The sequence below is a fragment of the Schistocerca nitens genome, chromosome 7 (assembly GCF_023898315.1).
Source record: "Schistocerca nitens isolate TAMUIC-IGC-003100 chromosome 7, iqSchNite1.1, whole genome shotgun sequence".
Lineage (NCBI taxonomy): Eukaryota > Metazoa > Arthropoda > Insecta > Orthoptera > Acrididae > Schistocerca > Schistocerca nitens.
In genome coordinates this window covers 216,076,483-216,198,378 of record NC_064620.1, presented here as the reverse complement: position 1 = coordinate 216,198,378, position 121,896 = coordinate 216,076,483, and the positions used below count along the sequence as shown (strand labels likewise).

The 121,896-nt window shown below is 40.0% G+C and overlaps 1 protein-coding gene across 2 annotated transcripts; it reads right to left on the bottom strand.

The window, feature by feature from the left end:
* Positions 1-210: 210 nt before the first annotated feature.
* Positions 211-116,793, bottom strand: LOC126194781 (endoplasmic reticulum lectin 1). 2 transcript variants are annotated; one of them, XM_049933078.1, is made up of 10 exons: positions 116,528-116,793; positions 89,047-89,136; positions 55,869-55,952; positions 54,128-54,263; positions 49,904-50,162; positions 33,562-33,682; positions 32,553-32,606; positions 29,163-29,318; positions 2,576-2,815; positions 211-682 (listed from the first exon to the last, which is right to left on the bottom strand). In XM_049933078.1, exons 1-10 carry the CDS (start codon positions 116,660-116,662, stop codon positions 440-442), a joined length of 1,518 nt encoding a protein of 505 aa, XP_049789035.1. In that variant the 5' UTR covers positions 116,663-116,793; the 3' UTR covers positions 211-439. The 2 variants fall into 2 exon arrangements, with proteins under 2 accessions (XP_049789035.1, XP_049789036.1); XM_049933079.1 differs by lacking the exon at positions 32,553-32,606.
* Positions 116,794-121,896: the final 5,103 nt, after the last annotated feature.

Sequence of the window (121,896 nt, the reverse complement as noted above, 5' to 3'; positions counted from 1 at the left end):
CTTGTACTTACTGAACTGAAGATTCATAGCTATCATAACATGTAAATGAACTGATCCTTACTGAAACTGGAACAAGATGGCGTAAGTCATTTACCTTTATAAATAGTGTAAATGAACATGTGTATACAAGCAAGATGCACACTTTCTTTAAAGTTTTTGTAGCAGGAAACAGCACAATGGAAACATAAAAAGCCAAGTATGATACACATGGACTTATAATATTCTGTTGTAATACTTTTCTTCTTTGTTTTATACACATTTCAGAGACTTATAAGCTATTGAAAAATGTCACACAACCAGTTTTTATACAGAAGAATGACTAGTTTGTTGAAAATTCTGGACCGAATGGTCTTGGTATAACTGCCCAATTATGGCAATAATTCAAACAGTTTCTATCACAGTCTGAATATGGTCACAACAGTAAGGAGAAACACTTTTGTTATTCATCTCCCTTAGGTCCACCAGGCTCAGGCAGTTCGTCGTCGTCTTCTGCTGACACAGTAACACCGTCTCCCGTATAGTCGAGAGGCAACTCAACTAAGCCATTCTCATCAACTTCGGAAAGAATGCTGCAGATCAGAGGAGACTCCACACCAAGCACGTACTCACACGTCTTTGGCTCCAGTAAATACAGTGCAACAGCTCCCGGACTTGCACTGTTCTCTAAGCATTTTAGTTTTACCTAAAACATAAATAATGTGTTTTAGCGTACAACAGCAATCTTAACATAGTTTGAATTTAGAGAAAAATAAATTCAATTTTATTGCAGGATGAGTTGCAATTGTGTACATTTCCTCACTAAACACAATTTCAACAACTTCTGCTGCAAACATATTAACATGTTTCACAGTATTATTTTTAAAATGAGACTCCATTTCAGATTTTTATCTAGAAGTCTGGAATCACGAAAACTATTCATATATTACCAGTTTGAGAGATTACAAACAGTCCATTTTCAGACCTTCACTTATTGAAAGTAATTTGTAAATGTTTATTCATTATTTAAACACGTAATTCATTCATTCACTTGAGCTAAACAGCCTAGATAAGTTGAAGTTCGTTTGATATGTTGAGGTCTCTTAAATCCAAAAGTAGAAAGGTTACTTTGGAAAAGAGGGAGACAATTTTGTATGTATAAACTATTTGAATAGACTTTACAATATCAGACAGAAAAATAAAAACCTATTATTGACACAGCAGTGTAGGTTGTGGGGGACAGTAGGTTATCATAGGTGGACACCTGGATAATTTTTCGAGTTGGGAATGTTTTCTAAGGATAACTCTCATCTGCATAGTTCAAAAAAGGTGGTGGTGGAGGGAAGGATCCAGATGGCCCAGGTTGTGAAGCAGCCATTAAAATCAAGCATGTCACGTTCAGCTGCATTTATGCCAAAGAGTGGTGCACTTTGTTCTTGGTAGCTGTCTGGTGGCCATTCATTCTGGTGGACACCTGGTTGGTAATAATACCAATATACAAAGCTATGCAATGATAGCAGCGAGCTGGCAATGACATGTGGCTTTCACAGGTGGCTCTGCTCTGATGGAGTTGGGTGAACTTGGGACAGGAAGATGAAGCGCTGGGTGAATGGATTTGGCAGCTCTTGCATTTGTGTCTCCCACAGGGATATGAGCCCTATGGCAATAGACTGGGATTGGGAGTGTCATGGGAATGGACTAGGATGTTGCAGAGATTGAGTGGGCAGCGGAATATGACTTTAGCAAGGATGGAAAGGATCTTGGGTAGGATGCCTCTCATTTCAAGACATTATGATACATAATCACAGCCCTGGGTGAAGGATATGATTCAGTTGTTCCAGTCCGGGGTAGTATTGGGTGATGTAGGGAGCGCTCCTTTGTAGCTGGTTCTCAAGGGTGCTGGGACGATTGGGAGTATGCGGGGATATGGCATGGGAAATCTGTTTGAGGATCAGATCTGAGGGTGATGCCTGTCTGTGAAGACCTTTGTGAGACCTTCAGCATATTGGGTAAGTTGCAGTCTGGCCAGATATAGCAGTCATATGTGTATGAGGTGTGCTTGCTCGTGGGAATATGTGTGTGTTTTCCTTTCTTTTCTGAAGAAAACTTCGGCTGAAAGCTTAGTGCGTAACAATCTTTTCATTGTGCCTGTTTGCAATTCAATGTATCATCTTTAAGGTGAATAGCAATCAATCCTTTCTATGACTGCTGATATTTCAACCTAGACTTCCCACTACAACAGATCAGTATGATTAATAGTAAGTAGCCCTCCACTGAATGGCACAAGTCTTCGCTTGTTCCGCTGGATGAGGGCTAATCTAAATGTATCCTATGCCATTTACCAAGGCAAAAAGAATACTTAGAAAAATCCATTGTAATCACTTCTTTTCGTTAACTGATGTTCATTACACCTTTAACAGAGTGAAAGCGTAATTTTGAAACATTATTCACTATGAGGTGAATTAAAATGTGGCATCTTTCAAAGGAAAATCTCATAATTTACTAATTTAAGGAAAGTGTTGTGAAGCCCACAAACTGCACGAGTTACACTTCAGCTATACTATCAGATAAAATCAAGCTGGAGACATGCATATCTCACCTCAGTTTGGCGGGCACGACCAGTTTTGTCACATATTGTTCCCCCAGTATACAAATGGGAAATATGTTTTCGCTGGCCAAGTGGTTTTGGTCTTTTGTGGGGGTTTCTGTATAACCAATTCACATGTGCTTCCTTGTTAAAGTATCCAAGGTTGACCACTGTTTTTGTACCATCTTTTTCTTCGTGAAACTGTTTCACACTTGCTCCATAGCAAAACTCATACTTCCACCAACCTGTACCCTGAAATGGTTTCATAAGACAAATGTGTTGTAATTTACAGGTATCATTAGTAATATGAAATTAAATTAACAATTATGTTATTGGAAATATACTGTTACAAGTCAAAACTCTCTTCTCAATTAAGACAGACACCAAAAATTAGAGAACGAAGGAAACAACAAATGAATTTCATAACACAACCCTTTAAGCACTCCACAGGAATGCTCCCCCAGGTTTTTGTAGAAGGAAAAACCTGAACAATTAAAATGAATTCTGTGATCCAGTAAATAGCACATAGCAAACATATTGATGCCAGCAGTAACTATCAGGGCAAGGAAAGCTTTTACTTACACAGTTTAAGTCACCTACATCACAACACCTTACATTACTTCACAAACAGTTCAAAATATCAAAATGAGGTTTTCAGCAAATGGTAGTACACAAAGGAGCAAATATTTTCATGTCTTGTCCATTCCCTTTTCTTATCAATCAATATTCTGAAGCAAACAATGGAAAATCCAAGATGGAGTGTAACAATATTATGAAAAGGAAAGTTGTTACTCATCATATAGTGGAGATGCTAAGTCGCAGATAGGCACAGCAAAATGACTGTCACAAATAAAGCTTTCGACCAGTAAGGCCTTTGTCAAAAATACACGACACACACACACACACACACACACACACACACACACACACACACACACACAACTCACACACATGACTGCAGTCTGCACACTACATGGCTTCAGTTGCCTGAGACTGCAGTCGTGTGTGTGTGTGTGTGTGTGTGTGTGTTTCGGCACCTTACTGGCTGAAAGCTTTATTTGTGACAGTCTTTTTGCTGTGCCTATCTGTGACTCAGCATCTCCACTATATGGTGAGTAGCAACTTTCCTTTTCATAATATTATGAAGCAGTTATGTAATTTTAAATTGAAATTAAACACTTTTTAAAAGTGTGATACACCATGAAAAGAGAATACAGTGATATTGATATCAAATACCATTAAGAAAAGTATCTTGTTCCATACATAACAACAACTGCTTCAGTATGTGGACTGACAAAAAAGTGAAGAGTATTAATCTACATCAAGATACACTACTTTCTTTGCGCACTATCTGCTAAAACATTTCAATAGCTTAAACTTATTATGAAATATTAGAAGTGATATGAACTAGATAACCTACACTGCATAATTTAAGTCAGTGCTGTAAGCATTATGGAAGCTCAAAAGGTCAACCAGATGGTCAATGTAACACACCGACCATCACAGATTTTAGGTGAAATTTTGTGTGAGCATTCATACATTTTCCCTATCAACACTGGTAAAGTTTCACTTTCCCCAATCTAATACTTGCAGAGATTTATTCATTTGTCTGACTACACGATAATCATCTTATTTTTTGGGTCTATGGAACAAAAACTGAATCTAATTCATTTATCTAATATTGCAGCTACCAACAGTGGACACACAAATTTTCAACACAATATCTCCTCCAATATTTTCATGAAAGAAACAAAACCAGGCCATCATCTTGTACAACTTTATGAGCTCTCTTAAGCGGCATAATAAAAAAAGATTTCTTGAGAAGTTTAGCTTTTTATACCTCTGTAGCAGTGGGATAAATCTAAAACTTTGCACATATAATTTACCAACAAAAGATTTTAGAATATAAAATTTCATTCCCCTACTGCTTTCCAATAGTCTACAAACTAAGGACAAAGTTGATGACTTTCCTAAACATGCCAAAAATGGTTATTTTTGGCCAACTCTTGGGGAGGGGAAAAAAGAGAGAGAGAGAGTTTTCTGCAAACTTTTTAAACCATTTTCATTAGAAAGCCCATATTCTAAACCAGCTAAACAACTTTATTTGGTTTTGTGACGCAAGCATATAAGGCCCCAAAAAGTAACGACAATGTGAAGTAGTCGGCTGAAAGAAGGATGCTAGGGGGGGGGGGGGGGAGAAAAAAAAGGTCGTTTATCTTTCTATATCTCCAAAAGTAATGGTAGAATAAAACTGAAATTTTACACGTAATACCTTACCAATGTATGGTTTTAGAACATACAATTTTATCCTCCTAGTGCTTTCCAATAGTCTCCAAATTAAGGGCAAAGTTAATGATTTTTTTCTAGTAATGCCAAAAATGGCTATTTTTGATCCACTTTAACAAAAAAAGTCATCTGCAAACTCCTTTAAACCTTTTTCATTTGGAATATCATGTTCTAAACCACCCACAACACTATATTTGGTTTTGCAATGCACGCATAAAAAAAAGGGTACAAAGTGGAGGTGCATTGAAAATGGGACCATATTTCGTTGGTTTTTAAATTAAATCTGACATCTTTGATTATGTTCTACAATTGTTTGGTACTCTCTGTGGAAGATAATGCCAAAAGTTCTGGTGACTAAAAAATGAGTTTGAGTCTGAAAAACTGCAAATAAGTAGTGTTTTTCGTATTTTTAAACATCTCTACAGCATTCAGTTCAACAGGACTCCTTATAAAAATTGAAATGGATTACGGAATTCAATAGAAAGAAAAGTTTCCTGTTTCTTTTTTTTCCCCATGATCACCATTCTCTAAAATGTGTGCCTGGTGCCTTTGTTACATGAATTTAGTCTGTTAAACAACCAGGAGTTTAACAGTAAGTTTGTACTTCAGCAGTTTTACAAAAATAAACTAACAGTAACTATTTAACTAACTAATTTCATGTGGAAAATATCACAAGGTACACATTACATAGAAAATCAAATATCAATAATTACTTTAGCAATCAGCTACAAATAGATGTTTACTTCACTCTTGAGGAGCCTTATTCAAAGGATCTCCATTTTACTGTTGTGTTCTTCACAGCATAGTGAGTGGGTTCTTTTGACTGACAAGGGGAGGCCGCCAATTGTGAAATTCAGATTCGATTCATACTGCGCATAATAAAAGCTCATGGCCAGAGGTGTAATGCGGCAAAGCACCAAGATGCACTTCTCAGCCGTTGTCGAGAAAATCGACAGTTAAAATAAACCGTTGCGGTGAAATACTCTCTACGATTATTAATTTTCTACAGCGTCGTGGCCCAGCGGTAAGCGCTTGGGTTCGTAATCCAAAGGTCACCGGATCGAATCTTGCACCATGCAACTTTTGTTTTTTTTGGTATTTGTTTTTTGTAATTCAAATGTGTACACACACACACACACACACACACACACACACACACACACACATATATGATGTGACTTACCGAACGAAAGTGCTGGCAGGTCGATAGACACACAAACACAATCACACACACAAAATTCAAGCTTTCGCAACAAACTGTTGCCTCATCAGGAAAGAGGGGAAGGAGAGGGAAAGACGAAAGGATGTGGGTTTTAAGGGAGAGGGTAAGGAGTCATTCCAATCCCGGGAGCGGAAAGACTTACCTTAGGGGGAAAAAAGGACAGGTATACACTCGCTCACACGCACATATTCATCCATACATATACAGACACAAGCAGACATATTTAAAGACAAAGGGTTTGGACGGGTATACACTCGCGCACACACACACATATATCCATCCACACATATACAGACACAAGCAGACATATTTAAAGACAAAGAGTTTGGGCAGAGATGACAGTCGAGGCAGAAGTGCAGAGGCAAAGATGTTGAATGACAGGTGAGGTATGAGTGGCAGCAACTTGAAATTAGCGGAGATTGAGGCCTGGTGGATAACGGGAAGAGAGGATATATTGAAGAGCAAGTTCCCATCTCCGGAGTTCGGATAGGTTGGTGTTAGTGGGAAGTATCCAGACAACCCGGACGGTGTAACACTGTGCCAAGATGTGCTGGCCGTGCACCAAGGCATGTTTAGCCACAGGGTGATCCTCATTACCAACAAACACTGTCTGCCTGTGTCCATTCATGCGAATGGACAGTTTGTTGCTGGTCATTCCCACATAGAATGTGTCACAGTGTAGGCAGGTCAGTTGGTAGATGACGTGGGTGCTTTCACACGTGGCTCTGCCTTTGATCGTGTACACCTTCCGGGTTACAGGACTGGAGTAGGTGGTGGTGGGAGGGTGCATGGGACAGGTTTTACACCAGGGGCAGTTACAAGGGTAGGAGCCAGAGGGTAGGGAAGGTGGTTTGGGGATTTCATAGGGACGAACTAAGAGGTTACGAAGGTTAGGTGGACGGCGGAAAGTCACTCTTGGTGGAGTGGGGAGGATTTCATGAAGGATGGATCTCATTTCAGGGCAGGATTTGAGGAAGTCATATCCCTGCTGGAGAGCCACATTCAGAATCTGATCCAGTCCCGGAAAGTATCCTGTCACAAGTGGGGCACTTTTGTGGTTCTTCTGTGGGAGGTTCTGGGTTTGAGAGGATGAGAAAGTGGCTCTGGTTATTTGCTTCTGTACCAGGTCGGGAGGGTAGTTGCAGGATGCGAAAGCTGTTGTCAGGTTGTTGGTGTAATGCTTCAGGGTTTCCGGACTGGAGCAGATTCGTTTGCCACGAAGACCTAGGCTGTAGGGAAGGGACCGTTTGATGTGGAATGGGTGGCAGCTGTCGTAATGGAGGTACTGTTGCTTGTTGGTGGGTTTGATGTGGACGGACGTGTGAAGCTGGCCATTGGACAGGTGGAGGTCAACATCAAGGAAAGTGGCATGGGATTTGGAGTAGGACCAGGTGAATCTGATGGAACCAAAGGAGTTGAGGTTGGAGAGGAAATGCTGGAGTTCTTCTTCACTGTGAGTCCAGATCATGAAGATGTCATCAATAAATCTGTACCAAACTTTGGGTTGGCAGGCCTGGGTAACCAAGAAGGCTTCCTCTAAGCGACCCATGAATAGGTTGGCGTACGAAGGGGCCATCCTGGTACCCATGGCTGTTCCCTGTAATTGTTGGTATGTCTGGTCTTCAAAAGCCCACGCTATCCGTGATCTGAAGGCTGACCAGTCCATCGTCATTCTTCTGGCGGACAAGGGTTCCACGACCGTGGTACTTGATCGTCGGGAGTATGTGGCTGAGGGACTGTGTCAGCTTTCAGACAACACCACATACAAAGTTTGCCAAGGTAATCCCATTCCTGATGTCCAGGTGGAGCTTCAAGGAATCCTCAGAACCTTAGGCCCCCTACAAAACCTTTCACCTGACTCCATCAACCTCCTGACCCCACCGACACCCCGCACCCCTACCTTCTTCCTAAAATTCACAAACCCAATCATCCCGGCCGCCCCATTGTAGATGGTTACCAAGCCCCCACAGAACGTATCTCTGCCTACGTAGATCAACACCTTCAACCCATTACATGCAGTCTCCCATCCTTCATCAAAGACACCAACCACTTTCTCGAACGCCTGGAATCCTTACCCAATCCGTTACCCCCAGAAACCATCCTTGTAACCATTGATGCCACTTCCTTATACACAAATATCCCGCACGTTCAGGGCCTCGCTGCGATGGAGCACTTCCTTTCACGCCGATCACCTGCCACCCTACCTAAAACCTCTTTCCTCATTACCTTAGCCAGCTTCATCCTGACCCACAACTTCTTCACTTTTGAAGACCAGACATACCAACAATTAAAGGGAACAGCCATGGGTACCAGGATGGCCCCTCCGTACGCCAACCTATTCACGGGTCGCTTAGAGGAAGCCTTCTTGGTTACCCAGGCCTGCCAACCCAAAGTTTGGTACAGATTTATTGATGACATCTTCATGATCTGGACTCACAGTGAAGAAGAACTCCAGCATTTCCTCTCCAACCTCAACTCCTTTGGTTCCATCAGATTCACCTGGTCCTACTCCAAATCCCATGCCACTTTCCTTGATGTTGACCTCCACCTGTCCAATGGCCAGCTTCACACATCCGTCCACATCAAACCCACCAACAAGCAACAGTACCTCCATTACGACAGCTGCCACCCATTCCACATCAAACGGTCCCTTCCCTACAGCGTAGGTCTTCGTGGCAAACGAATCTGCTCCAGTCCGGAATCCCTGAAGCATTACACCAACAACCTGACAACAGCTTTCGCATCCCGCAACTACCCTCCCGACCTGGTACAGAAGCAAATAACCAGAGCCACTTCCTCATCCTCTCAAACCCAGAACCTCCCACAGAAGAACCACAAAAGTGCCCCACTTGTGACAGGATACTTTCCGGGACTGGATCAGATTCTGAATGTGGCTCTCCAGCAGGGATATGACTTCCTCAAATCCTGCCCTGAAATGAGATCCATCCTTCATGAAATCCTCCCCACTCCACCAAGAGTGTCTTTCCGCCGTCCACCTAACCTTCGTAAACTCTTAGTTCATCCCTATGAAATCCCCAAACTACCTTCCCTACCCTCTGGCTCCTACCCTTGTAACCGCCCCCGGTGTAAAACCTGTCCCATGCAACCTCCCACCACCACCTACTCCAGTCCTGTAACCCGGAAGGTGTACAAGATCAAAGGCAGAGCCACGTGTGAAAGCACCCACGTGACCTACCAACTGACCTGCCTACACTGTAACGCATTCTATGTGGGAATGACCAGCAACAAACTGTCCATTCGCATGAATGGACACAGGCAGACAGTGTTTGTTGGTAATGAGGATCACCCTGTGGCTAAACATGCCTTGGTGCACGGCCAGCACATCTTGGCACAGTGTTACACCGTCCGGGTTATCTGGATATTTCCCACTAACACCAACCTATCCGAACTCCGGAGATGGGAACTTGCTCTTCAATATATCCTCTCTTCCCGTTACCCACCAGGCCTCAATCTCCGCTAATTTCAAGTTGCCGCCACTCATACCTCACCTGTCATTCAACATCTTTGCCTCTGCACTTCTGCCTCGACTGACATCTCTGTCCAAACTCTTTGTCTTTAAATATGTCTGCTTGTGTCTGTATATGTGTGGATGGATATGTGTGTGTGTGTGTGCGAGTGTATACCCGTCCTTTTTTCCCCCTAAGGTAAGTCTTTCCGCTCCCGGGATTGGAATGACTCCTTACCCTCTCCCTTAAAACCCACATCCTTTCGTCTTTCCCTCTCCTTCCCTCTTTCCTGATGAGGCAACAGTTTGTTGCGAAAGCTTGAATTCTGTGTGTATGTTTGTGTTTGTTTGTGTGTCTATCGACGTGCCAGCGCTTTCGTTTGGTAAGTCACATCATCTACAAAAAACTAATAATAAAAAAATGTTGCATGGCGCGAGAATCGATCCGGCGACCTTCGGATTACGAACCCGAGCGCTTACCGCTGTGCCACGATGCTGTAGAAAATTAATAATCGTAGAGAGTATTTCACCGAATGGTTTGTTTTAACTGTCGATTTGCTCGACAATGGCTGAGAAGTGCATCTTGGTGCTTTGCCACATTACACCTCTGGCCATGAGCTTTTATTATGCGTAGTATGAATTGAATCTGAATTTTACAATTGGCGGCCTCCCCTTGTGAGTGTAATTCTTATGTACTTCATAAGACCATGCGAGGTTTTTAATCTGATACATGTTTATAATAATACTACTTTTGGTTATTATTTTCATAGCTATATATTTGTATTTTTGCTGACTGTTTTATTCTGGTGTTATACAATGTGCACAACTTCACTCAACTGCAATCTTAGCCAATGGTATTCTGCAATAATGCTTTTGTGATTAAGTAAAAATGGACACAGCTTGCCTTCCTGCTCAACTGGGCAAGGAGCTGAAGCATCAGGGGTCATGTAATTTTCCACAAAGTGGGGGGGGGGGGGGGGCGGGGGGGGGGGGGTTGGCGACGACTTTGGATTGAAATTGTCCACAGCTTTTAGTGAGTGCAAACAAAAGTACTAGTCCAAGCTTCTTATGCAAAGCTTGACAATACATCCCAAGTTTGTCTACACCATGAAGCTCTGTTGGTGACTAAATGTGAGAGTTTACAAAAAGTGCTCTAATCCCTTGGGAAACAAAAGAGTCAGAATGTGAAGACACGAATTTGGACAGTTGATACTGAAACAGCACATAAGGCTTGTGCTCTGAAGAAGAAGCAGCTTGTACATAATGTAAAGCCAGGTCATCTTGCAAGACTGCATTACATAAATATATCGACTGTTTTCATTGTTACAAATATTTGGAGGACATTTTATCAGCATCATCATTGCAGTCTGATGATGACTTTATACCAACTGTAGAGTTAAACACTATATTATTATCAGTTGGTATTTCACCCCTGAAACAAACTGTAAGCACTCGAGATACGCCTCAGTACTTGAAGCAGAAAATTCAAAGGCCACAGAGTGTAAGTGAAAATCAAATTCCAAATGCTATGTGTGTAAATCAGTTAATTCAATAAGCCAGTAAAAGTACACAATGTGGAGGCTCTGCTGACTATGCACATTTGCTGATTGAATTGGAGGACAAGATGCAGGAATCTAATCATACAAAACAAACACAAATTTTAACCTTAGCTCCTGTAAGGTGGACAATCAGAGAAACAGCAACATATTTTGAAGTATCAGAAAGGATGGTAATGCATGCTTGAAAGCTGAAGGCAGAGAAGGGCATTCTATCGCTTCCTGGAAATCGACAAGTAAACAATTACCAGCAGAAATCATTATAGCTTGCATCACATAAGACAGCGCTACTGTGCATAGAGGCACAGCAGCGAAGGGATGAGAACAGTGCACGCATGGCAGCAGAGGGCGGACAAACAAAGTCCTTGTTGCCAAACTGCATTGCTGTCGACAACTGTCAGGCTCATTTGCTTACGGTACATCATATTATATATTCAGATCTATGAGGGGAATAGTAAATATTAAAACCAATTTCATTCAGTCGTCATGAGAGAAATGTTAATTCATATCTTGATGACATTGCGTCCAGTGCTCCACAGATTTAATCCAAGTGACATCAGGGGCGAGAACAGCTGATAGAGCTATATGAAGACGTGAAGTACAATTTTTCTCAACACGACAAGATCATTGAGACTGCTTGCAATAACTATCATTTATTGTGATTTGAACTGTATCGTAAGTAAAAATTTAATACACAACAGAATGAACTTCAAGCACAAACCGAAATCATTATATTTGCTTGACAACTGTTGCTACTCAATAGATTATATTTGCTTGACAACTGTTGCTACTCAATAGAATTTTTAAAAATGTGTAGAAGGTGTGTGTGACTATCGTAAAAATGGTCAGTAAGTTGTCATATTTTTCAAGGTTAACGGGCATTAAGAATGTAAACTAACTCGTTCGACATTACAGTGAGAAACTGGATTTATAATCCATTAAACAAGCAAACAATTAACCATCATCTGTGAATAACTCCAGGGAATGATGACTAATAACATCAAAAAAGACTGATATCTTGACAAGTAACAGTTACTGTCATTTTAGGGCCTTATCCAATTCCTGCCTTGAAAATGACAGGAGTTTACATGTGGAAAATATCGGACTTTTGAGGAATTTGCCCAGCCACAATCCTCGCTTGTTATTAAACCATAAAATATGGTGGGAGAAGCTTAACTTCTCCTTGGGCAATATGTTGAACATTATAGCCTGCATAATTCAAAGGATGCAAAGTCCTAATCAGAAATGCTAGGAAGTTCTCATTATTATGTACACAACTGATATGTTGACAAACACATTTTTTAAACCACGAGTCCTTAACACTAAGAAATATTATTACTTTGTTCCAAAGTCTACATCCCAATACCACAGTCACTTTTATTTGAATCTGTTTCCGAAAAACCTAATTGTAAATTTACGATGATAGGTTCAGCACTTCCCTGTCAAATTGTTCTTTCTGAAGCTTTTCAGCATGCTGCACACACCATGCCCACGCTACAGGTGGGATGTTGTCTATTGCCTCATGCACAAGAGATTCAGTGAATGTTATCTTGAATGTCCCCCCCCCCCCCTTATCCTTTGCCCAAATTAATTCCATGGGTAGCTCTGAGGGATGAAGTAGTGAAAGCAGCAGACGATCAAGTACGTAAAAAGACGAGGGCTAATAGAAATCCTTGGGTAACAGAAGAAATATTGAATTTAATTGATGAAAGGAGAAAATATAAAAATGCAGTAAATGAAGTAGGCAAAAAGGAATACATACGTCTCAAAAATGAGATCGACAGGAAGTGCAAAATGGCTAAGCAGGGATGGCTAGAGGGCAAATGTAAGGATGTCTCACTAGGGGTAAGACAGATACTGCCTACAGGAAAATTAAAGAGACCTTTGGAGAAAAGAGAACCACTTGTATGAATATTAAGAGCTCAGATGGCAACCCAGTTCTAAGCAAAGAAGGGAAGGCAGAAAGGTGGAAGGAGTATATAGAGGGTATATACAAGGGCAATGTACTTGAGGACAATATTATGGAAATGGAAGAGCATGTAGATGAAGATGAAATGGGAGATACGATACTGCGTGAAGAGTTTGACAGAGCACTGAAAGACCTAAGTCGAAACAAGGACCCGGGAGTAGACAACATTCCATTAGAACTACTGACGGCCTTGGGAGAGCCAGTCCTGACAAAACTCTACCATCTGGTGAGCAAGATGTATGAGACAGGTGAAATACCCTCAGACTTCAAGAAGAATATAATAATTCCAATCCCAAAGAAAGCAGGTGTTGACAGATGTGAAAATTACCGAACTATCAGTTTAATAAGTCACAGCTGCAATATACTAACGCGAATTCTTTACAGACGAATGGAAAAACTGGTAGAAGCGGACCTCGGGGAAGATCAGTTTGGATTCCGTAGAAATGTTGGAACACGTGAGGCAATACTAACCTTACGACTTATCTTAGAAGAAAGATTAAGAAAAGGCAACTATGTTTCTAGCATTTGTAGACTTAGAGAAAGCTTTTGACAATGTTGACTGGAATACTCTCTTTCATATTCTAAAGGTGGCAGGGGTAAAATACAGGGAGCGAAAGGCTATTTACAATTTGTACAGAAACCAGATGGCAGTTATAAGAGTCGAGGGGCATGAAATGGAAGCAGTGGTTGGGAAAGGAGTGAGACAGGGTTGTAGCCTCTCCCCGATGTTATTCAATCTGTATATTGAGCAAGCTGTAAAGGAAACAAAAGAAAAATTCGGAGTAGGTATTAAAATTCATGGAGAAGAAGTAAAAACTTTGAGGTTCGCCAATGACATTGTAATTCTGTCAGAGACAGCAAAGGACTTGGAAGAGCAGTTGAACGGAATGGACAGTGTCTTGAAAGGAGGATATAAGATGAACATCAACAAAAGCAAAACGAGGATAATGGAATGTAGTCAAATTAAATCGGGTGATGCTGAGGGAATTAGATTAGGAAATGGGACACTTAAAGTAGTAAAGGAATTTTGCTATTTAGGGAGTAAAATAACTGATGATGGTCGAAGTAGAGAGGATATAAAATGTAGACTGGCAATGGCAAGGAAATCGTTTCTGAAGAAGAGAAATTTGTTAACATCGAGTATAGATTTAAGTGTCAGGAAGTCGTTTCTGAAAATATTTGTATGGAGTGTAGCCATGTATGGAAGTGAAACATGGACGATAACTAGTTTGGACAAGAAGAGAATAGAATCTTTCGAAATGTGGTGCTACAGAAGAATGCTGAAGATAAGGTGGGTAGATCACGTAACTAATGAGGAGGTATTGAATAGGATTGGGGAGAAGAGAAGTTTGTGGCACAACTTGACTAGAAGAAGGGATCAGTTGGTAGGACATGTTTTGAGGCATCAAGGGATCACAAATTTAGCATTGGAGGGCAGCGTGGAGGGTAAAAATCATAGAGGGAGACCAAGAGATGAATACACTAAGCAGATTCAGAAGGATGTAGGTTGCAGTAGGTACTGGGAGATGAAGAAGCTTGCACAGGATAGAGTAGCATGGAGAGCTGCATCAAACCAGTCTCAGGACTGAAGACCACAACAACAACAACAACAACAACAACAACAACAACAGGGCTACATTGACAGTGACATGTGGGTAAATGCAAAACTGTGTGACCCCGTTCACGTGCAAGGAAGTCACGTTTGCAAGTTCTGTCACGTGACTTTTAAACATTAAAGAGCTGCAGGAGATTGGCACAAGTCTGGTTTATACCGTGCTTAATATTTTTATTTTTAAGCCAGGGGAAAATATCCACTTTTCTGGTGTTTATACTTGGAGTTTTCTCTGAACAGTTGAATTATAACTGGCCACAGCCGACTTCGAAGCAAGGTATGACAAGAATTGTGAATCACGTCATGAAACTGACAGCCTTCATTTCCGAATGGTAGTCGCTGCTGTTTTTCTTATGCATAAATACAAGGTTACTCTCAGAAACAAAACCAGACGAAGAGTCAGAATAATTATCTGAGAACCTATTCCTATGAAAACTTTATAATTGCCAGTACCATCACTCATTTTCCAGCAGATTTTCCTGGAATGATCCTAACTGACCCATGTTTCATCAAGGTAATACACTGTTTAACTACCACCTCCTGTTGTATATTGAGTCTTTATATGGGATGTAGTTCATGCTGCACCTATGTCACTTCTTTGAACTAAAAACTCTCCTCTTAACCTATCAGGAACCAACGTCTTTTAAAATTCTTTACATTGATGAAGCGTTTACCACTGAAGCTAATTTTCTCCTGCATAACCGTAAAATGTTTTTGTGATATTGGGCATTCATCATCCACATGGAGCACTTTAAAACAACATCATTAAAACCATCCATTTGTGTTGCAGATTCCCTGCGATTTCGATGCTTTCCAGGCAAAACGAGACCAACTTTTTCTACAGTTCCTACAGTTCTGACACTTTCATTTACAATTCTCTTTACAGTTCTCTTGCCTACACCACATGGTTCTGGAGTCCGTTCTCGTGTCTTCAAATGTCAACAGGACACCAGCTTTCAAATTCACGTTTGAAAAAGTCATAAATGCGGTAAATAATCCCCCTTGCCTACTTGTGAAGAATTTCACATTTATTGCTGTCACCTGGCTCTTCTCTTAAATTGCACATAAACATTTACAGATACTCATTCACACCTATACTGCCCCCCCCCCCCCCCACCCACACACACACAATTTAAAAAAACTATTTTAAAACAACCCTATTAAAAAAAAAACTGACAGTTGAATGAATAGTTCGGCTGTCACAAAGTACAGCAACAGAGCAACATGTAGGAGCGAGGTTCTCGCTGTTTAGATGCAACTCGCTGCTACCCGCTCGGAAAGAGAATGAGTATAATTGGCTGCCAGTGGCTAGTGGAGGGGAATGTGCAGAATGGCTGAACATTGGGCCACCTTCGAACACGATGCAGACTCTAGTAGAGTGCAAATTTTTTTTGGAGATGATGAATTTAGCGAAGTATGTCCTGGAAAAAGGATTTTCTATCAGTTAGTGTTCCAGGCACAAAAACATACACAAAGAAAAGATCGTTTTGCAATTTACGGGGAATGTACGTATGCTACAAGGATAGAAACGACCCAGAAACGGGGTTCTCAAAATTTTGTGAACTTAGATCAAAATGATGAGTAACAGTTAAACCAACTGGAAAGCATGCAGTCAGTTGGAATGCATGCAGTACGTGTTTGCATACTTCACCAGAGTGTTAAGCTTATGCTTAGTGAAGCAGGAATAAGTGCAAATTATAAAGAGCTTCTTAGCAAAGCGGTCTGCAGTCTGGAATCTAAATAATGCATGCAACATCACCGTGAAAAACGTCTTGGACCAAAGACTGTAGCATCTGCAGTTGCCAGCTGTTGTACAGAGTATGATTCACAGGAAATTATCATGTACAAGCAATGGACCCATACTGATCAGGACACTATGGACACAAAGCAAATGGTAGTGGGTGAATTTATTAAAGAAGTAGCAACAAAAATTTGAAATTTGTCACGCCTTCATTACATTGCTAAACATTAAAGCTTGCATCTTAAAGCCCTTAAATGTGATCTGCAGGAAGATGAGCTCATGATCCTTGTAGTGGACTGTTAAGGCAGCCAGTCCACAGTGAAGTAGCCGAAAGGGCACGCGTCAACTCACGCCGTCTGGCGCGAAGTCTGGAACAGGATTCGTAATGAATGTGATAAAGAAAAGAACATAGCTACTAGAACACTTAACTTTTATATTGTCCTTTGGTATACAGCATTCTGGATGATACAAGTGAGACTCTATCTTGAGGTACATGCAACGTTACAAATGGTTAATGGCGCCTTGCTAGGTCGTAGCCATTAACTTAGCTGAAGGCTATTCTAACTGTCTCTCGGCAAATGAGAGAAATGCTTCGTCAGTGTAGTCGCTAGCTACGTCGTCGTACAACTGGGGCGAGTGCTAGTCAGTCTCTCGAGACCTGCCTTGTGGTGGCGCTCGGTCTGCGATCCTGACAGTGACGACACGCGGGTCCGACATGTACTAATGGACCGCGGCCGATTTAAAGCTACCACCTAGCGAGTGTGGTGTCTAGCGGTGACACCACAATCCTAATAGATTTTAGCAAAAATTATTCATTTGTCATTTAGGATGCAGTGCAAGGTTTCTACTGGGAACCCCCCCCTCCCCCCCCACACACACACACAGACAGAGAGAGAGAGAGAGAGAGAGAGAGAGAGAGAGAGAGGAGGAAGGGGGGGGGGGGGAGTCTTCACCCGTTCTTTCAACTGTCTCGTGTCATGGGGCCAGCTCTATTTGCTACTATAGTCACACCAACATTATGGCATGTGACATACAACTGTCTGTGCATGACTGGGAGACCTCTAGCACCATTCTCCCACTTTCATTCATTTCCACTGAGTTGTTAGTATGTTATGTTACTTTATCTAGCTTGTCCTTAAGTGTACGTAGCAGTGTGCAGCGGAAATTTATGAATTTTTCTGAAGGTTTAGGTTGTGGCTAATTCTCCCTACTTAGGGGGGACTGAGGCCAATGCCACTGCAGCAGCATCCCATGTTGTTTGTTCTGTTTTACGACCACGTTTTTTAGGCATCTTGATGCCCTAATATCTAAAACAGTATCAAGTGGCTGGAGCAGGCTATTTTCAATCAGATTCTTGTATTAGGCCGAACAGAAGAAATGAAACTTCATGGCATATTAAAACTGTGCCCCAGACTGAGACTTGAACTTGAGACCTTTGTGTTTTACAGGCAAGTGCCCTACCGACTGAACTACCCAAGCACAACTCACAAACCATCCTCACAGCTTTAATTCTGCTAGTATCTTGTCTCCTACCTTCCAGACTTCACAAAAGCTCTCTTGTGAAACTTGCAAGACTAGAAGACTGGAAGGAAGGATGCTGAGGGGACATGGCTTAGCCACAGCCTGGGAAATGTTTCCAGAATGAAATTTTCACTCTGCTGCAGAGTGCAGGCTGGTATAAAATTTCCTAGCAGATTAAAACTTTGTGCCAGACTGTACTCGAACTTAGGACCTTTGCCTTTCAAGGGCAAGTGCTCTATCGACTGAGCTATCCAAGCAAGACTCACGACTTGTCCTCACAGCTTTACTTCCGGCAGTACCTCGTCTCCTACCTTCCTATTTAATGAAGTACTGATGGAAGTAAAGCTGTGTGGATGGATAGTGAGTTACGTCTGGGTAGCTCAGTTGGTAGAGCACTTTCCTGCGAAAGGCAAAGGCCCTGAGTTTGAGTCTTGGTCTGGCACACAGATTTAATCTGCTAGGAAGTTTCATATCAGCGCACCCTCCGCTGCAGACTGAAAATTTCATTCTGAGAACAGAGGTAGTTTTACATAACATAAATAAATTAATTAATTCAAAATGGTTAGAAAGGGCTAAAATGATGGATGATAGCTTAAGGGTTTAGCAGTCAGTCTGATCTGTGGTATTTCGTGTGATATATGAAAGTAACTAACTCGTATTGGGGTCAACATTTTCGCCACTTTTCCTGAGTAGTGTGGCCAGTTTTCTCGACTGAACACCATGCATAATAATAATAATAATAATAATAATAATAATAATGACAGCAATTAATAATAATAATAATAATAATAATAATAATAGTTTTTAAAGATCCCAATACCACAATAGATAAATGCAGACTTTGCAAACAACAAATATAAACAGTAGATCACATCACAAGCGGATGTACAATACTAACAAATACAGAATACCCCAGAAGACATGACAATGTAGCAAAAATAAGACATCAACAACTTGCCATACAACATAAACTAATAAAACAACACGTTCCCACATACAAGTATGCATCACAAAATGTACTGGATAATGATGAATACAAATTATACTGGAACAGAACCATTATAACAGATAAAACAACACCACATAACAAAGCTGACATCATACTCACCAATAAAAAGAAGAAATTAACAAAACCAATCGAAATATCCATACCCAATACAACAAATATACAGAAGAAAACAGGAGAAAAAATTGAAAAACACATCCAACTGGCTGAGGAAGTCAAGGACATGTGGCATCAGGATAAAGTTGACATATACCAATTATACTATCAACTACAGGAGTCATACCACACAAAATCCACCAGTACATCAACACAATACAGCTACATCAAAACGTATATATACAACTACAGAAATCCGTAATTATTGATACATGTTCAATTACCCGAAAGTTCCTAAATGCAATGTAACATATACCGTACAGTTAAAAGGAAGTCACACTTGATCAATGTCCGCATCACTTTCCATTTTTAACCAGACATAACGTCTGAGAAAGGAAAGAAGAAATAATAATAATAATACATCAATATAATAATAATAATAATAATAATAATATCTCACAACAAGAAGCGATAGAGCAATTAGATGAAAAGAAGCAGAAATTACAAGCATTGGCCAAACGACTTAGAACATACAAAAAGTGAAAAATAGAAGGAAACAAAACTGAACATTCAACACAAACCAAAAGAAATTTTATCAGACAATAGATAACACACACATTAAAATAGACAACCCACCAAACATAACAGACATGGAACACTTCTGGAGCAACATATGGTCAAACCCGGTACAACATAACAGGCATGCACGGAGGGTACAAGCAGAAACAGACACATACAAGATGATACCACAAATGCCCAAAGTGATAATTTTGCAACATGAAGTCACCCGAGCAAATAATTCTATGCACAATTGGAAAGCCCCTGGAAAAGATAAAATAGCAAATTTCTGGCTAAAGAAGTTCACCTCAACACATTCACATCTAACTAAATTATTTAACAATATGAATATAATAGAAGGAAACATTCCACGTGGGAAAAATATATCTCAAAACAAAGATGATGTGACTTACCAAACGAAAGCGCAGGCAGGTCGATAGATACACAAACAAACACAAACACACACACAAAATTCAAGCTTTTGCAACCAACGGTTGCTTCGTCAGGAAAGAGGGAATGAGAGGCAAAGACGAAAGGATGTGGGTTTTAAGGGAGAGGGTAAGAAGTCATTCCAATCCCGGGAGCGGAAAGACTTACCTTAGGGGGAAAAAGAGGACCGGTATACACTCGCACACACACACATATCCATCCACACATTTACAGACACCAGCAAACATATTCAATATGCCTGCTTGTGTCTGTTTATGTGTGGATGGATATGTGTGTGTGTGCGAGTGTATACCCATCCTTTTTTCCCCCTAAGGTAAGTCTTTCCACTCCAGGATTGGAATGACTCCTTACCCTCTCCCTTAAAACCCACATCCTTTCGTCTTTCCCTCTCCTTCCCTCTTTCCTGACGAAGCAACCGTTGGTTGCGAAAGCTTGAATTTTGTGTGTATGTTTGTGTTTGTTTGTGTGTCTATCAACCTGCCAGCACTTTCGTTTGGTAAGTCACATCATCTTTGTTTTTAGATATAAATTATTTAACAGTTACATTGCAGACCCATACACATTCCTTGATACACTTACACATGGAATAACTTATATGAAACCTAAAGATCAAGCAGACACAGCAAACCCAGCTAAATATCGCCCCATAACATGCCTACCAACAATATACAAAATATTAACTTCAGTCATTACACAGAAATTAATGACACATACAACACAGAACAAAATTATAAATGAAGAACAAAAAGTCTGTTGCAAAGGAGAACGCGGATGTAATGAGCAACTGATAATAGATGCAGAGGTGACATATCAAGCTAAAACTAAACAAAGGTCACTACACTACGCATACATTGATTACCAAAAAGCTTTTGATACTGTATCCCACTCATGGTTACTACAAATATTGAAAATATACAAAGTAGATCCTAAACTGATACAGTTCCTAAACATAGTAATGAAAAACTGGAAAACCACACTTAATATCCAAACAAATTCAAATAATATCACATCACAGCCAATACAGATTAAGCGTGGAATATACCAAGGAGATTCATTAAGTCCTTTCTGGTTCTGCCTTGCTCTGAACCCACTATCCAACATGCTAAATAATATAAAGTATAGTCAAGGAAAAACACATTAAACAAGAAGATTACATATTGGATAACCACATCGACTGCATAGAAGCGATGGAAAAAACAGATGCCTATAAATATCTAGGATACAGACAAAAAATAGGAATAGATAATACAAATATTAAAGAAGAACTAAAAGAAAAATATAGACAAAGACTAACAAAAATACTGAAAACAGGATTAACAGCAAGAAACAAGACAAAAGCTATAAATACTTATGCTATACCAATATTGACCTACTCATTTGGAGTAGTGAAATGGAGTAACACAGACCTAGAAGCACTCAATACACTTACACAATCACAATGCCACAAATATAGAATACATCACATACATTCAGCAACAGAAAGATTCACATTAAGCAGAAAGGAAGTAGGAAGGGGATTTATCGACATAAAAAACCTACATTATGGACAGGTAGACAATTTAAGAAAATTCTCTCTAGAACGAGCAGAAACTAGCAAAATACACAAAGCAATCACTCATATAAATACATCGGCTACACCACTGCAATTCCATAACCACTTCTACAACCCTTTAGATCACATAACATCAACAGATACGAAGAAAGTAAATTGGAAAAAGAAAACACTACATGGCAAGCACCCGTATCATCTAACACAGCCACACATTGATCAAGACCCATCCAACACATGGCTAAGAAAAGGCAATATATACAGTGAGACGGAAGGATTCATGATTGCAATACAGGATCAAACAATAAACACCAGATATTACAGCAAGCATATTATTAAAGATACCAATACCACAACAGATAAATGCAGACTTCGCAACCAACAAATAGAAACAGTAGATCACATCACAAGCGGATGTACAATACTAGCATATACAGAATACCCCAGAAGACATGAGAATGTAGCAAAATTAATACATCAACAGCTTGCCATACAACTAATAAAACAACACGTTCCCAAATACAAGTATGCACCACAAAATGTACTGGAGAATGATGAATACAAATTATACTGGAACAGAACCATTATAACAGATAAAACAACACCACATAACAAAGCTGACATCATACTCACCAATAAAAAGAAGAAATTAACAAAACCAATCGAAATATCCATACCCAATACAACAAATATACAGAAGAAAACAGGAGAAAAATTGAAAAATACATCCTACTGGCTGAGGAAGTCAAAGACATGTGGCATCAGGATAAAGTTGACATTATACCAATTATACTATCAACTACAGGAGTCATACCACACAATATCCACCAGTACATCAACGCAATACAGCTACATCCAAACGTATATATACAACTACAGAAATCTGTAATTATTGATACATGTTCAATTACCCGAAAGTTCCTAAATGCAATGTAACATACACCGTACAGTTAAAATCACGCTTGATCAAGGTCCGCGTAACTTACCATTTCTAACCAGACATAACGTCTGAGACAGGAAAGAAGAATACCGTATTTACTCGAATCTAAGCCGCACTTTTTTTCCGGTTTTTGTAATCCAAAAAACCGCCTGCGGCTTAGAATCGAGTGGAAAGCAAGCGGAAGTTCTGAAAAATGTTGGTAGGTGCCGCCACAACTAACTTCTGCCGTCAAATGTATGTAGCGCTACACAAGCATGCTTTGTGGGCATAAAGATAAATACTGACGCCAAAAACTCTGCATCAGTAAATAAATTTTAAAAAAAAAAGGTAGAAGACGAGCTTTTTCTTTTCTCCGCCCCGAGTTTCGACCACTGCATTTTCATACATTATCCAACGAAGTAAATACAAATTCCGTATTGTTCATCTTCGAATGTAGCAGAATTTCAATGTACTACGAAAATCCGACTGGCAAGACTGTTAGGGATGTTTGTCAATATGGCCAACTCTACGTTCCGAGTTTTTTCATACCTGTGAGAAGAGATGGTTGCTAATAGGAACCTGATGAAATGTGAATCACATGCAGTATTATCTTCACGATAAGAATAATACGAATATAAACATTTTGTCATGTATTCTTTCGTGTTTGCTGCTATCTCATTTAAATCCTGTCTGCCTAATAAACTACGAAACTAGAGTGAGACAACATCAAATGCGGAAGAATATACGTATCGTGTCATGTTTATATTCGTATTATTCTTATACCTAATAGTGATGGTCAGAAATGAAGCACGGCAACCGACTAGATTTTAAATGTAAGATGACTAGTTTCTGTGCAGAATTTGATGTACTAAAGATTTTCAAAAGGAGAAAAATTTTCGCTATACTCTCGTTCAGAACATGTTCTATCACACGCAGTCTATTATTTGGTTCTTGTTGATCATTATCAAAGAAAGCAGCAGTGTAAGTAACAACAAATAGCAGTCTCTTGCCATTGTTTCGCTAATGAGACGATTCCTCTTTTTTTTTTTAAGCGGCGGTAGAGCGCACAAAAGCAAGTCATGCCGCGAGCGGTGACAGGCCGTAAACACGCACTATCAAAATGCGTCAAACAATGCATGACACAGTACAGTAATGCATTTTCAGCTTAGAGTGACGTAAACACCTATAACAAAGAAAACAGCACTTACCAGATCAAAGCAAAATAAGCAATCGATTCAAACCAGATGAAGCACGTGAAAAAGGAAGGGTACCCGTATAAATACGGACGGAGCACCTGACGCATAGCAATGGCTACCTGGTAAAGCTTAACTGCTAAGGTTACGACTCGAACCAAACTACTGTAGCTGTATCGTCATTCATTCGACCTAAATTGTGTCTCATATTACAATGGACCAACTTTGTTTCGATTTGGAGGTGCGGCCTAAAACTTTTCTCTCCCCTTGAATTTCGAGTCTCAAATTTCAGGTGCGGCTTAGATTCGGGAATTTTTTTTTCCCTTTATTTCGAGTCTCATTTTTCAGGTGCGGCTTAGATTCGAGTAAATACGGTAACAATAATAATAGGAAACTTCCCAACACATAAATGGACTAACCAAAATGGATGGAGGTTGGTCGAATTGTGCAGGATATTCAACCTTAAAATCATGTCAATGTCAAGAAGAAACCATCAAAACATGACATGGACATCACCCAACTCACTCACTAGTAAATTACAAATTGACAATGTAGCAATTTCATATCCAAACCACAGGGAAATCATGAATACCCAAGTAAGAAAGGCTCCAAATGTAGACTCAGACCACTGCCTAACAAGAATCAAACTACAGTTAAAACCTCTGAGGTTCACAAAAAGAAAGCCACTAATCCCAAAATTTGACACTAGCTGGATTCAACCATCTTTCAAAGAAGAATTACAGAAAAAGTCCTCCACAATTGGAAGCAACTCAGAAGCAAACTAATTAAAACTGCACAAACACTGATACCTCTGCAAAAAAGAAAAAAACACTCTTGATGGAACGTAGAATGTGAACAAGCAATCCAATCTCGACAGAAAGCATACAGCAATTGGAACAGCAGAAAGACTGAGAAGAATCACAATACATTCCTGACACTACAGAAAAAGACAGCCCAATTAATCAGAAAGACCAAAAGGAAATTCAAAAAGGAGCAGCTACTTGAAATCGAGAAGGACTTTGAAACAAACAACACGCGAAATTTTTACAAGAGTTTCAAAAACAAAACTCACAGGATATCAGCTGCAAAATCTTTGCTTCAAGAAAGGAAATTGGCAATTTGCATTGAACAATCAGGAAAATTGTGAAGAACTTGCAAGATATTTTGAAAAACTGCTGAACTGTCCAGAACCAACACAAAGATTTCCACCTCAGGTACCTGAATCCACAAATCCAAACTCATTATCACCGAATGTAGAGGAAATCACCAAACAGATCAAATGTCTTAAAAACAATAAAGCTGCAGGTGAAGATGGAATTGTAGCAGAAATTCTCAAATCAGCAGGCTAAAAACTATAAAAGAAATCACTGAAATAATACAAGACATTTGGCAAACAAAAAGAATTCCGGACGACTGGAAAAATGCATTAATTCATACTCTACACAAGAAAGGAGATAGATCAGATGTAAACAACTATAGGGGAATCTCACTGGTATCAGTAGTATACAAAATTCTATCCCAGCGCCTTCTCGATAGAACACAACAACAACTTGAAGCAAAAACTGGAGAATATCAGGCAGGATTCAGACCAGGCCATTCATGCCCAGAGCAAATTCTGAACTTAAATCTAATCTTAATACATCAGAGAATAAGTGGCAAAGATGTAGTTTGCACATTTGTTGACTTTAAAAAAGCCTACGATTCAGTTGATCGTCAATCATTATTCCAAATATTAAAAGAACAGGGTTTAGATCTGAAAACACTTGCAATCATACAACAGACATTGATAGACACAAAATGTAAAGTCAAATTTATGGAGGAAATCTCTGAACCTTTTCTGATCAACACAGGAATAAGACAAGGAGATGAACTTTCTCCACTACTGTTCAACTGCATCCTTGAAAAGGTGATACAAGAATGGCGCAAACTGAAATCAACCATCAAGATTGACCAACCAATTACTATTGGCAGAGGAAAACTAACAGTAGCATTTGCAGGTGATCTAGCCATCTTAACTCACGATGTTTCAACAGCCAAAAAACAGATTGAACTTCTGAAAGAAACTGCGGAAAAAGTCGGCCTGCAAGTATCTTATGAAAAGACAGAATATATGACTTGCAACAACCAAGCACCAAAATTCATGGAGGCAAAATATGGCAAAATTAAATGAGTCCCACAATTTAAATAGCTTGGTGAAACAATTCAGGAAAATGGAATAGAAACAAAAGCAACGAAGTCAGATGCCAAAAGATGGACACTGCTTATGGACTCGGTCAAAATACCTACAGTAAAAAATGTGTCACCAAGTACACAAAACTACGACACTACAATATCGTCATAATACCGGAATGTCTATATAGATCAGAGACACTAACTTTAAACAGGAAAACAGACATAGAAAACATCCAGAAAAAGGAACGGAAGATCATAAGAAAAATATTAGGCCCAAAACTTGTACATGAACAGTATCGGCTCAGAGGCAAACAGGAAATCAAACAATACTCTAATATTCACAGTGACATTACAAAACACAGATAAAGGTTCTATGGACACATCAAAAGAAAGAATCTGGACAGACTTACAAAGCAAATAATTGAATTCTATGAAAACAGGAGTGAATCTAAAACAGACCCAGTGAAATGGATTAGAGAAATTAAAACAGATCTGAAACTAGCAGGAATTACACCAGAGGATACCCAAGACAGGGAAATCTTCAGATCCAAAATTCACAAGTGGCATGTTGACCAAGAGGAGAAACCAAAGATGAAGACTGGAACAATGTGGTCTCAAGAAAGAAAAGAAGCCCACAGCAAAAGAATGAAAGAAGTACGGGCACAAAGAAAAGCAAATGCACGCCACTAAGTACTTTGCTTAGTCCTAATGGGCTCATTCGCAATTATTATTAATATTATTAATAATAATAATAATAATAATATATTGGAAAATATACAAAGTAGATCCTAAATTGATACAGTTCCTAAACATAGTAATGAAAAATTGGAAAACCACACTTAATATCCAAACAAATTCAAATAATATCACATCACAGCCAATACAGATTAAGTGTGGAATATACCAAGGAGACTCATTAAGTCCTTTCTGGTTCTGCCTTGATCTGAACCCACTATCCAACATGCTAAATAATACAAATTACGGATACAATATTACTGGAACATACCAACACAAAATCACACATTTGCTATACATGGATGATCTAAAACTACTGGCAGCAACAAATCAACAACTCAACCAATTACTAAAGATAACAGAAGTATTCAGCAATGATATAAATATGGCTTTTGGAACAGACAAATGTAAGAAAAATAGCATTGTCAAGGGAAAACACACTAAACAGGAAGATTACACATTGGATAACCACAGCGACCGCATAGAAGCGATGGAAAAAACAGATGCCTATAAATATCTAGGATACAGACAAAAAATAGGAATAGATAATACAAATATTAAAGAAGAACTAAAAGAAAAATATAGACAAAGACTAACAAAAATACTGAAAACAGAATTGACGTCAAGAAACAAGACAAAAGCTATAAATACTTATGCTATACCAATATTGACCTACTCATTTGGAGTAGTGAAATTGAGTAACACAGACCTAGAAGCACTCAATACACTTACACAATCACAATGCCACAAATATAGAATACATCACATACATTCAGCAACAGAAAGATACACATTAAGCAGAAAGTAAGGAGGAAGGGGATTTATCGATATAAAAAACCTACATTATGGACAGGTAGACAATTTAAGAAAATTCTTTCTAGAACGAGCAGAAACTAGCAAAATACACAAAGCAATCACTCATATAAATACATCGGCTACACCACTGCAATTTCATAACCACTTCTACAACCCTTTAGATCACATAACATCAACAGATACGAAGAAAGTAAATTGGAAAAAGAAAACACTACATGGCAAGCACCCGTATCATCTAACACAGCCACACATCGATCAAGACGCATCCAAAACATGGCTAAGAAAAGACAATACATACAGTGAGACGGAAGGATTCATGATTGCAATACAGGATCAAACAATGAACACCAGATATTACAGCAAGCATATTATTAAAGATCCCAATACCACAACAGATAAATGCAGACTTTGCAAACAACAAATAGAAACAGTAGCTCACATCACAAGCGGATGTACAATACTAACAAATACAGAATACCCCAGAAGATATGACAATGTAGCAAAAATAATACATCAACAGCTTGCCTTACAACATAAACTTATAAAACAACACGTTCCCAAATACAAGTATGCACCACAAAATGTACTGGAGAATGATGAATACAAATTATACTGGAACAGAACCATTATAACAGATAAAACAACACCACATAACAAAGCTGACATCATACTCACTAATAAAAAGAAGAAATTAACACAACTAATCGAAATATCCATACCCAATACAACAAATATACAAAAGAAAACAGGAGGAAAAATTGTAAAATACATCCAACTGGCTGAGGAAGTCAAGGACATGTGGCATCAGGATAAAGTTGACATTATACCAATTATACTATCAACTACAGGAGTCATACCACACAATATCCACCAGTACATCAACGCAATACAGCTACATCCAAACTTATATATACAACTACAGAAATCCGTAATTATTGATACATGTTCAATTACCCGTAAGTTCCTAAATGCAATATTACATATACCGTACAGTTAAAAGGAAGTCAAGCTTGATCAAGGTCCGCGTCACTTTCCATTTTTGACCAGACATAACGTCTGAGAAAAGAAAGAAATAATAATGGAACAAGATTTCTCAGTCCAACTCACTGATAATGATGATGATGTATATAAACTATTTTGACCACTTCTTGACATGCAGCAACACTGTTCAGAGCAAAAAATGTAACGGTCTCTTTTCCTGTACTCTCCCAACTTTCCCTAATTCTCTGTAGGTACATGTCTGTAATCTTGCTACACTCTGAAATCCCTGAGCCACAGTACCATAGCACAGTGGTGAAGAAGAGGAAATAAAATGGGAAAGCCCACAAAAAAAAAAAAAAAATAATTTATTAAATAACTTTACTCTTTTTAGGTGATAGTTAAAACTTCATGACTACTACATCTACTGATAATAGATGGAGTTTGTATTAGTAGTTTGTATCAGTTAGCTTTTCAATATCATTTGCGTGTTTGTTGACGGCCTGTGCCTCAACAACACAGTGAGTGGGTTACCTTTACATTATCACTTACTGGTTCTCCACTCAGGACATTCCAGCATCACTTCAAAACCATATGAGTAATTTACACTGAAACACTTGGTAATTATCTTTCACTGCTTCATTATAGGATCATGGAAGTAAACAACCGCTACCAAGTTTCATAATTCAGTTTTAAAGCTACCTGTAACAAAACAGGTTTTTGATAAAATTTACTCTGAGACATTGGTACAAACCCCAGTGAGACAGTCCTTCCCTGCCAAAAAATTCATCACTGGTGACGTATCTCTAGACACTTGTGGTTCAGGAGGCTGTGGGCTTGCTGGTGCTTCCATTTCGTCGATTGACATATCCATTGGATGTATTTCAACACGAACTCTTGTTTCTCCATCCTGTAAAACAACAACAATAACAAAGACACAATGAAAATCTGTTATGTAATGTGTGCTACACACAGGACATGACAGGTTATATGTGGGGTTACTGAATAACTCGAGAAAACCATGGCCGTGACATTTTGCAATCTTCCACCTTTCGTATCACGGAAGATAGCAGCAGTCTTACACAATAACTAAATAGGATATTGGTGAAGTAGCATAATGTCACTACATTTGCAATGTGTCTTTCGAATCGTACTCTCAAGCAAAGTTTGAGAGGAGAATGTTGATGATAAGCACCGAGATTGAGAGACTCGCATACCACCGCTGGTCAAAATTTTAATGGTTTTCTCCTTGCTTCACTACACCCCCCCCCCCCCCCCCCCAGTATCGCCCATTTCCCCACTTCCAAACAAAGCTACATTTGAAAAAACTTTGTTTAAGATAGACCTATTATCACAATTTATTCCTGTTGCAGACTCAGTATTTCGGTAAAGTCTTGGTACTCATTCAGCACAGAATAAGTATAATACTGAGTTACATTTGAATATTCACAAAATGAAGTGTCTGAGTGAATGCGAGTAAAGGCAATAACTTTTGATGACCTGGCAATGAAAAAAATCAATATTCATCTGATAAAATAGTAACAAATGTGAGAAGTTCCCAGTAGAGACACAAACTCTTATGTGTTAAGCTACATTTTTATATGTTCTATGAAGTGTACGTAGATTGGACCATACGCATATTTCAATCAATAGACCAATAGTGGAAAGATATTCACGGAAGTGAAACTTGTCGGAAAAAAATGAAAGTACAGTATAAATACTGTACACAAGAATTAATATGTTTATATTTAATGTTAATTCTACGGATCCTAAGTGAAGTGGTCCTGAAGGATGTACATATAATCTCCCTTCCATAAATGAAAAATGAACAATAAATATTTTTCCTAGTGCCCCAAAAAAAGTCAACTGACTTTGTAGTTGCCAAAATATATTTTAAAAAACATCAAAAAGTAGAAAACAATCAATGGAAAAACCACAAAGGAATAACAACAGTATTATGAAATGGACAGATTGCTACTCACCATACAGAAGAGATGTTGAGTCGCACACACACATAATAAAAACTATGCTAAAAATCTGAGTCTTCAGCCAAAAGGCCTTCTTCTACAGTAGAAAAACACATACATTTATGCAAGCACAACTCACACATACATAACACATGACCACTGTCCCTGAACACTGAGGCCAGACTGTGAGCAACTGTGGGCGGTGCGGCTAAGGAAGAGGTTGGGGTTGGGGTTGGGAGGAGGAGGGATGGCACAGAACGGGTGGGGGAGGGTGTAGTGCTGCTTGAGGCAGTATGCAGGGATAAGGTGGGGACAGGGTAGGGCTGCTAGGTGCAGTGAGGAGGTTTTGAGGTTGGGGACGGAGAAGGAAGTGGAAAAGGAGGGAAGCAGAGGAGGACAGAAACACTATTGGTTGCGTTGGTGGAACACAAGGCTGTGTAATGCTGGAGTGGGAACAGAGAGGTGGGTGAAGGACAGGGGCTAGTCTCCCTGCCCCACCCTCCTCCTCACCACCATTACACGCAGATTGAGTCTCCCGTCAGGCACAGTTGCTCACAGACCAGCCTCAGTGGCCAGAGACAGTGGTCATGTGTGTGTGTTTTGTGCTTGAATGAACATGTGCATGTGTTTTCTACTGTAGAAGGAGGTCTTCAGCCAAAAACTCACATGTATAGTACTATTTTGGTTGAGCCTGTCTGTGACTCAACATCTCCTTTGTGTGGTGATTAGCACTCTATCCTTTTCATAATACAGTCAAAAAATGAAAATGCTTCTCCAGAATACAAACAGTGTACTGCTCCTAAATAATTCAAACATATCTAAAACAAATAAATAACACAAGATAAATTTATCACCACAATTTTACCAATGTAATACCAAACAAAAGAACAAGGATATTACAGCACATTTATTGCACAGTGAAATCAAATTATCCAAATAAATGGCAGACAGCAGATGCAAAATTTCTAGAATCAGTGCAACACCAAACAGCAAAAAATGTAAATAGAAACACAGTCATTACAAAGAAAGCATAGATGGAGTCCAATGTGAGCAACTAAATCAACAGAATGCTCCTAACCAGATGGTAGAACTTTATGCATAGTAAATGTTGACTAACCTACAAATAGATATTACTGAAAATTAGTTTAACTAGAGAAAAGTACGAATCATAAATAAATGTACAGAAGAAATGTGTGAGTTATCACTCACCTAACATGGAATGGTAAACAATGAGAATCAGCCAGCTCTTAGGTCACAATAAGCAAAATAGCAATATTGGCATAAATGTACTGAACAAAATTAATAACTGGGTACATTAACATCATTCCTGAATCTGAACAATATCAAATTAATTAGTGTTGAGCTCTACACAATGAGGCTGCTAAACAAAAGACAAGCTTGAAAATCACAGTGCAGCAGATCTAACTCGGACCCAATGCAGACATTTATTATAAAAAACATAATACATAATTATAAGTTGTTCTGAGTCACAACTATTACATCACATAAAGTTTGACAATTTTAGACTTATGGATAATGGATTTTATTGAATTAACTAACACAGTGTCTGCAACAACTGAAAGATAGCCACATAAATCCATTTTTAGAATACATTATATGTAACATGTGAGGCCTAGTCAACAAACTGTGTGTGTGTGTGTGTGTGTGTGTGTGTGTGTGTGTGTGTGTGTGTGTGTGTGTGTGTGTGTGTGTGTGTGTGTGTCTCTGTACAAAAAAGAGTGGAAGTGGGGCTAACTATAGTATCTGCAAGAACAGGGAGAGGGAAGTTGGGGTGGCAAAAAGAGATACATCAGCCTCCTCTCCCCTCCCTGGAAACTGGAGTACAGAGGCTTTATTCATGACAAAATTTTCATACACTCACAGAAGTTATTCCCTGTTATTCTGCTAAATCTATCACTTAGCCAATCATATCATTACACTGGCTTAGTTCTTGTGGCACGTCTCGCATTCCGCCCTCCCCCCTCCGCAACCCCCACCCCCTGGATAAATTTCTGTAGACACTCGTAAGTTGATATGTAATACCGATATGTCCCAGGTCCTCCACACAAAAATTGTAGGTTACTTGTGTATAAGCACATTTTATTTTTGAAAAGCAAAACATTTTTTAACCATCATAACAATCATTGAAAGTAAAAACAATTAACAAGAACACCAACCTGTCCTTCTCTGTCAAAGGAGAAAACTGCATAAAGTTGCTGCAGCTTTTCATCCTGTTAAAACAACGAAAATAATCACTAAAATAATAAAATAAATAAACAAAAACTCAAAAAAATTGATGTAAGAAAGTGTCAAAATAAAATTAAAAACTTAATATAATGTAAATAAAATGGATGTTAACAATAATTGTGTTAACTTTATTATACTCTATCAAAAATTAGAGAGAGTTAGTTTGTGAAGTTAAAAAAATGATGTTAACACAGCTGATGACAGAAGTACTTCAGCTATAATTCCAACAAGTCATGAAAACAAGAAAGTTTCTGCACATTGTAAAATATGTCAGATATGTATCCAATTTCAGGACTTAATGAACATCCTAATGTAAGGATTGGGGTTACAATAGGTCTTTTTGATAGGGGACTGTTTGCAAACTATATTTTGAGTGTTACTTCTAATGTGATGGGGTAATAAATAGTGGGCACTCTTCTTCCAGAATTGAGGGCGTTGTCTTGAAACACTGATCCATTGTATCTGGTGTATGGTTATGGGCACCTGCTTGGCACCATCCTATGCCAACCTATTCATGGGTCATCTAGAGGAAAACTTCCTAAACACCCAGAATCCTAAACGCGTCACCTGCTTCAGATTCACTGCTGACATCTTTGCGATCTGGATCCGGGGTGAGGACACCCTGTCCACATTCCTCCAGAATCTCAACTACTTCTCTCCCCATTTGCTTCGGCTGGTCCTACTCAACCCAACAAGCCCACCAACTATTTTTGACGAAGACCTTACTGGCCGAAAGTTTATTTCTGACAGTCTTTTTGTTGTGCCTAACTGTGACTCAAGTAAGCAAATTACTTGAAAAGTTGTGGCCTGTAGTGCTATAATTATGGTGAGTGAGCGATTTAATGTGATCATGCATTCCTCTAATGAAAATATGGCACACACATATTAACAAACAAACAATCTAGTGTTTCATTAAGTGGGATTCTAGGTCAAACTTACTATAACTTTCTGGTGTCTGAATTTTATGCTCTCAGCTTCATGCATCATCAGGTCTTTAGGTTTGATGGGAGAACCTTCAACTGGGAGACAATTGATGACGTTTTCTCCAGAACGCTGTGGTCTGTAAGAAAGCAAAAGTGCATTTAGTAACTATATAACACAAATAATAAGCCTGTGTTTTTAAAATGTCTATGGCCAGTTGCTAATAATTTTTGTTTCCCTCATCCTCACAGCAGGTTGCTCCCCTTACACTGCAGTCTAAAAATAACCTGCCTTTCCTCTCTAACCCTTCCAAAACTCTCTCTTTTTCCTCTCTGAAAGCTAGGATATTCTTTTTTTATATGTGTGTGTATTGGCAACACAAAAATTTTGCCTCCTGATGGGAAGTACTGGGCTTGCAATCTGCCTCTGTAATTTTACAGTTCTCTGAAGTGGATTTTCCTTTTGATTTAATTCAGTCACTAATCAATAAGGCAATGTTTTGCAAGTTTGAAATGATTCAGATAACCTTGATTTTCAAGTCTCACTTAAAAGTTACATTACACATAGAAGCAAACATGCAACCACACTACAACTAAAATTACTAGTTAAACTGTACAAGCTACTTAGCAACTGAAAAAAGGAAGAAGAAAAAGTTTTTCTTATGTAAACAACATTCAGACTGAAGTCTCACATTATTTTCATTTGTATTTGTTGTTTTTATTTGTGAGCTTCACTTAGAGATAAGGATACAATAAAAATTAAATTGTTAATAATCATATAATTCTTGCATTTTGACACTGTATGTTTATTACTCACAAGTTTGTCTTCATCATTTAACCTAATGCTGATGTGTGAAATAATATTTGGCACCTATTTTCCATATGTCCACGTCTTTGTTCTTCGATATGATGCTATAGAAATGGCTTACAACTAATTACTTTTCCTGTAACTGCTCCATAAATAATTCACGCATTTTCTCCAGTGAAGTCAAATATAGCGAAACACTTGTACCGCCCATCTCAATGTAGCTGCTGTCAGTTAATATTTTGTAGCCAACTGACCAGTATAATCATTTCATATTTCATTTTCTTACAAAATTTTACATTCTTAGAAGATGTTTCAGACAATTCCAAATTTGTACAATTGACTGAAGGGTACCACAAAAAAGAAAATTTTTCTTTTTCTTGCCTTGATAAAAAGGCGAGGTTGTCTATCAATGCTTCATCACTGTAGTTTCATATAGTGGTGCATTTGACATTCTTACTGATGATGTCATCTCCCTTCTCAAATGGGCCACTGTCCCCCCTCCCCCCCCCCCCCCCCAAGATTATACCATTACTCTTCAATATTTCAGCCTTCTGCACAGATGTGAAAAAATTATTTGTTGTCACATTCCTCCCACCTCTAAAGAATGATGCCATAAGCTTCATAACAATGTATCTGGAAAGGATTTGATTCCCTTGTCAATGTTCATCATTTCTCAGATATGATCCATGGTTTACTGACCATGTACTGTGTAAATCTGCATCTGGCTTCAGTGAGAAAGTGCCATTCACCAGCTGTGATACGAGAGATATGAGAGAAGGAAAGTTGCTACTCACAATATAGCGGAGATGCTGAGCCGCGATAGGCACAATAAAAATTATTGTGCCTATCGCAGCTCAGCAATTTTAATTGTTAATCAATCAAAAAATGATTCTAAACAATGCCGAGGATTGTTTGGGATTGTTAAGAAAGTATAAAAAGTTACAGCCATGTTGGCAAAGTGAATCAGTACTTTGTGTGTATTTGGACAGAAAACATGTAACTTATTGAGCATAATTCATTTCATTATTGTAAGTATGATACAACTTATTTCAGATTTGTCAAGATGCTTTTATTTATACTTTGAGACTGTAATAAATATTCACATGAAACACTATATTGGATTAATGATTTAAATAACTTTATAGTTTTTTTTTACAGTATCTGTTTCCCAGGACTTTTTCTGCGACAGATTGCCAGCTACGACGAGTAAATTTACGCATAGTAACGTTTTATGAGTTGGAGGAGCTGGGATGCAGTGTAATTCTGTAAACTAATCTAGTATTTTGTTTCAGAGTTAATTCGCTTGTTGAAATATTATTCCATTTTTTCGAAAACTGAACAACGAAGAAAGTGAATAACACTACAAAGAACTTAATGATACTTATGTGAAAATGCAACTTGGAGAACTAACTGTAAGTACAAAACCTTCTTTGAATTTTTACTTTTGGATTTTTTTTCCCTTCTTCATCTGCATTGTCATTATGGAGGATAACAGGGAGGTTAACAACAATAGGGAAGTTGACGATAATGGGGAGGTTAATGGAAACATGCAAACTAGCATAGATATTACTGATAATAATGTGGTTAATCGAGACAATGAAATCGGAGAGGGTAGTGATCACAGTAGTGTTTGTTCACCCTTTCGTGGAATTGAATTAAATGTATCGGCCTTAGAGAGGTTAGTTCAGTTAATGGAAGAACAAAAGAGATCAATTGATGAACTTTTCTTTTCTGGATTCGATCGATAAAAAATTGGACAACCATGGAACACAAATTCGCGAGACACAGGAGAGTTTAGATAGATGCTGGGGAAAAGTAGACAAGAATACCAAAAATGTGTTGACTATAGAAGGGGAAATTGTTACCTTTAAACAGGAATACCAAAAATTTGAAGAGAGGCTAGATTCCGTGGAAAATTTAGAAAAAGTTGCTACTGTTGAAGTGTTACAATTGAAAAAGCTCAACAAAGATTTCGTAAAGAAATTCACACAAACAGACCAAAATATACAAAATTTCACTAAAATCGCAAATGAGAATTTTGCAGAGTTAAAAGAAGATGTAGGCACTTGCTTAGGCGAAATTTTGAGCTACAAATCTAAATTTCAAGAAATTGAAGATTCTGTTGCTGTGAAATCTTTCTGTAGTTACAGTCCATTGTGGAACAATGTTAACATAAAAACATTTTCAGGGGAGGGCAGTATACATCTAGTTGATTTCATGTACCACATAAAAGACAATTTCAATGATAAAATGAGCGATAATTTGAAAATTAAATTTTTTAAAACATTTTTAGATGGGGAGGTTTTGTCATGAGCGAACCAGTCAATCAAACCCGAAATGTCATTTAATGAGGTAGAACAAGCTTTCATGAACAAATTTTGGTCAGAAACTAAACAAGCCAGAATTAAGTCAGAATTTTTGAATGGGCCAAATTTCAAACTGGGTAGTGGACGCATGAAAATCTTTCGTGAACAACTTTGGTGCATCTTGATAAACCACTGGACGAGATGATCCAGATAGATGCATTAAAACATAGATTGCTGAACAGGGTACAGTGGAGTCTTGTCTACGGACCTGATGATACAATTGAACAATTTCTTGGATATAAAGATAAATTGGACTTAGCATGGGAGAGAGAAATGACAGATGATATGACAGACCTGATGATAGCAGGAATAACAACAACAGATCTTTCAATGATCATTTTAACAGTAGATTCAGAAATGACAACTGAAGAAATGGGGAGAGGAATGGTAGGCAGAGACCAGAGAACAGGAATTTCGAACCAAGAAATAGGCAGTGGGGGCAAAATCAGGGAAAAAATAGTAACAATTTTGAAAATAGAAGAAATGGTCCAGTAAACTAAGACCTGCCTCTTTCGGAGTCTGGCGAAATGGGACAAATAGACATGAGAATTACAATCAGGCACATTGTAGTAATTTCAGAAGGGGAAGGGGCAGAACAAATAGGACATACCAAAATTTTGTACCCAGAATACAACCTGAAGTGAATAGAATGAAGTTTGACAGGGAATTTTGGGAAATTTTTTTTATCTGAAAACAAAGATGAACAAAAAAGTAAAAAATCTGAATTTGAATTAGCAGAAAACAATTTGACAAATTTCTTTAACAGTAGTAATGCAGTGGTAGTAGTTGATAGTGATGAGAACAGATCTGATGAGTATGGTTTAGTGAGAACGTTGAGTGACTGTGAAATGAGTGAAAAAGCTGATACTGGTGCTGTATGTGTGGAAGCTGATGTTCATGTGCTTGGAAATGGAAATGAGAATGACAGAGTAATTCCAGATGAAATTGCAGTAGATAATAGACAGGAAAATGAGGATGTGGTAGAACAGAGTAGTCACAGTGTTGAGGTTGTTGAAGAAGTGTGTGAAGAGAGAAATGAGTTTGGCGTTGAAAATAATTATTAAGTGTGATGATAATGTTTCAGATGTTGTTGTTGTGGTCTTCAGTCCTGAGACTGGTTTGATGCAGCTCTCCATGCTACTCTATCCTGTGCAAGCTTCTTCATCTCCCAGTACCTACTGCAACCTACATCCTTCTGAATCTGCTTAGTGTATTCATCTCTTGGTCTCCCTCTACGATTTTTACCCTCCACACTGCCCTCCAATGCTAAATTTGTGATCCCTTGATGCCTCAAAACATGTCCTACCAACCGATCCCTTCTTCTAGTCAAGTTGTGCCACAAACTTCTCTTCTCCCCAATCCTATTCAATACCTCCTCATTAGTTACGTGATCTACCCACCTTATCTTCAGCATTCTTCTGTAGCACCACATTTCGAAAGCTTCTATTACCTTCTTGTCCAAACTAGTTATCGTCCATGTTTCACTTCCATACATGGCTACACTCCATACAAATATTTTCAGAAACGACTTCCTGACACTTAAATCTATACTCGATGTTAACAAATTTCTCTTCTTCACAAACGATTTCCTTGCCATTGCCAGTCTACATTTTATATCCTCTCTACTTCGACCATCATCAGTTATTTTACTCCCTAAATAGCAAAATTCCTTTACTACTTTAAGTGTCTCATTTCCTAATCTAATTCCCTCAGCATCACCCGATTTAATTTGACTACATTCCATTATCCTTGTTTTGCTTTTGTTGATGTTCATCTTATATCCTCCTTTCAAGACACTGTCCATTCCATTCAACTGCTCTTCCAAGTCCTTTGCTGTCTCTGACAGAGTTACAATGTCATCGGCGAACCTCAAAGTTTTTACTTCTTCTCCATGAATTTTAATACCTACTCCGAATTTTTCTTTTGTTTCCTTTACTGCTTGCTCAATATACAGATTGAATAACATCGGGGAGAGGCTACAACCCTGTCTCACTCCTTTCCCAACCACTGCTTCCCTTTCATGCCCCTCGACTCATAACTGCCATCTGGTTTCTGTACAAATTGTAAATAGACTTTCGCTCCATGTATTTTACCCCTGCCACCTTTAGAATTTGAAATAGAGTATTCCAGTTAACATTGTCAAAAGCTTTCTCTAAGTCTACAAATGCTAGAAACGTAGGTTTGCCTTTTCTTAATCTTTCTTCTCAGATAAGTCATAAGGTTAGTATTGCCTCACGTGTTCCATCATTTCTACGGAATCCAAACTGATCTTCCCCGAGGTCCGCTTCTACCAGTTTTTCCATTCGTCTGTAAAGAATTCGCGTTAGTATTTTGCAGCTGTGACTTATTAAACTGATAGTTAGGTAATTTTCACATTTGCCAACACCTGCTTTCTTTGGGATTGGAATTATTATATTCTTCTTGAAGTCTGAGGGTATTTTGCCTGTCTCATACATCTTGTTCACCAGATGGTAGAGTTTTGTCATGACTGGCTCTCCCACGGCCATCAGTAGTTCTAATGGAATGTTGTCTATTCCCGGGGCCTTGTTTCGACTCAGGTCTTTCAGTGCTCTGTCAAACTCTTCACGCAGTATCATATCTCCCATTTCGTCTTCATCTACATCCTCTTCCATTTCCATAATATTGTCCTCAAGTACATCGCCCTTGTATAAACCCTCTATATACTCCTTCCACCTTTCTGCCTTCCCTTTTTTGCTTAGAACTGGGTTGCCATCTGAGCTCTTGATATTCATACAAGTGGTTCTCTTCTCTCCAAAGGTCTCTTTAATTTTCCTGTAGGCAGTATCTATCTTACCCCTAGTGAGACAAGCCTCTACATCCTTACATTTGTCCTCTAGCCATCCCTGCTTAGCCATTTTGCACTTCCTGTCGATCTCATTTTTGAGACGTTTGTATTCCTTTTTGCCTGCTTCATTTACTGCGTTTTTATATTTTCTCCTTTCATCAATTAAATTCAATATTTCTTCTGTTACCCAAGGATTTCTATTAGCCCTCGTCTTTTTACCTACTTGATTGTCTGCTGCCTTCACTACTTCATCCCTCAGAGCTACCCATTCTTCTTCTACTGTATTTCTTTCCCCCATTCCTGTCAATTGTTCCCTTATGCTCTCCCTGAAACTCTCTACAACCTCTGGTTCTTTCAGTTTATCCAGGTCCCATCTCCTTAAATTCCCACCTTTTTGCAGTTTCTTCAGTTTCAATCTGCAGTTCATAACCAATAGATTGTGGTCAGAATCCACATCTGCCCCTGGAAATGTCTTACAATTTAAAACCTGGTTCCTAAAACTCTGTCTTACCATTATATAATCTATCTGATACCTTTTAGTATCTCCAGGATTCTTCCAGGTATACAACCTTCTTTTATGATTCTTGAACCAAGTGTCAGCTATGATTAAGTTATGCTCTGTGCAAAATTCTACAAGGCGGCTTCCTCTTTCATTTCTTCCCCCCAATCCATATTCACCTACTATGTTTCCTTCTCTCCCTTTTCCTACTGACGAATTCCAGTCACCCATGACTATTAAATTTTCGTCACCCTTCACTACCTGAATAATTTCTTTTATCTCGTCATACATTTCATCAATTTCTTCATCATCTGCAGAGCTAGTTGGCATATAAACTTGTACTACTGTAGTAGGCATGGGCTTTGTGTCTATCTTGGCCACAGTAATGCGTTCACTATGCTGTTTGTAGTAGCTTACCCGCACTCCTATTTTTTATTCATTATTAAACCTACTCCTGCATTACCCCTATTTGATTTTGCATTTATAACCCTGTAATCACCTGACCAAAAGTTTTGTTCCTCCTGCCACCGAACTTCACTAATTCCCACTATATCTAACTTTAACCTATCCATTTCCCTTTTTAAATTTTCTAACTTACCTGCCCGATTAAGGGATCTGACATTCCACGCTCCGATCCGTAGAACGCCAGTTTTCTTACTCCTGATAACGACGTCCTCTCGAGAAGTCCCCGCCCGGAGATCCGAATGGGGGACTATTTTACCTCCAGAATATTTTACCCAAGAGGACGCCATCATCATTTAATCATACAGTAAAGCTGCATGTCCTCGGGAAAAATTACGGCTGTAGTTTCCCCTTGCTTTCAACCGTTCGCAGTACCAGCACAGCAAAGCCGTTTTGGTTAATGTTACAAGGCCAGATCAGTCAATCATCCAGACTGTTGCCCCTGCAACTACTGAAAAGGCTGCTGCCCCTCTTCAGGAACCACACGTTTGTCTGGCCTCTCAACAGATACCCCTCCGTTGTGGTTGCACCTACGGTACAGCCATCTGTATCGCTGAGGCACGCAAGCCTCCCCACCAACGGCAAGGTCCATGGTTCATGGGGGGATGATGATGATGATGATGATGATAATGATGATGATAATGATGTTGATGATGATGATATGTTACTTACAGAATTAGATGGGATGGTATGTGTAGAAGTTAAAGTTGACGATTTGATGCTGAATGATTCTGGAAATTTTGGTGTGTGTGTGTGTTTGAGTAAAGAGTTAGATACCAGCAGAGCAGTGCCTGATAGATTAATGTTACCCATTGATGTTAGTGATGTTGTGTCTGAATGTGTTTGTGAAAATGGAAAAGAAGATCTAATTAGTGACAGAACTAAGTGTAGTCAATGACTATAGTAGCAAATGGTATGGGGATCAAAATGCAAAGTCTTAAATGAAATTTGTCAAAGTATGTACTTAGGTGATAATATTGCTATGAAAAATTCAGGACAGTCTCCTGATAGTAATATGATTAGTGAATGTGTACAAGCAGTGGATGAAGGGAGTGTGTGTGTTGAAATCAGTAGCTTGCAGATAGATTTGGGGGACCTCTGCAAAAACAATTACAGTGAAACATCTATATAACATTTTTCAAGGGACCACAAATTCTGAACACTGTATAGAGGAAAACACTATAAAGGGGAATGCTTCCAAATAGTAATTATAGGGCATTACTGAAGATCGGGATACCACTAATCAGCTTTGACAAATGGTGCCATAGATGACACTTTAAATTTTCACAACACTGTAATATGATATTCATTGCAAATGATCAATGTATCAAATGATTAGTTTTTTGTAATTAAAAAAGGAGCCCATTAGGTTGATGGGTGAAAGTAAATGGATCAGTTTGTACTGTAGAAAGTTATAACAGATTCTTAAGATATGACATCATTGTCCAAAGCTGACAGGTGGTATCGTGTTCTTCAGTTGCGCCAGTTATAGAATATGAGCCAAATTTTGTTTATGATATTCTGAACATATTACATAAAAACACAGTAAATGGTACAGATTAAAAAAGAATTAGTTACAAAAAAATTACTTTAATAATTAAATTATGAAATGGAACTTACATTTGCACAAAGCTCTAGGAACCTATGCAATCTGAAAATCACATACCTATGATTTTTTAAAATATTCAAGCAAGCATGTTTGTTTTCTATTTCTCCTAGACTCTATGGCAATCATTTCATGCTCCAAATAAGCAAGCTGAACTACTGTTCTGTCCTCAAGTCTATGGGCCATCATATATCTCGTGAATGTTTCAAAGGCTTCAGCTGCCTTAGTATATGAGGACACAGGGTCATCTTCCTTGTCACTGTCACTTTAAGTACCATTATTATTCTCCACGCTTCTCTCTGCAGTCAGCTCCTCAATACTTTGTACTCCTGTGGTTGACACATTGTCATCCACAGCCACGAAGTCCTCAAAAGTGACAGAATCACTGCCTATTAATTCCTGAAATTCTTGCAAATCACTTGCAACATCTTCCACAGGAGCTGCCATCTCATTCTCACAGAATACCGCTTTTCTGAAAGAGTTTTTCATAGTTTCAACACTGACTTCCCTCCACGAGTACATAATTAAATTCATTGCCTGTAAAATATTCAGCTTCAGTTGTGAGCTCTGCTGGCTTCCCGGTTTTCTCCACGAGACTCACACAAGGAGATGCCTCCACTTTTTTAATAACATAAACCTTCTCTTCCAGAGAAATGTTCTTCCACTTTTCACTCATGTCCACTGACGACAGCTTAAAAAAAGAAATCCATTCCAGTACGATTATGCCATAGGTGGTAAATCATTGGAAGCGGTAACGACCGTAAAATACTTAGGAGTTACTATCCGGAGCGATCTGAAGTGGAATGATCACATAAAACAAATAGTGGGAAAAGCAGGCGCCAGGTTGAGATTCATAGGAAGAATTCTAAGAAAATGTGACTCATCGACGAAAGTAGCAGCTTACAAAACGCTTGTTCGTCCGATTCTTGAGTATTGCTCATCAGTATGGGACCCTTACCAGGTTGGATTAATAGAAGAGATAGACATGATCCAGCGAAAAGCAGCGCGATTCGTCATGGGGACATTTAGTCAGCGCGAGAGCGTTACGGAGATGCTGAACAAGCTCCAGTGGCGGACACTTCAAGAAAGGCGTTACGCAATACGGAGAGGTTTATTATCGAAATTACGAGAGAGCACATTCCGGGAAGAGATGGGCAACATATTACTACCGCCCACATATATCTCGCGTAATGATCACAACGAAAAGATCCGAGAAATTAGAGCAAATACGGAGACTTACAAGCAGTCGTTCTTCCCACGCACAATTCGTGAATGGAACAGGGAAGGGGGGATCAGATAGTGGTACAATAAGTACCCTCCGCCACACACCGTAAGGTGGCTCGCGGAGTATAGATGTAGATGTAGATGTAGATTGAAGACACACTCTCACTAGACACATGGACTGTTTGCTGCTCAGCTCACACAACATGCATTGACTGAAATGGCGCCAAAAAGATTGCAAGCAGAATGTGCGTCACGTCACGTGACCGGGTTCTGCAGCTGACATACGAAACACGCTGAGTGTGGGCTTTCCGAGCCGGTGCACACAGTGAATCCACAGAACAGAAAATGATGCGTCTACATCCAGTCACTTAAACGTTATGAAGAGGTAAATAATTGACCAGAATTCCAAAAATATCAGTGTTACATGGAGGAAATTGTAATATAGAGGAATATTTAACATTGTTTATACGGGCTTTTAGTCGGGACCGAAAACAACGGACATAACATAGAGGAAAACATTATATTGAGGAACGTTATAAAAGAGGTTTCACCGTACCGAGTTATTGAAAGTACCACAAAACCGAATAAACAACCAGCAAATAGTAAACTTGTGTTGAAGAATGTATACTCCATGCCACACAGACAAACCCATGCTGTACACCTTGTTAAGACACGTTATGAATATTCTGACCCAATAATAATAAAAACACTAATTGAAAGAAAATTACAACTCATAAAAATCTCAATTAATGTCCACTGCTGTTTGCATTTGCAAACACTGAGAAGTGAGAAATTGGATAACTTAACATATTTGAAGCTAATACTGTAAAATATTTTTTGTAGTTTATATCCATATTTCTTTTATATGTGAATACTTGCATATTTTTACCTATATTTTGTCTATTCACGGAGTGGGGGTTGAAAAGGGTATATTTGAACATTTGTGTATACTTTTACCTGGCATAGATTGGGGGCAGTTTAATTTTTATGTAGGACCATTTGAATTTGTTGTAATTTGGACTTAGGAATGTGACACAGCCGAAATTGTGCAGACAACCTTAATCACCCATTTAGCATCATGATATTTGTTCTTTGATATTTGAGACACCATTGGAAATTTATTTGTTGTTCAAGGTGTGTTCTTCATTTATGCTGTGTTCTGCTATGGCTTATTTTTGTGTGTGACCTAGTAGCACACATCTGATATGTTCTTCGCAGCTTTTAGATATACAGCGCTGCGTTTGCCCAATGTATTGTTTACCGCATTTGCATGGTATGCTGTATATTCCTGGAGTGTTGAGGTTCAGCGCGTCTTTGGCAGAACCAAGGAGCTCTCTCGTCTTCGGTGGTGGTCGGAGAATGGTTTTGATATTGTATTTGCCCAGAAGTCGTGCAATTTTGGCGGAGAGTGGGCCCACGTACGGAAGGAATGCGAGTCATTTGTCTTCTTCTTCTTCATCATCATCTTCTTCTGGGGTTCTCACTGCTTCCTCCTTCCTTTTAAGCACCCTGTTGATCTGTGTTTCACTGTAGCCATTTTGGTGGAAGACTTCCCTCAGGTGCTGCAGCTCACATGGTAGGCTGTCTTTGTCGCAGATGGTGGGGAGTGGCGGTCAGTGCCACCATACTACACCTCCCCCTCCCTGCCCCAGTCTCCTCCTTACCCAGTCACCACTCCCATCATGCACTGGTGCTGCTGTTCACAGTGTGGTCTCAGCTCTCTGAGACTGCAGATGTGTGTGCAAGTTGCGTTTATGTGAGTGTGTGTATATGCGTGTGTGTATGAGTGTCTACTGCTGACAAAGGCCTTAATGGCTGAAAGCTTTAACTGTGTGGATCTTTAAATAACTTTATAGTTATTTTTTTACAGTAGCTGTTTTCCAGGACTTTTGCTGCGACAGATTGCCAGGTACGATGAGTAAATTAACGCGTAGTAAAGTTTTAATGTTTGTTGTGGCTTTCAATTGTTTGTCTATATTGTGAATCTAATTTCTGCTGAATATTGGTTTTGCCTAGAAATGAAAGACTAAGCACACTATTCAAGTGTCACTTTGACATTTCATGTACTTTCATTTTGGACCATGTATGCCCAACATCAGTTACTCCAGTTTTACACCAATGAACATCTCCCCCAAATAACACACCAGGAAAACAAAAAACAGCATTGCTTTCTTCACAACCACAAATCCATTTCTTTTTTGATAAATTTCTGGACTGAACTTACGGCATCAATTTTTTGTTTGCTGCTACAGATACAGATTTGGGAGTGGCCTACCTAGTGTTTTTTGTCTGAGAGTCCTGTCACCAAATGGCGTTTTTGATAACTCATTTACTTTGTTCATGTTTACTATTTTCACATTCAACAGAATTTTCCCTTACACATAACACTGTGCCGAGAGCTATATATGGTCAATCACATGACCTCACAATAACTTCAACGTGTTTGTTCAGAACTGTATCACACAAACGTAATGAGTATAAACAGAAATACTACACCCTTGTTTGGAAAACAGATGCTCAACAGGTGGTGAATATGTTAGTTTTTTTGTTCTATAGCAATAGCCTTGCTGTTGTGAAATATACCAATGTCGAAATAATGCCTCTTAGTTTCAAAATCTAAGGCCATAGTTACATTCAAATTACATATAGCTATTTATAATGATATTTAAGTGTATTATTTCTGTATTCAATTTAATTAAGCATTAATTAGCATTTAGGAAAGCATTAGCATTAACTTGCTGAAAGATTGTAAACCTGGATTACAAGAAATCTGCACCCCGATATATTCTAACATGATCGCTAGATGTAACATCATGCTTCTATAGGTCCTGCATTTTACTGCTCTCTGGCAGAAAGAATGTGAAGCTCTGAGTCAGACTAGCTGTGGCTCTACCTCCGCCATAAGAAGCATGTAGAAACCAACAGCTGAGCCTTTCTCACAGCCCTTATGAGGGCAGACGGTGCCAATCTGCAGTTGGTTCCAAGCTTCAGAAAACTACCGCAAGAGCATGCACAGCAAAATGCACCTCTTCAAATCAGAAAATACATACTCTGAAACAATGTTTGACGTGCAGTTCACATAGATTTTGCTTTCTTTCTTTTTTATGCAAGTGGTGTCATGGCACAGCAGCACTACCTCAGAAGCCGCACCTGATTTCACACATTTTCAACATAATTTTTTTAACAGTAGGAAATTTGCCTGTCTTGTACATATTTAACGCAACTCACCTTGGAACATGGTTGTCAAAACATCTAAATCCGTGACAGGTTTCTCACGACTGATGTTTTCCTAGTGATCTGAATACTGGGCTTCCACTTGTCTGGACAGATAAATTACCTTCTCTGGCAATCTACTGAACACTTCTCAAGCTGATGCCACTCGCTTCTGTTGTGCGTTCCTAAGAGCTGGCAACATCTGTGATAGGTCCACCATTTTCTGTTTCACGCATGAAGAAAGTGTGTATCCCCTAAATTATGTCTCTCACTTCCTGATGGAGAATTTGTTGCTTACCACCACCATCAGCCACGACAAATTGCAACAAACTGAATAAAAATTCACCGAATAACTGTCACAAACACGTTTAACATTCGCACTGCCCACGACATTCACAGCAGAGTACTAAGATAACTACTGAATGTTTATTGGGTGTTGGAGGATGATGCCTGTCTATGACTCAGAACTTCCATTATTTGGTGAGCTGCCTCCTTTAATCCTAAATTATTTACACACTGACATTAAAGACACAGCTCAGGAGGGCAAAGATGTGGTAAAAAATTGTTCATGGTATTGTTGTAGCAATCATCCCAACCTTTGCCTGGAATAATTCTGCAAAATGTCGGGAAAGTGAAGAAGAGATCGGCTACTCCTGAATCTAAGCTTCAGTCTTTATCTTAACTACTGCACCACCTTTTTTATCACATCAACTAGAATTCTGAATCAAATCCATTGGAGAACTACCACCATATGGCGATCCTAAAGTTAAATTACAATAAAACTGTCCTGTGTCAAATTTACAGTGATAAATAGTCCAGGGTGCAATATATATATGTATTCTCATATGTGAGAGGCAATTTTTATACCGAGCGAGGTGGCGCGGTGGTTAGCACACTGGACTCGCATTCGGGAGGACGATGGTTCAATCCCGTCTCCAGCCATCCTGATTTAGGTTTTCCATGATTTCCCTAAATCGTTTCAGGCAAATGCTGGGATGGTTCCTTTGAAAGGGCACGGCCGATTTACTTCCTCATCCTTCCCTACTCGAGCTTGCGCTCCGTCTCTAATGATCTTGTTGTCGACGGGACGTTAAAAAACACTAACCTAACCTAACCCAAACCTCATATGTGAGAACGAATCACTACTCATCAAATAAAAGAGTTGCTACTAAGCAATGGACAGAAGGTTGGTGGTGTCAGTAGGCAAAAGTGTATGCGAATGTAAGGGTCGTGTGTGTGTGTGTGTGTGTGTGTGTGTTTTTAGCTCTGGAAGCTAAACTATCTTCCATCATTAATATGCGCACAGTTAAGAGGCTCTTCTATCATGTGGTTAGTCATATATCCTTGTATCCAGTTTGGAAGCTAAGCCAAATCCACATTTGCTGCCATCTAGAAAGAAGAGTTTGTCAGGTATCATATTTTTCACAAAAGAAAGATGCCAACTCATTGTTTCCAGATTATGTATTCAACGTGAATGAGTTATTTTACATGCAAGACGTGAAAGCAAGGAATGGTGAGAAAATTAATTATTTTGTTTCAAATTTTCTTATTAAATCTTTCGTAAGTCAAAGTTTGGAAATTAAAATCTTGTTTCTTTCCTGATGGTAACCACAACAACCTACAAGTGAGCAAAGAGGAACAGCAGCTTGAGTGAATAAGAGCACTCAATCCGGCCATTAGAGAGTAGTAGCAGTGTCACTAAGGCAAGTAAAAATATCTGTGGTACACCAAACTTTTTCTTCTCATGAAATGATCACTATTCTATGCTAAAGAATAAGAAATGATGTAGACACCAATAAAACATAAAATGACAGCCATCTCTGAATGTAATTACTTATGAAAGACTAAAATACCTGTGAAACAGTATTTTTATTAATAGTAAAGAATTTCATATTCTGCATTTCTGAATCTACATTATAAACAACAGAAAGTGTTTTGATTGCATTGCACTGTCATTATGAACAGCATTTAAGTAATATACTAGTATACACAGAGAAAATCATATCAATCACATTAAGTCTTATGCCTAATGATAGAAGTGGTACAAAACATAATTCACTATTTCTTTAACAGCTAAATATCATCAGTATTTATATAATTTGACTTTCTTATAAATACTGTCACTTCACTAAATAAGAGATGAATCCTACTCTTCAAATTATTCTAACAGACAAAAATGCTTATAAGAGCCAACCAGTTGAATACACAACTATGAATGGGAGCGTATGTAAGAAGCAATCAAGAAGTAGCAAACCAAGATACACAGCCCTGTTTGTACAGTAATGGATACATTGTGTGACAAGCCAAAACATTACAAACTTCTCGATCGAGTATACTGTTGTCAGTTACACAGCCAATATCAAGTCATATATTATGTTGATATAAGAATATTGTGATTTACACTGTAGAAAATGCAAGTGCTTATGTAACAGATTAGAAACACTGATGATAGATATCTAAAGCCTGATAAATTGCTGGGACAAGTCACTCTGAGAGATGAAAGGAATGAGATGATTATGATGTGTGTTCTAACTGAATATAGTAAAACAGGTTGTGCAAGCACAAAGAAAAGATGTACTCACTTAGGTACCAATACAGTCACGCTGAGGGGAGCTACAAAATGGGTCTTCTTAGGAGTTGGTGGGAGGAGGGGGATGGGTAACTGAAATGGACAATGGGTCAGTCTTACTGGAGATAATATTAAGTATGCGAGTTCATGATGAAGGATAGATAACATATTTCACAGCACCATCAGAAATGTTAAATCAGTATTTCTGAAGGGAACACACAGTTTTGCAGTAATATTTGCATAAATTGGATGTAGAGCTCTGTGGACCAACAGCTCAACAACAGAACCTGAAACTTGTAGCTAGTACATTTTCCAGTATCAGTCACACTGACCATTTGCCGCACCTCTATCCTGGCCACTGATGGTAGAAGAAATGCCTGTAGCTGTATAAATCTATTTGTGTTCCCTCTATTTTACTCTTATTTTTTTCTCCTGTTTCAACAAAAGAAAAATGAATTACGAGGGGTGGGGGGATGGGAAAGGAAAAACAGCATGAGGGAAAAGGAACCAACATACTAAGTGAGGTTTATGAATAAGGCAATAAACAGAGGACGGAACCTGTGGAAATGCAAGTGATGGAGAAGGGAACTCAATATCACTCTGAACCTAATCTACTTCAAGATCAGAATCATTTTGTGACCCCAACAGCACACTCAATGAAAGTTGGTACAAGTAAGGAGAGTTTGTAAACATCAGACACACAACTGTTACGAGATAAGAGTGTGCTCATTATTCTAATAACACATTCCTATTGAAATATCTATAGTGCTTATCAATTACAGAACATAGAACTAATATAACAACTTACCTATAACCAGGGTGCTTGCACAGCAAAGGTGACAACACTATAACTTCGTATTCACATGTAGAAATCTCCTTTAAAGAAGTAATTTCATGCTTTGGATGGGCAAAACAAACATACAAAACTCTTGTTGTCCTTGGCTTCTGATTGAGATCACAAATGGTTCCATCCGTCATATTGATTTCCAAGTACGGCATGTTGACTCCCTCAATTCTCTTTGTTGGAATGGGTTGCTTCTCTTTAGCTTGTTTTTCCAGTTCATCAACTACAGAACACATGAACCAACACGGCAAACAATACTTTTACGCAAACTACTGACATATTGGTGTAAAGAACCATGCAATTAATCCCCAAACACAATAAACTACACTATACTTTTACTGCAAAAAGTCATAGCATTCAGTAGAAACGTTCCTTTTACATAAAGCATTAATAAATACAAAACTTAACATAGTAAATAATTCTATGGTGTGCAGATATTTCTTCTTTGATGCTTCACTTTGCCTCTTATTGGAGAAGATGGGGTGGGTTGAGATGGGAGACATTTCTGCCATTTAATGGAGATACTACAAAAGATACTTCTTTACTTCTTGTTACCTTTTGTTCCATTACTGATGATATATAAAAATTTCTAACTGGCACCAGTGTGCAGCACTATGCTCACCTGTGACCATTTTCTTGAAGTAGAGGCAAATGGCACAGAAAATATGAGGGGCTGTGCATTGGTAAACACCTACGATATTCATATACCGACCTTCGGTACATGAACGTTACCACAGCAATTGATGAGGTACACGCCACTACAGGTGCATGTCCAAGTGATCCACATGTTGAGTACATTTCTTTGCCTCCATAAGCTATTACTGAATGTCCAGATATTTGATAACCCCAGCAATAATTCGGTTACATGTCACAGACCTGTACTGTGAAATGGGTAAATCCCACACCTAAGTATTCACGTAATCTTGGACTGTCGAAGGTAAGAATTAAAGATGCTATTTTATTCCGATTCTCAGTTTACTTGTTTCATGATGCTGTGTCAAGCTGATACCCCTACTTCCCACTGTTCACTCAGCTCTGATGCTGGGATAATGTACATCAGATCTTCGCCTGTTACAATATGTTTGCCAAAACTGAGCGTGCTATGTGATTCTACTGCAATTGGGTATTCTTGTTAACATATTGTTCTGACAAGCACAATTATAAATTTCACTACTGTACACCGAACATTTCATGGGTTGCCTGGCTGGATACATGGTCTGTCGAGCAGTTCGGCTTTTCCATAGAAAAGCCAATAATGTGCGAAACGGCTCAAGAACTCCCCCCCCCCCCCCTGTACTTTTTTTAAGGATTATTATACCTTTTCTTTTTGCCATCATTATTGCATGATTTATAATCTATGAAAGAACTAAAATAAATATGAATAACTGACCTTGAAAGCTTGGTCTTCTTTGATGTGTGTCATCCTTTAAGGTATATCAAACACAAATGTGCCAGTAAAATTTTAAATAATGGCTTAAATGGCTGGTCTTCTGCGCCCAAAGTTTTTCTAAGTGGCTGGTCCTCAAGTGTTAAGTTTTGAATGAGAGTCAAATGTTCTGTGATTTAAGAACTTCATCACACATTCTCACACATAACATAATTCATCTTGCCTAAAAGAAAATTTACTCTGAAAGTGACACTTCTCAAACCACCAACTGCAATTCTTGTCGAGACCAGTTAGAAATGTAAACAGCTGTGACGTCACACTCACTGAAAGCAGTCTGTTTTACAAAGTATTGCACAGGTTTTATCCTAAAGCCTTTGCCACATTTTGCTCGCAGCACATGCTCGTACGTACACAGTGTATTTTGTTGTAAATGACGCTTTTTCTCTGCAACTAAAATTTTATTTTGGTATTATTCTCTATTTAAGTTTTATTGCCACAGTATTATTCTCCAGTAGTGGGTTAAAGTAAAATCGTTCTTACCAGTCACAATTACAAAAATTTCACTGAAAACTAAAACAATGAAAAATTCCTGGGATTCTAAAAAAACCGTTGGGTTTTTCTCATCTTCTTTCTGGATAGAAAAATTCGTGCATTTTCCCAGATTTTCCAATTGTCCTGGAGCGTATACACCATGTTCAACAGTCATCCATCCTATCGGCATGCAGTCCATCTTGAAGTAGATGTTGTGTTTAAACTAAAGATTTATGTGTCACTCATCATTTGGGCAATTATGGCAAGATACCCCTTCCCTAAGACATACACAATGTTTCATTGTCCTGCCTAATTCTGATCACTGAGCATCCCTACAATCAGTTATAGAGAACTGGGTCACTCGCCAGTCCTCAGCTCCAGGTCCCCGGGTTCATCAGGCCTACATCCGTCCACTGAGGGGAGCACATAGATAGTGGTGGTACTAATAGTAGTAGTTTTAATCATGGGTGGATCACATATTCTATGATACTGGACATATGATGGATTAAAAACAATAAACATGTTTTATATATACTGATATTTACATGCTTAGAGGTCTAGTTTGACAAAGATGAGACCAGTAGTCTGCTGTGGCCTTATAGCGAGAACCATACCAGTATTTTTCAAAATTAATTGAGGGAAATCTTGGAAAAGCTCTGTTGGATGGGTGGATGTACGGAGAAGAGCTCTATCGGAGCAGAAGGACAGCAATTCAAGCCATCGTCCTCCTGAATACATGGTCAGTCGTTTAACAGTAGTACAACCTTGTTTGGCAAGGACACTTAGACTTGCACAAAGAAAATTGAAGTTGTACTGCACAATCTGGGAGTCCTTTTTTCTTCAACCATGTGTTCATAAAAGAATGTTGAATCACCTGGCAGACATCCAAGTATATAAAAGAAACTTAAGAATATGAACAGATATCAGCATCAGTGAAGGAAAAGAAAAAGATGTCAATAAAGGAGGAAAAACTGAACATAACAGCAAAAAGGTATTTGATATATGACAAACCTATGGTCAGGTATGCAGGAAGAAGGGGACAGTACATATACAAGAGATCACTATTAACTTAACACTGCTGTGAAACGAAGAAGTTTACCATATGAAACAGTGTATACTGGAGACAGAAGCAAGGAGACAGCTTTTCAAATACATTCATAGCCACTATAGTAGGTAAGGAGCAACAGAGGCAAGGTAAAGCATATAGGGCATAAAAAACTAAATTGATCTAGGTTAATATAGAAATGAAAAATAATAGTGGACAAATGGATTAGAATTAATGGAAAACAACAGCAAGATTTTAACATAAAAAATGTCAATAGTAAACTAACAACAATGTAGAAAAAGATAGATTGCTATTTATTGTAAATATGACATGTTAAGTTGCTGACAGGCACAATTAGACACTTACACATAACCCTTCGGTCACAAACTTCACCAGAAAAAGAAATAGAAACACACACCACTCACTCATTCATTCAAGCAAGTACACTTCATCCATATATGACTGCCCACTCCAGCAGCTCAGACCAGAATGCAATTGTCATGTGGAATGGAAGCAGCACTCTGAAGGAGGCGAGGAAAGGATAGCAGGGCACAGGTGGGAGGAGATAGGAGCGCTGTCTGGCAGAGTGTGTAGGGACTAGACTGCCAACAGACACAGTGTCGGGGGATTATGGGGCAGGGTGGTTGGGAAAATGAAGTGAAAAAGAAGAGAAGCAGGGAATGAAAGGTGGATGCATTGGCAGAAATGAAAAAGAAGAGAAGCAGGGAATGAAAGATGGATGCATTGGCAGAGGGTGGTGCACAAAGAGGGTGGGAGAAGAAAATGAGGAGAAGGTGATAGGAAGAGGGGGTGGAAACTACTGGGCGGAGAATGTGGGGACAGAATGTTACCAAAGCTGGTGGTGGAGGGGAGGATCCAAATGGCTTGGGTAGTGAAGCAGCCATTGAAATCAAGCACGTTACGTTCAGCTGCATGTTGTGCCAAAGCATGGTCTACTTTGCTCTTGGTCACAGTCTGGCAGCAGCTGTTCATCCTGATGGAAAGCTGGTTGGCAGTCATAACTAAGATACCATACAGCAGAATGACAAACTGAATGATGATTATGAAGGAATTTTTGGGCACTCCCCAGGTTTATCTTAATAAAATAGCTTACAACCAGTGTGAAAAGAAAAGGTATCATATACATGAAAGTCAATACACTGTTTCGGAATCTGTGTGTCTACACAAAATGGTAATGCTAAATAAACATCCCAGTTTCACTTACACAACTTGTGGTACTGTGCCATATTCCATCGACCTAGGTAAAATTCTTGATGTTTCACTCTCTTTCCTTCACGTTCTTCATGAAATTGACGGATGTATCTGCCATGACACAGTTCGTAAGTCCAGTATGATTCAAGCTTAAATAAAAAGTACATAAATAATATACTCATAGGGAAGTGCTTAAAAATATGAAAGTACAATAGTAAAAAATCAAATGCAGGATTGAGAATAAAGAACAAAATGAAAGTAACAGATTGTATTCAATATGCAATCAACACTTAACCACCTTGCTGTAGCCCTGCTGGCAGGTGCCACTGTGTCTGATTGCTGCATATAAATTACCTAATTTGCAAGACACACACATCATGTAATAGGTAAATCAGCAAATATAATGCATTGTTAATCCAATCGGGCTGCATTCAATATTATAAGCCAGCCCAACAATATGTTAATACTTTAGTAGCATTTTCATAGAATTTCAATGTTGGTACTGTATGAATCACAGGTAATATAATCTTAATTCCTCTTGAAACTTCCTGGCAGATTAAAACTGCGTGCCCGACCGAGACTCGAACTCGGGACCTTTGCCTTTCGCGGGCAAGTGCACTACCATCTGAGCTACCGAAGCACGACTCACGCCCGGTACTCACAGTTTTACTTCTGCCAGTATCTGGCCCCCTACCTTCCAAACTTTACAGAAGTTCTCCTGCGAACCTTGCAGAACTAGCACTCCTGAAAGAAAGGATATAGCGTAGACATGGCTTAGCCACAGCCTGGGGGATGTTTCCAGAATGAGATTTTCACTCTGCAGCGGAGTGTGCGCTGATATGAAACTTCCTGGCAGATTAATCAATTAAAATAAACTGTCATCTTTTCACAAACATTTTACAGTTTAAGTACCCTGGTGTATTAACTACTTCTGGACAGGATAAATAACACCCAGCCAATTATTGAATTATTGTGCCAGACAGTAGCAAATACTTAATGCCATGTGCAAAAGCATAATATTTGTATTCCAAGAGAACGGGAGACGTCACATTCTAGGTGATGCATTTACGAGCTCCCATGAGGCTCACATGCATTTTGACTATTTCAGTTTATTTCACATGCTAAGAAGCAATAAAATAGTGAATGCACAATAACACAGCTGTAAAAATAAACTCATTAACTGTCAAACTCCATTAATGAAAACTTCTAGCAGATTAAAACTGTGTGTTGGAGTAGGCCTCGAACCTGGACCCTTGCCAGGAAGTTTCAAAACAGAGTATAGTCTACTACAGAGTGACAAATGCATTCTGGAAGCAATCCCCTCGGCTTTGGCTATGCCATTTCTCTGCAATATCCTTTCTTCAATGAGTGCTAGTCCCACAAGTTGTGGAGGAGAACTTCTATGAAGTTCAGAAAGAAGTACAGTGGTACTGGCAGAAGTAAGGCTGAGATTGGGCACAGGAGAAGGTTCTGGGTTTGAGTCCCAATCCAGTACATTGTTTTTATCTGCCACAAAAGTTTCAAAACAGCACACACTCCACTGGACAGTGAAAAGCTCTAGATAATATTTGGAATCTGTTATCACCAATTAGTGACAAAAAAGATCTTGTGATTTATCTTCAGAAGTGATACTACTAAATCAGACTTTACCAGCATGTTCTGTCAATATTCTCAGCTCACTTTAATACATTGCATTCACAATCAAATCCTCAATTCTAAATACATTTATTTTGTGATAATAAACTGTTGCTTACCCGATGAGAGCACGGTGCAGACGGTGGAAACACTGCTGACAGTAATTCAAGTGGATTTTGCCCATCATATGTTTCTACAGAGTCCTGTAAAAAAATAATAAGAACTGCTGCACTGGTGACTAAAAACATACTTTTAACTCATTCTGAAAGCTGTATAAAATAATGGAATCAGTGTAATCCATGACAGTGAATTAGAAGCCAGAAGTAAAAAACACAACTCACAGCACCTGTCATGTTGCAGATAAAGTCTCCATCTTACTGTTCGCTACTTCTTGTAGGTGTAATGGTTCATCACAAATGGCATCATTTAGTGTTGGTGTGTTCATATAACATTTTGTTATATCCTATCAGTTGGAACAGTAGCCTGCTTTTTTTTATTTTATTTATTTAAAATGTAAGGAAAAGACAGATTGCTACTTACACTTATGATAACATGTTAAGTGCTGCCGGGGATGATGGTCATGTGTGTTAGAGGTGTGCTTGTTTGTGTGACCAAATGTGTGTGTGTTTTTCTCTTTTTCTGATGAAGGTTCTATCTGGAAGCTAATGTGTAAGTGTCTTTTAACTGTGCCTGTCTGCAACTTAACACGTCATGTTTATGCTAAGTAGCAATCTATCTTTTCCTTACATTGTAAATAAAGTAAATAAAATTAAATTAAAGTAAAAGCAGACTACTCACCAACTAAAAGACAGGACATGACAAAACTTTAAATAAACACACCATCAACACTAAATGATGCCATTTGTGATGGACCATTACACCTACAATAGGAACACAGCAATACGATGGTAATTTCATCTGCAACATGACAGTTGCTGTGAGCTATGTTGTTATGTGTTATAGCTATCTTCACCATAACCAGCTCACAGCTCCTGAAGAGGAACAGGTCAGCTGCTGAAATACAGTGCAGAAAAATGGAATCAACAACTAAGAAGGCACACCATTAGTCGATCACAACAAGAAAACCAAAGAGATGGTGCAAAGATATCTTTTGGGCAGAGCTTTAAACCATATAATAAACAAAAATAGGCAACATGAGGAGATTTGGAAGACAAATTACAGAAGGGTCTCTCTCTCTCTACACTCAAAGCCAGTATGGAAGTAAAGAAATCTAACTCTCCATTATGAATAATTACGGAAAGGATAGATTGCTACTCATCATGAAGATGACATGTTGGGTCTGGCATGAGCAACCAGAGATAGCGGTTGTACGTGTTTGCAGTGTGCTTGCTGTCGTGAATGCGTGAGTGTTTTTCTTTTCTTCTGAATACTTTGCCAAAAGCTTAATGTGCAATAGTCTTTTTGTTGTGCCTATCTGCAACTCAACATGTCATCTTCACTGTGAGTAGCAATCTATCCATTCCATATTTGTTGCTATTCCAACCTGGACTTTCCACTGTTTGATTCTCCATTATTAATGAGAGTCAATGTACGGCACTTCCATTTAAAACTTAATTTCTCATGTATTGTAGGGCAAACCCCATGTGTTCCTTCATCTGAATCATGGTCAGTGGCCGCCAATAGTGGGGCGAGGGAGGAGCAAACATAGGGAAAAGTGTGGATCACAGACCATGGACAGCGTGTTGCTGCTCATTTATTGTTTGGACAGGAAAAAAGAAAGCACACATAGAGCTGCACTACTGTAGCTCAGAGCATGACGAATAATGATCACTGTATAATATTGATAAATCTGTTGTCAACAGAAGAATAAATCTGAAACCATGTCCAACACAAATGCTAAAATTTGTCTGATGTAATGAGTTTTGGTGACATATTAAAAGTGCCAAGGTGTCACAAAAAACTGCTTAATATCAAACCTGAACATATAATCCTTGTGCACTGAACCTGCTTCTATCCACCCCTCTGTGAGACAGCTTACAAATATCTTTCTAAAGATTTTTTCCTATACCATAATGGTGCATCTAGCAACTGTCATGTTGGAAAAACACAGCATTACTTAGTAATACAGCACTTAACATTTCGGACACTTCCTTCCATATAATGCAGGCTTTCTAACATACATGCAACAGGAAAAAATGCCATTCAAGGTGTTCTGACTATAAACAGAGAAATAAATGATCACACGAAATGTAAAAAGAAACAGTTACCTCACACACCACAAATGAGGCAGCAGAAACTATTTCTGTGGTACTGAATTTTGGCCTTAACTGTGATCTTCCACCAAAGAATAAGACTGCTGATACTATGACATATAAAAATGTCTGTTCTAAAACTGGACCAAAGCAATCACCCTGTAGATCAGAATTAGACTATCATTTACTTCCTTTCTGTTCTCTTTTTTGGTGTTTTTGATCCCTTTAACACTGGATCTACATTCTTCTCTTCCACAGGTCAACCACACACCAGACATCGAATTCCTTAGATTTTATACCTGTGTTAAGATAAATGCATTATGATTCAATTTGCTGTGTGTGTGTGTGCTGCCCTCACATATCCCACGGCATACACTAAATTAGTTCTTCAAAACCTTATCACTCTGGCACAGATACCTGTGAACTACCTCCACTCCCTCTGGAAAATACCTCTTTTCTACAAACCCAAATTCCTCTCCAACTGAAAACCTGGTTCTCTAATAACTATGCCGACACACAAAATGCCACTTTAAAAAGGTACCTAACATTCCAATCTCATACTCTCTTCTTCAAATAGCAGTATCCACCATGAAGCACAGCATCACATTAAACCTCTGCATTGACCTCTCAGAGTTGCCGAACCCTAGCTTGATGACCTGCTGCAGACCCAGACTCGCTTTATGGGAGCTATGGGAGCCACACAGACCCTGAACACATGTGTCCTCAAAAGAACTCTCAGTCCCATAGATGAGTCGGTTCTTTCCAGAGATCAATTTTAACCCTATTCAATTATGGCGTAATTGTTGGTTGGTTGGTTGGTTGGTTTGAGGATTAAAGGGACCAAACTGCAGAGGTCATCGGTCCCTTGTTTCATAAACACACAGAGCACAGGGAAACCATCCATTAGTCATTCGAAGCAGAAGATAAAAATTCCAGGGGAAGAAAATCCCCAAGGTCAATAATAAAGAAACATGGAAAACGGAGCACAGCAACAAAAACAACATAGAGAAGAAAGGCAGAAGGAATTAAAACTGCACAGCAGAGGACTGTGGCTGGCTGATCACGAAAATAATAGGATGAGCCAGCCACTCTGCAACACGTTAAAACCTCCAGCCTAAAAGATTAGGGTGGAGTCGAATTACAACACAAAACAAAGTAAAAGATACAGCACAAAAGAGGGTGACGCAATAAAATTAGAGGGACCTATAAAAGCCACTTGCTCGAATAAAACTTACGATCTGCCATAGAGACATCGTCACCCAAAAGAGATGATAAATCACGCAGGAGATTAAAAGTTTGCCTGAGGGCGGTTAAAAGAGGACAGTCCAACAATATATGGGCCACCGTCATATTCGCACCACAGCGACAATGAGGGGGGTCCTCTCGACGCAGCAGATGACCATGCGTCAGCCAAGAGTGGCCAATGCGGAGCCTACACAGAACAACAGAATCCCTGCGAGAGGCCCGCATGGAGGAACCCCACACAGTCGTGGTCTCCTTTACCTGCCGCAGCTTGTTGGGTGCAGACAGAGTGGCGTAACTGTTGAAGATCCACTTTTATTTGGCTCGTTCGCATAATGGAAACATTTTCTAAATATTTTTCCAAGAGAACAGACTTAGACCAATGCCTACAACGAGCCCTGCCTCACTCAGTTTGCACCTCTAAGTAACTGTGATCCTCTGCAAATCATCTTCCCTGGAGACAAAGGCTCCAAAATTGTTTTCATGAAGAGGCTTCCAGTCAGCTGCTGGGAAAGTTTGCCTACAAGCTCTGCTTCAATCATCCTGTTCAAAAGACCAGGATGACCTCCAATTTCTTCTCAAATTCCTAAAAGTTATCTTCCAAGTCTGTTTCCTTCTTTATTCCCATCATCCTCCACATTCGCACTTTCTACATATTATTTAGATCCCCAGCCCCGTAACCCAACACACCACATCATGGCTGGTTACTGTGAGTGCTCCACTGACAGAATCTCTACAGAACTGGCATCAGTGATCTAATGATAAAACACTATCCAAACTTGAACACAAGCCATCTACAGAAATTCTCTCTAGCCCTCATACTATTTGAACCCCCTCATTCACACCACTACACACACACACACACACACACACACACACACACACACACACACAAAATATAAATATTTTATCTGGTTCAACCCGGTTCATTGAATTACAGATGGTAACTTCCATCTCACTAATCACTCTACGAAAACCTCTGTTTACATTAGACCTGTTAGTCACCAATATTTGCACTTTGGCATATGCCACCGATACCATGAAACCACAGTAAAGAGTCCTATGTACAGCCTAGCCATCAGTAGACGTCATGTATGCAATGACAAATAGTTTCTCATCCAATATGTTGCAGGTCTTGCTGAATCTATCCTTCCCAACTTGTCAAAAAAAGAGATTTTCCATATCTTATCTTCATAAAACATCTAACACCTCAAGGGAATTTACTGACCAACCACAAAGGAGAGACCCTCCCTCCATCACTCAATACATCACCTGGAATAACTGAAACATGTTTTCTGACAGGATTTTGACTACTACTCATCACGTCCTAAAATGAGGAATATTCTTCCAACTGAAACACGTTTTCTGACAGGGTTTTAGCTACTACTCATCACGTCCGAAAATGAGGAACATTCTTCCCATGTCTTTCTCTCCACAATGCAATAGTCTTGTACCACTCTCAGGGCTGCCAACTACTGTTGTTGCTGTAGTAGTAGTAGTAGTAGTAGTAGTAGTTGTTGTTGTGGCGGTCTGCAGTCCAAAGACTGGTTTGATGCAGTTCCTCATGCTACTCTATCCTGTGCAAGCCTCTTCATCCCTGAGTAACTACTGCACCCTACATCCTTCTGAATCTGCTTAGTGTATTCATCTCTTGGTCTCCATCTACAATTTTTATCCTCCATGCTTCCTAATACTAAACTGATGATCCCTTGATGCCTCATATCATGTCCAACCTACTGATCCCTTCTTCTAGTCAAGTTGTGCTACAAATTCCTCTTCTCCCCAATTCTATTCAGTACCTCTTCATTAGTTACATGACCTACCCATCTAATCTTCAGCATTCCTCTGTAGCACCACATTTCAAAAGCTTCTATTCTATTCTTACCTACACTGTTTATCATCCATGTTTCTCTTCCATACATGGCTACACTCCATACAAATACTTTCACAAAAGACTTCCTGACACTTAAATCTATACTCAATGTTAACAAATTTCACTTCTTCAGAATTGCTTTCCTTGTCATTGCCAGTCTACATTTAATATCCTCTCTACTTCTACCACCATCGGTTATTTTGCTGCCCAAATAGCAAAACTCATCTACTATTTTAAATGTGTAATTTCCTAATCTACACTCATGTTCATAAATTAAGGGTAATTGCAGAATGTGGTGCCACACAATGTGGCACAACACAAGACTGGTGCTAATAGCACAGACACATAGGGAACACACACGACACAGACCTGTAAGTCACGGTATTGGTGATAAGTTGAGAAAACTGTCCCAAAACACATGTGTTACAAAACGCCACTGTTTCCTGTGCATGAACCCCGACAGCAATATGGGATATGATCACCATGCACACGTACACAGGTAGCACAATGGGTTGGCATACTCTGGATCAGGTGGTCGAGCAGCTGCTGGGGTATAGCCTCCCATTCTTGCACCTGCGCCTGCCGGAGCTCCTGAAGTGTCTTAGGGGTTTGAAGACGTGCAGCGATATGTCAACCGAGAGCATCCCAGACGTGCTCGATGGGGTTTAGGTCTGGGGAACAGGCAGGCCACTCCATTCGCCTAATATCTTCTGTTTCAAGGTACTCCTCCACAATGGCAGATCGGTGGTGCCGTGCTTTATCATCCATCAGGAGAAAAGTGGGACTCACTGCACCCCTGAAAAGGCGGACATACTGGTGCAAAATGACGCCCCGATACACCTGATGTGTTACAGTTCCTCTGTCAAAGACATGTGGGGTGTATGTGCACCAATCATAATCCAACCCCATACCATCAAACCACGACCTCCATACAGGTCCCTTTCAAGGACATTAAGGGGTTGGTATCTGGTTCCTGGTTCATTCCAGATGAAAACCCGTCAAGAATCACTGTTCAGACTATACCTGGACTCGTCCGTGAACATAACCTGGGACCACTGTTCCAATGACCATGTACTGTGTTCTTGACACCAGGCTTTATGGGCTCTCCTGTGATCAAGGGTCAGTGGAATGCACTTTGCAGGTCTCCAGGCGAATAAACCATGTCTCTTCAGGCGCCTGTAGACTGTATGTCTGGAGACAACTGTTCCAGTGGCTGCGGTAAGGTCCCGAGCAAGGCTACCTGCAGTATTCCCTGGATGTCTGCGGGCACTGATGGTGAGATATAAGTCTTCTTATGGTGTTGTACACTGTGGACATCCCGTACTGTAGTGCCCGGACATGTTTCCTGTCTGCTAGAATTGTTGCCATAATCCTGAGATCACACTTTGTGGCACACGGAGGGCCCGTACTATGACCTGCAGTGTTTGACCAGCCTCCAGTCACCCTAGTATTCTACCCCTCATAACGTCAACAATGTGTTCTTTAAGCCATTTTCAACACACACTCACCATTAGCACATCTGAAAACGACACAGTCACCATTAGCATGTCTGAAAATATCTGCACACTTACCTGCTGCACCGTACTCTGACATGCACCAACAAACATTACCAGATTCCAAGTTTGTTTTGTTTGCCGATGATACAAACATTGCAATAAATAGCAAATCAAGTGTACTCCTAGAAAGATCAGCCAATAAAATATTTGTGTACATTAATCACTGGTTCCTAGCCAATTCTTTGTCACAAAACTTTGAAAAAACACACTACATGCAGTTCAGAACTTGTAAGGGGTGTCCCAAGAGTATATGTCTAACATACGATGACAAGAAGATAGAAGAAGTGGACAGTGTTAAATTCTTGGGATTACAGCTTGATAATAAATTCAACTGGGAGCAGCACACCACAGAACTGCTGAAGCGTCTTAACAAATCTCTGTTTGCAATGCGAATTTTGTCAGACATAGGGGATATAAAAATGAAAAAGCTGGCATACTATGCTTACTTTCATTCCATAATGTCATATGGGATTATTTTTTGGGGTAATTCATCAAGCCAAGCTTAAGTTTTCCGGGCACAAAAACGTGCAGTGAGAGTTATATGTGGTGTGAACTCAAGAACATCCTGCAGAAGCCTGTTTAGGGAACTAGGGATACTAACTACTGCTTCCCAATATATTTATTCCTTAATGAAATTTGTCATTAAAAATATATCACTTTTTCAAACCAACAGCTCAATTCATGGAATCAATACTAGAAATAAGAATAATCTTCACAAGGATTTAAAGTCACTTAGTCTTGTACAAAATGGTGTGCATTATTCAGGAACACACATTTTCAATAACTTGCCAGCAGCCATAAAAAGCTTAACAACCAATGAAGTTCAGTTTAAGAGAAGCCTAAAGGATTTATTGGTGGCCAACTCCTTGTACTCCATTGATGAATTTCTTAGTAAAACCAACTGATTTGTATATAAGTACAACATAACTTCTGCACAATTTCAGTGCAGTAATGTGTTCATTAAAAATTTGTGCGTGTGCGTGTGTGTGTGTTAGTATAATCTAACTTCTGCACCATTTCAGTGCAGTAATGTGTTCATTGTAAATAAGTATTACAGTAGTTGTACTACCTTATAAATAAATAAAAAACTTTTTTATTTTTAATTCAGTGCATTAGTATTTGTAAAATGACTCTTAGTGTTCATTAAAAAATGACGATCATTCCACTTGGGACCTGTGGAATGGTACATTAGCTTATTTGTTTTAGTTGTAAATATTTGTCTTGTATTGTTGTTTTTCTGACATGTTCATCCTGGAAGACCTCCTCACTATGGATCAATTGGAATGAAAGTAAATCTAATCTAATCTAACCTAAAACCTCTGTGTATGTGGACTGCTGCCAGAGCCACTGTGCACCGCATGGTCATACCCCGAGGTGATTTAAACCCGCAAACCGCCCACCAGAGCATTGTTTCACCACGTATCAGCATTATCCTTAATTTATGAGCATAAGTGTAATTCCCTCAGCATCACCTGATTTAATTCGACTACATTCCATTATCCTCGTTTTGCTTTTGTGGATGTTCATCTTATATCCGTCTTTCAAGACATTGTTCATTCCGTTCAACTGCTCTTCCAAGTCCTTTGTTGTCTCTGAAAGAATTACAATGTCATTGGCAAACCTCAAGGTTTATATTTCTTCTCCCTGGATTTTAATTCCAACTTACAAATTTTCTTTTGACTCCTTTACTGCTCAATACAGATTGAATATCATCAGAGATAGGCTACAACCCTGTCTTAATCCCTTCTCAATCACTGTTTCCCTTTCATGCCCCTCAACTCTTACAACTGCCATCTGGTTTCTGTACAAATTGTAAATAGCCACCTTCAGAATTTGAAAGAGAGTATTTCACTCAACTTTGTCAAAAGCTTTCTCTAAGTCTACAAATGCTAAAAATGTATGTCTGTCTTTCCTTAATCTATTCTCTAAGGTAAGTTGTAGGGTCAGTATCGTCTCATGTTTACCTATATTTCTACGGAATCCAAACTGATCTTCCCTGAGGTCAGCTTCTACCAGTTTTTCTATTCGCCTGTAAAGAATTGTTAATATTTTGCATCTGTGACTAATTAAACTGATAGTTTGGCAATTTTCACACCTGTCTGCACCTGCTTTCTTTGGAATTGGAATTAATGTATTCTTCTTGAAGTCTGAGGGTATTTCGCCTGTCTCATACATCTTGCTCACCAGATGGAAGAGTTTGTCACGGCTGGCTCTCCCAAGGCAATCAGTATTGTAATGGAATCTTGTTTACTCCCGGCGCCTTGTTTTGACTTAGGTCTTTCAATGCTCTGTCAAATTCTTCACGCAGTATCATATCTCCCATCTCATCTTCATCTACATCCTCTTTCATTTCCATAATATTACCTTTAAGTATATCGCCCTTGTAGAGACCCTCTATATACTCCATTCACCTTTCTACTCTCCCTTCTCTGCTTAGGACCGGTTTCCCATCTGAGCTCTTGATATTTTTACAGGTGGTTCTCTTTTCTCCAAAGGCCTCTTTAATTTTCCTGTAGGCAGTATCTATCTTACTCCTAGTGATATACGCTTCTACACCCTTACATATGTCCTCTAGCCATCCCTGCTTAGCCATTTTGCACTTCCTGTCGATCTCATTTTTGACACGTTTGTATTCCTTTTTGCCTGCTTCATTTACTGCTTTTTTTTTATTTTCTCCTTTCGCCAATTAAATTCAATACCTCTTGTGTTACCCAAGGATTTCTACTATCCCTCATCTTTTTACATACTGACAACTATTGTTTCCTTAAATAAAGGGTAATGACATTCTCAGTTACTGGATTTTTGCAGTAAATCTATTTCATCTCTTACTTGCTGGCATTCAATTTAGGTTAAAAACATACGCGTTTCTTAAATGTGAGAATATTTTCTCTACTGTTGTTTAAATGAAATTGTTACTCTGGGTTGTTATGGGGACACTCCACATCAAGTGGACCAGTGTGTCAAACCTGACCATTTTCAGTCTGAATGAAATTTTAAACAGAGGTTTCTTATAGAAAATATATATAAAAAAGGGCTCAAACTTCGAGCTCAAGGTAAAAAAAAATAAAGAGAGCACAAGTAGGACTTGCACTCTGAGGGCGCCACGCAAACTTGTTATGTATATAACAATAATAATAATAATAATAATTTTGTGTGGCTCAGTGGTGTGATGGAAGTCATTCTGTTGGACACCACCAACAAATTTCGTGTTCCTAATTTACCTCCATTATCCAACTGGGGAAAAGGGACCCACCATTTAAAGTGGAAGCCGAACCATGTGTAGTTTGTGGTGACTCCTCAAAACCTTCTTATCATTGAGAGGTGAAGGCTAGGTTAACACAAAGACTGAAAAATGTGTGGTCTGGCCGAGACTCAATTGCGTGACCTCTCAGTTTACACGCATGTGCTTTCCTGCTAGGCCACTAGGTCCGTCATGTACCTACAGTATTACATAGGTGATATGTAGGCTTTGATGGAGTGAGTTCGTATCAAAATATGTAACATATATGGCTGTATCTTTTGGTTCCATTAACTAAGAAGCTTAAATTATATTCTCTACAAAGCGACTGTAGACCTTAGTAGTTGATATAAAGTTCAACTTGATACCTCTACCAATTCCTGAGAAAAAGGAGTCTCAACAGACAGACAGGCAACAAATGACGAAAAGATATTTTTTTAATGTGATGTAATTACAAATTAACTATGTTTAGAATTGTTTCCTTTGCTTGTACTACGAATCTTTGCTTCTCATCAAATTTCATGATTGTAGGTCAATGGGAAGTACCCTACAGGTTCTGATGAATGAGTTTGTGAGTATTGAAACACAAGTTTGTGACATAAATGGCCATCTCTTTTGATTTTATTGACTTACACACTTAAAATTTCCACTCCGCTAAGGGACCATAGACCTTAGTATGTGACATAAATTTCAGCTTGATACATCTACCCATTTCTGATAAAAAGGGGTTTAACAATCAGATAGACAGACTACAAAGTGGTCCTATAAGGGTTCCAATTTTACGATTAATTACAGAACCCTATTAAAAAAAGCCATGGGTTTCTTTTTTCTGTCCACACCACTCCTTCCCCATCAACAACACGCACAGCCTTCTTCCTCCACTACCCCCAACCATGATGTGCCCCCCCCCCCCCCCCTCTCTCTCTCTCTCTCTCTCTCTCTCTCTCTCTCTCTCTCTCCTCTCTCCCCCCCCCCTCCTTGTTCGTCACTTCCCGCTTCTCCTCCCCTCTCCCTACCTCTTATATGCTCTATCCTTGTAACTTCTTTTGACTTGCTGTGCAGCTGCTGAGTCACTGAGGGAAAGACCCACTTCCACACTAACCCACTATCCCCTCTTTACCTCATATGCCCTTCCCTATCTCCACCCCACTTCCATCTGCCCAGGAAACTGCTACTGATAAACCACAGTCAGTATCGCCATGGCCACAGGTGTTTGTGTTTGGGTTTCTGCATGGTTGTATGCCTGACTGTGTGTTGAAAGCTAATATAAATACTGTTTTCTGTTGTGTGTTTCTATGCACCACACATCAATCAGCTATAGGTGATTGGTTACCTTTCCTTGATTTTACATATAAACTCCACATTCTCAAAGCTGATATTAATTTCCAGGCTATGATGGACTGTCTTTTTTTAATAAATATATATAAGCCTTAAGAAAGTACTTGGTTTGTATTTTTCTAATGGCTCTTGCAGACAATAGTTTCAAGGGAACCCAACTATTTGTCTGTTTCTCTGTCTATATTCTATACAACTTCATATTCAGATGCTATTACCTTCCAGACAATTAATAAAAGTAAAAATTAGCCAATTTAATTAAAAAGAAAGTTTAGTGTTTAATAGCCCATTGATGCCATGAACAGCAGGCCAATATTAGCTTCCATAATGGGAAGTAGCGAACTGATGGCAAATAACTGCAGTAACTTTCCTGTTCATCCAAATATAAATCCGATGTGCACAACACTGTGTCACTTCACTTGGTCCCACTTTATTTCAGCAGCAACACCCTCTTGCAGGACTTGGCTCTTGACCTGCACGGACCAGTGATTGCTACATGAAATGCCTCACAGTGTAAACCACTTCATGGTCCCAGTACATGTCAAGAATCAAGAGGAAGTGACAGCAGAGAGCTGTGGGGTTAACTGAGTCCTTAGGACCATGTGAAAGGTCCAGGCGAAACTTCAGCCTAGGCGTACACCATGGAGGACTCATACAGAGGCATATAGGCAGTCATTTTTCTCTCGTTCTGTTTGGGAGTGGAACAGGGAGAGAAGATGCTAGTTGCGGTACGAGGTACCCTCCGCCACGCACCGTATGGTGGATTGCGGAGTATGTATGCAGATGTAGATGTAGATATGTACTTGAATGGACCTCAATTTTAGGTGGTAAAGGCAAGAACTCCAATTCAGACAGAAGTGATCGGATGCGAACCACAATCTTAAGCCCTGACCTGGGCCTCCAATGCGGGAGATGAACCGCTGTGGATGGGAAAAGGAGACGGCAATTCAGATGCTCAGGAGATCTATGAAAGTGTGCAACGTAACTGGCGAGCAGTTGTGCACACCTGACCTTCAATGGAGGGACTCCGGCCTCCACCAGGATGCTGGTCACCAGACTCGTCCTAAAAGCTCCTGTTGCCAGTCTAACACCACAGTGGTGCTCTGTATGCTGAGGGCACTGCCAAACCATAAACCAGACTCTCATAGTCAAGGCGGTATTGAACAAGGGCTCTGTAGAGCTGCAGCAGTGTAGAGCGATCTGCACCCCAGTTGGTGTTGCTCAGGCAGTGGAGGGCATTGAGGTGCTGCCAACACTTCCACTTCAACTGAGGAAGATGAGGAAGCCACGTCAATTGGGCGTCAAAAACTAGTCCTAAGAATCGATATGTCTCCACTACAGTGAGTGGATTATCATTAAGATAAAATTTTGGTTCTGGTTGATTAGTATGATGCAGACAGAAGAGCATGACACACAACTTCACAGTTGAAAACTGGAAGCTGTGGGCTAGAGCCCATGACTGCGCCTTGTGGATGGCTCCCTGTAGGTGCCACTTGGCAACACCAGTACTGGAGATGCAGTACGAAATGCAAAAGTCGTATGTATACAGAGAAGGTGAGACCGACGGCCCTACAGCTGCTGCTAGACTGTTAATGGCCACTAAAAATAGAGATACACTCAATACAGAGCCCTGCAGCACCCCATTCTCCTGGATATGGGGGAAACTATGGGAGGTACCAACTTGGACACAGAAAGTACAGAGTAATAGGAAATTTTGGATAAAAATAGGGAGCAGGCCCCGGAGACCCCACTCATATAATGTGGCAAGGATATGATGTCGTCAGGTCGTGTCTTAAGCTTTTTGTAAATCAAAAAAGACGGCAACCAGGTGTTGGTGTCTGGAAAAGGCTGTTCGGATGGCAGACTTGAGGGAAACTAGATTATCAATGATAGAGCGACCCTGGCAGAAACCACCCTGGCATGGAGCCAGTAGGCCACATGACTCCAGGACCCAACACAACCACCGACTTACCATATGTTCTAAAAGCTAACAATGAACATTGGTGAGGCTGATGGGCCGATAACTACCCACATCAAACAGGTTTTTACTGGGTTTGAGCACTGGAATGATGGTGCTCTCCTGTCATTGCGATGGAAAGAAGCCATTGCACCAGATCCAGTTGAAGATGACAAGGAGATGTCGCTTGTAGTCCGACGAGAGATGTTTGATCATCTGACTGTGGATCTGATCTGGCCCAGGAGCTGTGTTGAGGTAATGTGCAAGGTCGCTGAGGAGCTCCCACTCTGTAAATGGAGCATTATAGGGTTCACTGTGATGTTCAGTGGGCTTTCCTTTCCATTGGTCGTTTGAGGGTGTGAAATGCTAGGGGATAATTCTTTGATGCGGAGGCAAGAGCATAGTGCTCAGCAAAGTGCTCGGCGATTGTGTTTGCGTCAGTAGATAACATGCCATTGATGTAAAGGCCAGTAACACCTGTCGGGGTCTGGTACCCACAAACACATCTGATCTTAGTAGTAGTAGTAGTAGTAGTAGAGGGGTTTTTGGGCACACGACAGCAAGGCCTTCAGCGCCCGTTCAGTAACATAGTTAGACGGGTGTCAAGAGTGTGTGTGTGTGTTTGAGGTTTACTGGCGCTAAACAGCGTGGTCATCAGCGCCCAAATGCATAAAAACAGGAATAGATGCAGTGAAGGGACTAAGACGGACAGCAAACAAGGAGAATGGCTAAAAGACACAGACCTGACGCAGTTCCACATACTCACAGACAGAAGCAAAACAAGAGGAGAAGAAACGCACTAAAAAAGGAAAGGAAACACAAGGAAAAGAGAACAAAAACCGAAGGGAAACAAGGAGGTAATCGTGACTGGCGGACCTCTTACCTAAAACCTGGGTGAGCCAGTCACCCAGCAGCACATTAAAACCCTCTCCCTAAAATCCGAGGCAACAAACTGGACAGGACACAAAACCGTAAGACCTTAACCACAGTCGTTGCGTCGTCTTGCAAAATAGAGGGCAAATCCGGTGGCAAGGAAACCACCGCCCTCTGGTCAGAGAATAAAAGACTGTCAAGTAAAATGTGACGGACAGTAATCTGGACACCACAAGCACTGCAGATTGGGGGGGTCCTCCAGCCGGAGTAAAGAACCATGTGTTAATGGACTGTGCCCAATGTGGAGGCGAGTGAGGAGAACCTCATCCCGCCTGCATGACTGGTAAGACGTATGCCATGGCCGCGTGGTGGCCTTGACCAGACGCAGCTTATTGTCACCGACTGCCAGCCACTCCTCTTCCCATTGACGCATAACATGAAAACGCAAAAGGGAGGTAACAGCATGGAGGGGGACGGCACATTCAACAACGTGAGGGAGGGAACATGCATCTTTGGCAGCCACATCCGCCAGTTCGTTTCCCCTAATACCCATGTGCCCCGGCACCCAGCAGAAAGAAACCTCCTTCCCCTGCCGTTGCAGGTGGAGTAGGGCATCATGGATGTTCTGGACGACCGTATCCGCTGGGTACAAGTGTTGCATGGTCTGAAGGGCACTCAGGGAGTCAGAACAGATGAGGAACTTAAGACTGGGAACACATCTCATCTGCTCCAATGCCCGCAGGATCGCAAACAATTCGGCATCAAAGATGGTAAACGCCGCAGGAAGTATTAACTTGACGACTCGATCAGGGAAAACAACAGCACAACCAACAGAGTCCCCCTGTTTAGAGCCATCCGTAAATACTGGTACATGGTCGGGATGCTGGTGTAAAATATCGGAAAATAAGGAGGTAAAAACAAACGCAGGAGTGCAGCTTTTCCAGTACTCCGACAAGTCTAAAAGGACGCTGGGCCTCTGGAGCAACCAGGGAGGCAGGCGGGTAAAACCTTGTCATTGGGGGGCCACACGCTCCACACCAAGGGATGAAGCAAATGCTTGGCACAAATCCCAAATGGTCTCGTTGCCCTGGGACGACTGGAAAAGAGACGTTCCATAGGCGGTAGGGCAACAGTAGGGTACGAAGGGGAGGTAGGACAGGCAAGGAATTGACACAACCGGCGCACCATGAGGAGTTTCCGCTGGATGGCGAGCGGCGGTTCTCCTGCCTCAGCACACAGGCTGGGGATGGGACTGGTACGGAAGGCACCAGTGGCCAGCCCGATACCCTCATGGTGTACTGCGTCAAGAATCTTCAGATACGAAGGCCTTGCTGACCCATACACGGTGCAACCATAGTCAAGACGCGATCGGACAAAAGCCCTATAAAACTGTAGCAGACGCGCCCGATCTGCTCCCCACGACCGATGGCTCAGACACTTCAAAATATTCAGTGCCTTCAGGGCCCGCACCTTGAGGTCTTTAAGGTGAGGCAACCACGACAACTTGGAATCAAAAGTGAGGCCCAGGAACCTCACAGTGTCTCTAAAAAGGAAGAACGGTATCCCTTAGACGCAATTCAGGGGAGGTAAAAAGACTGCGAGAACGATTAAAATGAACACACACACATTTGTCTGCAGAAAAGGTAAAACCCGTCTTCGCAGTCCATGCCTCTAAGCGCTTTACCGTAAGCTGCAACTGCTGAGTAGCAGTGACAAGACTGGAGGAAGAACAAAAAACAGCAAAATCGTCCACAAACAAGGAGCACTGGGCAGGACTCCGAATAGTGGACGTGATACTGTTAATGGCGATGGCAAAGAGGGTGACACTTAAAATGCTTCCCTGAGGAACACCATTCTCCTGCACGTACAAATCAGATAGCACATTACCAACCCGATATCGAAAGAGGCGGTGGGAAAGAAAGGACCGAATGAAGATGGGGAGACAGCCACGAAAGCCCCACTCATGGAGTTGATTGAGGATAAGGCGGCGCCAAGTAGTGTCATACGCCTTATTAATGTCAAAGAATACACCTAGACAATGCTGGTTACGTAGGAAGGCCTGCTGGATGGCCGCCTCAAGCAGGGTCAAGTTGTCTATAGTGGAACGACATCTCCGAAAGCCAGACTGAGAGGGGCTAAGGAGCTGCCTGGTCTCGAGCAGCCAAACCAGGCGACGGTTGACCATGCGTTCCAACGTCTTCCCGACACAGCTTGTCAATGCAATACTTCGATAACTACTGGGATGCGTTCGGTCCTTCCCCGGTTTGAGGAGGGGAATCAAATTCGCCTCCCTCCATGAGTCAAGGTACGTGCCGGATGACCATATCTTTTTAAAACAATTCAGGAGAACTTCCTTGGATGGCAGCAACAAGTGCTGCAGCATGCTGTACCGGATTTGATCATGACCAGGCGCAGTATCATGAGCCACATTGCGAAGGGGCAGTTGTAGGGTTCAGAATTTGGAGACCGGAAGTCCAAGTGACCCCTCTCGATGGAAGTGCGGTAGCGGCAGAAATCTGGATCACAGTTAATAGTGGCGGTAGATTCCGCAAAATGCATGGCCAGTGTCTGGGCAATGTCTCTCGGCGCCGTGAGGAGACATCCTTGATGCAGCAATGCCGTGACAGGTAGTTGGCTGAGTTTCCCAGAAATCCTCCTGAAGGCATCCCATACTTTCGTAGAACTAGTGGAGCGGGATATGGAGTTCAAGAACGATTGCCATGACTGTCGTTTACTCTCTTTAATCACTCGCCGCGCTTTGGCCCTTGCCACCCGAAAAGCCACAAGATTGTCAGCTGAGGGACGGCACTTAAAGCGGCGCAGAGCTGCACGGCGGGCTCGGATGGCTGAGCAGCACTCAGTGGTCCACCAAGGGACAGGACGCCTCTTGGGATGACCGGATGACTGTGGGATTGACAATTCAGCAGCATGGGAGATCACGGCTGTAACATGGTCTACCCATTCGTGGATGCTGGCACGGTGTTCCAAAACAGCCAGTTGACTGAAAAGTGTCCAGTCAGCTCTGCAGAGGTGCCACCGGAGCGGCACTGGTAATGCCACAGCCTCATCCAGGAGGCGAATCCAAAGGGGGAAGTGGTCACTAGAATGGAGGTCAGCAGCAACCTCCCACAGAGCAGAATCTGCGAGTGCTGGAGAGCAAAAGGAAAGGTCAATACCCGATGACAACCCAGAAGCAGTACAGAAATGAGTGGGAGCACCAGAGTTGAGGATGCACAGTTCTTCAGACATCGTGAGGCCTTCCAGAATGCGACCCCTGGGGTCAGAGAGCCCCATAAGACATTATGGGCATTGAAGTCCCCCAGACGAAGAAATGGGTGGAGGAGTTTGCTAATAAGGTCTGTGAGAGCCGCAGAGTCTTCGCATCCTGAGGTGGTAAGTAAACTGAACAGACTGTGAGCCTCCGACCCACAAGAAGGTCAACTGCAACTGCTTGCAAGTCTGTAACAAGAGGGAGCTCAGATGAGGGGTGCATGTCACGGACAAAAATCGCAACACCACCCTTTGCCCTTTCCCCTGTCAGATCATCCTTTCGATATACGGTATAGCCCCGTAAAGAAGGAGCATCAGTGGCCCGAAAATGTGTCTCTTGGAGACATAAGCACAAAGGGCACTCTCGTACAAGGAGTTTTAATTCGGCCACATGCGTCCTGAATCCATTCAGGTTCCACTGTAATATGGGAGCCAGTGATCAGGGTGGCTGAACTTTCACCCTGCCTCTGTGCTTTGGAGGAGAGCCCGTACTGGCCGGAGATTTATTCCTGGGGCAAGAAGATCGCCCCCGGTCGACATCAATGTCCATCAGCTCCGATGACGACCCACGGGAGATGTCAGACAGTACGATGGCCTCGTCATCGGACCGACCCTGACTAGTCTCCTCAGGTGGCAAAACCTTCACCTTCGGTGTCTTTGCCTTGGGGGGCTTAGAAAGCAGAGCCTTTTCAACAGTGGGAGCTTTACTCGCCTGGGCAGAAGGCGCCATATGGGGAGAGGCAGGAAGTACCCCAATGTCAGCAACCATGGCCTTGTCCGACGTTGCGGGGAGAGCCGCAGGTTGCAAAACAACTGCAGCAGCACAAGTGCACTGGCAAACGCAGGTATTAGTGCTAACACTAGCAACCTCCGTTTGCGTAGCAACAGTGGCCATTTGTACCGGTTTTTTCAGAGCGGAAGCGAAAGATGTTGTAAACACAGGAGGTTGCATGGCCTTAAAGAGCTTCTTGGCCTCACCATAGGGGATGCGCTTAGATGTTTTAATCTCCTGTATCTTCCGTTCTTCGAGATAGATGGGGCGGACCCGGCTCCAGACAGGGTGACTCCCAGAGCAATTCACACACTTCACAGGCGATGAACAATCGGCTCCTTCATGGGCAGGCTGAGCACATTTACCACAAGTGGCTATCCCATTGCACCCCAACGTAGTATGCCCAAAGTGCTGACATTTAAAACAGCGCATTGGGTTGGGGAAATATGGCCGTACTGGCAAACGTAAGAACCCCGCTTTAACATGCTCTGGGAGTCTCGGGCAACTGAACGTGAGAATAGACGAGTCGGATTTGACTAAGTCCCCATCGACTCGCTTCAAAATATGCTGCACGTCAACAATACCTTCGTCAGCCCACTCAGATTTCAACTCGTCTGTGGGGATATCCACCAAGTCCCTACATGCCACAACACCCTTACTATAGTTCAGAGTGGAGTGGAGCTCGGTCTCAATAGCGTACTCTTCGAGACAGGTTGCTTTCCGAAGAGAAGCGACTTGACGGGAACTAGAAGTCTCAACTAACAGAGTACCATTGCGCAGTCGCTTAACAGATTTCAGTGTACCTGCAATTCCCTCAAGACCCTTGTGGATGTAAAAGGGAGAAACCCTCTCAAAGCTACCCTCCTTCCGTTTAATAATCAAAAACACATTCTGATTATCAGCATGTGCTCTGTTACGACAGTCTGATAAATCTCTAGCAACACCAGGAGCTGGAGGACTCGCAGCACGAAGTCGCTTTTTCGATGGGGTGTGTTTTCCTACCAGTGGCCCACCCAATCCACTGGTAGGGGGAAATGTAGAGGTTGAAGGGTCCATTGCGGTCCCACGAGGAGCTATGGAACTAAAGGTCCGCTCAGACAGAGCCCCGCGTGCCTGAGTAAGCCGTATACAACTGGGGTGCAGCAGGTGCCCCAGAGGTTGCCCGCTTGCAACTGTTCCACCCCAACAGCCATGCATCTTATAGGCGCGCAGCACACCGTAAGACTGAGGGGCTTTTATAGAGGTTTACCTTCCTCGCAATCCAGGCGGTCAAGCCAAGATTACCATTCCCCGCAGCACACAACATTCTACCGCCGCACCATACGGTGGTCGCTGAAGCATGTCCGGGGGTTATGGTGACAGGAGACTGGCGGCGCTGACCAGACCCCAGCTCAGGACCCCGGGGTCGCCAAGCCCGTACTCAGCAAATGAATGCTGAGCCCCTGGGGGCACATCTGATCTTCGTCCAGACTTGGGAAGGTGACGTATGGCAACCAATGGTCGAGACATACCTCTCCCAACACACCTGTTTCCATCTTTTTATAATCTGGTGAACGCAAGCACAGAGCCATTTAAAAGCTATCAGGTGCTCTAGGGAAGGGTGCCAGTTATGTTACTGCAGAGCTCGCTGACACTCTTTAATGACCTCAGCAATTTCCGGCAACTGCCAAGGTACAGATTTTCGCCGGGGGCTCCCTAAAGAACAAGTGATTGTGTTTTCCGCCGCAGAAATGATCGTTCTAGTGACCTGCTCATCTACCACATCAGTGGTACCATGTGGGGGAGATTCAAAGTTGACAGCAGAGGTGAAAGCTTCCCAGTCTGCCTTGTTTTCCCATCTTGGTAGATGTCCGGGGGAATGGTGCTGGGGGAGTGACAAGAAGATGGGTAAGTAAGCTGTCCAGTGGACACTTGGGAGAGGTCATGGGCCAGTAAGCACAGTGTCACCCCACAAGGAGTTATGGGCGTTCAACTCTCCCAAAAGTAGGAAAGGCTCGGGGAGTTTATGAATCAGTGCAGCCCATGTATTCAGGGGTACTGCACCATCTGGAGGAATACATACATTCCAGATAGTTATTTCCTGTGTTGCCCATATCCTGACAGTCATAGCTTCAAGAGGGATTTGAAGGGGCACAGGTTCACTGCATACAGAGTTCAGGAAATAGACACCAACTCCACGAGACACACTATTATAGTCGCTACTGTTCTTGTAATATCCGCTATAGCCAGGAAGGGTAGGGATCCACATTGCCGGGAACCAGGTTTCCTGGAGGGCAATGCAGAAAGCAGGTGTAAATCCATAGCTCAGCCAGGTGGTGGAAAAAAACCGCAGCAATTCCACTGGAGGATGACGTTATTGTGAGGTTGGGAAGCCACGGAGCATGCAAGGAGGCAGGTTACTCCTCAGGGTCACCAGCTGCCGCCAATTGAGTATTTGTATCCATTCTCGTTGTGGATGAGGCATCAGTGAGACCCAGGTCCTCAGGGGATGCTAAGATCTCCACCTCATCCGCAGGTGCAAAATTGGTGTGGAGTTTTGGGGCCACCGGAGGGTTCCTTATCTTAGCAGACTTCTTTGTTTGTTACCCTCTCAATTCTCTTTAGGCGTGTAATATCACTTCATATTCAATGAATTATTCAGATACAATTCTACCCTTGAATGACGTTTACTAATTTTCTATCTTCATACTCGCAGAATCCATGCGAAAAGTAGTTCATACAATAGCTATGCCATGAGCGCATAAGTATTCTTTGTAGTACTCTCTCTGGTGGTTGTCAAAAAAAAAAAAAAAAAAAAAAAAAAAAAAAAAAAAAAAAAAAAAAAAAAAAAAAAGGGGGGGGGGGATTCCGGGATTGTCTTCGTGCTGATTAGCCTGAGCTTGGTTTGGAAGAACTGTAATCTGATTATTGAGATTTATCACAGAAGATAACTGATATGAACTGTATGATTAAAAGGGAAATATATATATAGATTGCTCCTTCAAATAAAAGGTGTGTATTTGAAATTTGAGAATTAATGATATTTATCCATATATTGCGTAGTTGTTAATCAGAAGTGAACTTCCGAAAGTCTGGATACGAACCTGCATTTAATAATCCAAGAGCTCCATTACTTCTTCGGAAGGTTAAACTTCATCAAAGCCAAATATCCGCTTGATATGAGGGTTCCCAACTGATTATACTACGCTCCCAAAATTACGAGGCATTTTATTTGTACAGATTAGCAGACTGCAGCAAAGCACGAGCCTGCAGAGAAGAAGAATCATCGCCTGATTTCATTCTAACAAGTAAAATTTCAGAATCATTTTGAGTGACTGAGCTATGACTGTGTTTCCTATCATGAATGATTGATTGCTTGCTCGAACGAATTGAGAGCTACATAATTATGTAGATAGGACAAAAAATTACAGTGGTGTCAGTGTGACAGGACTCTCTTGGATTGTTATATAATATATGTATTTTTTGTTTCATGAAAACCAACGAGAATGAGAGGTAACTAATCTGAAGAGAGATTCGGTGCTCATAGTAAAAGATTGCTGATACCAAGAAACGATTTCAACTATTGGACAACACCGAGACTACAGAACAAGGCCAGAGAAATCTAATTTTTTTATCCTGTAGTTAAAATAGTTTGAAATCAATTTAGAAAGAACTTTTTTTCAGATAGTAGTTAGATTGTAGGACTGTATATTGTGTGATTTTCGTATCTGGACATTGAACTTTATACCATCTGTGAAGTAATTTGAAAGTTAAGTGTGTCTACGACAGTAAATTTGAAACTGTATTTAGTGATTAGAACCTGATATTGACAGTTATTTAATGGTATTGACTAGAGCGGCATTTAAAATGTCATTGAATCAGCAACGAGAAGTGCAACAGCCTTCAGCTGTTTGCACAGGAGCAGAGGCCACGGATAGCAATTCTGAGGCTGTTGTGGCTAGCGGTAGCAATATAAATAATCCCGCTGGTTCAGAAAACATTCATACAACAGCTGATCAGACTGTTGTTGACACATTAGTTGTTATTATGCAACAGTTGTCTCTATTAGCCAAAGGCCAAGCGGAGGTAAAACGAGACTTATCCGTTATACAAAATGAACTCCAAAATCAATTAGCCGAAAATCAAACAGAATTACAAAATCAGTTAAGAGCAACCTTTACCGAATTAGATCAGAGATTAAATACCCAGACACAGGAAATAAAAGGACAGACAGAAAGGACCGAACAGAATCTTATTGCTCAAATTGAGCAGGTCCGCCAACAATGCCAAGAAAACAATAGTAAATTAAAAGCGGAACTAACCGAATATGTATCCGTCAAAATTGACACGATACAAAAACAAGTAGAACTGTTTCCTCGAGTAATACACAAGCAGAACTGTTTCCTCGAGTAATACAAGCTCAAGAGGACATACAGTGTTCTGTAGCTATGATACCAGAAATTATAGAATCCCAAGATAATCTAAAGAAGCAATTTGACGAAGTGAAGGAAAAACAGGAGACAGTGGAACATAGAATGAATTTACTTGCGGGAAAGTTTTCAGAAATGACATTAGAGCGGCAAAATTTTCCTTTGGAACCCATAGAAGAAACTGTGAAAGTAGCTTTACAGTCAATTTCAGAGAGTTCCGAGGAGAATTTTTTCAACAAAGGGTTAAAGGAAGTTCGAGAACAATTTGGCGAAGAATTCTCGCGTTGGAAAGAAAATATCAAAAGATCACTAAATCTCTCGCAGGAGGATTTAGAAACAGCGAGAAGTAGGAAACAACATTCTCAATCTGCGCGTGAAATTCCGTCCACGTCAAGATCCGATGTAGACAGAACTGGAACGTCAGAAGTTAGATTCGATATAACGGATAGCCACAGGGAAGAATACGAACAGGATGATTTTTGGAATCGTAGTACCGTTGAGGAAAAGATGATTAAACAGAGACAATTTCAAATCTTTAACCCTGACAAAAAGAATGTTCATCCTGTAGTCTTTATTCGAAGTTTCAGAGGTCTATTTCCACGACCTTGGACAGAATGGCAAAAGATTAATTTGTATCTGGATATATACAAGGATCAGTAGCATTGTGGGCATCCGAACAAACATCTTCTTGTAAATGTTACAAAGAATTTGAGCAGGCTTTTCTAGCAAAATACTGGTCTGCTGGAATACAAGAAAGACTTAGGCAGGAAGTATTATATCCTGAGCCTTTCTCATTTTCTAGAGGATCTCTAAAGAGATATTTTGAGAAATACATTAATAAATCTTTGTATTGGGATGTACCGATTCCTTTGCCGGATATACTTAGGATACTCAAGTCCAGACTACCCACCAGTATAAGGAATCAGCTGTTATATATAAATGATAAGGATATAGACTCATTTATGACTACGCTTGATCATATTGATATAATTGAGGAGGACAATAAAAGGGCAAGAGAAATGTCATATCAAAGAAGAGTAATAGAAGCGAATCTGAGCTGCAACTTGAATGGGAATGGCAGTAATGGTAGCAGTAACAATAACCATAACCAACTAAACTCTCCGAGGAGACTTAGAAATGGACAAAATGCAAACAATAATTATTACCATAATGGAAACTTTAGTAATGGTGCAGCGAGGGGCTATTTTAGGAACAATAGGAATTTTAATCGATATAATCCAATGTATGGCAACACAGGACAGTTCTACCAACACCAGCAGAACAACAACAATAATTACACGAATCAAGCAAGACAATATAGACCGAATTCACCACAACAACCGATAATCACTGAAGTAGCTGAAGAGACAAATACCACTCGGACCAACAATCAGTCAAACTAAACATGACCGCATCGTGCCCCGGAGGAGCGGTCAGGGGATCTGTTAGGGGCGAGACAGTAAAATTACAATTGTTAAAGATATAATGATGGTGAGCTGTTGACTGAAGAGTTAACAAAGGATTTAATAACGTGTCATAATGAGAGATTGAGTGTTCCGGTATCGGAAGTATTTGTTGAAACAGAGGAAGTTCCAACGAATGTGATATTGGACACCGCCGCTTCCGCCAATGTCATCTCAGGCGCTCTTTTTCGGAGAATTATTAGGAAGAAGAAGGTACCAATTTTGCCAGTACATAACTGCAAAATCATCGGAGCTGTTGGAGCACGCTCTCCCAACGTCAAAATAGAAACACAATTAGAGATGAAAATGGGAAATGTAGCAATAAAATGCACGTTCCTTGTAGTGTAGAAGTTATTAGTGGACTGTATTCTTGGTATTGGGAGTATGCAGGAGTACGATTGTCAGATTGATTTTTTGGAAGGAATAGTTAAATTTAGATTAAATGGAGAAGAGATATCACTGGATTTAAATAGAAACGGTGCATGAGAAATACTGTCGCGGTGCCATAATTCAATTAATTGACACTACAAACGGCCGTTGGAAGGAGCTTTCAAAGGATTTGATACAACAGGAGGACTTTAACCAAACAACAATGATAAAAGCTAGTGAATCAAATCAGCTTACCGGAGAACAAAGGCAGCAGCTTCATTATTTGTTAGAGGCATATGAAGAGATTTTTGATGAGAAACCAGGAATTTTTAAAGGGTATATTTGTCACCGACAAGTGAAGCCACATCAGACTTACTGTTACACGCACTATCCGATCCCCTGGCGTTTATAACAATCCGTTCAAAGGGAGATAAATAGAATGTTAGAATGGAACTTGATTGAGCCATCAACTAGTCCATATTGTTCTCCGCTCTTAGCCGTCGCAAAACCTGGAGGTAACGTTAGATTAGTTCTGGATGCGAGAGAGATTAATAAAATAATAGTACCTGTAAGAACTCATCCGGAAAATATAGATGAATTAATTCAAAATTTCCAGGATGTTTCGTACTTAACTAGTGTTGATCTGAGAAGTTCGTACTGGCAGGTCCAAATGGATGAAGAATCTAGGAAATATACCGCATTTATCTATGCTGGGAGAAGTTACCAATTTAGAGTTGTCCCGTTCGGACTTAATATTAGTGCCGGAATATTTATTTTAGCGTTGGATTATGTTCTTGGACCAGAATTGCGTAGTCGTATAACTGTGTTTGTTGACAACTTATTAATAGCCACAAAAACATGGGAAGAGCATTTGCATATTTTGGAAAGGATTTTTGCTGTTTTCAAGAAAACCGGAATTACAGTAAACTTACAAAAGTCTCATTTTGCTTTACCACAAATTAAGTTCTTAGGACATATGATAGATGCAAAAGGTATCCCGCCTACCGAGAAGAAGATAAGTGCAATTCGAAATTTTCCATCACCACGGAATAAAAGACAGCTGAAGGGATTTATAGGTATGGTATCATTCTTCTGTCGTTTCATAAAGACTCAAGCCATGAATTCTGAGGCATTAAACCGGCTTCTACAGAAGGATGTGCCATGGCAATGGACTGAAGAATGTGAACTAGCTTTTCGAGACATTAAAGACCAACTCGTTAACGCATCCTTATTATATCACCCTGATATGAATTGTGAGTTCTGTCTGTCCACGGATTCATCGGATGTTGGATTAGGTGCTTGTCTCTTCCAAATAAGGAAAATAAAAGGGGTACCAACATTCTGTCCGATAGCATTTGCTAGTCGAGTGTTATCGCCCTGTGAAAGAGCCTATACGACCACAGAACTTGAAGCACTTGCGGTTATCTGGGCATTCAAGAAGTTTAACTATTATTTATATGGTTCGAAAACGATTGTGTATTGTGACCATCAATCACTAACCTTTTTGCAAACATGTAAATTATTACATCCTAGACTGTCACGTTGGACAATGACACTACAACAGTACCAATTTAAAATTATTCATGTGTCTGGCAAAGAAAATATTATTGCGGATGCACTGTCAAGATCCCGAGAAGGTTTAACGCCGGAAATAGAATCAGTAAATACTTCGGATTTTCCAGTATTACTGTTGCAGGACAATATCTACAAGACTTATTATGTACATCTTTATAGAGATATGGGAAATTTACAACGAAAAGACCCTCGATGGAAGAAGATAATTCAGCTAAAGGAACAACAAAATTCAAGGGCTAGTTTAGATCATTATAAATTAGTAAATGGAGTATTATTCTTCAGATGTGGGAAGGACAACAATCCACGGTGGTGTGTATGTATCCCGAAGGAATATGAGAAAAAATTAATTTGGTTTACCACTTATCATGGGGACATTTTGGTGTAATTAAATGTGCTAATAAAATAGGAGCATACTGTTATTTTCCGAATATTCGGAGAAAAGTGCACCAAACAAAACAAAACTGTTTACTCTGTCAAAAGGCAAAACCGGATGATAGAGATAGTAAGCATGTTCTGCATTCAATTATTCTACGAGAGCCAAGGGCGTTAATTTCGTGTGATATCTGCAGCCCTCTCCCACGATCAAGAGGAGGAGTCAAATTCATTGTTGGATTCTTTGACGTGTTTACAAAATATGTAAAACTATATCCATTAAAGTGTGCTACTGCCAGAGCTGATGTAGTGAGATTGGTGTGTGACTATCTTCCGCATGTAGGTTTACCGAAATCCATAATTACAGATAATGCCAGAATTTTTACTGGATTTAAATGGAAGCAAACATTAACACAACTTGGTATTCGACAAATTTTGACATCATGTTACCATCCACAAGGTAGTCCAATAGAACGAGTTTTCCGAGAATTAAACCGATTTATGTGTACATACTGTCACAGTAAACGAACATCATGGGCTGATTATTTGTCAGAATTTGAACAAATATTTAATAATCTGACACATACCTCAACTAACTTTACTCCAACAGAGTTTATGTTTAGTCAGATTGAAAAGAACTTCTGGATAAACCATCTGCCAAAGTATGAAGATCAGAATTTAAAATGGGAGGAAAAGATTCGACTCGCACTTGTCAATTTAACTAAAAAGGCAATACAACGGAAATTGTCATATGATAAACGGATTCACCGGATTCAGACGTTTCATCTTGGAGAAAAGGTTTTATTGAGGCGACACATCCATTCCTCAAAACTGATGAAGAACATAAAGAAATGGAATCTTATTTATACCGGACCATATGTTATTGTAAATATACCAAATCCTGGATCATACTTGTTGGCATATCCCGAATCGAAAAGAATAAAGGGATTATTCCCGCATAATGATATTAAGAAATTTTTTGAAGGATCGTAGATCTGTGATACCAAATATGGAGAAGAATTTAGAGTGGAATTTGACTATGAGTCGAATGTGTATATAAATATCAAGAAGTTTATGTTGTCTAGAGGTTAAGAGACAGTGAGATTACTCCTGTGATAGGTTAAGAGACAGTGAGATTACTCCTGTGATAGGTTAAGAGACAGTGAGATTACTCCTGTGATAGTTTAGCACAAAACTTTAAGATAGGTAGAAGAATCTGTTAATTACTAGGGTTTGTAAGTGTGGACTATGAGCAGAAGCCATAGTGATATACAATGAAAGTGCATATACATTTCCTCAAGACACGGCACTTATGTGAGAATTGCGTGTGAAACTTTAACAGTGCGGGATATGTAGGTAAATACGCTTTGTGTGTGATGTATGCTGTTCGCGCGAGAAAACAAATGAACTGTGAAATGGAGCAACAGTCGATAATGTCACTGCTGCAAACAATTGAAGAAACTCTGGTTGCGCGAGAGAAAATTATTACAATTTTTTGATTTTTCATTATGCCTTCTCTACCAGGAGAATTAATTTAAGAATTTTAATTGACATTTTAAGAATAGCAGTTTGTGTGTTTCATATTATGGACATAATTGTTGAAATATATTTCCATAAATGTTCATGAGATGATGATGAAGATTCTGCGATTGGATGATTTGTTAAATGAACATACGTCATCATTAATGATATTTATTTGCAAGTGGATCTATAAATCAATTAATTATAAGAATAATGAAAATTTTTCAAATTATTCCTTTTGTGGAGTCAGTGTCATATGCCTATGTTTAAAATTTTTCATCAGGTGTAAACTTAAATTTTATCCATAATTTCGTAATTGAAAGCAAACCTCGGACAGATTCAATGCTCACTTCCACCTGCACTATAACAAAAATCGAGAGGAATACATTCGATTTAAATGCCCACAGTCTATTGGGCAATGTTTTGGACAATCAGCAATTGTAATGCAAAACAACTGTGGTATTGAGGACTAAAAGAAAAAAAAATCGCGTTTGTCAGGACTGATGGATGTTCCAGACTAGTACAGATGGAAGAATATAAGAATCCACTCCGATTTTGAGTTCAACGATGAAATATGGGCTTCATTCTTCGTTGCCTTAATCCACTCTCTTCCAGGGATTTATTCAGTCAGAACCTTTTCTTATTCCACTTTAAACCTGTTTCATGTTCACGTCCCTGACCATCTGTTCCTGAGATCATCTTCCCGTTTCTACGGCACGTTACCGGCTTCTATCCTGTACCATAAGCCATCGCCTGTCCTCCATGCCGCCTCCACCAAACGCTGTACGTCGCCTACCCGGTGTCCGTACCCAGTGTTCCTGCTCCATCGACTTCACAACAAGATCGCCGGCTACATCGTCGAAAGAAGAATTATAAAAATTTTTTTTTGAGCAATATTTTAATTTTTTTTTTTTTTTTTTTTTTTTTTTTTTTTTTTTTTTTGGCTATGAGGCCCTTTTCCTTCGATCTAATCTATGGAGCTTCTATATATTTCAAAATTACTGGATTTAGGCTTTCCTATCTTCTTTAATACCTGAGCTGGGGTCTATTCTTCCGGGTTTTCCAGGGTTTCCCTGTGAAGGCCAGTTCCCAAATGGGTAGACCTTTTTCATAATTACACCAATCTACATCTTCTCTGGTTATGTACTCGGGATGCGGGCAAACCCCGGTACATGTAAAAGCTACAGCTTAGGTATTCTCGTAACTTATTGTCTTAACATGTTACCCATATTCTCTATAGCAAAATTCTACTAATTCAAAATATTCCTCTTTTGAATAAACAACCCAACAAATTTTTCTCTTAGCTCGCAAAGTGTATTATAATTAACTTTGCTCGCTGCGAGGGGCAATTGTAATATCTCTTCATATTCAATGAATTATTCAGATACAATTCTACCCTTGAATGACGTTTACTACTTTTCTATCTTCATACTCGCAGAATCCATGCGAAAAGTAGTTCATACAATAGCTATGCCATGAGCGCATAAGTATTCTTTGTAGTACTCTCTCTGGTGATTGTTTAAAAAAAAAAAAAAAAAAAGAAGAAGAAGAAGAAGAAGAAGAAGAAGAAAGAAAGGGGGATTCCGGGATTGTCTTCGTTCCGATTAGCCTGAGCTTGGTTTGGAAGAACTGTAATCTGATTATTGAGATTTATCACAGAAGATAACTGATACGAACTGTACGATTAAAAGGGAAATATATATAGATTGCTCTTTCAAATAAAAGGTGTGTATTTGAAATTTGAGAATTAATGATATTTATCCATATATTGCGTAGTAGTTAATCAGAAGGGAACTTCCGAAAGACTGGATACGAACCTGCATTTAATAATCCAAGAGCTCCATTACTTCTTCGGAAGGTTAAACTTCATCAAAGCCAAATATCCGCTTGATATGAGGTTTCCCGACTGATTATACAATGCTCCCAAAATTACGAGGCATTTTATTTGTACAGATTAGCAGACTGCCGCAAAGCACGAGCCTGCAGAGAAGAAGAATCATCGCCTGATTTCATTCTAACAAGTAAAATTTCAGAATCATTTTGAGTGACTGAGCTATGACTGTGTTTCCTATCATGAATGATTGCTTGCTCGAACGAATTGAGAGCTACATAATTACGTAGAAAGGAGAAAAAATTACAGGCGCTTGCAGGGAGGACTTCTCTGAAGTAGCTTCAGGCAAGGAGGAAGACTGTGAAGCACTTCCTTCAGCAGTTTTTGGCTCCTTTAGCCACTGGCGAGTGTACGCTGTCGCATTAGTGGAGCCCTCTGGCGAGAGGGTCCCAAGGGACCCCTTCCTCACAAGAGGAGCTGGAGGGGGCTGTTGCTTATACGACTGGGAGGAGAGGACTGATGTCCCCTGAGTTTGGGGGGCCTTGCTCCCAAAGTAGGTACTTTGGGAGCTACAGAAGATTTTCCCCCTACAACCAAGGAGGCAGATGTATTCTGGAGGCCCAGAGGCCCACTGTTCATGGCACAGAGTGTGCTACAACTGGTACTTGTGATGTCGATGGTAATGTAGCTGCAGCGTATGTGGACGTCAACCGAACGGAGTGTAATCGTTCAAATTTACGGTTAGCCTCTTGGTACGTCAACTGGTCCAGGGTCTTGTACTCAATGATTTTATGATCCTTTTTGAGTACTGTGCAGTCTGGCGAGCAGGGAGAGTGCTGCTCTCCGCAGCTGATACAAAAAGTGGGAGGAGGCGCACAGAGAGTATCTGAATGCAGTAGACGTCTGCAGTCTCGACATGTGGCGTTGCAAGTGCAGCGGGAAGACATGTGCCCAAATTTCCAGCACTTAATCACCACATAGGGAGAGGCATGTATGGTTTAACGTCACAGTGGTAAACCATCACCCCGACCTTTTCAGGCAATGAATCATCCTCAAAGGTCAAGATGAAGGCACCGGTAGCAACTCTGTTGTCTTTGGGTCCCCTGTAAATGCGCCGGATGAAATGAACACCCCCGCCATTCTAGATTGGCATGGAGCTCATCGTCAGACTGCAAGGGAAGGTCGTGATGGAAAATAATCCCCTGGACCATGTTGAGGCTTTTATGGCGAGTGATGGAAACAGGAATATCATCCAGCCGGTCACAAGCGAGTAATGCCCAGGATTGAGCTGAGGATGCTGCCTGAATCAAGACTGCACTGCTTCTCATCTTGGACAACGCTGTCAATTCCCCAAACTTATCCTCAAGATGTTCAGCAAAAATTGAGGCTTCATACGTAGAAAGGAGTCCCCGTCCATTCTGTTACAGACTAAATACCAAGGCGAATAAGGCTCTCTTCTTTCTGTAGGCCTATGTTCCTCCCATGGTGTAGCGAGGGAGGGAAATGATTTAGGGTCATATCTGTCAGCATTGTACTCAATCTTGCCCTTCTTAGAGACTGCCGGTGCCATATGGTCACCACCAAGAGATGACTTAGTCTGCTTCACTGCGGGTCATCCGCCCTGATGCCACCCACTCCGATCCGGGGCTCTCCTCACAGGTGCCACTCAGCCACAGCACAGGCCACCTGGCATGATGGCCATTGCTGGGAGTCCTGATGCCTCAGGAAGGCAGGCATCTACTCCTTAACATACATGGGGAGTTTACAGCTCAGGAATCAGGAATGAGATCCCTGTGTAGTCAGGGGGGGCTACCACCAAATGGGTACATGACAATACACCACAACGGACTGGCTACCATGCTGGATATTGGGTGCAGAGAACTCCAATACTGTCATGGGGGCGAAAGAGGACAGGAGACAACAGAAGAAGATGACATACCCTAAAAGTGTCCTTGTCCTATTAGTTGAAATGCAGGTGGAGATGCAAAACCATGACAAGAGGTTCAGGAGACCAAATCTAAGGGCACTATGGATAACTCGTGCACCATGTAAGGCGTCCTTCCTCATATGGCCCGCACTTCCGTAGAATTTATAAAGTGGCAGATCAAACCATAAAATGGGACCTGAACTTACAGAAACTGTGAGACTCCTTTTAGTCGCCTCTTACAACAGGCAGGGATACCTCGGGCATATTCTAACCCCCAGACCTGCAGGGGGAAAGCTCTGTATTTCCCTGTCTCAATTTCTCTTTCACAATCTTTTTCAAATGACTACTAAACTGATCTAACACAAGAAGAGAACTATTCTTCAATAAAGCACTCTGTTAATCCATAATTTCATACCACCAACCTTGTCCATCCAACCCTAGTCATGTAAGTAAACATAACACCTGGTGGTATTCCAGAAAATTTTGGCATTGTTTTGTACTTGAAAATGATCACCGAATTAAGTTTAGTACCACCGGCCACATTGGAAGAACAACACTGTAGTGGATTTTTTCATGTCCAATTGTTTTTATAGATACAGTTTTAGCACCTTTCATGGCAACAGTTCTGTTACTCGGCACATCAAATGTCAGAGAAGCTTTGTCCATATCCGCTATTTGGATTAGTTCCACACTGCTTTTCTTTCGACGTTGAACAATAAAATGATGGAAAGATAATATATGCTCTTCATACTGTTGTGGCATTTTCCGAGATATTTTGGTTTTGGCTTGCATGCTAAGACCATGACGCTTCGTAAACCTATAGCACCAACCAACTCCACCCTTCAAATTTGTTAAGTTCCACGGTAGCACTAGTTTACGAGCATGTATTTGAATCATTTTTGTATTAATTCCAATGCTATTTTGATGGTCTCAGTTCACTCTTCCATCTCCATGCCCCGTCACAGTCACCACCAACCATCCTAGCCAATACCACTACTTGTGCCAGGAAGCCTGTAGTTCCATAAGATAATAGTAAGTCCATGTGCATCTGGGGGAAAAGGAGGGAGAGCGGATTAGAAACTATAAAGGAGAACTGTTACCACAATCTAAGCAGTAGAGCACCATTCCATTTGTGCCATCTCCTGCTCAGCATCTTACATGTGGGTGAATAGCAGTCTATCACCAAATACGCTTAATGTACTGTCAACAACTAATCATACAATATTATAGCCTATATTTTACTTTTTAGTTATTGTTTCCATAATTGTCTATTCATGTGGTTTTTCATTCGTTCTGACATTTCAGGTACCCAGTTTAATTAATTATAAATTTTACTTTCATCATTACAGATATTGTTTTTCCCTTTATTGGTGTTTTACACTTTCATTTTTGGGAACCACAACAACTTAAAACAATTTTCAGCAATGTTAAAAGCAACTGTTTTGCACTGATACAACAGTCAAGTAAAGTGTGTATTTATATAGTGTACATATTTTGTTACCTTTTCTTCCTCCTGAGATGACGGCAACAAGCATTTGTATCGCTCATTGTTTGCTGATGTGACAAAAAGGGGTTCAGCATCCCCTATTTCCTAAAAAGAAAATACTGTGTTAATAATTTTCTTATATCAAAAGCAAACATCAGGATATATTAAAATTAAAAATTGGTATGAGGTACCTCAACTACCTAAATTAGCTGTGGTTACCATGAGCACCTGCTTTATTCAAGCTACAGAAAATCACGAAGTGTTGTAGAATTATGAAAGAGCACGATTGCCACTACCTTTAAATATTTCTAAAAACTAAATAAAATTGATAAGTATCATTCTGGTATTCTTTAACTACATTTTGGTCCTACTTTCTCCTCTTTACCATGCATACCTCTTAATGTCTTCCATTTCTCATAATGATTACAACTTCTGTCTACTTTTTCTTTCATCTACTTCATCAGCTTTTCTCTCATTGCTCAACATTTTAATCTCACACATTTACGAGGTTCATGCTTAAAGTTTTATGAAAGTAATGCAGACCTCCATGTTTTCTGCAAAATTTTCTACAGGTAATGGTCTATTCCAGGGATGAAGACCTTGTTGTGATGTCTAAATCTGGTGGATCATTATTTACTTAATGAAGTCTGAAGATGAAAAACATAGCAACCAGAAATGATAGCAGTTTAAGAAGACTAAACAAGGGGAAAAAGGGCAAACAGGGTGAAACATCAGCATGGAAACAACCCCAGCAGGAGTGATCCCAGGGATAGTACCCTAGTACCCTACCAGTTTTCACAGCACACCCTCTACAATCAACCTACACTGATAGCAATGCATGATATGCTACAACAGAGCTAAATAGTGGCAACATTTATTCTGTTTAAAATTTGGTGAGAAATGTTAAGACTTCCTCACAAAACATGGTCGCTGCCAAGGGAGAGTGGCTTGCATGCCTCAATGACACATGTAGCCATACAGTAGGTGAAACACAACAGGGGGGGAGGGTACCTGCGGAGAGTCAGACAAACATATCGTTTCTGAAGTGGGCATCAGTCTTTTCAATACTTGCAAAGGCAACAGTCTGGATAATTAACTGATCTGGGCTTGTAACATCAGACAATATGGCATTGCTGTGCTGGTACTGCAAATGACTAAAAGAATGAGGGAATAGCTGTTATTTTTCCAGACGACATGTAGCTCTACTGTATGGTTAAATACTGATAGTATCCTCTTGGGTAAAATATTCCAGGCGTAAAATAGTTCCCCATTCAAATCTTTGGGCAGGAACTACATGGGAGAATTTCATCATTAGGGAAAACAAAACTTTCAATAGCACAGATTCTTAGATCGCATAATTGGTAGCAGGTTATAAAATTTAAAAAGGGAAATCAATAGGTTGGAGTTATAGTGGAACTTAGTGAAGATCAGTGGAATGATGAACAGGGCTTGTGGTCAGGCGAATACAGAGTTATAATTACAAAATCAAATATGGGTAATGCAGGTATAGGTCTGATAATGAATAAGAAAATAAAAATGAGGGTAAGCTACTATGATCAGCATAGTGAATGCATTATGATAGCCAGGACAGGCACAAAGCCAACACCCACCACAAAAGTAGAGAGATCCGTTTGTAGTAATTGACAGAAAGTCATCGAGTAAAACATAAGTGATTTCTGGCATTCCCCATTGTAGTCTTAAAGGCCTTCTGCTGTTCCTTATCTGTATAAATGATTTAGGAGACAATCCGGGCAGCCATCTTAGGTTGTTTGCAGATGATGCTTTTGCCTGTCATCTAGTAAACTCATCAGACAATCAAAACAAATTGCAAAATGATTTAGGAAAGATATCTGAATGGTGAAAAATTGGCAATTGACCCTAAATAATGAAAAGTGTGAGGTCATTCACATGACTGCTAAAAGGATTCTACTGAACTTTGATTCCATGATAAATCAGTCAAATATAAAGGCCACAAATTCAGTTGAAAGCCTAGGAATTACTATCATGAAAAATTTAAATTGGAAAGAACACACAGAAAACGTTGTGGGAAAAGCAAACCAAAGACTGCGGTTTATTGGCAGAAGACTTAAAAATGTAACAGATCTACTAAAGAGACCACCTACAGTATGCTTGTCCGTCCTCTTTCAGTGTACTGCTGTGCAGTCTGGGATCCTTACCAGATAAGGTTAACGGAGTACATTGAGAAAGTTCAAAGACGAGCAGCATGTTTTTTATTATCGTGAAATAGGGGAGAGAGTGTCATTGACATGATCCAGGATTTGGAGTGAACACCGTTAATAACAAAGGCATTTTTCATCACTGCAGAATTTTCTCATGAAAATTCAATCACCAACTTTCTCCTCTGAACGCAAAAATATTTTATTGATGCCGACCTATGTAGTGAGAAACGATCATTGCAATAAAATAAGGAATGTCAGAGTTCACACTGAATGATATAGGTGTTCATTTTTTCTGCGTGCTGTTCAAGATTGGAATACCAGATAATTATTGTGAAGGTGGTTTGATGAACCCTCTGCCAAGCACTTAAGTGTGATTTGCAGAGTAGATGTAGATTTAGATGTATTACCCAACTATGTTTACAACAGGCCATGGTTGCAAAATGCTGACACAAATTTTTTACAGAAGAATGGAAAAAACTAGTAGAAGCTAACCTCAGGGAAGATCAGTTTGGATGCTGGAGAAACGTAAAAGCATGTGACGCAATACTTATCCTCCAACTTATCTTAAGGCAAACCTACATTTATAGCTGGAATACATTCTTTCGGGATTCTGAAGGTAGCAGGGGTAAAAATACACACAGAAATAGCTTTATGTACAACTTGTACAGAAACCACATGGCAGTTATACGAGTCGAGCGGCATGAAAGGGGCCCACTGGTTGAGGAGGAGTTGAGTCAGGGTAGCAGACTATCCTCAATATTATCCAATCAGCATAATGTGCAAATAGTAAAGGAAACAAAAAATCAAAATGGAGAAAGAATTAATGTTCAGATGGCAGCAATAAAAACTTTGAGGTTTGCTGACAACACTGTAATTCTGTCAATAGAGTTGAATTAAAGCAATCGATGCTTAGGGAATTAGATTAAAAAATGAGGCACTGAAAGTAGTGGTCAAGTTTCACTGTTTGGGCAGTACAAGGACTAATGATGGCTGATATAGGGTGGATATAAATGTTGACTGGCAATGGCAAGAATAGAGTTTTTTTATTAACACTGAATGTCAATTTAGGTGATAAGAAGTCTTTTCATATGGTATTTGTCTGCAACATAGCTTTGTACAGGAAGGAAACCTGGATGATAAGCAGTTCAGAAAAGAAGAGAATAGAAGTTTTTGAAATGTGGTTGAACTCCTGAAGACTAGATGGGTAGGTTGCATAATGAATGGGAAAGAGTGAATAGAACTAGAGAGAAAAGTAGTTTGTGGCATAACTTTACTAAAAGAAGAGATCGGTTGATGGGGCACATCCTGATACATTAGTAAATCATCAATTTACTACTGGAGGCGAGTGTGTGGGATAAGAATCATATAGGGAGACCAAGAGATGAATACAGAAAGTGGGTTCAAATTGAAGTAGGTTGCAATAGTTATTCAGAGATGAAGAAACTTACACAGATACAGTAGTGAGAGCTGCATCAAATCATTCATCGGACTGAAGACCACAACAATAGTAACTAAATGATTTGCCAGGTTAAAAAATTACAAATGTATATTACATTTGTCAACACTTGATGTGACTGAAAATTAACTAGAGGTCCCTCATGATCAGTGCTGCACTGACATCTACATCTACATTTATACTCCGCAAGCCACCCAACGGTGTGTGGCGGAGGGCACTTGACGTGCCACTGTCATTACCTCCCTTTCCTGTTCCAGTCGTGTATGGTTCGCGGGAAGAACGACTGTCTGAAAGCTTCCGTGCGCGCTCTAATCTCTCTAATTTTACATTCGTGATCTCCTCGGGAGGTATAAGTAGGGGGAAGCAATATATTCGATACCTCATCCAGAAACGCACCCTCTCGAAACCTGGCGAGCAAGCTACACCGCGATGCAGAGCGCCTCTCTTGCAGAGTCTGCCACTTGAGTTTATTAAACATCTCCGTAATGCTATCACGGTTACCAAATAACCCTGTGATGAAACGCGCCGCTCTTCTTTGGATCTTCTCTATCTCCTCCGTCAACCCGATCTGGTACGGATCCCACACTGATGAGCAATACTCAAGTATAGGTCGAACGAGTGTTTTGTAAGCCACCTCCTTTGTTGATGGACTACATTTTCTAAGCACTCTCCCAATGAATCTCAACCTGGTACCCGCCTTACCAACAATTAATTTTATATGATCATTCCACTTCAAATCGTTCCGCACGCATACTCCCAGATATTTTACAGAAGTAACTGCTACCAGTGTTTGTTCCGCTATCATATAATCATACAATAAAGGATGTACTGCCTCCATGTCCAACCCTGAAACTAATACAGAATTGTATATGGTATCGGACATTGCTGCAATATCTACTTTCTCTTGAGAAATTATTACTTGGTCAGCATCTACCTCATAGCATCTGAGCATCAGGATGTAGGGAAACGTCCAAGTTCAGAACAATGAGAGGAGCACTCTCATTGAATGGTGACTTAAAGTCACCCATACGTTGTGCTATCTTTAATCACCCTCAGTGTACTGGGTGTTGTGGTAGCCTGTCATTACATACTCCCAAGCTTTCCAAATTTGATACTCCAAGCAGTGATCAAAGGTCAGTGTCCAATACTCCAAGTATTTCCTTAGCAGATTTTTTAGAGTTCATTTCCTGGTACAGCATTGTTGCTCAGTGTCTATATGAATATGGTGGTGGCTATGGCACAACAGAAGCCAGTCATGTACACTCATGAAATTAAAGCGATGTGACTGCTTGCAGCATGCTACAATGGCACTACAGTCGCATATGTGAAATACCAGGTTTTGGTTGTGTCGCTGCAGTGGTGCCACTTTCTAGTATATCACTAAAATTTAAAGTTTGTTCTACACAGTGGAGCCACTAGCTTTCCCCTACCACTAAATACACTCCTGGAAATTGAAATAAGAACACCGTGAATTCATTGTCCCAGGAAGGGGAAACTTTATTGACACATTCCTGGGGTCAGATACATCACATGATCACACTGACAGAACCACAGGCACATAGACACAGGCAACAGAGCATGCACAATGTCGGCACTAGTACAGTGTATATCCACCTTTCGCAGCAATGCAGGCTGCTATTCTCCCATGGAGACGATCGTAGAGATGCTGGATGTAGTCCTGTGGAATGGCTTGCCATGCCATTTCCACCTGGCGCCTCAGTTGGACCAGCGTTCGTGCTGGACGTGCAGACCGTGTGAGACGACGCTTCATGCAGTCCCAAACATGCTCAATGGGGGACAGATCCGGAGATCTTGCTGGCCAGGGTAGTTGACTTACACCTTCTAGAGCACGTTGGGTGGCACGGGATACATGCGGACGTGCATTGTCCTGTTGGAACAGCAAGTTCCCTTGCCGGTCTAGGAATGGTAGAACGATGGGTTCGATGACGGTTTGGATGTACCGTGCACTATTCAGTGTCCCCTCGACGATCACCAGTGGTGTACGGCCAGTGTAGGAGATCGCTCCCCACACTATGATGCCGGGTGTTGGCCCTGTGTGCCTCGGTCGTATGCAGTCCTGATTGTGGCGCTCACCTGCACGGCGCCAAACACGCATACGACCATCATTGGCACCAAGGCAGAAGCGACTCTCATCGCTGAAGACGACACGTCTCCATTCGTCCCTCCATTCACGCCTGTCGCGACACCACTGGAGGCGGGCTGCACGATGTTGGGGCGTGAGCGGAAGACGGCCTAACGGTGTGCGGGACCGTAGCCCAGCTTCATGGAGACGGTTGCGAATGGTCCTCGCCGATACCCCAGGAGCAACAGTGTCCCTAATTTGCTGGGAAGTGGCGGTGCGGTCCCCTACGGCACTGCGTAGGATCCTACGGTCTTGGCGTGCATCCGTGCGTCGCTGCGGTCCGGTCCCAGGTCGACGGGCACGTGCACCTTCCGCCGACCACTGGCGACAACATCGATGTACTGTGGAGACCTCACGCCCCACGTGTTGAGCAATTCGGCGGTACGTCCACCCGGCCTCCCGCATGCCCACTATACGCCCTCGCTCAAAGTCCGTCAACTGCACATATGGCTCACGTCCACGCTGTCGCGGCATGCTACCAGTGTTAAAGACTGCGATGGAGCTCCGTATGCCACGGCAAACTGGCTGACACTGACGGCGGCGGTGCACAAATGCTGCGCAGCTAGCGCCATTCGACGGCCAACACCGCGGTTCCTGGTGTGTCCGCTGTGCCGTGCGTGTGATCATTGCTTGTACAGCCCTCTCGCAGTGTCCGGAGCAAGTATGGTGGGTCTGACACACCGGTGTCAATGTGTTCTTTTTTCCATTTCCAGGAGTGTAGTAACATTTGACTGCTTCATTGTGACTGTACTTCAAAACACCGGCATTCTCCCCCAGTTTTTGTGAAATAATTTCTGCTGTGGTATGTTTGATTTCAGTACATTTTCATTTTCTTACTGAAGAAATATAAAAACAATTGGTCATTTCAAAATATATGAATAGCAACCTTGCTTATGGAACCAAACAAGCTTCTGGTATATATATTACAGTTGGAGAGACCGAACACTGCTGGAACTAGTGGACTGCCTGTGGGAAATAGCCACTGAGTGTGAAGCAATAGTTGTAAAAGCAAAAATTATAAGTTTTGAAATGCCTACATTAGCGAATAAAATAAAAATCTAAAATCATGGAATTGTGGTGCATCTGCAAATGATATTTAAAAGTCATATGTCAGTTGGTTTTCCACAGCAGACAGCATTTACCTCTTTGAGTGTTATTCATTTTACAGATTTGTTTGTTGCTCCCATTTTATTCTTGCATTAAATCCACTTTCAGATCCAAATTTGGCTTTCCTTTTCCTTGTATTTAATGCCTATCCCAATTATAATGCCTTAAATTGTACTACAACATTAAAACCCGCCTGAATCATCTCAGCTGATGCAACTATATAGAATTTGTGGTGATCCAAGTCAATGGTAGTTCATGGTGCCATTGCAGTTCACAACAAGCTGTGGTATTATTTTAGTTGCATGAGCGAAGAGATCAGAGATCAAAATTTTCTACTAGGGGCAACTCTGATCTACCACTTGTAGGCAGAAAATGGAGTCATTGCGCACCAGGTAGCATTTACCTATTATTGGCATGAAATGAAGTACCACAAGGCATTAAGTGCAGTGAATACGCTCCATACATTTGGAATGCGCTGTTCATGACCCACAACACCTGGGTGATCCCATCTTCAATCATATAGGTCATGTCAACTCATGGACATGAATTTCTCTGGCAAAAATATATATTAGACCTCTATATCAAAAGTTTTAAGAAATAAAATATTTTCATTTTATCTTAATTTTTGTAAATGGTACAGCCCTTTGAAAAATGTGTATTTTGTAAATAGCTCTTAAAACAGGTAAAGAACAAACAAAATATAGCTAATAAACCAAAAGTACTGGAGACCTGGCAGATGCTTTGCATTAAAGCTTCCTCTCAGTGTGTTGAAATTTGGTTGACATCCGCACACTTATGGGCTTCCTTTAACTTAGAAATTTAGACAAAAATATGAAATTTAAGTTAATTTTTCCACTTAATTTTTTTTTTTTTTCCCAATTTGGAAGGTTACAGAACACTATCTTTTCCGTCATATTACCAGATACTACTGATGTAATTATAAACAGTATCTTCTCTGCTACAGCTATCTGTATTATGTAAGTATTTATTACTAAAAATGTAAAAAAAGTGCATTTTTTTGAGTTTTTACAAGTTATTTACTTGAAAACCCCCATCAAAAAACTTTTGAGAATCACACAAATATTGTTTGGTTAATATGTTAGTAGTCAGTGCAAACACAGTGGGCAATATTTTTCTGTGTAAAGTGTTAAAATATTTTTCAACATTCTGCATATTTCATATAACTGAATTTCTAGAGTAAAATATGCATGTTCGCAACACTGTTTCCAGTGCTCTTCTGTTTATAAGAATCAAGTGAGAACTTGCACATAAACCATTCTGCATCGAGTTTTGTGTGTGGTTTGAAGTTTTTGTTGGATACAATGTCAGTGAGGAAACACAGTAATGAAAGAGTTTGGTGTGTGGACTATGAAAAAAAGACACAAGAAGGTGGTGTTTAAGGAAAGTTGTTGGAGATCTGTCAGGGGTATTGCAGAAATATCTCGATCCTCAAGTAATGGTATTAGCATCATATCCATTGCGCAGGAATTGGTACGCATACTACAAGAAGAAATTTCGTGACAATCCACATGATCAATCACCTCACCTGAATGTGAAACTGAAGAAAACAGTGCAGATGTTTATATCCCTGGGTGTGAAGTTGTAGATGTGTTGAATGTTGGTTGTTGTTGTTGTTGTTGTTGTTGTGGTCTTCAGTCCTGAGACTGGTTTGATGCAGCTCTCCATGCTACTCTATCCTGTGCAAGCTTCTTCATCTCCCAGTAACTACTGCAACCTACATCCTTCTGAATCTGCTTAGTGTATTTATCTCTTTGTCTCCCTCTACAATTTTTACCCTCTACGCTGCCCTCCAATACTAAATTGGTGATCCCTTGATGCCTCAGAACATGTCCTACCAACCGATCCCTTCTTCTAGTCAAGTTGTGCCACAAACTTCTCTTCTCCCCAATCCTATTCAATATCTCCTCATTAGTTATGCGATCTACCCATCTAATCTTCAGCATTCTTCTGCAGCACCACATTTCGAAAGCTTCGATTCTCTTCTTGTCCAAACTGCTATATCCCCCTTAAATGTCCTGGAAAGGTAAGAAGCACTAGAAGAAAACAGTATGTAAAAAGAAAAGTGGAAGAAATTGAAAGAAGTTTTACACAAGCAACATCTTCAAAACTTTTGGAAGTGTATAGTGTAGATGCACTTGGTGCAGAGCCTGAAGATAGTGATACGTGCACAAAATGTGATGTGTGGCTTCAAAACCTAAATACTGCTATCTCAGCAGCCACCTATACTGAGAAGGTACAGTTACTGATGCTGATACCAGGTAGCTACTCTAGGCAGCAAACAATACATACTCACTTCCTCACATTATTTGATTGCAAAAGCTCATAAAATAAAAAATGAGAAAGGTATTTGGGCACGCCCGGTGAAAAAGTTAAAAAGATATATGACAAGATCAACAAGAGAATCATATCTCCCATTGCAAAAGTAGAACCTGACTTTAAAAATTGGTGTCACAGAATTCTTCTCCTTGTGACCAAAATAGGTAAAATACCAGCCAGTGAAAGAAGTATGCAGATGTATTTACTGCACTAATTTGAAACTTATTTGTTTCGCCATAAGCAGTGTCACAGGAAAGAAGTACACAGAGATGGATCTGATGCTTTTGTGTATATGTCAAGAGCCGCAAGATAAATGTTGGTTGCAGGAGTGTGCAATATGCCCTGATGCTGAAGTGATGACTTTTGAAGCATTACACCTTCAGGATACTAAAAATGACATAACCTATACATTTTGGGAGGGAGGAAAATTGGTGAAGAAGACGGCAGAGCCAGAGAAGTTTGTAATGATGGAATAGCTCACTATCATATCCAAAGGATTCAGAGAAAGACCATAGCAGAAGTAAAATCAGTCACATCCCAGAATACTGACACATTAGTTCTTCAATTCAACTTAGCTGAGAACTGGTCTGTTGCTTTGCAGAATGAAATTCAAGGTTATCACTGGCACAGATCACAAGTATCTACATTCACATGTGTTACTCACTTCCTTGGAACATCACACTGGTTTGCTATGACAGTGATGATCTCATTCATTACAGTGCACATGCATGCTACGCTGTCGGCATGATAATTGATGACATAGCATCTAGAGGCTATGAATTTCCTAAACATATATATGTGACTGATGGTGCAGCACCTCATTTTAAAAATTGCTTTCAGGTTTATGAGCTTGGTCAACACTGTATTACAGGAATTAAGAAAAACATTTGATATTTTCAGCAACAGGTCATGGAAAAAGTGCACATGATGGGTAGGAGGTCTCTGTAAACGTCTTGCAACAATATTTAATCTCGAGCATGAAGCTGTTGATGCTATAAGAGATGCTACTGTATTTGTACTCGCCATATCAACATTAGTAACAAACATGAAACTCTTAATCCTAAATTAAAGTACATTAAGGGAATTCCATTTAAAAGACACAGAAGAATGGTCTGTTATGAAGCTTGCAGTAAGAATTCAATCAAGTCACTACTGAAACTTCCTGGCAGGTTAAAACTGTGTGCCTGACCGAGACTCAAATCCGAGTTCGAGTCTCGGTCGGGCACACAGTTTTAATCTGCCAGGAAGTTTCATATCAGCGCACACTCCGCTGCAGAGTGAAAATCTTATTCTGGAAGTCACTACTGGGTTGCATCGAGGAGTGGCACATACATTGCAAGAATGGTTCTCCACAAAATGCAGTGATCACAGTATACATTAAAAGACTTTGTAGTGAGCCACTTCTTTTCTTGTATATGTGACAATCAGTGGTTGATGGAACAGATAATAAGTGTCTCTCACAAGCTGCAAGATATAACCATCTCCTTTATGACACCTCATGGCCCTGCTAATGCTTTCAAATGGCCATCATCAAAACGTCAGTGTGCAGTTCCCATTTCCCAAGTACTGCTCGGCTATACAAGTTCAATGAGAAGCAGACGAAAAAAACAAATGATCTCTTTTCAACAGAGCAGTATTGATTGTTACATTGTAGGCTATTTTAATTCATGGAAAGTCATGAAGAAGTAAAATCATGACAGAAGACAATAATAATTTGTGAATAATATTGTAAAAAGGGAAATGGGCATTAATACTCTATATCTCATTTTTGTTATAAAATGCTTCAGAAAACAATGCTGTAAAGTACCGTATGTACTTTGATTTTGAAATGCCAGTTTTGTATGACATTTATTTAGAATCAGTGATCACTTTAAATATTTATTTTCATCTTTTGTACAGACAAGTATTGCCCACTCAGATTGTACATTCACTAAGTACAATGAGCAACTCACGTGCCAAGAAATTTTTAGAACATTTAGGATGGGAGTTTTGGAGAATATAATTTCTAAATAACCATAAAATTTCAGATTCTTTCATCTTTATGTACAAATATTTTGACAGTTTAAGAATTTCATACATTAATGTCACAGCTGACAGTTAGCAGTCCTCCCACTTCAACATTTGTGACTATTCATATTTTCAAAACATAAATTTGAAATCCGCAGAAAGTTACAAATTTTTGTAGTTAATTTTAAAAAAATAAAAATAAAAAATATAAATGAAAAAAGTTCAGAAGAGTGCATGTATTAATCACGTCTCATAGTATTCGGAAAAAGTATTTATTGAAAATAAATCCAGATCTCTATAACTTTTGGTTTCTTTACTACAATTTTTCGATTTGCCCTTTCGTTACAATGTTCTCACAAATACTCTCATTCAGAAAGGTCTGTATCATTTTAACAAATTTTAAGAAAATCAAAATATTGTAGTTTTGGAGAGGTATCATGTGGAACTTGCAAAGTTTTTTTCAGCAATTTTTGAAATAGCGATGTGACACATTCACTCTTGACCTGTACGATTTGAGATGAAATCACCCACCTTCAACCCACATACGCAAAGGTACAGTGTACACAGTCATTAACTCCGAATCCATAGATGGCTCTATCATTTGGGTATTCATGGAGAACTGAGCGCAGAAAAACAGGTTTCAAAGAATAGTGGGCTCTTGTGTCTTCCTTAGAGCGACATAACAGACTCACACATGTCGTAGACTATGTTTCACACCATGGGGAAAACTAAGAGAAGACAATCTGTATGCAGTTAAGTAGAGAGAGATGGAAGACCAATATAGGCTACCACAGAAACCCCCCTCAAGTAGCGCAGGTGGGATACGTTACGCCAGCTAGTGTCATAAGTCCTTTGTAGATTTAAGAACACAGCAATCAAGGGTGCGCAGAGCATAAAGGCATCTGATATGTGGATTCTAGATGTATTGGATGTCAGTAATATCAAAAGCTGTTTTGACAGTGGGAGAGATGTTCCATGTTTCTAGCTATCAAAAGCCATTAGTTGACCGTTCTTTCAAATAATTTACTTACGCCATTCATTAAGACGATTTGTCTGTTGTTTTTCAAGTTATGTGATCCTTTCCTTATAAGAGCACAGGGATGACAAAACTCTAGCAAAATGAGGTGGGAAATTCTACATCTCACTAGGTACAATCAAAAATCATAAGTGTTTCTTCTCTACTGTGATCGCTAAGGTGTTTCAGCATTTGAATTTGGATTTTGTGGCATTCTGGGGATGTTTCTTCAGAGGCTCCCATTCTTTAAAGGGAAACTATATGGTTCCAGGAACTGTGTGTGAAAAATAAGCTGTTTTATACATATAAGTAGAATATTATATAATGGAAATGGAAATTCTGGACCTTTCACTTATTTTGCGTATTAGTATAACATTATTTGGTCACTTGTGTTTGTGAGTATATACTGTTTTTGTAGTTTTCACAAATTTGTTAATTTATTATTGCCAGGCCAACCAAACAATTCAGCACTACGTTTTGGCTTTGATTTGTGATGGAAAGATGCTGTGGCATGTGAAATCGTATATGGGCCACGTACTTTAAAGTCAACATCTACATCTACACTCAGCAAACCTTTGTGAAGTGCACAGCAGAGGATATGTCCATTGTAGCAGTTATTAGCATTTGTTCCTGCTCCACTCACATATGATGTTCATGATTGTTTAAGTGCCTCTGTGTGAGGTGTAATTAACTAATCTTGTCCTCGCGATCACCATGTGAGCAAATAAGTAAGGGGTTGTTGTATATTCCTAGAGTCATTATTTAAATCATGGTCTTGAAATTTTGTAAGTAGGCTTTCTCAAGATAGTTTACGTCTATCTTCAAAAGTCTGCCAGTTCGCTTTCTTTGGCATCTCTGTGACACTCTCCCAAGGGTCAAACAAACATGTAACCATTAGTGCTCCCCTTCTCTGTATATGTTCAATATCTAGTATTAGTAGTCCTATTTGGTATGGGTCCCACACATTTGAGCAATGTACTGGGATGGGTCGCACAAGTGATTTGTAAATAATCTCCTTTGTAGACTGATTGCACTTCCCCAGTATTCTAGCAATAAACCAGTCTGTCACCTACTTTACGCATGACTGAGCCTATGAGCTCATTCCATTTTATATCCCTACAAAGTGTTACACCCAGGCTAGTTTTGGAGTTGGCTAATTCCAACAGTAACTCATTGATATTATAGACATAGGGTACTATGTTTTTTCATTTTGGTCGCCACGCAAGATAAGGTTTTTTGAAGCAAATGTGTTGCTCTTTTAGAGTAAATTTCAATGCCAGAAAAGTTATTCGGAATGTTGTTATTTGCATAAGGATGCTGTGTGTGCCAGCTGTGTGATGTACCCAGATGTAAATTCTGAAACCAATATGTTGATGAAAGAGATGTGCGACACGTCAAACATCATAACTTCCTGCTTGAGTATGACATTTTGGCAGAACATATTCAATGTCAATAAGGGTACAACCAATGGTTTATGTAATGTTGTTGGGAGGAAGATTTATGACAATCGATTCAGAGGGTAATCTGGTTCAAAAAATCTAAGGACAATCCTCAAAACCTTTTATCTGAGTTATTACTTTTTCTTTCACTCAGCTGTGCGGTTTTGCACCCATTAGCATTGAGTCAGTGATCATTTCATTACAGATTACTTGGGAAGGGGAATTTTTAAGTTTTTAAATATTTCGTACTCCTTATCATTTATTTTGAAAGAGTGCTTTCTAATTTTTAACTTAATTCTAGTTTTTAAGGTGTTTAGTGTAGCAAAATGGATATTGGTTGGAAGGAGGTGGTTTTTTGTGTGGGTGGGGAGGGGGAGAGAGTGTTTATGTTGGAGTAGTAGTTTGGGAGATGCTACGTGGGATGGATATTTTACTTGGTCATTTTAATAATATCATAATCAAGTGTTGTTTCGTTTACATACTGAATGTTCTTTAAATTTTTGGTTTTTGGCTTCCACTCGCCAAGATTTTTTGCATGATGGTTTCATTTGATCAGTATGTAAGTTAATGAGATGACGTGTATATGCCAGATTGAAGTGACATATAAAAATTTTACTAAGGTCGGGATTTGAGCCCGGGTCTCCTGCTCACTAAGCAGATATGCTAACCACTTTGCACCAGGGCACAGTAGCTTTGCACAACTGCATGGACTACCATAGCATGCCTCCCTCCTCAATCCAAAAACCCATTCACACTTCAATCCACTTGACATTCCCCCTAAGTCAAACAACATTGCAGAGACTCTCCAACTTCAATGTAATAGCACCTCAGGATCAAAAGAAACATGGGATTCTGCCTGAAACCCAAACACAGGTGCTTTAAGGATACAGGGTACTTATAAATGGTGGAAAATCAATTTTTTTATGACTTTATTAAATTCTGTAGTCTTTCCTGATTACATTGATACATACATTATAAGGTTTCAAATGAAAAATGACCTATATTTACCAAATTTTAAAGTTACGGTCACATATGCCACCATGCCCTCTTTGTTTCTGTTACAGAAATACAGAAACCAGTATTATTTTGAAAAGAGCTGGGAACTTTCTGCTTCCAGTCATTATACATATGATACATTGTGTATGTTGGTGACAGTGTAGGTTTCTAGTGTCTGTGAATGATTATCTTTGCCAGTATTTACTTTTGTTTTGCTGAAGCAGTTTGTTCACATGTTACTGAATGTTTGTTGCCCAAGTGCTACATATATTTCTGGAAGTACATATCCTTTAGTGTCCAATAAATATGAACTATGCCACGCATCAATAAATTCAATGAAACGAAATTCCGTGGTAACCAGTTCACAAACAAAGCTAGCCACCCTGTTGAAAGTAACCTATGTATCAGTTCTTCAGGGAAGAAACTCCCACATGGCACGCCTCCTGGTGATTCAAATTTGTGTGCTAACATTGACGCTGTTTGTAGTGGATTTGTTGTTGCTGAAGTGGGCATCCTATCTTCTTTAATAGAGGAAGTGGCAAAATGTAAACAACGTGATGGTGTAGGCTGCCTGGAAATAACCGAACAACAAAGTAACAGGAAGCATCAAAACTAGTTGTTCTGTGTAGATCCTGCAATAAGTCTACCTCAAAAATGATTTCAAGCATTGTGCATAATTCATGACATGAATCTGAAGTTAGTGCGTGCAATAGGAAAAGGAAAAAGGGTTGCTCAAACGTTTTGTGGTTTGATGGACCTTCCTCCTCCTCCCAGTAGGTTCAGCAAGTACATAAAAATACTTTCAGGTGCCTTGACAGTTATGTCTAAAGCATCTATGAAACATGCAGTAGAAGAAACTGTAAATATTAGTGGAACCAGGGACATTGCTGTTGTACTTGATAGTACATGGCAACGTCGAGGACACTGTTCCTTGAATGGTGTTGTAAGTGCTACTTCTCTGGAGAATGGAAAAGTTGTTGTTGAGTGCTGCCACATCTGCTATGGTAACACAGAAGGACATATTGAACATCAGCGTTCTAAGAATTATGATGATTACAGTGGAGGTATGGAGTGTGATGGAGCTCTAAAAATATTTAAGAGGTCGGTGACCGTTTATAATGTTAGATATATGAAGTACCTAGGCGATGAGGACTCTAAATTAATGAGTTCAATGTTTATGGTGATACCTTGGTAACAAAACAGGAGTGTTGTGGACATGTGCACAAGAGGATGGGTGCTAGATTGAGGAAGCTACGAAGAGAAATGAAAGGAAAGTTGCTATCTGTTCGAAAATCTCTGTCTGGCCGAGGCAGATTGACCGAAACTGAAATAGACCTCCTTCAGAGTTATTATGAACTGGCCATTAGATGAAATGTACCTCTGAATGATGTTACAGCAATGAGGAAAGCTTTATGGACCACCTACCTTCATAAGTTATCCACAGATGACCATCCTGTTCATGGACTTTGCCCTAAAGGAGCAGATTCTTGGTGTGGTTACCCAAAAGCAAAAGAAAGTAGTCAAATATACCATCATAAGCATTCTCTTCCTGAGCCTTTATGAATGAAATAAAACCAATTGTCAGAGACCTCAGTGACTCTGTTTTGCTTAGTAAATGTCTTCATGGGGGACTCAGAATACAAATGAAAGCTTCAACCATTGCATATGGGAAAGATTACTCAAGAATGTTTTTGTAAGACTAAATTTATTAAAAGTTGGTGTACTAGATGCAGTGATGTGTTTCACTGATGGAGTGATAAGAAGGTTGGAAGTCCTGAGCAATTTAGGCATAAAATGTGGCTTTAATATGGAAAAATCAATTGCTTGCGTGTGACAGACAATGGGTGCATGAAGATGAAAGATTCACTCTTCAAGTTACCAAAGAAGTGATAAGTGCTAAAAAGAATGCCAAGAGGAAGCCTGAAGATGAAGAAATGCTGCAGGATGAAACTATGCTTCAGGAATGTTGTGAGGCACAGTTTAATTGGACTCATATCTTCGTTTGCAATTTCCTGCAAGTTAATAAAGCAGTGCTCTAATTTTTTTTCTGTAACTTGCAATAGTCCATACTTATACAGTAGACCTAAGCTTTACTGCAGAATCAACAAAATTATAGAAAAAATAACATTCTTATCAGGAAAAAAATTATAAAAATTAAAATGTAAGAAAGAAGAGACAGTTGTCAATGTAAATACAGAATACACGAGGAACTTAAACAATATCAGTAAGATAAACAGAAATTAGTAAATGCAGGAAAATTGAGGTGTTTGAGGGAACCTACAGTTTGAGAGTGTGGTGGTACTGCATTTTAACATTAACATTATAATCAAAGCAGTGGCTGTATACCAGTTTACATTAAATAAATGAGCAAAGTAAAATATGAACAGTATTTGATGAGACAACTACAAGGGGAGTTAAACATGGACAGTAACACAAGTACAAGTTAAAAGCAAACCCTTAACTATTGAAACTACAGCATATGTGGAATACAAAGACAACTGCAACAAATAAAACAACTTAATGGCTACAGGAAAATGGGAATATGTAGGAAGAGAGAGTGTGGGAAGTAATGAACAACAAAGATGATTATATGAAGTTTAGGAGAGGGGAAGTGTTGAGTTGTGTCTGGTCAGTTAGGATGAGATCTGGACTGTGAGCAAGATGTTTGTTAATTTCCAGGGCTTCCAGCAGGTTGTTTGCTAAGTGAAGTACATGGGACACTGGCTGGTAGTTTTGACCCTCACTCAGTACATGCTCAGCTGCGTTCATGTTCAGCCAGCCTAGTTGATATGTCTCTGCCTGACTGACCAATGTAAAATTTTTGTCACAATCAGAACAGGTGATTTTGTATACCCCACTGTTGGCTAATAACTGGATCTTGTCTTTGCTATTAAAAACACACTGGGCTGTAGTGTTCCTGACATAGTAGGAAACCCTATACTTGCAGGATTTCAGTGCTTTGGCTACAGTCTGTGATACCTGACCTAAAAATGGTAGTGTACACCATTTCTTGCAGACAGTGGATGGGGAAGCAGGTGGGGCATAGAGGAGGGGTATAATTTTCCGTTTTTGTTTCCTGTGCAAGATGTGGTCAATAAGGACTGGATTGTAGCCATTGGCTGAGGCAATAAATTTTATTGTATCTAACTCTGCTTTAAAATCATCTCTGGACATGGGGATAGATATGAGACGGCGTACCATTGAGTGGAAAGCTGCATGTTTGTGAGCTATGGGGTGTTGTGAGCAAGAAGGTATTACTGTGTCTGTAGTTGTTGCTTTTCTGTAAATTTTGAAACAATGTGTATGTGTACTGACGCCAATGGTGAGATCTAAGAAGTTTATGGATTTGTTGCCAATTTCCATAGTGAACTGGATATTTTTATGTTGACTGTTTAGGTTTTTCAAGAATGTGTTGAGTTGTCTTGTAGTACCAGTCCACATACACAGGACATCATCTACATATCTAAACCAGTATTTGATGTTTGCACTCAAAGGTTCTGTTTTTAGAAAATTTTGTTCAAAATGGTCCATAAATATTTCAGCCAACAGTGGACTAAGAGGGGAACCCATAGCTAAGCCATCTAATTGTTTATAAAGAGTGCCTTGGAACTGGAAATAGTTCTGTGCAAGGCAGGTCTGTGTGGCCAGTCTCAAGTCATTCAATTCCACAGGATTGACATTAGACTTGTGCATCAGCTCTGTCAGAATGTCAATACATTCTACTACTGGTATGTTTGAAAACAAACTGCTGACATCAAAGGATACTAATTTATCACTATGTCAGACAGATATACCTTTTAACTTGTTTACTAGGTCCACTGAGTTTGAAATACCATGCTTGGTTTGAATTTAGTCTTGCTCTTAATTAGTTGTTGTTTTTCTGTAAATATCTTGCACAGGAAACAAAAACAGAAAATTATACCCCTCCTCTATGCCCCACCTGCTTCCCCATCCACTGTCTGCAATAAATGGTGTACTCTACCATTTCTAGGTCAGGTATCACAGACTGTAGCCAAAGCACTGAAATCCTGCAAGTATAGGGTTTCCTACTATGTTAGGAACACTACAGCCCAGTGTGTTTTTAATAGCAAAGACAAGATCCAGTTATTAGCCAACAGTGGGATATACAAAATCACCTGTTCTGATTGTGACAAAAATTTTACATTGGTCAGTCAGGCAGAGACATATCAACTAGGCTGGCTGAACATGAACGCAGCTGGAGGTTGCAGAATTCAGACTCTGCATTTGCTGAGCATGTGCTGAGTGAGGGTCAAAACTACCAGCCAGTGTCCCATGTACTTCACTTAGCAAACAACCTGCTGGAAGCCCTGGAAATTAACAAACATCTTGCTCACAGTCCAGATCTCATCCTAACTGACCAGACACAACTCAACACTTCCCCTCTCCTAAACTTCATATAATCATCTTTGTTGTTCATTACTTCCCACACTCTCTCTTCCTACATATTCCCATTTTCCTGTAGTCATTAAGTTGTTTTATTTGTTGCAGTTGTCTTTGTATTCCACATATGCTGTAGTTTCAATAGTTAAGGGTTTGCTTTTAACTTGTACTTGTGTTACAGTCCATGTTTAACTCCCCTTGTAGTTGTCTCATCAAATACTGTTCATATTTTACTTTGCTCATTTATTTAATGTAAACTGGTATACAGCCACTGCTTTGATTATAATGTTAATGTTAAAATGCAGTACCACCACACTCTCAAACTGTAGGTTCCCTCATCAAACACCTCAATTTTCCTGCATTTACTAATTTCTGTTTATCTTATTGATATTGTTTAAGTTCCTCGTGTATTCTGTATTTACATTGACAACTGTCTCTTCTTTTTTATTTGGTTGTGTATCACTCTCCATGTTTCATACCTCTTGATGCAGCCTTGTCTAGTACTAATTTTATCTTATTTCATTAGTTTTGTTTATTAATAGAAACTGTTATGTAGGCATGCTATTCCTATTTTGTGCTAAAGGTTTTCCTGTCAACTCCATTGTTATTTATGTACTGTTCAGTTTTTACTATTTCACTGCAAAGATGTTACTCACTGTATGTTTCTACTTCACTCTAGATGTGTTACTTCTCTTCCAATGTTGTCTGCTAACATTTAACTTCTTTGGTGATAATACTCAGTGAATGTCTGAAGACGGTCTTGTAAGCCGAAAACCGGTTAGCAATAAAAATAATATTGTAGAACAAAAGCAAACTGGTGCTTTTCATTTATTATTATAATGTTGTTCTACCAAGAACCGACGGAAGATTCTGTTAATATGATAAAATGTAAGATGTGATATTTTTTATCCTTTTAATATACATAATAGGTAGAATTAAATAAGTCTAGTTCCTCAGCCATTATGTCATGCATATCTGGTAAAAATGTGGTCTCCTTCAAATGTATAACACTGGATTAAATGGTACCTCAATTTGATGAAGCATTTCTTTGTAATTTTTTTCAATAACCATAAGCAGGTTCAAAAATATTCAAAATACTTCTAATTTGTTTATAAAGTGTGCTGCATTAACTGATATCAACAAAAAATCTGTAAAAGAAATACATTGTAAACAGTGCCTGAAAGAAATGGGTGTTGATTTTTGCATAATATTGAGCCAGAAAAATACCCTGTATCCTTAATCAAATGAAATTGTTCCAGAGACCTTTTCAAGTCCCAAACATCTGTGGTGTATACATGCAGATTGAAGCAACAAATGAAAATTTGTACCAAGGCCAGGAACAAGGCACTGTTACAAATTTTCATTCACCACTTTGGTCTGCATATATACATCATAGAAGTTTGAGACCTTGGAACCACATAATTTCATCTGATTAAAGCACCTATCCCTGGGTTTCAGGTAGGAGTCCCTGCTTTGTTCGATGCTGAGGTGCTATTCCAATACTTTTGGAGAAACTCTGCAATGTTGTTCCAGTTCGGGGAATACCATGTGGACTAATGAACGAAAGAGAATTTGGATCGAGGAAGGAGGTATTCTGAGCAGTTCTGCAAAGCCACTGTGACAGGGCATGTAGTGGTTTGTGCATCTGTCTAGTGAGCAGGAGACCCAAGTTCAAATACTTGCAAACACAGATGTAAATGTAAACTGTTAAAAAATTGGCACCAGATCAGAAAGTGGCACATCGCCAAGGGTTGAGAGCAGTAGGTACAGAATGGGCAGGTTCACCTCTTAGTAAATGGCGATGACTAAAATGACAGTGTCCTATACACAACTGGGCTAAAATAACCTTCTCGTGACATGAGGGTCAAGAGGTAGTTGACCATGCTATTGGGAGAGGTTTACTGTCCCTGAGTTTGTTCCCCTGGAGAGAAGACCATTGTGCATGCCAACAGACATTCGAGGGAACAGAATGACTGGCAGGCTGAGGGAGGAGAGCTGCAGCCTTTGCAGCATTATCAGCAGCCTCCGTTCCCTGGCACATCGATGCGACCAGGAGCCCACTGAAACACCACATTGCCTCCCCCCACAATAAGCAAGGGTAGGATATCTGAGATCAATTGCACTAAAGGATGGACTGAGTACAGCATGTGAAGGCTCTAAAGGGCACTGACAGAATCTATGTAGATGACACAATTTGGAAGCCTGTGTTGCTAGATATACAGGGTGGCCTGATACAGGATGTAGAACTCTGCGGTAAAAATTGAGCACTGGTCTAGAAGCCGATATTGAAAAGGATCATCGAGAAGTACAAAGGCACACCTGACACCGTGGTCAGTCTTGGAGCCATTGGTATAGACTAAGGAACTGTCCCCAAGCTGCGTGCAAGGTGCAAGAAACTTGCTGCGACACAACGGGCCAGTAGTAGTGCCCCCAAGCAAATGCAGTCCGAAATCAACACGTACCTTGTCACATAGCCAGGGTGATGAGGAGCTCACATTCATGGGGAAAGTGGCAGGGAGTGTAAAGCAAGACTGTTGAAGCAGCATACGAAAGCAAAGTCCAGGAAGCAACAGAGAAGACGGGCGCGACCCATACTGGTGGTCATGGGGATCGTCAGAAAAAAAGGGAGCATAGGATGAGTGACCAGGCATAGAAGACAGACAGCTTGCATAACAACTGAGGATAACATCCTGCTGGTAGGACAACATTAGACCAGCAGCCTCAGCATAAAGACTCAACAGAACTAGTATAGGAGGTACCACTGGCTAAACATATCCTGCAATGATGGATGGTGTTAAGATGACTTAAGATAGATGGTCATGTGGATGACTATGCGATACATCCATAACCCAGTTCCAAACGAACAAGGGACCAGTATAAACAGGACCAGTATAAACAGAGGAGGATGGTCCGATCCACCCCCATGAGGTATTCCATACAACACATAGGACACTGAGGGACCCAGTACAACGAGCTGCCAGGTAAGAGATGTGGGAAGACCAACAGAGTTTCCTATCAAGCAGGAGTCCTAAGAATTTTGTTACATCAATGAACAGAAGAAGGAACGGGCTGAGAATTAGGGATATGGGGGGGGGGGGGAATCACACTGCCGCAAGTGCAAGCAGACAGTCTTGCCAGCAGAAAAGTGGAAGACACTGTTGATGCTCCATGAGTAAAGATGATCAAGACATCGCTGAAGACATTGCTCAAGTAGCCAGGTTCTTAAGAGGAGTAATAGATCGAAAAGTCATCAATGAAAAGTGTTCCAGAGATACCTGGCATGAGACAATCAATAATAGGGTTATGGCTATGGCAAATAAGACGACGCTGAGCACAGAACCCTGAGGCACCCCATTCTCTTGAATAAAAGTGTTCAACAGAGCCGAGCCTATACGTTTCTTAAAAACATGGTCTTTTAAAAATTCCACAATAGAAATGGGCAGGTGACCCCGGAACCCCCACTCATACATAATATAGAGGATACCCATCTTCAAGCATGTGTCGTACGCCTTCTCCAAATAAAAAGCATGGCCAAAGTCTGGAGCTTCTGCAAAAAAATTGTTCATAATATGAGTTGATAAGGTGACGAGATGATGAACTGCTGAGCGGTGCTTATGGAATCTACATTGGGCATTAGTGAGGAGATTCCGAGACTCAAGCCACTACACCAGCTGAACATTAATCACACATTCCATAACCCTGCAGATGCTACTGAAGAGGGAAATTGGGCCGAAGCTGGAAGGAAGGTGTTTGTCCTTACTAGACTTAGGTATGCGAATGATAACAATCTCACACCGGTGACTGGGAAATGTGGCATCTGTACTGCATAAAAGGTATAAAACAAGTTGCTGAATGAAACATGTCTAGCTGTCAGGAGAGCAATGCGTGATGCCTTCAATGACTACCATAGCAGAACGGAACGTTGCCAAATGATGTTTCACAGAACCCACAGAAATTTTGGTCACATGTGAAGGCTGTTAAGCGCACATAAGTTAGTGTCCAGTACCTAGCGAATGAGACAGGAATTGAAATTGGAGGTAGCAAAGCAAAATCTGAAATGCCTAACTCCATTTTGAAATGTTCTTTTACAAAGGAAAACCCAAGAGATTTGAACCAATTTAATCCTTGTACCACTGAAAATATGAATGAAATAAGCACTAGTGTTAGTGATGTTGAGAAACTGCTGAAATCGTTAAAACTGAACAAAGCCCCAGGGCCTGATGGAATCCCTCACCCAAAAAACCGTGCGCAGTTCTTGGAAGTGATCCACAAAAATACCCTCCCATATCCCCAACATCCATTTATTGTAGAATCTTAGAGGATATACTCAGCTCAAACACAATTGAGATATCTTGAACAGAATAACCTCCTCAATGCCAACCAGTACATACCGGAACCTTTGGATTCAGGCAATTAGGTCTATGTAGTATTTCTTGACTTCCGGAAAGCATTTGATGCAGTACCACTCCTATGCTTATTGTCAAACGTATGATCATATCGGTTACCATGTGAAATTTGTGACTAGATGAGGACTCTTTGGCAGAGAGGACACAGCACGTTACCTTGGATGGAGAGTCATCGTCAGATGTAGCAGTAACTTCAGGTGTGTCCCAGGGAAGCATGTCTGGACCCCTGCTGTCATGTTGTATATTAATGACCTTGTAGATAGCATTAATAGTAACATCAAGCTTTTTGGAGACAATGCACTTATATATAATGGAATACTGTCTGAAAGAACTGCATAGATATTCAGACAGTTTTTGATAAGATTTAAAAGTGGTGTAAAGATTGGCACCTTGCTTTAAATGTTCATAAATGCAAAACTGAGCACTTCACAAAAAAATATAGTATCGTATGACTATAATATCAGTTACTCAGTTGTAGGTAAAGCTGGTGGTAGACTTTGATTTATTGGTAGAACACCAGGGAAGTGCAATCAGTCTATAAAGGAGGTTGCTTATAAATCAAGTGTGCGACCGATTCTAGAATATTGCTCAATTGTGTGGGACCCATGTTAAATAGTAATAACAGGGGGTATTGAATGTACACAGAGAAAGGCAGGACAAAGGGTCACAGGTTTGCGTAATCTGTATAAGAGTGTCACAGAGATACTGAAGGAACTGAACTGGCAGACTTGAAGACAGATGTAAACTATCCTGAGAAAGTCTATTAACAAAGTTTCAAGAACTGACTTTAAGTAATGACTCTAGGGATATACTACAATCACCTATATGTATCTCACATATGGATCATGAGGATAAGATTAGAATAATTACTGCATGCACAGAGGCATTCAAACAGTCATTCTTCCTGCAATCCACACACGAATTGAAAGGGAAGAAACCCTAATAACTGGTACAATGGGCCAAACTATCTGCCATGCAGCTCATGGTGGTTTGCAGAGTGTAGATGTCGATATAGGTAATTATTATTCTTACTCCCCTTTTCTGCAGTTTGACAACTGCGTCCATGTTTTATGGTTTTGAACCCAAGAAAAGACACCCATATCTCAGAACTGAGTAAACATAGTAATATGATGGGAACGAAAGACATTGGCTGTTACATAAAGATTATATAATCCTCTCCCCCTCCTCCTTCTGTGTGTCTCCATAGTGAAACTGTTTGTGTTGTGTTTTTGAATAAGAGATGGGAATGAGTGTTAATGTCACTTTTACATTGCCGGAAAGCATCTGAAAATTACACTACGACTGGCTGATGCACCAGACGAAATGTTGTTAGTCTGGAATGGAAAACCCAACTACTTCTATCTGATAACAATGTATTGCCAGCAAACGCTCTATATTTTGATGTTACGGGTTATTCCATTTAAAGCATGACACACTTACGATATTTAAAAGTTTAAAATTTGGTACTTTTTATATACTTTTTGAAAAGGCTGGACTTTTTACTGTACGGCAACAATGGTTTGTGGCCCATTATTGCTTTCCCTCCATACTTTGTAGTCATTTTTATAATGCCGTATGTCTTTCATGTGATGAGTGTGTGAATTATTGGAGATTTTGGACCTTCATTTCAACTAAGTGGCAGATACGAATTAGCATACCATTATTTATATTACTGTTACATATCATAAGGTATTTCATAAAGAGAATAAAACTGAAGTAGGTAAATAATAGGTTGGGATAAACAATATAATACAACAGCATGAACTTTCATGTGACATGAGTCACTTTCATATAATTAAGTTTTTATACCAAGACAGATATTAGAAATAATTTTATATTGTTCAGTAATTTACTTCTTAGTGTGAATGTGTAACAAGTATCACTATGAAAAATTTCACAATTTCAACCAATATACTAAACACAGAAAATTAAATCTGTAGCGCGAGTCATGTAATCTGAGTCACAGTTGTACTATTAGCCGCAGCAGAAAGACAGAGTAGGAGGAGGGAAAAGTTAATGAGTGAAGGAAAATATGAAGAATTTAAGAAGAAGCATGTGGAAGAAGCTCAAAGAAGCTAGCAGAAACAGAAATAAAAGTTTCTACAGTAGAGTCAACAGAAGCAAGGACTGTTATTTGAAGAAAGAAGAGCTAAAAATAGGGAGAGAGTTAGCAAACACAGGCAACATAAGATGCAAGATCAGCAACATAGTAAAGCAAGTTTGTCACGTATAAGTCACATCGTGCTCTGGATAAAGCCATGGCTCGAGTGCTGCAATTGCTTACGTTAGCAAGGTACTGTCAACTATACCTAAAAATGTGAAGACAGTTTCAATCTGGTGTGATGGATCTGCCTCACAATTTAAAAACAAATATATTACTGGTACTGAACCTCAATTTCCTACATTCCATCATAAAGGAGCCATAGATTGAATTGGTGCAGTTGCAGAATGGCTAGTGGGGAATGCTGCATATAACTGAAATTCATACTAGGTGACGCATCAACTTTCACTTAGGTAGCTGCAAGTAACACAACTATACAGGTTTTTCATGTGAACCTTAATCTGGCTCAAATATTTTATTCAGCACCATCAGTATCAAACATAAAAAGCATTCACTGCTTTCACTACAAGAAAGTAGTAGTACAAGCATATCTGCTGTCTCCAAAGAAATCTGCTGCTGCACATCATCATACTGAAGAAGCTATAGAATGTGTGAAAATTGGAGACTAGTACAAAATAGAATATGACAGTAAACTCAATGCTGCAGAAGTATGTGCAGTTTTTGGAAATTCTTACTTAATCAGTGTGCTGGCCACGATTGGAAATGGCCTGTAAAATGTAATGAAATTATAAAGAAAATTAATGCATTTGATGTTGTCAATCCAAAAGAATATTTTCAGATATTTTCAGTTCTCTGATACTTACTTGAATATACAGTTCATTTTCCCAGATGTCATGCTCTTATAATTTTTCATAGTGTTCGAAAAGTGAAATGTTAATGTTAAGTTTATGTTATTTGGCTCATATTGCCATATTTTTATTTCTCTGCCTGTAGGAAAAAAGTTTTTGCAACAAGAAGTAACACGAGTCACGCGCCTTTTTCAATACATTACAATATTTCACATGGTACGATTATTTTTAGAAACCTGTAACTCTGTCATTTGAATGCCAATCTAATATGCATTTTCTGTGATGAAAACCAGATCCATAGGCCTACTCCTAATAGTTTGAGGGCACTTTTGACCGAAAATGCACATTAGGAATAGGATGTCCCAAATTTGTAGCATGAGCCACATTACATTTTTGCCCTTTGATTTTAATGCTCTTTCCTGCTTAAATAACAATCCAAGATATTTGCCTGAATAATTTGTAATGATGATTTACAAAGGAAAGTATGGGTTTCAGATTAATAACAAGTCAATATAAAACGTTGATTTCAAAATGTAACGTGAGTCAGCATGGGATCTCCCTTACGGAAGAAGATTAAGTGGATTGATATGATTTATTAATCACTTGCGACTGGTTTCCATTACAATAAAAACTGACTATCTTCAGGTGCCATGACGTTGTTTTCGGGACGCTTCTGTCGGCCCTGCTCTGTCGTATTCGTATATTACCGCAACGCAAAAACATAAAAAAGAGCAAAGCGCTAAGGCAATCCTCTAATGTCCGTTCTATACTTAGAAAATCAACTCTTAAGGACAAACCGTTGAGTGCAGATATTTCTTTAATGTGACCCTGTCGAATGTTAATTGTAACAAGAAGAGACAGATTCTGAGCGTTATTAGAATATCAAAATTACATGTGGATTTCTAATTTCGTTGTCTACTGACGAGCAATGATAAGAAACGTAAATAAATGCTCCCTCACAATTTTTTTCTGTTGAAACAACAAATCACGTTGTGTGCTACACTGTTAAATAAACGTGTTTCAACTGAAAATATACTCGACGAATAAAAAGAAAAGAAAATATAAGCATGTATGTCATGATGTGGGATGTACTACTTACCAAGAGATCAGTTTCGTCGTTTCCCGGCCAATTTATCCTGTAAAAAATGGAATCATCAAAGCCTCCACTTTCAGCACATCCATAGTCCGAGACGAGGAGATACAAAAGACATATTATTAAATGCCAAGAAGTCATTTTGACAAACTCATAATTTCACAGCTCGCCTCGACAGCTGGCAACTCAGTTTACAAATCTACCGATACTTCACGTCACATAACTATGTTTTCATAACACGTCCCACCAATAAAACAGCAACACGTCAGAGATTATCAGTGACAAAGAACCATCTGGGCAGTGGACACGTTTTGTGCCGCTTTGTTTTCTAAAACAACTGAGAAGTTGTTCATGCATCCCCTCACCATCGCTTTCGGAGCCCAGTAGAATTTTCGTATACATTGGGATAATTTCTGCTTCTAAGTTTTCAATAAGACGTTAACTTAAAAACAGGTTTGAGGTACTGCTACGCGCGCAGTCAATTTCTACTTGTTTTCAAGAAAGCGTTCGCTTCAAAAATTTGAGGTAGACCTGTTGCCCATAGCTGAAAGTATGTTGCCCGCACGAGGTGCCTCGTCTTTTGCGACGAGGCAATCTCCCAGGAAGGTTCAGACAAGTGCGGAGGGTGGGTTTGCTAGTCAGTTGAGAGCTCCATAGCTAGGCAAATGTTGTAGCCACTCAGGGGAATCGCAGGAAGGAAGTCCACATGGAATGTCATCTACTGGAAGGGGGGAGAGGGAAGCGGCGCAGGTGTCTCATCAGAGAAGTAGAGGATGCTCTACCTGTGGCTAATGAGCACACTTGGTACAGCAGTCTACAACTCGTGGTATAAATGCCAACTGCCAGCTGGATTCAGAATCCATCTTCAGCTCCTACAACAGGCTGGATGAACTAGTGAAGACTGATAACCTCGTTCCCATAATCTATCGCGATCATTTGCTATGGAGCCGGGAAGAGGGCTTAAGCCAGAGGCTTGAACGATTCTTTGATGACCTTGATTATAGATTCCCAAACTCCACTATCTTGTGAAGAATATAGAACGCCTTTTAATGGTTGAGGCGTGAACTGCATGCTGCAGGCAGGTATTAGGGCAGCAGAGTATGTATGGTGTACTCATGTTTTTTTTTGGAGGGGGGAGGGGGGTGGACAGACAATTCGATAGAATTACGTACAGGTTTCAGAGAGGGTGAGGTATGCCATAGCAGATATGAGACAGAAAATATTACTATCGTAGTAGTTAACTACAGGAATATCCATGGAAAAGTCCCAGAACTAGTCTCACTTATAAACAGAAATAATCCACATATCGTGTAGGGATGGAAAGCTGTCTGAAATCAGATATTAAAGAAACGAAGTTTTTAAATCTGACTGAAATAAGTGCTGCAAAACCGTGCAGGCGTTGTTTTGGAGATTTCAGTTCAAGAGCTTAAAGAAATGTTAACAAAGAGGAAACACACTCCCATATATTAGATGCAAAAACAGATTCCCCACAGAAATCATTTGAGGGTATCAAATACGCTAATAACAGAGCTATTAGCAGGAAAAATAAATGATGCAAGAAAATTTCGAACTATGTTTCATTCTCTATACAAAAATCAGAAACACTCATGCACAACAAGTAAAACAAGTAATGCTACCTTGTGTTAAGTTACAAGTAACACTGAGGTATCTGGCAACTAAAGACACTCTTACCTCCATAGTAGTATGCTAGATACATACCTAAAAAGCATAATTTCTAAGTTTTTATGAGAAATACTGGCTGCTGTTTGCAACACAACTAAGGTACATCTGAAAGTAAGACTTTTCTCAACAGTTTTGCTTTGTTTTTGTCCTTGGCCAGCGCTCTGAGAGGTCATTGGTACAGTAAATGTAATTATTGTTGTACTAAATATTGTAACCAAGTCCGCCTCGACAGCTGCATGGTGCAGGCACGGTAGCTCAGCGTGTTTGGTCAGAGTGTTAGCTGCCCTCTGTAATAAAAAAAAAACTGAGTGAACGGGTCAATGATGAATTTGAGTGGATGTCATTTGATGTCCATCCCAAACAAATGCAATGAGTCATAACGAACAAAAATGAGAATTAAAAAAACATAAGTATATAAATAAAAAATAAAAAAGTGGTCAGAGCAGCGGAATGCTATGCTAAGGGACCCGTGTTCGATTCCCGTCGGGGTCAGAGATTTTCTCTGACCAGGGTCAGGGTGTTGTGGAGTCCTCATCATCATCATCTCATCCCCACCAAATGCAAGTCGCCAAAGTGGCGTCAACTCAAAAGACTTGCACCTGGCGACTGGTCTACCTGATGGGAGGCCCTAGCCATAGGACATTTTATTTTATTCTTTCACTGTAACCAAACTTTGTACCTTTGTGCAGAACATGTCATTATTCAGTGATTATGGCGGGAAGTACACTATTGTTTTTTACCTGTTTTTAAATCTTTGAGGACACAAATATTTTTTTTCACTTTAGCCTTACGTTTACAGTGAGACACTACAGAAAAAATGTATTACACTAATTCCTAATACCTTTAAAATATTGACAGCTCTGCAGTAATGTGACCCTCAGCAAGTCCATGCTCTGGGTTGCAACACTTCTTCAGTATATTGTGTTTCTGCAAAGGACATTGTGTTACTTGATAGCCACTCCAAGGGAGTGGGAGGGCAGGTTCCTTCCCTCCTCCTCTGCAATCTCGAGTACAGAGATTTTATCCATTACCAAACTGTCACACACTTCTAGAAGAGATTTCTCGTATTTTCCGCTAAGCCTTCCATCTACCCAATTACATTACATGCCTCATCACAGTCAGATAATTCTATAACTTCTCGAAACTGAACAATTCGTTTATACCAGAAATGGCAGTTTTAGAATTTTAGAGCCTTGCTCCACCCTTCCCCTCCCTCCCTGGATAAATATCTGCAGATGTTTACGTGCTTCTTTAATCTTGTTCAGTGGTAAGAGAGAATTGTTAAACGCTAGAATGAGACTTCCTATCATAAAGTTTAAGAACATTTACTATTCCACAAAATATTTTTGTATATAGTTGAAAGTATAGATAATTTTTTTGCGATTATGCTAGCTATCCATTTACACAAGCAAACAATTCAGGACATCAGTTGTTGAATGGTCGAATGCAGAATAAGAGCAGATCCAGCTAGCAGCAGTTGCTTAGGCACTTGGGTGGTGTTTGGGAGAAGTTGCACGAGGCCTTGTTCTTCTGCAGGTGTAACTCAGACATCTATCCCAAACTGAAGCTCCCTCCAAAATAACCGTTTTTCTGGGCACTTCAATAACACCTCTTTTTGCTTAAACTAATTTTAAATTTTATCAAATAACAACTCTTATAAGGGGACATATCTCCTAGGCCATGCTACAGTTATGTAAATGGAGATTTTTGTCAATACAAGAAGGAAAAGAGTGAGAACTAGACATGTGTGCCAATTATTAATGTGGCGCCTTTTGTAACAAAGACCCTCGCCGTGTATAAAAAAGGGTTGTGTAGGGACTTACTCCCACTAGCTGATGAATGCCATTCATTGGGAAATCTCTGGGAAGATGGGATGTAAGCTTCAGGCCCCTATGCTGCACCTGTTACAGGCATTTCACAAAGTATTTTGTAGCATACATCCGCAATATAGTGGCCCACTCCGCACAGGCTGGAGTAGTTCGAGGTATATGTTGAAATTAAGCTGTAGAGACCGCCTAGATGATGATGATGATGTTTGGTTTACAGCAGGGCTTCCCAACGTGTGGTCCGCGGACCCCTTAGGGGTCTGCCGGCTCTTTCTAGGGGGTCCGCGGCCACTTTTCACCAAATCGTGTAAAATAATGAGTAAAATTATTGAATAAAAATGTGAAAATCAAATTCATCACTATTTTTTTTTGTGTGTGAAAAAAATGTGTACCTTTACTTAAGGTCGTATTCCCAAGCAGCCTTTGCGGTTCCTAAGCGAAACGCATACACTGTTTAGTGCCGGAGAATGCGGCTTCTCTGATCGACTGTTTCGCAACAATAGGGGGGTGCACCGGCTCACGGCGCTAGATGCGCTGAAACCTTTCACACATGCGCGGAGCGAGCTTTGTCGACCAATCACAGCGCTCGCTGGCACGTATGCGGCCCCAGGCGTCATTAAATGTTAAAATTGCTTTGTCAGTGCACTACCTATTTCATAAGTCGATTGTTGACCAGTTTATTACTTCTAACATGGATCGGTGGCTGAAGTCAGGATCATTGAAGAAGGGTGCAGTTTCTCCATCGCCTTCACAACAAGGTAAGTTCCCAGTTTAAATGAATGAGGAGGGAGGATGACCAAAGGAAGAACAGTCACAAGAAGCTCCACAGCTGGATTTATTATGTGAAAATGCTGCAAGTACTCCGTTGGTTGCAATATCCTATGGAAGTTTAATAACCCAGAAGCGTAAGTACAACTAAAGCTATTTAAAAATGGGTTTTGTGGATACAAAGGAGGGTAAAGCTCAGTGTGTAATTTGTGTGCGAGTCCTTCCGAACAGTTCAATGTTTCCAGTTAAATGGCGCCGTCATTTTGGAGGTACTCACCCCGGTTTCCAGGCTAAAGACATCGATTTTTTCAAAAGGAAGTGCTGAACTAGCTGCTTCTTAGCATTGCATGAAAACTCATACAAAAACAATTAATGAAAATTCATTAAAAGCTTCTTTCTTGGTTAGTTATCGAGTGGCAAAAACAGGCACAGCTCATACCATTGCAGAAAATCTCATAAAGCCGTGTGTTAATGATATTGTTTCTTGCATGCTAGACGAAAAGGCAGTAAACCTTGTATCTTCGGTGCCATTATCAAACTATACTGTCAAAGGATACATTGTTGGCATGTCAAATGATGTGAAAGACACTCTTGTTTCTTGCATCCAACACAATTCATTTTCTCTACAGATAGATGAATCAACTGATGTTGCAGGATTAGCGATTTTATTGGCTTTTGTTCGTTATGAATATTCTGGATGTTTTGAGGAGGACCTCTTATTGTGCAGACCACTATCTGCCAATGCAACAGGTGCTGAAATATTCCGTCTATTGGATGATTTTTTTAAGGACTAACGAAGTTTCATGGTCTAATTGCATAGATATGTGCACAGATGGGTCCTATAGTTGGAGCAATAACAAAAATAAAAGAAAACGCCAAGAATTGCAGCAGTAGTCTTTGTGCTCTCCACAGATACGCTTTAGCTACGAAACAAATGCCTGTTTCGTTCAAGAAAGTTTTAGACGAATCCATTCAAATCATTAACTACACAAAATCAAGGCCGTTAAAGTCCAGACTTTTCACAATACTGTGTGAAGATATGGGAAGACTTCATCGTTCCCTGCTTCTCCGCACAGAAGTGAGGTGGCTCTCACGTGG

Bases quoted from the DNA above. Each gene is read 5' to 3' on its own strand.
- LOC126194781 (XM_049933078.1), bottom strand. From the start codon at position 116,662: ATGACTTCTTGGCATTTAATAATATGTCTTTTGTATCTCCTCGTCTCG. The intron at 29,319-32,552 runs GTTGGTGTTCTT...GTTGTTTTACAG, and splicing joins CCTTTGACAGAGAAGGACAG to GATGGAGAAACAAGAGTTCG. The intron at 2,816-29,162 runs GTTTGTACCAAT...AAACCATTTCAG, and splicing joins GGAAGGACTGTCTCACTGGG to GGTACAGGTTGGTGGAAGTA.